The sequence below is a fragment of the Plenodomus lingam genome (assembly GCF_022343315.1).
Source record: "Plenodomus lingam strain CAN1 chromosome Unknown contig_26, whole genome shotgun sequence".
NCBI classification, from domain to species: Eukaryota; Fungi; Ascomycota; class Dothideomycetes; order Pleosporales; family Leptosphaeriaceae; genus Plenodomus; species Plenodomus lingam.
The window spans coordinates 44,259-166,154 of NW_027093941.1; the positions used below are offsets into that span (position 1 = coordinate 44,259).

General features: G+C 44.5%; 33 protein-coding genes across 33 annotated transcripts; 18 read left to right on the plus strand and 15 right to left on the minus strand.

Annotated features, from left to right (window-relative positions):
* Positions 1–16,840: 16,840 nt before the first annotated feature.
* Positions 16,841–17,666, minus strand: IAQ61_006311 (uncharacterized protein; the record flags this gene model as incomplete). Its single annotated transcript, XM_066097134.1, has 2 exons — positions 16,841–17,277; positions 17,591–17,666. 2 exons carry the CDS (start codon positions 17,664–17,666, stop codon positions 16,841–16,843), a joined length of 513 nt encoding a protein of 170 aa, XP_065952611.1.
* A 1,732-nt stretch (positions 17,667–19,398) lies between these two features.
* Positions 19,399–19,963, plus strand: IAQ61_006312 (uncharacterized protein; the record flags this gene model as incomplete). Its single annotated transcript, XM_066097135.1, has 2 exons — positions 19,399–19,505; positions 19,624–19,963. 2 exons carry the CDS (start codon positions 19,399–19,401, stop codon positions 19,961–19,963), a joined length of 447 nt encoding a protein of 148 aa, XP_065952612.1.
* Positions 19,964–20,025: 62 nt separating this feature from the next.
* Positions 20,026–20,988, plus strand: IAQ61_006313 (uncharacterized protein; the record flags this gene model as incomplete). The annotated part of the gene is made up of 1 exon (XM_066097136.1): positions 20,026–20,988. The coding sequence occupies one exon, from the start codon at positions 20,026–20,028 to the stop codon at positions 20,986–20,988; it is 963 nt and encodes a 320-aa protein (XP_065952613.1).
* Positions 20,989–23,196: 2,208 nt separating this feature from the next.
* On the plus strand, positions 23,197–23,728 carry IAQ61_006314 (uncharacterized protein; the record flags this gene model as incomplete). The annotated part of the gene is made up of 2 exons (XM_003837724.2): positions 23,197–23,372; positions 23,447–23,728. The coding sequence occupies exons 1-2, from the start codon at positions 23,322–23,324 to the stop codon at positions 23,726–23,728; spliced, it is 333 nt and encodes a 110-aa protein (XP_003837772.2). The 5' UTR covers positions 23,197–23,321.
* A 2,973-nt stretch (positions 23,729–26,701) lies between these two features.
* IAQ61_006315 (uncharacterized protein) lies at positions 26,702–27,454 on the minus strand (the record flags this gene model as incomplete). The annotated part of the gene is made up of 1 exon (XM_066097137.1): positions 26,702–27,454. The coding sequence occupies one exon, from the start codon at positions 27,452–27,454 to the stop codon at positions 26,702–26,704; it is 753 nt and encodes a 250-aa protein (XP_065952614.1).
* A 165-nt stretch (positions 27,455–27,619) lies between these two features.
* On the plus strand, positions 27,620–29,646 carry IAQ61_006316 (uncharacterized protein; the record flags this gene model as incomplete). The annotated part of the gene is made up of 6 exons (XM_066097138.1): positions 27,620–27,697; positions 27,824–28,116; positions 28,190–28,414; positions 28,477–29,268; positions 29,337–29,492; positions 29,523–29,646. The coding sequence occupies 6 exons, from the start codon at positions 27,620–27,622 to the stop codon at positions 29,644–29,646; spliced, it is 1,668 nt and encodes a 555-aa protein (XP_065952615.1).
* Positions 29,647–30,224: 578 nt separating this feature from the next.
* Positions 30,225–33,115, minus strand: IAQ61_006317 (uncharacterized protein; the record flags this gene model as incomplete). The annotated part of the gene is made up of 5 exons (XM_003837721.2): positions 32,860–33,115; positions 32,073–32,678; positions 31,580–31,908; positions 30,849–31,440; positions 30,225–30,793 (listed from the first exon to the last, which is right to left on the minus strand). Exons 2-5 carry the CDS (start codon positions 32,140–32,142, stop codon positions 30,225–30,227), a joined length of 1,560 nt encoding a protein of 519 aa, XP_003837769.1. The 5' UTR covers positions 32,143–32,678; positions 32,860–33,115.
* A 1,049-nt stretch (positions 33,116–34,164) lies between these two features.
* Positions 34,165–34,997, plus strand: IAQ61_006318 (uncharacterized protein; the record flags this gene model as incomplete). Its single annotated transcript, XM_066097139.1, has 3 exons — positions 34,165–34,299; positions 34,680–34,761; positions 34,819–34,997. Coding segments are annotated over 3 exons (396 nt in total), but the record flags the coding sequence as incomplete, so codon positions are not given.
* Positions 34,998–35,865: 868 nt separating this feature from the next.
* Positions 35,866–38,127, plus strand: IAQ61_006319 (uncharacterized protein; the record flags this gene model as incomplete). Its single annotated transcript, XM_066097140.1, has 4 exons — positions 35,866–35,955; positions 36,034–36,099; positions 36,303–36,561; positions 36,635–38,127. Coding segments are annotated over 4 exons (1,908 nt in total), but the record flags the coding sequence as incomplete, so codon positions are not given.
* Positions 38,128–40,959: 2,832 nt separating this feature from the next.
* On the plus strand, positions 40,960–41,238 carry IAQ61_006320 (uncharacterized protein; the record flags this gene model as incomplete). Its single annotated transcript, XM_003837717.2, has 1 exon — positions 40,960–41,238. One exon carries the CDS (start codon positions 40,960–40,962, stop codon positions 41,236–41,238), a length of 279 nt encoding a protein of 92 aa, XP_003837765.2.
* Positions 41,239–42,190: 952 nt separating this feature from the next.
* Positions 42,191–44,004, minus strand: IAQ61_006321 (uncharacterized protein; the record flags this gene model as incomplete). The annotated part of the gene is made up of 2 exons (XM_003837716.2): positions 42,191–42,849; positions 42,900–44,004. 2 exons carry the CDS (start codon positions 44,002–44,004, stop codon positions 42,191–42,193), a joined length of 1,764 nt encoding a protein of 587 aa, XP_003837764.1.
* A 428-nt stretch (positions 44,005–44,432) lies between these two features.
* On the minus strand, positions 44,433–47,069 carry IAQ61_006322 (uncharacterized protein; the record flags this gene model as incomplete). The annotated part of the gene is made up of 2 exons (XM_003837715.2): positions 44,433–45,995; positions 46,047–47,069. 2 exons carry the CDS (start codon positions 47,067–47,069, stop codon positions 44,433–44,435), a joined length of 2,586 nt encoding a protein of 861 aa, XP_003837763.1.
* Positions 47,070–50,397: 3,328 nt separating this feature from the next.
* IAQ61_006323 (uncharacterized protein) lies at positions 50,398–50,709 on the plus strand (the record flags this gene model as incomplete). Its single annotated transcript, XM_003837714.1, has 1 exon — positions 50,398–50,709. The coding sequence occupies one exon, from the start codon at positions 50,398–50,400 to the stop codon at positions 50,707–50,709; it is 312 nt and encodes a 103-aa protein (XP_003837762.1).
* Positions 50,710–51,413: 704 nt separating this feature from the next.
* On the minus strand, positions 51,414–53,772 carry IAQ61_006324 (uncharacterized protein; the record flags this gene model as incomplete). The annotated part of the gene is made up of 3 exons (XM_066097141.1): positions 51,414–52,714; positions 52,792–53,283; positions 53,562–53,772. 3 exons carry the CDS (start codon positions 53,770–53,772, stop codon positions 51,414–51,416), a joined length of 2,004 nt encoding a protein of 667 aa, XP_065952618.1.
* A 593-nt stretch (positions 53,773–54,365) lies between these two features.
* On the minus strand, positions 54,366–54,906 carry IAQ61_006325 (uncharacterized protein; the record flags this gene model as incomplete). Its single annotated transcript, XM_066097142.1, has 2 exons — positions 54,366–54,666; positions 54,695–54,906. The coding sequence occupies 2 exons, from the start codon at positions 54,904–54,906 to the stop codon at positions 54,366–54,368; spliced, it is 513 nt and encodes a 170-aa protein (XP_065952619.1).
* A 462-nt stretch (positions 54,907–55,368) lies between these two features.
* On the minus strand, positions 55,369–55,886 carry IAQ61_006326 (uncharacterized protein; the record flags this gene model as incomplete). The annotated part of the gene is made up of 3 exons (XM_066097143.1): positions 55,369–55,399; positions 55,487–55,659; positions 55,812–55,886. 3 exons carry the CDS (start codon positions 55,884–55,886, stop codon positions 55,369–55,371), a joined length of 279 nt encoding a protein of 92 aa, XP_065952620.1.
* A 722-nt stretch (positions 55,887–56,608) lies between these two features.
* Positions 56,609–57,487, minus strand: IAQ61_006327 (uncharacterized protein; the record flags this gene model as incomplete). The annotated part of the gene is made up of 1 exon (XM_003837710.2): positions 56,609–57,487. One exon carries the CDS (start codon positions 57,485–57,487, stop codon positions 56,609–56,611), a length of 879 nt encoding a protein of 292 aa, XP_003837758.2.
* A 312-nt stretch (positions 57,488–57,799) lies between these two features.
* On the plus strand, positions 57,800–63,495 carry IAQ61_006328 (uncharacterized protein). Its single transcript, XM_003837709.2, has 2 exons — positions 57,800–59,296; positions 59,353–63,495. Exons 1-2 carry the CDS (start codon positions 58,841–58,843, stop codon positions 62,914–62,916), a joined length of 4,020 nt encoding a protein of 1,339 aa, XP_003837757.2. The 5' UTR covers positions 57,800–58,840; the 3' UTR covers positions 62,917–63,495.
* Positions 63,496–64,445: 950 nt separating this feature from the next.
* Positions 64,446–68,121, plus strand: IAQ61_006329 (uncharacterized protein). Its single transcript, XM_066097144.1, has 3 exons — positions 64,446–65,447; positions 65,506–67,020; positions 67,078–68,121. Exons 1-3 carry the CDS (start codon positions 65,126–65,128, stop codon positions 67,455–67,457), a joined length of 2,217 nt encoding a protein of 738 aa, XP_065952621.1. The 5' UTR covers positions 64,446–65,125; the 3' UTR covers positions 67,458–68,121.
* A 1,016-nt stretch (positions 68,122–69,137) lies between these two features.
* Positions 69,138–70,420, plus strand: IAQ61_006330 (uncharacterized protein; the record flags this gene model as incomplete). Its single annotated transcript, XM_003837706.2, has 3 exons — positions 69,138–69,801; positions 69,860–69,975; positions 70,040–70,420. Coding segments are annotated over 3 exons (1,161 nt in total), but the record flags the coding sequence as incomplete, so codon positions are not given.
* Positions 70,421–71,609: 1,189 nt separating this feature from the next.
* IAQ61_006331 (uncharacterized protein) lies at positions 71,610–72,045 on the minus strand (the record flags this gene model as incomplete). Its single annotated transcript, XM_003837705.2, has 2 exons — positions 71,610–71,784; positions 71,837–72,045. Coding segments are annotated over 2 exons (384 nt in total), but the record flags the coding sequence as incomplete, so codon positions are not given.
* Positions 72,046–72,544: 499 nt separating this feature from the next.
* Positions 72,545–73,015, minus strand: IAQ61_006332 (uncharacterized protein; the record flags this gene model as incomplete). The annotated part of the gene is made up of 1 exon (XM_066097145.1): positions 72,545–73,015. The coding sequence occupies one exon, from the start codon at positions 73,013–73,015 to the stop codon at positions 72,545–72,547; it is 471 nt and encodes a 156-aa protein (XP_065952622.1).
* Positions 73,016–73,348: 333 nt separating this feature from the next.
* On the minus strand, positions 73,349–73,672 carry IAQ61_006333 (uncharacterized protein; the record flags this gene model as incomplete). The annotated part of the gene is made up of 1 exon (XM_066097146.1): positions 73,349–73,672. The coding sequence occupies one exon, from the start codon at positions 73,670–73,672 to the stop codon at positions 73,349–73,351; it is 324 nt and encodes a 107-aa protein (XP_065952623.1).
* Positions 73,673–74,079: 407 nt separating this feature from the next.
* IAQ61_006334 (uncharacterized protein) lies at positions 74,080–74,920 on the minus strand (the record flags this gene model as incomplete). The annotated part of the gene is made up of 2 exons (XM_003837704.2): positions 74,080–74,748; positions 74,831–74,920. The coding sequence occupies 2 exons, from the start codon at positions 74,918–74,920 to the stop codon at positions 74,080–74,082; spliced, it is 759 nt and encodes a 252-aa protein (XP_003837752.2).
* Positions 74,921–75,754: 834 nt separating this feature from the next.
* IAQ61_006335 (uncharacterized protein) lies at positions 75,755–76,767 on the minus strand (the record flags this gene model as incomplete). Its single annotated transcript, XM_003837703.2, has 3 exons — positions 75,755–76,061; positions 76,110–76,517; positions 76,580–76,767. Coding segments are annotated over 3 exons (903 nt in total), but the record flags the coding sequence as incomplete, so codon positions are not given.
* Positions 76,768–76,925: 158 nt separating this feature from the next.
* Positions 76,926–80,111, plus strand: IAQ61_006336 (uncharacterized protein; the record flags this gene model as incomplete). Its single annotated transcript, XM_066097147.1, has 7 exons — positions 76,926–77,004; positions 77,184–77,491; positions 77,544–78,670; positions 79,057–79,071; positions 79,146–79,311; positions 79,385–79,825; positions 80,013–80,111. The coding sequence occupies 7 exons, from the start codon at positions 76,926–76,928 to the stop codon at positions 80,109–80,111; spliced, it is 2,235 nt and encodes a 744-aa protein (XP_065952624.1).
* Positions 80,112–92,435: 12,324 nt separating this feature from the next.
* IAQ61_006337 (uncharacterized protein) lies at positions 92,436–93,425 on the plus strand (the record flags this gene model as incomplete). Its single annotated transcript, XM_066097148.1, has 3 exons — positions 92,436–92,621; positions 92,712–92,812; positions 93,132–93,425. The coding sequence occupies exons 1-3, from the start codon at positions 92,438–92,440 to the stop codon at positions 93,423–93,425; spliced, it is 579 nt and encodes a 192-aa protein (XP_065952625.1). The 5' UTR covers positions 92,436–92,437.
* A 1,542-nt stretch (positions 93,426–94,967) lies between these two features.
* IAQ61_006338 (uncharacterized protein) lies at positions 94,968–96,323 on the plus strand (the record flags this gene model as incomplete). The annotated part of the gene is made up of 1 exon (XM_003837697.2): positions 94,968–96,323. The coding sequence occupies one exon, from the start codon at positions 94,968–94,970 to the stop codon at positions 96,321–96,323; it is 1,356 nt and encodes a 451-aa protein (XP_003837745.2).
* An 805-nt stretch (positions 96,324–97,128) lies between these two features.
* Positions 97,129–97,940, plus strand: IAQ61_006339 (uncharacterized protein; the record flags this gene model as incomplete). Its single annotated transcript, XM_003837695.2, has 2 exons — positions 97,129–97,323; positions 97,650–97,940. 2 exons carry the CDS (start codon positions 97,129–97,131, stop codon positions 97,938–97,940), a joined length of 486 nt encoding a protein of 161 aa, XP_003837743.2.
* A 213-nt stretch (positions 97,941–98,153) lies between these two features.
* Positions 98,154–98,459, plus strand: IAQ61_006340 (uncharacterized protein; the record flags this gene model as incomplete). The annotated part of the gene is made up of 1 exon (XM_066097149.1): positions 98,154–98,459. One exon carries the CDS (start codon positions 98,154–98,156, stop codon positions 98,457–98,459), a length of 306 nt encoding a protein of 101 aa, XP_065952626.1.
* A 1,223-nt stretch (positions 98,460–99,682) lies between these two features.
* Positions 99,683–101,618, plus strand: IAQ61_006341 (uncharacterized protein; the record flags this gene model as incomplete). Its single annotated transcript, XM_003837693.1, has 3 exons — positions 99,683–100,858; positions 100,915–101,129; positions 101,204–101,618. The coding sequence occupies 3 exons, from the start codon at positions 99,683–99,685 to the stop codon at positions 101,616–101,618; spliced, it is 1,806 nt and encodes a 601-aa protein (XP_003837741.1).
* A 711-nt stretch (positions 101,619–102,329) lies between these two features.
* Positions 102,330–105,255, plus strand: IAQ61_006342 (uncharacterized protein; the record flags this gene model as incomplete). The annotated part of the gene is made up of 3 exons (XM_066097150.1): positions 102,330–102,940; positions 103,018–104,734; positions 104,833–105,255. The coding sequence occupies 3 exons, from the start codon at positions 102,330–102,332 to the stop codon at positions 105,253–105,255; spliced, it is 2,751 nt and encodes a 916-aa protein (XP_065952627.1).
* A 271-nt stretch (positions 105,256–105,526) lies between these two features.
* Positions 105,527–108,833, minus strand: IAQ61_006343 (uncharacterized protein). The gene is made up of 2 exons (XM_003837691.2): positions 106,934–108,833; positions 105,527–106,881 (listed from the first exon to the last, which is right to left on the minus strand). The coding sequence occupies exons 1-2, from the start codon at positions 108,332–108,334 to the stop codon at positions 106,345–106,347; spliced, it is 1,938 nt and encodes a 645-aa protein (XP_003837739.1). The 5' UTR covers positions 108,335–108,833; the 3' UTR covers positions 105,527–106,344.
* Positions 108,834–121,896: the final 13,063 nt, after the last annotated feature.

The following is a 121,896-nucleotide window of genomic DNA, read 5'->3' on the forward strand; positions in this document are numbered from 1 at the left end:
ATAAAGCCTAATATAGATTAGGGAGGACAAAGACATAACCCTAGACCCCTAGAAAGACGATTTTACAATAGTTTATAGGGGAAGGTTAGGGGTATGTAAAGGGCTTAGGCTTATACCTAAGCCTAGGTCTAACACAAGATAGACTAAGTCTAACACTACTACTAAGCGAACATACTAGACACCTATAAAAAGGCGTAGAGGGCTTACCTCTCCTTTAAGATACTAAATACTATTATTAACGCTTATTATATTCTTCCTTAAGGCTAGTCTATAACACTAAATAATAGGTATAGCTATTAAAAGATAGTAAAAAGATGCCCGCAGCTAATAGATAGCTACCTAAGCATCTGCGCCCTTACTACTAATATTGTAAGCTTTGTTAATTATAGCAATACTAACTTAACCTTAAAGGGAATATAGAAACCACAAAGGAGGGGTAGATAGCATCCTTAGAAGAGATTTATTATATAAGGACCGCGACTAACGCTTAGTATGTCTAAAATCTACTATAGTATAAGGGCTACATCTAGAGGCTAACGTTCCCTTACTTATTACAACAACAACGTGCGCCTTAAGTAGATTATTGTTAGTTAACAGCGCGTTATTAATTTCTAGGCGCTCTATTAACTACTAAATACTAGCAGGTAATTTAAAGGCCTTATTGCGCTTATTCTAGTACACATAGATAATTAGGGTATTAGAGAATTAATAAATATCCTTAGTGGCCTAGGTAACTAAGTGCAAATTAGTAATCTATAAATAGACTCTTGTAGGCATATTATAGGCGTATATCCTAATCTAGTTAAAACGCTTAGCTTAACGTAAAGCATTTAAGTTAAAGGCACGCTTATTATTAACCTATAGCAAGTTAGTAAGTGTTAAAACTACTACCTATAATATAGCGGGACTTTCTAGCATATAAAGCTAATAGATTTAGCCTAAGCCTTATAGCTACCTAGTAAAATCTAGGTACTAATAGAGCTACTAGAAATAGCTAGAGGGTTAAAGGGCAAGGGACATAGTAGGCTAGAAAATCACAGGGTGTTATAGGGGGATAGGGACAGGAATATAATATATACTTACGCCTAGTATAGTGCTAACTGCAATGTTAGACTTGCTAAGTCTAGTACTATCTCTAAGGTAGATACTAACTAGTCCCCTATTATTCCTTATTTGCTGCAATACTATTTTAACACTCTTTGTAATAGCTACGCTTTAGCTCTATAGTAGTGTCTCTCTATTTTAGCCTAGTATTAGTAGAACTAAACGCCTCTTAATATACAGCTTAGATAGGGTATTCCTATACTTGCTCTATTAAATAGGGGGAGAAACAAATACACCTAAAAGTAGCTTCTAACGCTCTTGCTACTCTGCATTATCTATATTAATAGCGACTAACTTGCCTCCCTTAGTGTTACTGCTACTTAGATGCTAGCGACTACAAGTAGGTATATCTCTAGTAACTTCTTCTAGATCTAAAACTACTAAGTTCTTATTAGCGTTTACTTTAGAAATCTTAATAGTTATATCTTCTATAATAATAGCTACACCTATAACGCTATAGAGATATATAGATTTCTTGTAGTACTCTAAATACTTCTCTAATAGCTTAAATTGCAATTTAGCAAATTCTAGCTATATAGGAAATATTTCTCTAATTACTTAGTTAAGGTTATTATATAGGGCGGTGCTAGTAGGACGTAGTATCTTAAGATACTTTAAGGTAAACACGTTGCTATAACATACTACTACCTCTACTTTATCTACAAGCTACTGCGTAGCAGATAGGTCTAACTTAGTTAATACAGCGACGTGGTTAGTAATTAGCGAGCTACTATAGTTCTTCTTATTAATCTATTAGTTATCTTAAAAGTCTACTAGCTAGGTGCGGTTAATATTAAAGAGGTAGTTAGACCCTAGCAGGTAAGCTAGGTTGCCTTCTATACCGCGAAGTTAGTAGAAATATTTATGCAATAGATTAAGTAATATATTATTACCCTCTATACCTTGTAACCTATAGGCTAGGCGTAGTAGGTATTAAATAGTAAGCTAGTTAATTACTATAATAAATCTATCTATAAACGTTAACTATGCTATTATATCTATATTAGATAGGGGAACAAAGTCTTTGCTTAAATATGCCTTACCCTTAGGCCTGTCTAAGTCCTTGTTACTGCCTAGTATATAGCTATTAAGTAAAGGACCTATAAGGGCGCTCTCTACTATAGCTTCTTAATTATCTGCCTTACTACTAGAAGTTTTATTAGTGTTGTTTAAGGATTTATCTAAGATTTTATCTAAGGACTTATCCTCTAACTCTTCTAACTAGGCAGTGTGCACGCTTAATATAGCAGGGCTAGTAGCTAGCTTGTCTTTACTATTATCTAATATTGCACTTATAGCTAACTTGCCTTAATCTATAGCCTAATTCCTAGTTACCTTCTTCTTTGTAGTATAGTTATAATCCTAGCGCTACTTTAATATTAATAAGTACGCTATATAGGCCCTATTATTATAGAGATAAATAGGTATAGTGTTAGTTATATAACTAACTAAACTATACTCCTTAAAAAGAGCTAGACGTGTATAGTAGACAAAATAGGTAATCTACTCCTCTAGTAGCTAACTTAGTATCCCGCAAAAGCCTAGGATAACTAATAAGGATCCTAGAGTAGAGCGTGCCTAGCTAAGCACCTACTAGACCTTAGGGAAGGTTACCTACTTACCTTTAGCAATGCCTTAAACCGCGCTATATATCTGCTAGAAGTTATTGCCTAGCTAGTTATTAAGAAGACACCTTAAAGTAGCAGCATTATCTAGGCTAAAGTAGGGGGTAAGTACCTTAGTAGAGTTATATAGCCTATAGTTACCTTTAGTAATAGCTACGCTCTTATATAAGAGTAGATTTAAGGTTATTATAGGAAGTAGATTAGGACTTTAGGACTTATTATTGCTTAAGAACTCTATATTATTATCTAATATAATTACTATATATAGGTGCGCTAAGCCCTATTAGTAAGGCGGGATATTCTAGACTAATATCCTCCTAGATTTAACTAGGTTGCTATAATGCCTAACGCTTAGTTATATAGTGTAGTAGGTAACAGGAATTAGCTAGGGCACTACTAGTAAATATAGGTGCTATAAATATAGTTAATTCTAATTAAAACTAATAGTTATTATGCTATATTACAACACTATTATGCTAGTTAATATAATACTAGATATTTACCTTAGCTGTACTTAGGTTAGCTTCTATAAGAAGAAGGGAGTTTCTAGGATTATTAGTAGTAGGATTGCTAGGTAATTGTAATTAAAAGTCTATTACCTTAGGGGGCTCTAGGTTAATCTTGCTTATTAAATCTATAAGTTAAAAGTAATTAGCAGATTAGAGGATAGGAGGGAGGGAGGCAGGTAGCTAATAGATATCTATTGTAATGTGTCTATGCGTAGTAGCAGTAGTTGTTTAACTACGCTACCTAATAGGTACTATTTGCTACACTAGTAATAGCCTAGTCCTATTAAAACCTACTACTATCTAGTTATATAACCTCCTTTTTACGCTAGGTAGTATAGCTATATAAATCTAGAATAGGCCTAGTTATTATACTATTAACGCTAGTAGTAAGGCTATAATATTATCGTGGGCGTCCTATATTCTCTAACCTAGAATCCGCTAGGCTAGTATAAGGTCTAGCTTTTCTTCCTCTATATAGGTTTAAATACTCACTCCTCTATATCTTCTTTTAGTTTAACTAAGGGATCTTTTTTCTCTAGTATAATTTCCCTCTACTAGTTACTATACAGGAAATATATTTACGTAATCTAGTTTATATCTAAATATAGCTAGTTAACTTTATAGTTATCTCTATAGTGCACTATTTCTTAAAAATAGCTGCGAAAGTCGCTGTTATTTATAGGCACGAAGTTTAGGTTAACCTTCTAGATTCTTTCTAGCTAACCTATTTATGCTTTTAGCTATTGCTCCTAAAGATAGATCTAAGCGTCTATAATTGCCCGTCTATTAACGCACTTGCTATTACTACTATTATTACTCTATCTTAGGTAACTATTTATTAGCTTTATGCATTTCTAATATATACCTTTACCCTAGAAGTTATTTATCCTTTACTAATATTAGACAGCGAGTAAGCTAAGTAAGATAGAGTATTTAGCAAGCAGGTAATTATAGCTCTTTCTATCTACAAAATAAACCACACAATATATAATCTAGTAGCGCTATATCTCTAGTAGTTCCTTATAGAATAATTAAGTGCGCTTAGCCTAGACTTCTATTAGGGCGTTTATATTAAAATCTAATTCTTATACTTGTCGTGTGGCTCTAAAGGTTTAACTTGCACTCCCTTTAGGATCCTGTAGGCTAGCAACTAGTGTGTAGTTAGCTATAGTCTAAATAACCTATATAGGTAAAACTTACTTTCTTTATATACCTGCTTTATAGGGGTTTAGATACTTTTAGGTAGTAGTTAAGATAGTATATAAGGTCTAGACTCTTATAGTTACTATATTAAGGACTAGGGCTCTAGGGAACTATTCTTAGTAGTTCCCTAGCAGACTAATAGGACCCTATAGGTGCTGCGTAGGGGGGAGATAGTAAGGTTAATTAGAGAGGATGTAGTGTAGCGTTGTGCCGCTTATATAGGTGTAGATAGTAACTCTAACTAGAACAAGTTTTACAATATCTAACTTAGCTTTTCTATAGAACTACTAGCTATACTACTATCTATAGAGTTAGGTTTGCGTAGCATACGTTTCTTATATATATTATATACCTATTTATCTACCTAGTATATCTAGCATATTATATTATTATTAAAGTATTCTCTAAGCACTTAGCGCTAGTAGAAGGGTTAAGGCATATCTTATTAGATAAATATATCTACTATAGCCTTAGCTATTATATCTGCCTTATAGTAATATAGACTAGGTAGTTATATAGAGAGAATTATACGTATAATATATAGTTACCTATCTTGCCTACCCCTCCTACCTCCCTAAATAAAGCTAATTAAGTAGTCTAGTAGCGTAAACTAAAGGACTACGTGAATATTTAGTATATAGACTCTAACTAGGAAAGTAGTAGTTATAATAAGGATCCTATTAGGCGCCGTGGAGAATGTATCTTAGCTAGCTTACCGCTCCCCTAGGGGCATTTTGCTATAAAACTTGCTATATTAGATTTAGCTACTTAGTGCTTCTATAAGCGTAGTTATATTATAATAAACTAACACCTTACTATATTACTAGTGCTAAGCCCTAACGTACTTAGCTATATTAGGTATATTTTCTTTGCTAGACAGGTTAATAGTTTGTACCTACTAGGCAAGATTAGGTTATAAAGTAGAGATATAAAAGGGGATTATATTAGTTAGCACGCCTAGTAGTTAAAAGGCATCCACTTGCTACTAGGCTAGTATAGTAGCTAAGAGGAGGGTAAGCCTTACCCTAAACTAAGTTACCTTTCTTAAATCTAGTAGGTAGGGTTAGTATATATAGTTAGGAAGTAGCATATAGTAGAACTTATTAATAACAATCTACTCTAGGCTGCTAGTGCTACTAAGGCGCTATACTATCTCTATAAAGCTAGGTTAAGCAATATATTTAGGCGTAGCTAGGATAATTAATACGCTTTAATTGCAATATCTATCTACCTATATACTAACCCTAATACTATACTACTTATATTACTCTATAATATTATATTAAAGGGCAGCTAGGGGTATAATAATAATAGTTTAACTATAGCTAGGAAAATATGCTAGAAGGAGAAAGGTTAAGCTTTTGCTACTACTAGTCCTAGTAATAAAGGCAACTACAGTTTCCCTACTTATAATAGCTCTAATCACCTTCTTTTATAGGGGCTAGAAGACTACTTGCTTCCTAAAGTTTTCCTATAGTAGCTATTTATAGTTATATTAGATATAGTCTACTATATCCTTTATTTTAGGTTTAGGCTTTAGTAAGTCTAAGGACTTATCTAGCTTAGTTACTAGTTAAAATCTAAGGGCAGCGTGCTACTCTTTTAATACCTAGTACTATCTATAGGCCTAATTAAACTATCTAGTAAATATATACTAGATATCTAGGGCGTAAATTATATATACTATTAGTGTAGTGTATCCTGCTTATAACTTGCGTTCTTTATCTTCTACTATATCTACTATTTTATCTACTTCCTCTTTAGATAATTTGCCTAGTATTTAATTAGCGCCGCTAATCCTTTATCCTATAGTAATTAGCAAGTGTTGTATTATGCTAAGATTAATCTTCTAGCCTATCTATTATTTAGTTACCTATTTAATACTCTACCTTAGCTATTTAGAAGAAGTGTGTTAGGTGCTACTAGCTTTAGACTAGAGTAGGGAGCTAGTAGCACGCGCTAAATAGCTTTCTTAGACACTTAGGTAGGCGTTATGTTAAATTAGTGTGTAGAAAGGGCGTATAAGCCACAAGTACTACACAAAGAGACTACTAATACTTTAAAGTAAAAAGTAGTAGACTACCTTAAGTAATTTATCTCTATTATACCCCTTATAGTACTATAGAACTATAGTAATAAGTCCTTAGTATAAGAAGATATTGCGCAGCATGCTATTGCTAGGATTCTTATAGTAGATACTAAGCAGTTTTATACCTCTAGCTAGTTAACTACTACTATAGTAGAAAAGTCTAGCTAGATATTAAAGAAATTCTTACACTTTCTTATAATACTTAAGCACCTAGCGTAAACTCTATAGGTCTTGTAGTAGTATAGGGAGTCCCTGCTTGTATATAGAAAAGAGCTGCTCTAAGATAAACTTTAACTACTTAGCAAGAAGTAGGTTATCTAGTAAGAAGATACTAAATCCTAGGGCCTTAGTGTTTAGGTCTTTAATAAGATTATCCTAAGGAATATTAGGTAGTATGCTACGCTATGCTATAAAAGCAAGCTTATATAGTAAAGTAGATGCCCTTTTATACTTATTATAGACTATAGATATAAACTTAGAGAGTATAGTGCGCGTGCTACGTATAGTTATAGTATTGCTACTCTAGTAGATAAAGGTATCTAGGTTCTTACTATAGTAAAAGCGGCTAAGGTACTAGGCTATATTAATTAACTAGTTTATTAGAGTAGGGTACTCTATTATTAGGTAGTTATATACCTATATCTTAAACATATCTATAAGAGATTAGTGTGCTACCTCTTATAAGTCCTATAAAGGTAACTTTTAGTCCTTGTATGCTTATAGTTATTCCTAGAATAATAGCATAGCTTCTTTGTAGCTAACAGCGCTATTTATGCTAGTAGCTTATAATACTTTTAGGTTACTAGTAAACTACTCTCTAAACTTTTAGATGCTAGCTAGGCAAATTATCTTCTTTAGAGTAGTAATATTAGTTGCAAAGTTATATCCTTCTTAGAAATACTTAGCTTATAGAGAGATTATTATAAAAGCTATAGCTACTATAAGGGTAAGCTTAAAGTTGTCCTCTATACTAGTCTACTTAATAAGGGAGAGAAAGAAGGTGTAGCAAAGCTATTTAAGTAGCTCTAGGTAGGTCTAGTTATAGAATACGTTTACCTCTAAGGGATAGGTGTCCTAATCTAAGTAATACATAACTTAATTCTAAGTATCTTATTAGGGTAGGGATAGTTATAGTTAGGTAGGTGCCTCTAGTTTCTATATATACACCTAGTAGAAGAAGATAAAGATCTTTTATAATAGTAGTATATACTAAAGGGAGAGGGCTTAATAGGTCTTAAGAGGATATAATAGGATATTATACACATCCTCTTATATTACCTAGATCTAGGTATATTAAGAAGTTTTTACTATTAAATTTTGCTATATACGCACTATACTTTTAATAGTAGAGTAGAGATAGTATAGGGTAGGGTCTTGTAGTGCTATTAGGGTTTATATATATTAGAGACCTTTATCCTAAGTTATAGGTAAAACCTCTAGAAACTAGGTATAGGCAAGCTATAGGTTAGTCTATATAGCATCCCCTTAAGGCATAGTATTAATATAATCCTTCTGCTCCTTCTAGGCCTAATAGGTTACGCTTTCTAGTTACGCTTAGAGCTACTCTAACAGGCCTAGAGATGCATTTCTAGATATATAGGCAGTGTCTTCCTCTAGGGTATCTTATAGCTAGTACGCGGTAGGTAATAGTTATATTTACTTATTAGTAGGTATAGAGGGAGCTAGGGTACTAGTTATCTAGGAAGGGATTACTTTAAAAAAGTAGTTTATATTTAGGCCACTAGCCTTGCCTAAAGTCCTAGTAAAGTATTACTAGCTAAAACCTAACCGCACAAGGTTAGTAATATCCTCTAGAGTATTAGAATACTTAGCTTTAGGCAGATTGTGTGCTTTACATATATGCTCCCTTATAGTCTTATAGGTACTTTTCTTAGTGCAGATATACCTGTAAGATTTGTAGATTATATATACGTGTAATTTAAGAAAGGTAATTTTATTAAAAGGGCTACTATCTAGTTTAGAGAACTAGAAGTTAGTATAGGCTAACTTAAGTTAGGTAGTCTTATATAGCTTATCTACTTCTACTTAAAGCTAGATATAGTCCTTAGGTATAATATCTTAACTGTAATATTTATTAAAGTATTTTTTAATATAGCTAGGTAGGATAATAGTTCTATATAAAGCGTAGATAAGGATCCTATAGACTTTATTTAGGTTAAGATAGCAGGAGAGTAAGGATATAGTAGAGGATATTTTAGAATATAGAAATAATAGAGATATAATAGGTAGTATTAAGGGAGATAATATTATAAAACTGTAGCTAAAATAAGGAGTGTGTGGTGTAAGGATTCCCCTTGCTAGGTAGATTTCTATATACCTGCGTTAGCAAATTATTAGCACTAACTAACCTTAGTGTAATAATTTATCCGCGTGTTGCGCTAGTAACCCTACTAGCTACTCCTAACTGCTTAACCTGTATACAAGATAGCTTTATAGCACTTTTCCTAGACACTACTACCTATACTATAACCTAAGGGACTCTAGGATTGTCTCTAGTAGAGATTAAGGGCAACACTAACCTTTCTTACCTAGTCTATAGTGTGTTTAACAAGGTAGACTAGGACAAACTAAAATTCTGCTTTATTACACACATAGCAGAGCCTATCTAAGCATTTATTATATATAACCTAGATGCTGCACTAAAATAGATATATTAATATATTAGTAAGGACTAGCTTTTATAACTTATTAATAATATCTATAAGGAAGCTATTAGCGTAGTGCTAGATTCCTTTAATAAAAACGCTACAAAACGCACCTATACCTACAAAGAACCTATAACTTGCTAAGTTAACAAGTAACTTAAGGAGAAGTTTAATATTACTATATTAGAGGCTATTATAAATATATAGGACTTTATTAAAGCTAAGCAAGAATATATTATATATAATTCTACTAAGCAATAATACTAAGTATTTGTAAAGTTATTATATAGTATTAGTGTAAAGGAAGTTGCTAAAATAATACACTAGGCAAGTATAGTAGCTATAGTTAACTATTTATAGGATTAGCGCGTTATCTTAGATACCTAGCAAGAACTTTATTAAGAGGGCAAGAGGCTCTTTGCAAATATAGGGGTATAGGTGCTAGGGCTAATAGACGCTAGTATAATAGAATGTGCCACAGGTAACAAAAGTATGCTAGCAACCTAGCTTACCTAGACACGTGGCGTAGGGCAGGGAACAAGCCTTACACTTATAGGAATTAAGGTTGCGAGCTTTTGTTAGCTATTAGCTATAGTAAAGTAGAGTAAAATAGCTAATATCTTAGGAGATATATAGCACTAGTAGGTAATAGCAGCACTATATAAGGAGTATAAACGTTTAGAAGGCCTCTTATAGTAGAGAGTAAAGTTAATAGGTTAGTAAGGGAGGGGCCTTACTATAGTAGCAAGAGAGTAGTTATTTAGTAAGGTCTATTAGGATAAGAATAGCAACACTATATTAGTGCAGGACAATCTAACAAGCTATTAAGCCTAGTCCTAGTACCTAGAATATAGCAAACGATAGAAAATGTTAAAGGATAGGTTTAGGGTTAGGATTTTTACCCTTTTACTAAGAGGTAGCGTACTAAACTCTTTTATAGAAAGAAGACCCCTATAGGTCTTGCAAGAATAGATTAAAATAATTACGCAATATAACAAGAGGGTTAAAGATATAGCTAAGGTAATTAAACTATTATTACTAAGCTATCTGTAAGAAGAATAGCTACTAGGGGAGCTATTATTAGAAATAGTAGATAGTAGAGAACTTAGAGAGTACAACTTGCTAGATTTACTTCTACCTGTAGTAGACACGCAGAGAAACTTTAAGGTAGTATTAGATAATATAGACGTTCCTAACTCTTAGTTAGTAGCCTCCTAGCTATTAATATAACGTAGGGACATAGCAAAGCACCTATTAGTAAACTATACTATTTTATATAACTAATACTTAATTCTAATAGTAGGAAATTACTTAGCTAGAAAGTCCCTAGTTCACCTAATATAACAGCGCAAGTAGCAAATGCCCTATAGCTAACTAGTCTATTCTAGGTTACCTTAGAGCGTAGAAATACCTAGTAGGTTGTTAGTCCTCTTATGCCTAGCATTTTAGGCGCGGTATAGGTAGAAAATTCCTAAGGATCCTTATAATCGCTAGCTTTACCTATTGCAGTTACTAGCACTTACTATACTACTATTATCCCCTATTAAAACTATTGTAGTATTTGTATGTCTATAATTTTGTGCCTCTTCTATAATTTCTAGCTACTTAAGGGATTAAATAGACGTTGCTAAATTACTATAAGTATAGGAAACTATAGTATTAATAGCTGCTATATAGCTTTCCCTAGTTTTAACAACTAAGTTTACGTCTAGGTTTTAGTATTCCTTGCTAAGCTAGCTTTTGCTATCTAGCGTACTTTTACTATCTAGTGTCCTTTTGCTAGTTTTAGTAGTAAAGTTCATGCAAAAGTTTTAATATTCCTCGCTAAGCTAGCTTTTGCTATCTAGCGTACTTTTGCTATCTAGCGTCCTTTTACTAGTTTTAGTAGCAAAGTTTGTTTAAAAGTTTTAATGTTCCTTACTAAGCTAGCTTTTGCTATCTAGCGTACTTTTACTATCTAGCGTCCTTTTGCTAGTTTTAGCGGCAAAGTTCGTTCAAAAGTTTTGATGTTCCTCGCCAAGCTAGCTTTTGCTGTCTAGCGTCCTAACGCACAAGCCAATTTTTTGGTACTTTAACAGCAAAAGTTCGCAAACTAATATCCTTAGGTAACTATCCTAATCAAGCTTGTATATAAACACCTATTTAAGTAGGAGTAGACACTCTCCTATAGTTAGCCTATTAATCTCCTCCTAGGTACTAGCTTTTAGTAGAGTATTAATTTCTTTATATACTACGTCTCTAAATTGCTATCCTATTTAGTAGTTATAGAGATCCTTCTATTATTTTAGCTCTTTTTATAGAGCGTCCTAGTGCGTATTTCTTTTAGGGTTTTTAGGAGATTTGCTCCCTATTACTACTGCGATTATAGCGTGGATTATAGCGTTTAGTTTAGGATATACTAAAAGATTATGCAAGGGATTTCTAATTAGATCTATATCTAATAGATCTATTACTATATATATCCCTGTACTTGTGGAGCCTCCTAGTAGTTTATTAGGGTCCTGTCCCTAAGCTTGCTTACTAATACGCGTTAGTAGTAGTCCTTTAACTTATAGTTTTCTACTTCTTCTAGGAGCTCTAGGTGCTGCTTGTAAGGGATCTATAGGAGATACAGAATCTAGTCCTAAAGTAGGTAGGTAGGAGCTCTGCTTACTACCCTTATAAGAGCTAGATAGGGTGCCCTTACCTATCTCTGTGCTCTTATAGAGTGACCCACTAATAGCACTCTCCCCTCTAGGTCTTTCCTAGGAGCTACCTATTATAGCGTTAAAGTAAGTTAGATTACTACTATCTTAGGTAGTAAGACCCTAATCTATAACCTATATAGATCCTTTGTCTCCTATACTAAAGTTTAGTTCTAGTATTAGTTTAGGAGTTTAGAGTCCTATTAGCTTAGAGGACTTTGCATAGATCCTTTGTGCTAAGCTAGCTATGCTTAGTACCTACGCTAGAGGTGTCTGCTTAGGGGGTTGTGAATTACTAGGCTAGCTAGCCTAATTATCTACCTCCTCTAGCTCTACCCTACCCCCTAGCTCCTACGCTAGGTTTAGTCCTCCTTGCTTACTAGACTCCTTATATTACTCTACCGTAATATAAAGCTAATTAAAGATATTAAGCTCTTTATATACTTCTCCTGTATTACAGATCTTATCTTTGCTAATAATATTAACTATCTTTTAAGCCTCTAACTATTAAAGCTACTCTAGATCTTTCTCTTTATAGAAAAGATCCTTATTAAAGGTAATGTTCTATATTATAATAATCTAATTAAGCAAGGGGATCTATATCCTGTATATATTAGATGCTCTATATCCTACTAGATATCTAATATAACCCTAAGGGTTTACCTTAAAAACCCTCTTGTAACGCCTAGCTGCTTAATCTCTATTAAGGGGGTAAGCTTAATAGCTATAGGCGTATATTCCGCTCTAATCAGGGTAGAGATTAGTAGTTGCCTCCCTTATCTGCTCTAGTTGCTACTACCTAAAGTATCTAGTAAACTAACAATCTAGCACTTTATTAGGTAATATTATATTGTAAGCATAGGATAGGCTTATATTATAGAGCTAAGTCGCTGCTTTAATAATTTTAGGCTAGAGCTTTATTAGTAGGTTAGCACTAATCCTTATTTTAATTAATTTTGTTATAATCTCCTGCCCTACTCTTTCTACTCCTCTATTAGGTTTATAGGTATATATAGGTGAGCTCTTAATTTTAATACTATTATTAGCTACCTAGATCTAAAAGCAAGATTTGCTACGCTAAGAGAGTGTTACAACATTGTTATCTTGTATAATCTTAACTATACTAAGCTTATATTAGTTAAGTATTAAGCTCTTAAAATTTTTAAACACCTATATAATCTTATTAAGGTTTTTAGCTTATAGTAGATAGGTATAAAGCTTTCCTAAGTAGTCGCACTTTAATACCAAGATCTATTGCTTGTAAGCTATACCTATTAGCATGTTAAATAGATCCTATAATACCTAGTAGTATAGACGTGGTAATCTTTCCCTTAGTCTTCTTAATATAACCTATTAGGCATGTGTAATAGCGTAGTGCTTGTATTTGCTCCTAGGAGTTCCTTTAATCCTAATATTTATTACTAACTTAACTAGAGCTTTAAGCGCCTTAGGTCCTAAATAGCCTAATTATTAGTGCTAAAGCTCCTTACTATCGTGTTATAGGTGAGTTATCTAGGATTGTTAGGGTTATTTAGGCACTATGCTTTAGATTATTTAATAAGGGGTAGAGGGCTTATATTCTAGGAAAGTTAAGTTAAACTTGTGTAGTAACTTGGCTAATACAACGCTCTTTTCTAATAATCTAAACTGCAAGGTGGTATCTAGCCTAAGGAACTAAACTCCTACTTTAAGCAATTAAGCTTCTAATATAATATTTACATAAAAACCTTCTACTAACACTATATTAGTAAGCACTAAATCTTCTATTTTTGGACCTCTTAGTCTATTAAGAGCATTAAGGATTACTCTAGTCCCTCTGCCTAAGATTAGAAAAGCTTAAGTTCCTGCTTTAACTATCTTATATTTAACTAATCTAAACAAGCTTTCTTCTAGGTAGCTTATATTATTAACTAGGTGTACTATACCCCTATTATTAAAGATAGTGCTCTTTAATAGAGCGTAAGCTTTAAAGTCTATAGTTAAATAGATCCTGTTTATTTTCTCTGCTATTAATATAGGGTTAATTAGTGCCGCCTAGATACTGCCTAGATAGGTGATTGTGCTTGCCTTACCACTATAATCTTGATTAATAGGATAGGACTTAATTAGAGCTTTTCTTAACTCTTTAAATTTTAGATTCCTATTAATCTTTTTCTTAATCTCTAATTATTAAGTAGTAGTAAGCTTGTTACCTATATTAGTCTAAGCTTTAATAACATTTTTATATTTAGGAGGTTTCTATAGGTAGGATCTACTATATAGGTATAAAGACTCCTTCTTAGGTTAATTAGAAGGTGGAGCTCCTATTGTTACAAATACTCTAGGACCCTTAGAGCTTAATCTTATATTGTTCTCTTAGAGCAGTAATAAATAGATCTTGGCAACCTGTAGGAGGTTATAAGTTAGCTCTCCTATTACTAACTTTTTAATAATCCTTTAAAATATAGTTTAACCCTAATCTAGTAAGATCCTAGTAGATAGAGCTTTAAGATAATCCTATACTATAAGCTATCCTTTAATATTAGGAACGTTGTATACCTTAGCTTGCGTATATAGGATTATCTACTCCTTCTACTAGTAATTAGCATCTTAGCTACTTATCTTTGCCTTAGTAAGATAAGCTTTGTACTATAATCTTGCTAGTGTTATAGCGCTTAAATTAGTTAGCGCTAGGTTATTACGGAGCACTTAGATTAGTACTTAGAGGGTTACTCTTCCTTAATTAACAAGCTCTATATAGGCTAGGGTAAGGATCCCTTAATCTACTATATTATTAACCTATGCAAAAAGGTTCTAGATTACTAATAACTTTAATACCTAATCTAATAAGCGAGCTTAGTACTATACTATTTAGAGTTTATACTGCTTGCTTATTATATTAGATAGTGTAATATCTGTTAGTATATTAGGCTTAATAGGTTTATTCTTAAAGTAGTTTTTAGCATCTAGAGCCTTAGGGTCTACCTCTACCTAGATCCCTTTAGTTAGGGCATAGTATCTGAATTAAATATACTAAGTAGGCTAGTTAGTTAATCTAGTAAGTAGGATATCCCCCTTTAGGATTTAGTCGCTTATAGTAGAAGAGTAATAAGTAAGCTTCTGCTTAAGAAATAGTATAAAGAAAGAGTAAAGCTTGCTAGCTTAGTGTCTAAGTTAAATAATACGCTTAAATAGATAGGACGATCTTTAATAAGGTAAAGCGCGAACTAGGCTTATAACTATAGAAATTTAGATTACTAAGGTTAGGAATAATTTAGGAGATAAATTATTAGATTATATCTACTACGATTGTACTTATATATATAGAGCTTTAGCTACCCTTACTAGAAGGTGAATAATTAGTAAACCTTCCTTACTAGAGCTCCTGCTTTTTATTAGGCACTTGGCAGTAAGCTAGCAGTTAATTAGATAGTGGGTTATACAGGGGTATTGATCGGGATTAATTGGATCAAGATGCTCTGTGATCTGGTTGATATCCCTCCTGCAACATAAGATTTTAACCTATTATAACACTAAGCTTTCTTTGCAGGATTACTAAGTGGGTGGACGAGCCACACCCTAGGGGTATCCTAGCTTAAGGAGGTGTTTAATTGCGAGACAAAAGCCAAAGCTTGTACTTTATACTAGCTCTTTATCCTTAATAGCTATAGATCTTACGTAATAATAGAGTTTATTAAGTACTATAATAAATATAAGATCCTACTTATAATATATCCCCCTTACAGCACTTACACCCTTTAGCCGCTTAACGTTGTGGTATTTGCTCCCTTCGCAGCTTTATATAAAGCTTAACTATCTAGTTTTCTAGATAGCTTCTAAGGGCTCACAAGCATCACTAAGAGGGATTTCTACTAGTTATTTAATACCGCATAGAGCAATACCTTTAAGGAAAAGCTAATATTAACAGCTTTTAAAGCAATAGGCATCTTACTACTTAACCCTAATATTATCCTTTTAAGGTTTAAAGCACCTATAAATAATAGCAACTAGCCTTCTTTAAGCAATAGTATAACCTTAATATTAAGTGCAAGCAATTAGAGAAAGATAGAGTAGTTACTCTATAATACTATAATTAATATCTATAATAAATAGTTAAAGAAGCTTAGCTAGACAATCTACACTATATTAGTAAGAAATACTCTACTTAACTATAAAAATAAACACCTAAGGGCTACCCTAGCTAATAAGAAGAAGCGTAGGAAGCGTGGTAAACCTCTATTATTACCCCCTAACAATAATTATAGTAGTAGTGCCTAATTTATTTTACTATTAAAGGTAGAGCAAGCGTTCAAGCTCTAGGAGTAAAAGAACCTTAAAGAACAGGAGCTACAACACTAAAAAAGCGAGGTAATTAAGCTTTATAAGTAATAGAAGCTTGCTAAAGCTTAACTTATAGAGGAGCGTCGCCTAAATTAAGTAATTACTAAGAAGGAGTAGGAGGAGAAAGCTACCTAAAAAGCTACTGCACGTGATAAGTAGAAAACTACTAAGTAACTAGAAAAGTAACTCTAAAATAATATTAAAACGTCCTAAATAGGCAAGAGGCAAATCCTTAAGCCTCCTACTATTATACTAGCTAAGGTGGTTAATAAGGAGCTAGTAGAAGAGGATATAGTAGTAGAGGCAACTTTATAGCGTGGGCGCCTAATTAGACCCCCTAAAAAGCTGCTTACATAATCTAAAATATTTAATCTACTCTAATAGATCTAATAATCGCGACTCTAAGAAATCTCGTAATAATAGCTATTGTGGGTGGCGCAATATCCTCATTTAGTGGGTGGTGGATTTTGGTGTTGGTGGGCGCTCGGTGGGGGTGGGCGCTCGGTGGTGGATCACGTTAAGTCGGTAACCGTGCTGGCCAAACCGCCTTTGAGTGCCGCAAGGCTGGCGATTGCTTTGGCATTCGCATATTGGACGGAAGGACTGGCCACCCCCAAATCCATCTTTGTCATTCGTCGCGTCAATACTCAAGATTGTGTATTCTGTATTCTGTTGCATCTCGCAGAGGTTCCACCCAGTAGAGACCCTTTGAAGGGTCGAGCGAGTCCTGCCACGCGTTGAAGACATTCTCCATAGCATCGAGGCGAGCCGTCGCATCTGCTGCAACACCGTCTATCAGATATCCTTGCCACAGCCATGCTTTCCGAGAATTGTCGCGTATTGCTGTTGGAGCTGTACATGGACGTTGCATAATCTTCTTTGTATTGGCGATCGTGACACCAGCGACCTTCGAGCAGATGGAAGCCAGTAGCATCGTTAAGAGATGCCCATGGCTTGGTTTGCCAACCCAGGTCATCAAGGAACTCGGTAGAAATGAAACCATTCGAACCCAGGTCTCACTGATGGGTACGAAAGATCTTCCAGCGGTAGTAATATAAGTCGGTGAGTTGTTGATTGCTGGATTCGAAAAATTGGTATGCGGGTGATGTACCTTGGCGCGTACTTGCCAAAGTATGTTAATGACAGCGCGTTATTGTCAAGCAGCCCAGAAGATGATTGTATATATGCAAAAAGCGCGACTGCCACTTGCAGCTTCATAATAAGCATCTCAATCGGAAGATTCCAAACGTACAAGTGGTGCTGTATGTCCGAATGTGTAATTGGCAGGGCAATTGCTTCCTTTTTTGTATAGGCCGGACCTCTGGACTTCGTTCAATCTTCCTTCTACAGTCCAAAAACCGAAGTTTATTCTACACTACTACGCCATTACTATCACGAAAACAGTTGGTCGCATCGTGTTCGTAGGTCACAAGCTCTCTCGAACCAGGATGGGTACACTCCAACATGATTATTCCCCCATACGATTGTCGATCATCATCGCAATCGATTTGACCATCAGTCAGGATACGAAATATTCATCAAAGACAGATGCATGGTGCGGTACAGGACTCAAGACTGTATCCGGTGGGCTGCGCTAGCTGGTGTCCCTTCCCATGGGCTGGTCCAAGTTGAGAGCAATTATTGGCACTCCCCCCGCCCCACCCCAACAAAAACATATGGCTCTGTCAAAGGCTCAATCCCATACAAAGTATTAAGTCAGCTTTGAGATATTAAATACTCTCTAGTTCCGACCAAGTTTCGGGCAACAATACTGTTCTGCTGCAACTGTGCAGTCAAGAAACATTGCGAGTAGGCTGTACGATTGTATTTTGCCGGTAATTGTACAGATTTGAAACATCATGGTATTTAAGGAGCACCATTCAGTTAAATAATAGGATGCTACAGTTGGATAGCTTTAAAGGTCTTTCGCGGACTTGTTAACGTATCTCCTAGATGTAAAGGCGGCTCGTAAAATTTACCACCATCTTAGGACACCGCAAGAGACGTTCATCATAGACCGTGCTCCTAATACTACTAGAAAGAAAGAGTAGGATTAAGCGAGCGAATTGGTGAATTTTCGCAGCCTTTCTTCTCTCTGATGTCCTAGTGTTACTACACATTGTGAATTCTCCTACAATCAGCGTAATGGCTTGAGGAGAAGCACAATTATGGTGCACTGTATTGCAAATCTCATGAATTTGGTTAGATTCTGAAGTCTTTTATTATAACAAGTATTCCCAAGTATCCATAATTTAGGGATGTCTCTGCACACAGTTGCTGCAGATCTGTCACAATTCTACTAACCGTAAAACCTAACACCACCACATTCACACTAAATATAGCATATAAAGTGGTACTCCTATTTTATCCTGGTGCAATTATAGCTGTCTTATAAGATTACCACCGAAATATCTCTCTAACATAAGCCGTAGCGTTAATATTGCTCTGTTTTAATATACTTTAACATAATGTGTAGCACAAAAACCCTATTTATATGTAACAAAAAATAACCTAAAATAGGGAGTTTGTTGGGAGTTACGCAATATATTGCATATGTTCTAAATTGTTCTTAATATATTTGGTCCTATTAAGAAAATAGACAAGTAAATTAGGCAACTATGCATGTTAGTGTTTCAAACAGGTCCGAATATTCTTCTTGGGTATGTATCGCGGAATTTCAGGATCATTGAAGATTCCTAAACCGCAAGTTCACGGCCTGTTAATTTGCGTTGTAACATGTGCATACAACCTAGTGAGCGGCTTTGAACAAGCACCTGTACATGACTTCCAGTACCGAAGTTATTGCCCTACCTGCGACGAGAGGGATAAATAGGACTTTAGCATACTCCAAAACCTCTTGCCTATTAACCGCACTCTTTCATCGTCCTCGAAAACTTCTATTGCTTTTTACTCTAGACCTCTTTGCATTACGTTGGGTTCCATTGTTGCAATCAGTCAGGCCCTCTGCATCCTCCCTGAGGCATCCTAGACTGGTGATAAGCAGCCATGTTTCCACATACGATTTCTTCCCTTAAAGCCTTCTTCCTTTGCGGGTTGGCAGCCTTTGGAACTGGAGTGTTTAGCGTTAAATCGCCCCAGTATGAGCCTGGAAGACCACTGCAAAAGCGAGCACTATCCTCTCTTACTATAGCCTATGGGTCCGACGACGAGTTTTCGTGTTCAAACAATCAGTTGAACATGATCTATCAGGCATTCAGTGATGCCCAGCGATTAGCAAATTTCGCCGCTCATGTTTTGGAGAGACCTGATGTTGAAAACTCGCTGGCATTCGACATCTGGTTTGGGTACTGTACGTTATTGACGCGCTTTAAATGCTGATTTGAAAACCACTAATCGTTTAATAGCAAATAGGGGGAAGAAAGAGTCTATTAGAACAAATCACTTCCTGAATGTGGCCGAGAGCATGCGCAGGCCCACAACGTCCGAAGATATCTTTGCTGAAATAGATCCAACCGGCGTGGTGATTGGATGCACGGCACCAGACGTCCCTGATTGCACACCTCACAAAGTCGCCCTCGCGAGCGAGTATCGTTCTACAGAAGATGGGGATGCAAATGTTTTACTGCTCTGTCCTTATTTCTTCACTTTTCAAGATCCACTTCAGGACTTGATCGAAAGCATTAGGACACAGACCGTTAAGTTTAATGCTGGGTTTGCTTTACTCCATGAGTTTCAGCATTTTGGAGCTGTTGTGGGCGCAGAGAATGTGTGTGAGGATTATGAATATCTGTTTTATGAGTGAGTATAGTCCCCCACAGTCTCCTCGCTCAAAGTAAAGCCTATCTAACGATAACGCTCTTCTCCATGCTTAGATGTGGTCACCTGCCAGCTGAGCAGAAGATTAATAACGCCCAGAATTACGTTTGGTTCGCGGTATACGTCGCATCCAACCCTAACACCGCTATACACCGATGCAGCGACGCAGCCGGACCATCTGAACCAAAGTTTCTAAGGATTAGGGGACATGGCCACAGAATTCCTGGGACCAATGCGACGCACCCATCACCTCCACAGAACCACAGGATTCCTGGGACCAATGCGACGCACCCTTCTGCCCCTTCAGGTTCTCCCCCGCCCCGCAATACTCCCTCTCCCCCCGTCAATCGTCCTCCGGCTTCTTCTTCACCTCCTGCACACCATGATAAAGGCGGCGGCTTACTCCCTCCTGTTATCGTCCCGCCGCCAGGTGGTGCTGCTAAACCTCCAGGTGCTGCACCCCCGGGAAATGGTAATAAAGATGAGGAGCCTGTGAAAAAGGATAAGCCAACACCCACCCCAACGCCGACTCCGACTCCGACTCCTTCCCCAACGCCGAGTCCCCAACCCTCACAGTGCTCAAGGCCGCCGCTTCCCAGATTGTCTGGTCCTAAGTTTGTCGACCAAATTGGCCTTAGTCCTAAGGTCAGAAAGGCCTTGTTTCACCAAGAACACCTAAGAAATCAAACTACCGTAGTACCATCTAAATCGCCAGCACCTAATCACCCTTCGTCAGCAGCATCGTCCACGATGAGCCTTACTGGTAAACCTACACCAACACCAACACCAACACCAACACCAACACCAGATCCACTAGCTAATCTAAAGGATTGCAACTGTAACTCTCTTGAGACTACGCAGAGGTGCTGCAAAGAACATAGCGGCGAGGTAGTTTACAACTATGCTTGCCGCCACTCGCGTGATTCCTTTAGCTTTTTAGATTGCTGTTTAAGGTATGAAAAGGAGACTAAGCATAGTGTTTGTGTTGCTGCTATTCCTATACCAAAGTAGGGAAGTAGGTATCATTGTTGCAATATTAGTATCCTAGATTAGGGCATAAATAAAAAACTTATCTTTATTCTCTATCTTATATATTGTTGTAGAAATTTGGATCACTAAGGTTAGGAATAATTTGGGGGATGGATTATTAGATTATATCTACTACGATAGGACTTATATAAATAGAGCTTCAGTAAACCTTCCTTACTAGAGCTCCTTTCTATTTTGGCACTTAGCAGTAAGCTAGCAAGTAAGCTGGCAATGGATCAGATAGTGGATAAGGTAGGGTATAGATCAAGGATATTGATTAGGGTTTAGATTGGTTAATTGGATCAAGATACTCCGTAATCTAGTTAGTATCCTTCCAGCGGCATAAGGATATTAAGCTAACGTACCCTATAGGTAACTTACGCACACAGGTAACTATAAAAACGTAGGTAGGTCAGAGCATCTAAAAGTGATCTAATACAACTTAAAGGTATATAAGAGTACGCACCTATATAGAAAAGGATTAATTACTATACCTATAGGTTGTAACAAGGCTAGGCTAAAAATAGCTAGCGCTTACTAGATGCCTAGGCTAGACTTGAACAAGGTTCATGGGTTGGCGCTAGGGTCTAGCACTATTATCTTAGGCTGTTCAGCTAAGACATATATATTATACTATGCGAGGATTACTTAGCTTAAGTATTCTCGTGCGTACCTTTTGGACCATGGCCAAATTGGTACAGATAGGGGAGATGACGTAGTATTCATTTTAGGGGCAGGGCGCCTACCTTGTTACATAGGTCTAATATAAACGAATAAGAATAACTTACTTATTTATATATAAGTATAAGGCTTCTTTATATATAGAGGTAGAGGGGCTTTAGACTATAGTTAGAGCTATATTAGAGCTATATTAGGGCGAATAATATCTTAGCTAGTCTAATACGAACTAGAACAAGTGCTTGCACTTGTTATAGATAGAGTATTAAATTTTATCTACTATTACTGTAGTACAAAACTAGTTTACAGTAGCAATATTTATCTAAAGTAGACTAAGAAGTGGTTTAGGTAGAAGAAGTAAACCTAAATAGGGTTTATTATACTATATATTCTATAAAAGTAAACTACTTATAATTCTACTTCTATTAATCCACTAGTATTATATAGACTAAATAGTTTCCTACTAACTATTTAAGTACTGTACCCCTCCTTTCTTTAAACCTCTACCACCACCTCTACCACCTCTATTATCACCACCACTACCACCTCCACCACCACCACTACCACCTCCACCACCACCTCTATTACTACCACCACCTCTACTACCTCTACCACCACCTCTATCACCACCACCTCTATCACCACCACCTCTATTATTACCACCTCCTATTAGCAAAAATATTATAACTGTTGCAGGAGGGATAACAACCGGATCACGGAGCATCTTGATCCCGATCAATCCCGATCAATCCTGGTCAATACCCATGTATGACCCACTATCTGATCGACTGCCAGCTCAGTGCCAAGTGCCTAACAAAAGAAGGAGCTCTGGTAAGGAAGGTTTACCGATCATACACCTTCTGGTAAGGGTAGCTGAAGCTCTATTTATATTATGTCCTATCGTAGTAGATACAATCTAATGATCCATCTCCCAAATCATTCCTAAGCTAGTGATCCAAATTTCCACACCTTATATTTATAGTAATTAGGATGTTAGTTAGGCGTGCGCTGCGCGAACACATGTATACCGCGCGCAGCCTTGGTATTCCCTACTAGAGTTTGGCTAGCCGGCGGACCAATTTTGGTTAGCCATGCGTTTTTCATTTTCTAAACTTAGAGACGGCTGTATTACGGACGCTAGCAACAATGCAACACGACGTGCGCATCTCCTATACTATGGTGAATCGTATATCTTTGGCGTTAAACGTTACAGACAAATTGCGTGGATAAGCAGCAAGCAGGTTATGGAGTTTGATTTTTAGTGAGATTGCCTAAAAATACCCTTCATTTGATTACCTATACGAGCAGAAGAGCTTAACATACGCCGATATTAGTTAGGGCTTATCTACAATATTGTCTCACTCTTTACTTCTAACTTGGTTATGTTGCAGAAAAGAACACGAGCTCGATGAGCACAGGGTATGCTTATCAAGATCAAGCGGATTACTGAGCTCAAGATCTATATATTTAAGCTCTATCCTGATAGTTACAACCAAATGATCAATCTCCCAAATCATTCCTAAGCTCGTGATCACCCCTTTTCCACTGGTTATCTTCCCCCTCTACTTTGTTAACATCCAAACTTATATTGCACTTTCATCGCTGCCCTGTTAGAAAATATCGGTACTATCGTTGCTATGAAGCTTACAATTTCTACCTGCCTCCTATTCGTCGCTCCTATTGCCTGTGTATGTTTGCTGAAGAGTTCAGCTTTTAAATTTTTATCTGAAATCCACACGGATCTATACTCACTCATGAACAGAAATGGAACGTCGGTTGCGATTGTGCTTCTGACAACATGGACGCGGCTACCCTTAGAGTCGAGCAGTGCTGCCCTACCAAACGTTATGGTGGAAAGGTGACACAGGGAGACAAGCGTCTCGGCAACTACCGGTACTGCAGCTGGGATGTGGCTACAGAACAAGAATCAGTAAATCTGTTGAATTCAATCCAGTCTGATTGGGACACGTGCTGTAAGACCCCACAGGCGGGGAATCAATTCCAGGCGGAGCGGGGAGTTTGTTCTAGATCTGAATCAGCGTAATTAATGTTGTGATTAAATTGCTCTCGACTGCGAATTTGCAGCTCTACTTGTGTTTGCGTGATAGACTGGCACTGAATCTTACACTGAGTTTCTTCTATATTTCTTGAACTATCCTCGTCATTAGGCCACAGCTACCTCATGAATATCGCACCTTAAAGGTATCACGGGTCCCTACTGTGAATATACTTAGTATTGCCCCTTAAACTTAATCAAAGAAGCCTACATCGTTGTAATAATGGGTCAACTAGTGAAACAGTTCTTCCGCGCATGAAAAGGAGACGCAACCTTCGGTGCAGCTTTTAATACGAAGTCGCTGCCGTCAAGTGCCTCCTTTCGCGAGATCCGCCTCTGTGTACTTCAGTACTGTAAAGATACCTTACAAGATACCCTCTCTCCTAAGAGAGCCTGACTTGATATTCCCTAAACCACTGCTTTCCTGTTAAAACTAGTCAAGTACTTAGTAGTGTTGCTGCCAACGAAGGTTGCTAACAATCTTTGCATGATCTACAGCTCTCACAGGCTCTCCCCAGGATCAGGATGCACTCTAAGGCGACCAGTAGTAATCTCGGCGATCCCGGACAGGAACATTTCACAGAAGCCTTTTCCAATTGAATTTTACCGCGGCCCAGAGGTGTTGTTTGCAGCATGGGATTCAACTGTTGACATATAGCGCGTAGCAACACTGCTAAGTTTTACATGGCTTTGTCCGTACCTAGTACTTCTCTTAACTATGCTTACCGCAGAAAGACCTGAAGTTGATCGCGATGACCTTTAACGTCACCCAAATCCACCTTGTTAGGAAACGCCTTGCCTATGGACTGGGAGTTACTACGGTAAAAAATTGTTTACTGTAGAATAGTACGCTAGGGGTTTACTATATAGGTGTAAACTAACCTTATGTATACCTATAAATAGGTTTAAAGTAGTAGTTTACTTTTATAGTAGAGGTTTAAATTAAGTATAAAAAGTAGTTTTATTTCTATTATATACTATAATACCTAACTAAGACTAAAAGGGGTAGAAAAGATTAGCTTCACGCTATACGCATATATAACATAATAATAAGTTATAATATTTCTACTAATAGGAGGTAGTGATAGAGGTAGTGGTAGAGGTAGTGGTAGAGGTGATAGTAGAGGTGGTGGAGGAGGTGGTAGTAGTATAGGTAGTGGAGGTGGTGAAGAAGATTAAAGAAAGGAGGGGTAAAATACTTAAATAGTAGGAAACTAGGTATTACTACGTAATACTAGTAGATTAATAGAAGTAGAAATAAAAGTAGTTTACTTTTATAGAATATATAGTATAATAAACCCTATTTAGGTTTACTTCTTCTACCTAAACCACTTCTTAGTCTACTTTAGATAAATATGGCTACTGTAAACCAGTTTTGTACCGTAGTGAGTAGAGCTTAATATGGGTCAGACCAGCGTCTTCGATGACATGCGCCCCATTAATGCGCCATTTTCCTGATATCTGACGGCTAGGCATCTTAAGCGCCTAGCAACAGCTTCTCCTAATAGTGTAAATGGCAAATATACAACAAGAATATAAAGCAGCTAATATAGCTATAGCGCACGGAGCGGCATTCAAATCATGTAGATTTGGTCCTCGTGTGGCGAGATTGCTACTATCAGTGATGGTTGCAGCTTACACCATCTGGCATGCATGAGTCCTGTCATACCATGAATGTAGTGGTGTTCATGATTCGCGAACGCCATCGTCAGAGCCATCAGGGGAGTTTATAGTCTTAGGCTTCTATAGAAAATGTTCCGCTTTATGCCGTCTTTTTCAATACAAGCCTGTTACTAACACCATTTATGTATACAATGTGGCCATCTTTCGTGAAAATTACAAAACAGTACTAAACTAGTATAGAATATTGTTGTCGCTCTTGACGTCTCTCACAAGTTTTGGCTTTCTCTCCACCTAGCCTCTCGTTTAAATTCGCATTGCCTATCTTGCACAACTCCACACCTAGAGGAAGGAGGCTGCTATCAACCTCATGCCAAACATATAACTACCCTCTAGCCTTTGATGTATATATTTCCTATTAGTGTTTTTTTTTTCATCACACCAATGCCTTGCAGCATTTCTTGTCCTCTGAGTATGTCGCAGACGCTGGGTCCTGGGGTCCTGGAATCCTAATGATCCTTTCTTCTCAATGTATCTCCATCTTTATACACCCAGTCCACTCGATTTGTCAGGTATGATGCTGCTGTTTAGGAACGTCATGACGAGTCCGTTCGCATATGACCGAAACAATAAAAGTATGGCCGGGGTAAGGAGTGGAGGAGTGAGGATTATCGAATTTCTTCAATTCTTTTGGACTGCTTTCTGAAGTTACTGATGGTATGTAAATGGCCGTTGTGGGAGTAGTGGCTCGATCTTGTGCCATTGCGCCCGCGTCTCGGCGATTCCAAACGTCCATGTCACGAATGCGAAAGTTTAGGCCAAGGCACATGATCCCGAACCATGTATTATCTCGTGTCTATGGCATAGATGCTATAGCTGGTCGTACAAGTTGTTACCGCCATCGATCCAACCTTTATTGCGTCAGGCCTGCACGAACGTACTAAATGTACACCCATGTGATCGCAATACCACCAATTCGACATATTGATGCGAATGGATAGGAGACAGCAAGACAGAAGAATTCACTAACAGACTCCAAACAGAGTCTAAAACCATCGCCATATATGTACAGATCTTTCAAATTTCACCCCTCATCATCTATAAGGTACGCACAAAGGCAACACCCTACCCCAGTTCCCCACTAAGTACCTAAACCTCCGACGAACCCTCTTCGCTTCCTGCTCTTTTTCCCATGTACACTCCCACTATCCGCATTCACCCTCCGACCCTCCATTCGTCTAACCGCTCTTCCCCTCGGGCAATAATCAAGGCAACGGCAACATGATTCCATGTAACTCCACCGCCTGCTCCCAACCCCAAGGAGCTATGCCCCGCAGTACGCTAGCAAAGCTTTGTACAATACATTAGCGACGATACTGCACGACATACGTACATTGAGCGGGCCGGCGCTTGTCCGCATGGCCACACGGGCGGGTTCGGCCGAGGCTTGGCTTGCTCGGCCGAGAGTATGTTGGTTTGCAGCCTTGCATGCGTTATTCTTAGTGTAGATTTTGGGGGGTTTGTATGGGTGATTTGGGAGCGCGGGTCAATAAGTACGTGGTATGGGGAGATTGGTTTGGTGATTATGGGTATGGGATTGTGACTTGGGGTGTTGGTGTCCGGTACCGGTAAAGTATTTGGGGAGTGTTTTGGTAGATGCATGTTGACTGGGACACTGGGGCTGTCTGCAGATGGAGCGTCGGAGGGTGGTGACTGGATTGTATTGTGCATGATGATGTGTCTGCATATTATGCATGTGTCAGAGGATATGGAAGTTGATAATACAGGATTGAGATGAGGGTATGGTATTTGTTTGCGGGGTAAAGGTTGTGCACAGGCGACGCGACTTTGCACAGTAGGTTTTGCGTCTTTTGCGAGTCTGCGTATTACATAGAGTATCGAAAGAGTGATTGGTCTCTCTGAGTGTTGGATCGAGGGCTGCAGAGTGCTAGTTTGCTGATGCTCTGTTGCTGTAGGGTCTAGGAAGTGACGTACTATATACGGTGGTTCTGTAAGTAGGTCACCGTAGGTCACCATGTGGTATGGCGCAATGCCTGACATTATATGCATGATCATCGAATCGGACGAACGCATTCTGCGAGGTGATGTCAATCCTTCTCGACTATGGTCAGGGGTGCATGTGCTGGGCCATATAAAGAAGCGAAGGAGAGAAAGCAAAACAAAACGGAACAGCTTGCGACACATTACAGATTTACTTAGCTGAGCTTGCCTGAGTTGTTTGCAAAAGGGATAATCAAGATGTCTTCATTAGCAGTTGATTTTCGCATCTTGAGTCTGAGAGGTATGGCAGTGTCCGCTGCGAGTTTTGTTGCGTTTGTAAGTTATGTTTGGATTAAGGATGAGACTGGCCTGGAAAACTCCTTCTCAGTCCCGACATCAGTTCAAATCGTCAAGGCATCGTGCCCTTGGAATTTCTAATCAATCAACACTGACACCCCAAAGTCACTCCTATACCTACTCCGGACCGCAGTTTACAACATCTTCTTCCACCCATTAAAGCACATCCCTGGTCCACTCTCCTCACGTGCTTCTGGCTTACCGATTGCATTTCGCATGCGCATTGGCACTATCATTCCCTGGATCCGAGCACAGCATGAAAAATACGGAGACGCAGTACGAGTCGCTCCAAACGAGATTTCCTTCATCTCAGCGGAGACGGCATGGCCCGACATCTATGGATTCCGGACAGGTAAATACAAGAACACAGGTCCATACTTGAAGGATCACACATGGTTGTATGTACTTTTTTGTCTTGTTATACAGGAGGTATGATGTCAGCGTAGCAGATGCTAATGTATGAGGGGACAGTCCAAAGCAGCCGAACCAGGTGGCTTCGATCATCACTGCTGGTGAAGAAGCTCACTCTCGGATACGCAGAAATGTGTCCCATGCATTCAGTGACAAGGCACTGCGTTCGCAAGAGCCCTTGATACAGAGTTACGTCGACCTACTGATCCAACGCCTCGATGAGCATGCCAATCAAGGTAAAACCGTTGACATTATGCGCTGGTACAACTTCTCCACCTTTGACATGTAAGTTACAATACACCTTGTACCTCATAGCTTATTCACTACACGAACCAACACCTCCCCAGCATCACCGACCTCGCCTTCGGCGTCCCCCTCAACTGCCTCCGCGATTCAAACGATCACACCTGGATCAGCCTTGTACACTCATTCATAAAAGCCTCGGGCATCCTCTCAACGCGCGCAAGATTCCCCATCCTAGCACTATACGACAAGCTGTCTGCCCTCCTTAGCACCAAGCCCTCGACCGTTGCCGCGCGCATCAAATTCTTCCACCTCGCGCGCGCCCAAGTCGGCGCCAGACTAGACAAAGGCCTCGATCCGAACCGCAACGACTTCTTCAACTTCATCCTCAAGAACCAAGACAAGGAGACGCAGCAGCTCAGTCGCGGGGAAATGGACAGCACGGCGACTACGCTGCTGTTAGCCGGCAGTGAAACCACCGCCACCACCCTCAGCGGCGCTACATTTCTGCTTCTGCGCAACCCCGCCGCCTATGCCAAACTCGTGCGCGAAGTCCGCACCCGGTTTATAAAGGCAAGCGACATCACCGTGGAAGCGGTGAATGGGCTCGAGTACATGATTGCCTGTCTGCAGGAGAGTCTGCGTGTCTATCCGCCCGTGCCAACGGGCTTGCCACGCGTGGTGCCCGCAGGCGGCGATTATATCTCCGGATACTATGTGGCAGCAGGTGCATCTGTATATGTGAGTCAACACGCGACTCACCACTCGTCGCGAAACTTCAGGGATCCAGATTGCTATGTGCCTGAGCGGTGGCTGGGCGATGAGCGATACGCAGAGGATAGGCGGGAGGTGTGGAATCCGTTTAGTTTTGGGCCGAGGAATTGCTTGGGCAAGAAGTAAGCCGATTTCCATGGTATCTTTGCCGTGTTGGCTTTTGAGCATGCTGACGGGATGGATGTCGTAGTCTGGCATACGCTGAGATGCGCCTTATTCTGGCAAAAGTCCTGTTCCATTTTGATCTCAAGCTCGTAGATGAGCAGGACGATTGGATGGATGGACAAAAAGTTTTTACTCTTTGGGAAAAGCCGGCTCTTATGGTGAAGGTTTTGTCTGTTGGGCGGTAAGTGACGTGTGATATTAGCAGGTATAGGGGCATTGACAGTTACCTACGGCATCAGGGGACAACACACATTGAACCACCACCACTACCCATCACCACCACACAGCTGCAATTTGACTTCCTCGAAGGCTGCCCTACTTTACGCAGAAACTGACCACGGCAAAAAATTCTAATGCCCAAATACCTATCCGAAGGCTTTCGAACAGCCCCACCTCTGCTGAACGGAAAATGGATTCACTTCATGTAGTCAGCCGCACAGTACAGTATTAGACATGGTAATTGCCTACAACAAAATCCTCTTCTATTAGGCCAAGATAATATGGGAACAAAACCTCTTGCTTGACTCAATCCGCAGTCATATTTAGAATGTCTATCAAAAAGCAGGAATACAGAAATGATGAGGACGCTGAGGGGGAAAGCCCTACACAGGATGGTCTTAAGCTGTAAAAAAGTGATAGGCAAAAAACAGTGGCATGAACCATATTTTTCATGCATCTTTCATCTCATTAAACGCGGGCTGAAGTAGTTAACTACGTGACATTGCCTAAATTGAAAAAAAAAATGGTTTGCCCAGTAGTGGTATCTCGAAATAAGGTTTTGCAAAGGACACGATAGTCCAGAGACAAGAGTACAGGCACAAGGCGTGCTCCACCCAATAATGCAGGAAAAAAAATTGAATCAGCAAAAGCTTGACTTCGAAACGACAGGTAATGCTTCACACTCTCCTTTCTTTTACACAGGTGATTGCTTCTCATGCTCACCACCCATGGCGACTGCATGGCGATCTCCACCAATACCAGTGTGCTCGTTTCCAGAGCCATTTTCGCTTGGCGCCTTGCCCTCGAGCATCTGGCTATGTTGCGGGATACCGTGGCGGTCACCTTGAGGAACAGAGTGTTCGCCATCAATGGGCTCGCCCTTTGCCGGGGTCCAGGCAAGGTAATCGCGACGCACCTCTACATAATCGTATGCGAATTCGCCGAGCTGGTCGTCGTCCATACCGAGGAGTTCTGCCTCTTCCGAGGCGCGGAGTTTGAGGCCAGGGATCTTGTCGATGGCGTAGGCGAGAATAGCACTGACGGTGAAGGAGTAGGCGGTCACGGCGACAATGTAGGCGATTTGCTTGTAGATGGCTGCGGCTTCGCCAGTAATGGCACCGGCTGGTAGACCGTTGTTGACGCCGTCTAGGCCAATGATGTAGTCGGCGCCGAAGATGCCATTGAAGAAGAGACCCCACATTCCTGCGACGCCGTGCTCAGCGAACACATCGAGGGAGTCGTCAATCCTGATCCAGAACTTGACTAGAAGCTGTTAGCATGGGCTGATGAGGATAATGTAAGAACCAATGCAGCTTACTCTTGGTAGCAAAATTGGCAATTACACCCGTGGTGATGCCAAGAATGACGCTAGCCCACGGGGGGAGGAAGCCGGAAGCGGGTGTGGCAGCCACGAGTCCAGAGATGACACCAGAACACCAGCCAACCATGGACCACTTGCGCGCCAGGCGCCAATCGAGAAGAACCCAGGTCATGGCAGCGAACATGGCTGTGAGGTTGGAGTTCCAGCAGGCCATGACGGCGCGAAGGTTAGCACCAAAAGCGGATCCACCGTTGAAGCCCAGCCATCCGAACCACAGGAAGACGGTTCCAAGCGTGATCAAAGAAACGTTGTGAGGACGGAAGTTGAGCATCATCTTTTCCTGACGACGTCCGAGAACCATCGAGTAGGCCAGGGCGGTGCATCCAGAGACAATCTCGACGGGACCCCCACCGGCGTAATCCAGACCGCCCCACACAAAGAACCACCCGTTCGCGTTCCATGCCCAGTATGCGACGGGGCAGTATACGATGGTGGCCCAAAGCCAGATGAAGACCATCATGGGAATCAAGCGACCGCGCTCAGCAACGCAACCGACGATGATGGCCGCCGTGACGGCACAGAATTGCATCTGGAGAATAGATTAGCACTGATTGACAGCCATTACTTGTAACAATATATCATGCTTGTGGTGGTGTTGTGGTGTTTATTCGCTGCTTCGCATTGCTTGGCAAGGACGTATTTCGAAAGGGTGGTGGAGATGAGCCTACCTGGTAGAAGGCATATAGGAGCTCGGGAATCAGAGGGCTTCCTGGACTGGGATGCGCGAGAACGCCCTTGAGACCAAACTTGTCGAGATTGCCAATGAAGCCATTCGTCGATGGGCCGAAGGCGAGTGAGTAGCCCCAAAAGTACCATTGAAAGGTGATGACCGAGGCAGAGAACATGCAAGCCCAGATCAAGGAGAGAGCCGACTTTCTGCGGGCGAGACCCGAGTAGAGAAAGGCCAGGCCTGGAATCATGACCAGCACCATGGCCGAGGCTACAATGATGAAGGCCTGGTCACCAGGATTAAACCATTGGTTCAAGTTCTCGGTGACTGCGAGGGTCCAAGTCAGCTTATTTCTCCTTCTTGTTCTCCTTCTCTTCGTCGTCGTCGTGTCTTCCCCACGATGCGCCTATAGCTGGCGTCGAGGTTGCCCGTTTCGCATTGTAACGCTGGGCACGTGCGTCGTGATAGACAAGAGATGGGATGGTACTTACCAGAGTCACCGCCAGTTATATCATCTGTACCATTGAATTGGGCCGGAGGGCCTACCCAAGAATGCGACATGGTGGCCGATTTTCCAGCAATTTGGAAGGGGGGTAGGGACGGGCGTCTGGGTCGGTAGTGTAAAGGGGAGGACTTTGAAGAGACGGGGCCCTCGAGACTTTTTGTCGCACAGGAGAGAAAGAAAGAGAGAGCGAAGGGGGTCAGATATACGGACCGGTAAGTACCAGGATGAGATTGACAACCCAGGTGTAGATTACGGTAGTTCTACCGGGAGCTTTATGGCAATGGGTTGGGGCTTTTTGGTACTACTCTTATCTATCCTGGTCCACGGGCCAACACCAACCAGTGTCGAGGCAAAGTAAACGAGGCGCACATGTGTCCCACAGGCCACAAAACGCGAGGGGCCCGTGGGGTTTTCGCTAAGAGCCCGGCTACTAGAGTAGGAAGATGTAGGTAGGTACAGTAGCTACTGTTAGGTAGAAGATACTGCCATGAAAGTGCATGGGAGACGGGGGAGCGCGCTTTGTTGCCATTGATTGCTGCTGGCGGTGTTGGGGCGGGAGGCGGTGGCAGCGTGCGTCATTGTCCGGCGCTGGCTTATCTCGCCGTTCGCGGACATGTCAGTTTTGTTTAGCATGGGAGTAAAGTAACAGACAGATAAGGGGGCAACGGTGCGAGCGCCATGGCGGCGGGCGTCTGAGTAACGACCAGGTCGGGCGAGGCATAGTGTGTGGTGCACTGAGTACAATGCCCCCATGGCGGCGGGGGGGGACCTACCTCGGGGCCTTTGACTCTCTCCGATGCGACGACTGATTGGGCCGTGACTTTGACATGTGCCCAAGTAAGCTGTGTCCAAGAAGCAAAAGTAATGAGCGACGATGACAGCGGTGATGAAGTGGTGGTATACAGCCTTGTGTGTGTGTGTGTGTGTGTGTGGATCTGTAGTATGTGTATCTGTGAGCGTGAATGTGTGTGTGTGTGTGTGTGTGTGTGAATATGTGTGAATATGTGTGAATGTGTGTGTGGGAGCGGGAAGCTTGGCGTGTGGGATGTTTGTCAATTGGATTGCAACTTCCCCCGTTGAGCTGCTGATAAGGCTAGGCCGCTTCCAGAAGCTCCGATTACCGACCCGGCCCAATCAACAAAGTCGCCCGCCTATTCGAGTGGCGGCGCTTAGCCCCATTTGGCCTGGCCGTGCACAGGGCCGACTCCCATCAATTGTCTCGAGTGGCCCGAGGCCCCATCCGATCACACAGTTCACTCTCACCATCCAGCTTGGGGCCTGAAGCTCCTTATCAAATTGGCAATGTCTTCGACCATGTTCTATTGTAAATATATATCCTCGTCCTATAGATAAGGGGAACCTTTTCTCGCGCCGCGTCCCCCTTCTTGGCTCACCTGTTGGCAGCCCCTTCCCCCCCCCCGTGTCGCTCTCTCCTTCTCTCCATTCCGATACTCGCAGATGTGGCTTTGAATCGCACTTTGTATCATGAGTTCACAGCAATGCGTGGTCAATACACCGCCGTCTTGAAACATGCAAAGCTTGGGCCGCCACAAGGGAGGGGTCAGCGGTCGTCTGTTGCACCTACGGCCCTATTACCCTCTCGCACGAAACCAACGCTGTCCAGAGCGCTGTCTTTTGCGTTTGGCCATGGTTTGATCGAGATTGCCCATCTCCAAGTGGAGGGGACAACGAATCCGGTAGGCTTCGTCTTGTGCTGGCTGAGCAGTCATCCAAGTCAGGCGAGAGATCCATATCACTCTATTGCACAATAGTACATCCGTCTCTACTATGGTATTGTGTCAGTACACGATATGACACTAGAAGGCTGTAGCGATCTCTAGCGCTGCCCACATGGCCCCACCCCAGCCGACTTGCTGCTGCAACAAATTCCCTCCTTCGGGATTGCTTCCAGAAATATCGGGCCATCTCTTGGCAAGCATCACCAAAACATATCTTGCCATGGTACTATATATCTATGTCTTGCCCATTGGCAGGAATGGCAAACGCAAATCCGAGGTTGTGAATAGACAAGATGTTGGGCAAGCTGTATAAAAAGCACAGTACAAATCTTGGACCAGATAGAGCACTATCATGGCAATAGTTGTGGTGATATACTGGGCAAGTCTCTCTTGTATTCACATCCCCCATCCTGTAATATTTCTCTGCACATTCCCCTCAATACTCGAAGATTTACAAGTGTTTTACTATGCAGAGTGTGAGATAGGCAGTATGCAAGGTTGGTTATTTTCAGGCCCACTAAACTGACATACTACGCATGTATACAACAATCGTCGCTGTCCCCATTTCCAAATACCCCGCACTGAACCGTACCGATCCTATACGTCGCCATAACCCTAAACCCATCCCTCGAAACCGCAATCCATCGGTTGTAATACGGTAACTACCATGTAGCAGTATGGACATAGCCTGACGTGTCCTGACATGTCCTGACACACCTGCTACCTACCTATACCGTAGGTATACAGACAGAGTACGACCGGTCCCCCGTGAGAGCGTGACATGCAGTAGGGCTTACATCTGTACGTCAGCACGACAATGCAAACCCTTCTGAACATCTACCTACCTGCCGTAGGTAGCCGTTCGCGCCATCTACAGTAGCTATCACTATGTACACAGTAGCTGGTTGCTGGGAATGGAATCGTTGCTGCAATTGGGTAGGTACTCTATATCCATTTAGTGGGCATCCAGGGCGGGTACTGCAAGGCTGTAAGCGCTACCCCGATCCTTGATCGCGCAAGGGGAAGAGTGGCATGCAGGGTTTAGAAGCTACCTACATAGCGCATGGTGCATAGCGTCTAGGCAGAGTAGGGAAGAGTACATTGTTGAACGTCAACGACGCTGTGCATTTCTTGGCTCTGACTATGTTGCTGTTAGGTATGTGAGGCATTAGGTGGCCAATATTAGGTGGTGAGAAAATGTATCAAGGCTATGACCTGGTGGAAGAATGTAGGATAACGTGTCGTATGTTCCATTTGTCGCTTGGGCTTCTAGAGAACAAAAAAAGATACCTTGTATATGTTGAGAACAAAGATCCGAGTTAAAAACAGATCCATTCGCGCACAGTCATTACTTGAACATGCGTTTCAGCCTTCAAAGCTGTTGGAAGATTTAGACGCGGCGTTACTCTGACAATCTCACTACATGCTGTCTATATCAATGCTTAGCTATTAGTATTGCTGACGGAAAGTGGAGATGAAGTTTCATTGAGACATGTACTGCTCCATGTACATGCCCACCCATGCACAGCACAGAAAAACGTGCACCCAGGAGCGGAAGCAGGCGGCACGACGCAGTCTCTGGGCGTAAGATCAGTCCATTTACGTTTCCTACCACTTGCGTAGGAAGATATCAACGACGTCGCCGATCAACAAGAAACATCAAGCGCTTTGTTATCTTTGTGTAAAATAGGCGTGGTGTGCTAGACTCGTTTTCTGCGGAATCAAATGTACCTAGCCCGCGAGGGAGGGCGGGTACCGATAGCCGGGTGTGGGTGTGTGGGGGACGGACTGGGGGTCGTCCCACGCGTGTGGTTCGTGTGGAGACATGTTTTTCTCCTTTTTCTTCTTGGCATACCGGCAAGCTCTGTTGGGCTCATCTGAAGTGACATGAGTTTGGAACATCTTGCTTGAGCGTCGGACTGCGTATGTGTATCTACTGTATCTACTCACTTTTGCGTTGATGTGGAGGCTGTGTTCTTGGGACTACCGGTAGCGTTAGCGTGTCACATCTACTTTGGGCTTAGGCACATACCTACCTAGTTCGTGGGGATTGCGATAACCCTGGTCGACCGCCTGCTTTGTCTCTCCTTTCTCACGGCTACACATTATTGGAAGTTTGCTTGGAAACAGGTATTTTCATAGATTAAAAAGAAGTCAACGCCTGGCGAAGTAGTCAGTCTGTCATGTGAGGAGCCTTTACCGTACTAGGTACTGAAAGCGTATGCAGAATTTGTCCATCGCCTGCTTGAAAGCTTGCCACTCCTCAACCCAGAGGTATCCGATTCATTGAACCGAGAGTGCGGCAAAACAGAGCGATGCTACAAGATGTGCACAGTGGATTACAAGATAGATCAATAAGCCAGAACTCTCTCATCGTAACTCAAATATTAAGCAGGAATCAAAGCGTCATGCCGACAATCTACGATCTCCCACGTGGTCCTGCACGATCTCGATGCCCATTCTTCATCCTAATTTAGACGCACTCCTGCACGTACACTAGCCTCCCGCGAGTTCCTTCTGCACTCCAGAACGCCCAGCAAGCCACATGGTGGACAATGACTATGTGTTCGAGACTGCTCCATGGTTTTCATGTGTTGCGCTCGAAGCTCCGTTTAGACAAAGAGTTGTACTATGTGACGGGCCGCCCAACAAAGATGTTCCAAGTCATGTGCTTTATCCTTATGACGGCGGAATTTGGATTTGGCGACTTTGCTTGGCGTTGTGAAGAAAGAATCAGTGAGGGCTGGTGATGGAGGCTGTGGGAAGATGAATCACGTCAAAGGTAGGGAGTAAACTAATAAGGTCGCAGACTGCTGCTTGTCGAGATACTCTACGACATTTGATCGTCGGACTTCGCATTTTGTGTACTTACAACAATCGTCTCTTCAGACTTCTATGCAAAGCTGGCTCTTTGCCTTACGATCCCTCGATTTACTATTTCTCCAGAATCTCTCTCACGTCAAGATGTCAAACTCACGCCCGAATCGCGCACCTCTGCGCATTACCCCCACTCCTTTCAAACCCTCTCTTCTTTCCATCCCACCGTCTCCGTTTTCACCACGCACACCACTTACACCAGTCGGTTCTCTTCGAAGACCTTCCTCTTCTTTATCTTCCTACGAGAGTAGTTACCCCAGTAGCCCACCCCAGGCTACCACGAAAAAGTACGTGGCCGCACCACCAGCAAGTCCCCTTTCATGGCAATGGACATGCCACCAATGTGCGCATTCTTACCCTCTCGCTGCAACCCGCCGCTGTCTCGACGATGGCCATCTTTTCTGCTCTGGCACCACAACCGTAAAAGCATGGCGGAAACCAAGTGGCGGGCGCAGAGTGAAAAGACATCGAGCATGTGCAAGTGAATTCGACTACAGTGGATGGAAGGCCTGGACCCGATGGCGACGTGATATTCGCGAGGAGAATAAATCACAAAACCGTCATCATTCACCCGAGCACAAAGCGTCAAGACGCAAAGACTGCTGGAATAATTGCAGTTACCCCTCGGAATGCCGCTGGGGCAAGAAATATGGAGTTCGCACGCCCGTAGAATCCGTTTTTCCTAGCACTGACCTCGCTGAAATCTCAACCACATACTCCTCTTCGCCCTCAGCACAAGAAGCAGAAGCAGACTCCATGCCTACGCTTAATCGAGCCTTGGAAAATGTTGTCTCGCCCACCCTGCTCGCATCATCCCTCGAAACCATAAGAACAACAACAACAACAACAACATCAAATTCAACTTCAACTTCACGAACAAGAACAAGCAAAGACGCCGAATTCTGGACCTCCCTCATCGCAAGTTCCGAACGCCGCAAGAAAGGAACATCGCACATTGCCAGTCCTCTAAGTGTAGTGATGGAGGAAATCTGCGACGACGCACCAAGCTCTGCATCTCACTGCTGTGTAGCAACAAATGGTACTGACAGCAAGGACACGAACACATCAACCACAACTTCAACACCCTCTGCGGCTCCAACCTCAACCTCGACCAGCTCGAAAGTAATACCAATTAAAATGCAGCCCCCGCTCCTGGAGCTAGAGTCCGTCCCTCCTTTAACTAGCTTTGTCATCCCACCTTCACATCCCATATCTTTCACACGCTCTTCTCCACCACCCACTGATCCGCCTTCGTCCCGCATAACCCCGATTATCCTGCAAGCGCTGTGTTCACGGAAGAAGAATGGTTCTGCTCCGCTGCGCGATCGCCGGCGCTCTTTGGCCTCAACTGCGAGTTTGTATTTGGGCTCGGGTTGGAAGGCTAGGAGTGTGAGGGTAGGGCAGGGGAAGAGGGGAAGGCAGTAGAGAGGTGGCACATGTGAATTATTTCAAGAGTTTCTAGCAGTTTTCTAGTAGAAAGGATGGGACGTATGTGGCGGGTAAATAAATTCCAAGAGTTCCTTTGTGAGGAAGCAACTATCGATCCTAAGTGGTAATCGTCGCGGGGAGATTTTGTTGATGACTGACCGCATTGAGACTAGCTTTAGTACCGGTACGGTACCGGTATCGTGCATAGTCGGATGCTCCGCTGGGCGGGTAATTTACTCCATCACCCTTACCATCAGCTTCACATATCTTTTCATGCTCCTAGAACAGCATTGAACAGGTGTTGCTGGTTTTTCGGCGTGTTTATAATGATCTTTTATATGCATGTGAGGATACAAGTCAGAGTGTATCCAAGCAAGCCTGATCAGCGATGCGTTCAGATAGACAAAGATGCGAATCTGCCTAAGCCAACCCCACCCCCCTTGACGAGTAGGAGTCGAGCCAGCCGTTTCTGGATACATCTCTATGATGGATGGCATTTTACTCAATACGAAGTGCTCGTCTGATAAGAGATGAACTTGCAAAGATATGGCACATGCCGTGAGATCTGATATTCATCGGCAATACCTAAGGTTTCTACCCATACCTGAATGAGGCCAATATCCGTACAGAGATAGGAAAAATGTAAGATAGGTCTGGTCAGGTGGTAACTCGGCGGTCCAGCTTACAGATAAATCAAAAATATGTACGACTACACTGTCACGCCGTGCTACACGGCGAGCTTTTATTCCTAGCATATACTGTTTTTGATATGCCAGATCAGGGATTTTAGTTAGCACATGTCGAAGCTCTGCTAGTTGCCGCACATGTTCTCCTACATCTGTATCCTTATAGAGCTGATTGCTATGCACTTAGCCTTGGGGCCAGGAAGCCATGACTGCACGGACGATCGGATAATAAGCTTTCTCGTACCACTTCCATCAGATGGCAACTTTCCATCAAATCAGTTCAAATGATGACCTTGGCCATGGTGCGATTCTATAATCACTGCTTAACGAGGAGGGACAAGGTTCAAGTCTGAGAAGATGCCGACCTATTTTCTTACAAGTAGACTGATGTTGCAGTGGTATACGAAAGTTGTTCAATGTTTATTTACATCATGGTCACTTTTGAGCAGATCTCTGTGAAGTGCTAGCTCCTATCTAGAGACCAAGGCTTTTTCCTGAAGTGGAGGCGGAATAGAATTCTGGGTGGGCATCCGGTCACATCAACACAATAGGGCAAGCACAGAGCTCGTTCTATGGCCAGCACCGGAAGCCATCATCCCAGTTCACTTCTTAGTCCAGGTTCGTTCTGGCCGGTTGCTGGCCCCCTAGCCAGGATACGCTTCGTCTCACCAGTCGTAGAATACTTCTTTTGCAAGCTCCAAGAACAGGGTGTCGCGCTGTGCTCTTTTTCAGCACACTGACTTCGGGAATCCACATGCGTAAGGACGCTCTGTGATGCAATGAAATATGCTAGCATGATCAGTGCATAACACAAAGTGCATATTACCAGGCCCTCTCGATGACACTCTGGGGCGCGTCTACTTTCAAGGGGGCAAATGGGCAATATTACAGGGGGAGAGATTGGACAAAGGAGCCTCAATCGGCTAGTCAACATGAACGCGCGGCTGAACTTCTACATTGTGTTCCATCAAAATCCTTCAAACCACCCACATTGGAGAAGGGGCATTGTCCCAGTGATATGTAGAATACGCGATTTTTGGGTTCTCTATCATGCTAGAAAAGGTCTCATAGAAAAGTTTTCAGTTTCCAGATGATATCAAATCTGAGGTTGAAGATGCAAAATCATATGTTATATTGCATAAAACTTGGTCCAAATTTGGAATTTCGAAGCAGACCCGCCATCCAATCTTCCAGGAATTCTAGGCCTGTAGTCTAGATCAAGACAGTGCATGCACCACAGGGAATATATGAAACGTGTTCCCCCAGAGAGCAATCCATAGCTTACGCACACCATGAAAATAAACCTTTGGCCACGACTACACTCTAAACCGAAGCAACTTTCAACGCCCAGTCTCTTAACCTTGATAGGTCATACCATTGGTTTAGGATATCTCATTTACGAATATTCACTAGGTACTTGATCTGGGATGTTTATATCAGGGGAAAGATCTTCCTCCGGAGCAACTGGAAGATGTATAGTCGCGTAGCAAAGCTTGGAAATAACCCCGATTATCTATACGAACCAGAACGTCTTCTCTTTCCCATTTGGCAATCCTCAGATTTACGAGCTGGGAGTCAAGGTTGTAAACACCTTCGTCAGGGTCTCATTCAGCCATTATATCGCAACAATTGACTGTTGCTACAACAAGTCAATGTTATGGACTCTCCTGGTTTGCTTTCTAGAGAATCTCTGCCGTTTCCAGAGTCTAGAGCATACAATTGTATACCGCTTTAGTTCCCCACTCTAAGAGCTTTGGCACGTACGACACAAAAGAAGATCTCTCACGTCATGTACGCAGCCTAACATCTATCAATTCACCCACAGATGCCAGCTATTCCTCTATCACGTGAGTATTGAACCGATGGAAACGGTCCTGTCCTTTGAATTTGACAGAACACTGAGTCAATTACGACCCATTTGGTCTGTCTAGAGGAAGCATGGGATACGACATGTTCCACTGTGTATTGTCTAGACCTTGTGGCAAAATCTAGAGTCTCTTTCACTCTTGGCTTGTGTTAACTATAAAGACGGTCCATTAAGTTCTCCTTCTATCTCACCATTATATTTGAACATTCAGCAGATCAACCTGTAAACGCATCATTCTAATCACCTTGCTTTTTCAGAATTCTATTCTTTATCAAAATGTTTCTCAAATCAATCCTCCACCTTCCTCTCTTGAGTCTTGTCGCTACAGCGGCCCCTATCGACAATCAATCACCCAATCCCGTCATTATTGAACGCCAAGGCAACAATTGTCAGGTAGCTCCAGGATACCAAGGGCAACCTCAACCACCACTGCTCCAATTGATTGAGTTCTGGCTTATCCATCGAAATTCGCCAGACCCAGACCCAAGGGGCTGGATTGATATAGGTCGCGAAGACCCAGCCCGCAATCGTCATCGACATGACGTGCAGATTTAGGGCTGGCATAACGAAGACGGAACGAACTACCGAGTCGCCACCCAGAACAACCGGAACGCAATTGCAACTGTGCAAATCTGGGCAGCAGAGGGAGATCCATTCGAAAACGGTGAACCATATCGTCGTAATGAATACCCAGATCTGGCTGTTGACATGAACACTGTCGCAATTGGACCGCACAGCGGGAGATTGCTCTGCCTGGACAGGACCCTTTTTGGACTAATGAGTACGCGTATGTTCGGTCGCAATAATTCTGACTAGGGGTTTGTCAGATAGCATCTCCTGATCTCAGTTCCCATGATCGTAAGTATGTTCTGTTGCAGTCTGTTCAACAATATAGCTAAGCAGTTGTTAGTGTTCAATATATGGAAATTATTCACATAGTATACTTGTATTCTGCGACAGTTTTGATCGAGAGATATCTATCATTGCAGTTTCTGCATGTTTTGTCAATCAACAATTAGCTTTTCGTGGAAAGTCCCAGGACTAATTCTCCCCTGAATTCCCAGATACTAGACATGGCCTTTTGTTCCTGATTGAGGCGAAGCATAAAGCATAGACTCCACATGAATCAAGGCTGTTACTTAAGAAACAGCACCTCATCTCACTGGACGGCGTCTTTGCACCTGCTAGTAAGCGACACGCCATATCAAATATGGATGCAATTGTGAGGATAGTGCGATGTAACGACCGCCATAAGATAACATATTGCGATCTTTTTGTTAAAAAAAGTACGAATGTCGTGAGGCACTCTGTCTGACAGCATGCTTGGTTCAGACTGATCAACCCTGCTTTAGACGATTGCGGAATCATCCACACAATATATTTTATGCCCAATTAATCTACATGTCAGTGGTGCTATTGAAGGTTCGTTCAATGAATGCTTGATGATTATTATGATCTCGGAGAACGCCGGGCAATCTCCATGCCTTCGGATCTGTCATTGCTACATTTATTCGTCATCATCTCCGCTCCTTCGATCCAGTAGTTCAAACTCTTCTGCACTCTCGACGACCTTGTTCACGGGCACTCCTTGATTGACATCTTTGAACATCCGATGAAAGGCATAGCCCGTAATAGCTGCAGCAGTAGCCAAGGCAAAGTACAGCCACTGGAGATGTGGATCCTTAGCAAAAGGCGCAATCAAAATACCCAACAAGCTCCCCCCAGCCGAAGTAAGTAGAAAGAGACTCATAATGAAGCTCTTCATATTCTCGGGTGCTTTTGCATATGCTAGCTCCAACCCGGTAATGCTTGCGAGAATTTCACTTAGAGCAACAAGTATATATGCCGGCGTCTGCCATGCGACGTGAATCCGATTTGGCTCCAGCTTGCCATCCGCTAGCTTACCAGCATCACATTTCAGAGGATAATCGTAGCACGGTGGGGCTGCGTAAATGTACCATTGAAGAACACCAGCATACAGCATCGCAAGGGAGGCGACTAGAAACCCTAGTGTTATACGTGTAATGGGCGTCAAGGCAAGATGAAGGCGGGTGCGGAGGAACGGGTAGATCAGCCGATCCATCAACGGGATCATAAGAATGATCGTAATAGGGTCAATGTTCGGCAGTATGTCATTGGGCAGTCCATGCAGCTCCATTTGTCCAGCTGTACAGAGAGATCAGCAACGAGTATATATTCTCTTATGTGTAACATACCTTGAGAAACGAAGTTGTTCATCATCTGTGAGTATGTGACCCAATATATTGGAAAGAAGAGGAAAACCTTGCATGCTACCAGCGCGGTTTTGAGTTCGTCGATGAACCTGTCATCCCAGGCAATTCTTCTGTGACCTCTTTGTGCAGAAGGTCTTGCTGTATCCAGATTTCCCCCATTCCTTGATGCAATCCAGAGAGCACGGAAACAATTCCCAATAACACCCCCTTGTGGCTGCCTGATGATGTACTGTTTCTTTCCACGTACAAGTACTATGAAGCCGACACAGAACATGACAAACGGAAGAAGGTAGGCGCTCCAGAAGCCAACATGTAACTCCAGCATGGTTGTGGCAATCGCTGAAACAGATCCCAAGTTAATGCAGACATAAAACATCATGTACACGCGTTGCACCGTAAGTTCTGGGTCCACAATGACTTGCTTTCCACGCATCGTCTTGACAAAAGGTTTTGTTGACCGTACCTGCTCGGCAATCAAAGGAGAGACATTACTCTTGATGCCACCAGTCCCAAGACCAATGATGAGCATCGCAGCGACGAGCCCGGGAAACGCTACACCGCTCTGGATACTCCAAGGAAGGCTAGTGACAAACAAGATCGTGATACCGAGCATGTAGACCAGACTAAACCATTTGATGGTCACATACTTGCCCCAATATTGGTCCGCGATAACTGCACCCAGCAATGGCGTACAGTAGCACCAGAATTGGAAGAAATTGGTCATTGCGGTTGCGCCTGCTTGCTTGAAACCGAGGGCGCCAGGGAGTCCATTGGAGTCGTGATACTCGTTGGCGATGTAGTTCTGAAACGGTCCGGATAGACCGTAGTACGCGAATCTCTCGCAAAGCTCGACAATGGCGATTAGGAAGGCTCCTCGTGGAAGCGTATCGGCAACGCGTGGAAGGAACAGCATGTCCTCTGGCGTTGGCACAGAACCAATGTAATCAGGAGCTTCGAGATTTGGGTCATTTTGGCCGGCATTGTTGATGTTCTGTCCCTGCGATGGAGGATCTACAGCATCGCCTTGCGCAACTACGGTATAGGCACCACCCGCTTCGGTGTCGCGCGACTCCCATCGAGATGACATAGCTAGCTGTTGTGTTGTCGCTCGCTGATATTCGAGTTTGCTGCTAAATAGTTTCCACCTGTTCCGGGAGCTCCTCCGAATCGGACTGTTGCTGCTCTACGGTCTCGGCAACACCATCCGCTATGATGCGGTGCGTGCCTCAAATCCGAGATGACGACATGACCGCCAATGCGGATTGGTATGTGAATGATGTCCGAAGTTATTCGAGTGAATGATGGAAAGTTGAAGACACGCGTTCTTGGATGAGAGACAAGGCTGGCCCTTCTAACTCGATTTGGATTTGAATAAGACGCTACACATAAAGCCGTTGTGCTACAACCCCTTCGCCGGTTGACCGGATCTGCCGTCGGACTACCTACCACTGATCGTCAAGGCACGATCAATGCGCTTACTCATGGCCATGAGAATCTCGTCCCTCGCATTTGAACTTAGATTTTCTCCGCGAAAAAGTTGTCGAGCTTTCCTCCAATATCCTTAGCACCTAGACCGCTGGCCATGCTGCCTCGGATCCACTTCGGTAACTTGTCTTGAATGCGTTTACTCCCATATCGTCTGTCCAGCATCAAGATGGCCGCATAGTCGCCCTTGTGCCGGATCGCTCTGCCTATACATTGATTGACGGCTCGCATGCATGCATTCTCATAGAATTCGCGGGCAGCCACTCTCCCATCACCTCCTCTCGCAGACTCCTTTGCCGAGATGTACTGCATCTTCGCCTTCCACTCTGCCGAATGTGGATTTGGGAATGGCAAGCCCACTACCACCACTCCGCGCCCAAGAGAGTCGCTGAAGTTGATGCCTTCCGAAAGTGACCCTCCAATGACCGCGAAGAGCAGAGCACCACGACCGTTGCCAGACGCTACAGCTGCGCTATAAGCAGTCAAGACCGAGTCAATAGCGGCGTCCTTGGGTACCAGCGACTGCGTGGATCGGCTTTGTTGGCTCTGCTGCTCGAGGAAGATTGGCTTGGCTTGCTCAATCTTCTGCCAAAGTTTCTGCTGAGAATCCGTGGTAGAGATGCGTTTCCAGCCAGTTACACATGTGTGGAGATACGAGTAACTGGGAAAGAAGATGACCACACCATCGGGAATATGTTGCGCAAAGGCCAGGATGCTGTAACCCAAGTCAACCAATGTCGTCTCCTTATTGCGATTCTCGAAAGTGAAGTCGAAAGCGGCGCCACTAGGAGCCTGTATGACAGGAGCTGCGAAGAGGTTTGATGGTGGTATAACATGTCCACATGACAAAGTCATGATCTGCGAATGGTCAAGATACGGGAGCAGATGGTTTTCGTAGTCGCTCATAGGAGACATTGTGCCGCCAGCCAAAACGACAGCGCGGGCTTCTTCAATGATATCCCTGAAATGATATGTAGGGTCGAGGAGCATGTATCGTAGCGTGGTACCTGTACTCTCTTCTTTCGACCAAAAGAAGCGACCTTCTGCAGATGGATTCATCAAAGACAGAAGAAATGTTTGAACGTGCATAAGGACTGGGATCTGTTGTCGCGGCTTGCGTTCGGCAGACACCTTTCCACCGTCCTTGTTGGACTGCTCGATGAAAGCCGTGTATCCATCAACTTTCCGCGCCAACCTGCTCTCTTGCAGGTATGTGTTCAGTTTGTAAATATTGATTTGGTCAACTCCTTTACCCGATAGGATTGAGACCATATCTGCTTGGCCATCTGCTGTTTTGTCATCTCGACCAACAGACTGGAGATAGGTGATGATTGAATCGAGAACCCGTAGTATCTGCGCAACATACATACGGTTCTTGCCCTTCAGCTTGTTACGAAACTTTTGCAAGTATGTAGTCAGTTGGGCACGCGCTTGTTGAACTTGGTCGAGAGTTACAGAAACGGAGTAAATGCCCGATATAGCATCCATTAGGTTATGAGCTTCGTCGATGATTACCACGTGACCCTTGAGCGACAAACCAAGCGCCTCCCGTGCTGCCCTTTGCAGAAGAAGCGGATAGGGCAAGGTCACCATCTACAATAGTAAGCCCGTGGCTCACACGCGAGAGCAGGTCCAAATACTCACTTCACAGTACTTAGTTACTGGTCGCGAGGCATAATAGGGACAAATGCCTAGCTGTTTACCCAGCGACCCTAAATCCTCAATGTCGCGTATTCTTGCGAGCGCATAATCTCTGAACTCAGTCAACAAAGTTTCGCTTTCCTTTGTTGGCATGAATTGGCATCGGCAATCCGCACTCGTTTTTTGTTGTAGTTCGACACATCGCTCGTTGATAGCTGTAGCATTACCTAATGCCTTGACCTTGCTGTTGATGCAAAGATTCTTTCTTGAACCAAGGGTCAAGTGTTTAACATCCTCGTTTGTGGTATCGCTATTTTCGTTATCCACATTCTCGGCAAGTAAAGCAGGTGGCATCTTTACTCGTCCGAGCTCACTGGAAAACTGGGTCAATTGAGAGTGAGTCCGCGAGCAAAAGAAGATCTTGGTCTCATCCAGTACTTCGGCATCAGCATCTTTCACTGGACCCGCAGTAAATCCCAGCTTCGCCATCAATGCTTGCGTTTCTGCTGAAAAGCCGGAGTCGTCGAACGATTGGCCATTTGCTTGTTTCTCCGATTCACGATCGCTCTCATAATCATCGAGCGCAAACTGTGCCTCATCATTGTCACCATTGATAGGGTAGGCGTCTGTCTTATGTCTCTTGTACCGATGCTCTTCTAGCTCATAACGCTCTCTGGCGCGCCTTTCTTTGATCCTGATTTTCGCAATGCGGTCATTGAGATCTTGCTTACGTCGGAGTGCTTCGTGCCTTTGCTGCTTTTGCGCGTGTGCAACCATCCATGAAGGTTCATCGTTATCATTACGCTCGGTCGTAAATCCCTCCTCAAATGTCCGTCTCTTGTGATCGCGAAGCCAGGTCAATGATCCACAGATCAAACTAAGTGATTTTCCCGTACCAGTGGGAGATTCAAAGATGCCAACCTTGCCACTTTCCAGGCAGTTGTATACGGCGTGCATGAAGTCATTCTGTATTTCGTATGGCGTATAAGGGTGGTGAAATTCCCTTACCTCGAGATCGTCCGACATAGTGGTCAAATTAGACCGGCGTGATGGACGAGCCCTCGAGACAGGACAGGACCCTTGTTGGAAGTTAGTAAGGTTGAGGGCAGGACGCGTGGTCACGTGAGGTGCTAACGTGATCCACCACCGAGCGCCCACCCCCACCAAGCGCCCACCAACACTAAAATCACTAAATTTTTAATACTAAATTTCTTAACAACTATAGCACCTATTAATAACGCGCTTGTAGCAATTAAATCCTTAACTCTTAGAGAAGATTTTATATACTTAGAAATAGTAGAAAAGTATAGTTACTTGTAGTTAACCTTATCTAGACGCTACTAGAAAATTTAGTAGGTATATACTACTACTTTACTAAATAGTTAAATACTTAATACTACGTAAGAAAGTAAGCTTATAGAGTATATTAAAGAGCTTTATAAGTAAGGATTACCCCCTATATAGACTATTATTTAAAATTTTGCAACTAAAATAATAGGGAATCTAGTAGGTAAAAATTAGGTATAGCGCTTTATTAACTACTATAATATTAATCTTATCTCCTATTAGGCTACTAGGCTTAATTATAACTACTTTAAAGCTAATTCTACCTTTAAGTATAGCTTATACTTTAAGCTTTTATACTAAAAAATAGAGTAATATAATATTAAGAGTTAGTATATCTATAATATAGATAAGAAGGGTTTTCTTATTAGAGTACTATTAAAAACTAAATATATATTTAATAAGAGCGCTTATAAGTAAAGAAAGATTAGAGCTATACTCTAGAATAGTAATAGGGAGTAGATTACTACTATAGCTTATATATGCGCTAATAGTACTACTCTTACCCCTACCCTTATTTATTAGTCCTAATCTAGAGCTCTATAGGATACCTAGTTATAAGATTTTAACCTATTATAATACTAAGCTTTCTTTATAGGATTACTAAGTAGGTAGATAAGCCACACCCTAGGGGTATCCTAGCTTAAGGAGGTGTTTAATTATAAGACAAAAGCTAAAGCTTATACTTTATACTAGCTCCTTATTCTTAATAGCTATAGATCTTATATAATAATAAAGTTTATTAAGTACTATAATAAATATAAGATCCTACTTATAATATATCCCCCTTATAGCACTTATACCCTTTAGCTACTTAATATTATAGTATTTGCTCCCTTTATAGCTTTATATAAAGCTTAACTATCTAGTTTTCTAGATAGCTCTTAAGGGCTTATAAGTATTACTAAGAGGGATTTCTACTAGTTATTTAATACTATATAGAGTAATACCTTTAAGGAAAAGCTAATATTAATAGCTTTTAAAGTAATAGGTATCTTATTACTTAACCCTAATATTATCCTTTTAAGGTTTAAAGCACCTATAAATAATAGTAACTAGCCTTCTTTAAGTAATAGTATAACCTTAATATTAAGTATAAGTAATTAGAGAAAGATAGAGTAGTTACTCTATAATACTATAATTAATATCTATAATAAATAGTTAAAGAAGCTTAGCTAGATAATCTATACTATATTAGTAAGAAATACTCTACTTAACTATAAAAATAAACACCTAAGGGCTACCCTAGCTAATAAGAAGAAGCGTAGGAAGCGTAGTAAACCTTTATTATTACTCCCTAATAATAATTATAGTAGTAGTGCCTAATTTATTTTACTATTAAAGGTAGAGTAAGTATTTAAGCTTTAGAAGTAAAAGAACCTTAAAGAATAGGAGCTATAACACTAAAAAAGCAAGGTAATTAAGCTTTATAAGTAATAGAAGCTTGCTAAAGCTTAACTTATAGAGGAGTGTTGCCTAAATTAAGTAATTACTAAGAAGGAGCAGGAGGAGAAAGCTACCTAAAAAGCTACTACACGTGATAAGTAGAAAACTACTAAGTAACTAGAAAAGTAACTCTAAAATAATATTAAAATATCCTAAATAGGTAAGAGGTAAATCCTTAAGCCTCCTACTATTATACTAGCTAAGGTAGTTAATAAGGAGCTAGTAGAAGAGGATATAGTAGTAGAGGCAACTTTATAGCGTGGGCGCCTAATCAGACCCTCTAAAAAGCTGCTTACATAATCTAAAATATTTAATCTACTCTAATAGATCTAATAATCGCGACTCTAAGAAATCTCGTGATAATAGCTATTGTGGGTGGCGCAATATCCTCATTTAGTGGGTGGTGGATTTTGGTGTTAGTGGGCGCTCGGTGGGGGTGGGCGCTCGGTGGTGGATCACGTTAGCGCCGCTTTGCCCTCGGCTGGACGTGGGCTGTAAATTGCCCAGGGGGGATGCACCTTACCAGTCCGCAGATCATCTGTCAAACCTGATGACAAGCTATGTACAAATTCTCGATTGTTCGAAATATTAACATCGCCTCCCATCATACTCCCAAGATTCCAAACACTGAATCGTACCGCTGGGCTACATGCAATGTCGTTGTTGAAGACAAAGACCAATGATAGAAATACGTATATTTATATAGCGTGTAAACAATGAAAGGAACAGTCTAAATAGTTCATTGGATAAAATGATCTACATAGTTCATAAGCAGCTACCTAATCATCCAAGAACGGGTATCACACAATGCTGCGATTCATTTCTATTTTGAAACAAACAATGACTGTCGCACTTCAATTAGCAGCAGTGCTTGAAGATAAATAGGATCATACTTCGCTCCATGGGAAAGACAACACTTCAACAATTATATACGTCACTTTCTATCTTACTATACCTTAAGACAACGTTGGCACTGGACCACGGTATTAATGGTTGTGGGCCATGGCCATTACCATAAGGCCGTAGTCTATCCAGCGAGTCTGTAGGCTGTTTAAACCGCCCTCTGGTATTTAAAGATATCCACCGTCATAGCGTCATGTGCCTCTCGAACCATATCCATGACTCACTTGTGCTGTCTTAGGTTCTCTATTCCTCACCAAGGGCACCGAAGTAGGTTTCAAAGCTCGTGGTTTGGCTGACTCTCGCATGTTCCCACCCAGGCATGTCTATGCCGACTGTCCATCAATACCGTAATGTCTCCGAGCCTCGATTCCACTCATGCCGTCCAGTCAAATGCTGAACATTCACCATTTCTCCGAACGAATGTCTCACAGTCATGATGAATCTGCAGAGACTAGCTCTCGTGGGTAAAACAGATTCACCTGCCTCCAACTGGCATATGACATATATAAGAACTTTCTTGCCGCTCATATGGAAACATAGTACACATCCTCTCCTCATACAACCCATCATCATCCCTTCTCTACATCACACCAACCCAACAACTCACCACCATCCCAAACCCATCCAAAAAGCCCTCACCCGCCATCAATCCTAACACAACATGTCCAATCCATCCCCCACCCCGGACCCAAGCAACCCCAACTACGCAGAAGCCGCCGGTCCCGCCAACGGCGAACCCACTACCAGCATAGTCATCACCACAGAGATTGCGCCCACCCCCACGGCTAAGCCCCGATACGGCGCTGCGCTTCCAAAAGCCGGTACGGAGGATGGCACGTATAATCCTCCGCTCCACGCAGTGGTCACGGATGAGGCATTCGATCAGGTACCCAAGGAGGACCACTATGAAAAGAAGGAAATCGCCGAGATACGGGCTCTGCAGAAAAAGGCGAATGCGAAGAAGCACCCTTGATTGTCTTTTATTGGACTTTGGGGGTTCATAATGGGGATTCATCGAGCGGAAGCTGGGTTGCTGGTTAAGTTTTATATGGTATCTTTTTGAGCCTAAGGAAATTGAAGTGTTCAAACTAAATTAATTTTATCGCTGTGAGTTTTCAATCTGCTGCGAGATGCCATCTGTGTGTTGGTGTTGTTTTATAATGGGTTATTTTTATATATGCTTCTGGCTTCCTTGTGAGGGCAGTAATGTAAGTGACTTCCTACATCTACAGACAGACATAATATAACGTACTTCTTCTACTTCTTCCATGGTGTTATGATATAAACTTGTCTTATTCATAATCTGCCTCACTTATCGCATCATGTTGCACACAAATAAAGACATGGATTGCTGAAACCTCCGTTGGACCAGAGACAAGTAAATCCCAATGAATTGTTCAACAAATCCCGCTAATCGGGAGAGTCCAGATGAACACCATGCCTCCAAAAATCCATATGCACATGCACGATCCAATAATCCAATGTACCTCCAAAGGGAAAAATGCAAATGCAATATGGTATTCTAACATGTGCCGCTAATAGCCACTGAGACAGTCATGATGTGAAAGCAGGATAATCAAAAAAGAAACGCCATGCGTTCATGAACCAATAATCATTCCATAGCAGTCATGTCAACCCACAAAACACTTGTAACCACTCACCGCCAATCTCGTCTTCCTACAACACCAGGCACATAGCCGCCACAAACGCCACCACAAACCCCAATGTCTTACTACCACCCACCTTGACCGCCCCACTCCCATGGATGCCCAAAATCTCCGCCTGCCGACTAAACGTAACATTCTGCGGCACACTCTCATTCAAGCACTGGCCACCTGCAATATCCAACCCCATCAGATCTTCGGCATGGCGGAAAAACATGTAATTCTTGCTATTCAGGCCTTCAAACCCAGCCGTGTTATATGGGAACCACATCTCGCTATCGGTTGCACTGGTGTTGCGCAGGAGTATGCATTGGACTTGATTGGGGTGTTGGTGTGCGAGCTCTGGGTAGGCCTTCATGACGTCGCTGTTGCTCGTGTCGGCGATGAGGACGAATTTGCGGTCGGGGAAGGTGGCGAAGATTTTGTCGAGCAGGAATTTGCGGATCGAGAGCGTGGCGGAGACGTCGCTGAAGTTCAGGGGGCGCGTGTCGAAGGAGCCGCCTGGGTAGGTCTTGTAAATGAAGTCCATGTAATTTCTCGTGGCTTGCTCAGGCGTCGTCGTCAGGTAATGGAAGTGCGTGTTGGGGGGCAGGCTGCGACTCCAGTTTGCGTAGATGTCGGGCATGTTTTCCCAGGGTGTGAAATTTCTGGCGAAGGAGTTCAGGAGGCCTTCTTTCGGGTTGTAGATTTTGGTGACGCGTAGGATGTCGTCAATGTCGGAGATGAAGGTTATGCCAGTGCTCGGGACGAGGAAGGCGGTAGCGTTGCCGGTTAGGGTGCCGTTGGTGTAGACGTTGAGGCGCTGGACATTGTTCGTCTCGTTACCAGGAGTCAGGCCGTTCAGCTCGATTGGCACAAAGACGTCGAAGTCGCCTTGTTCGGTTGTGGGGTAAGGAAGCGTAAAGTTCTGGACGCCACCAGTCGCGGGGATGGCATTGCCGCCGCCCGGTTCGCCGTCGCCACCTTGTAAAGGAGCGGGCTCGAGAGATAGGGAGACATTTTGGTCAGATTGCTGGACAATGAAAATCGAGCGCGTGAGGTTGCGGGCGTTTGCCTTCTGATCGTCAGGCAATTGTTCGACGCTGGTGTCGATAAGGAAGACGTTGGCTAGCTCATCGATCTTGCTCTGCGAGATATCCGGGATCTTGTAAACGTTGCCGTGGAAGCGGACATTCCAGCCCAGGTCGGTCCAATTGCCATATGGTGGGATATTGAGCACCTCGGTAGGCTTCGCGTCGAGGTCGGCGCGGCTGATGCCTGCGCTCGATAGCACTTGGTCACCTGTGGGCACACTATCGAACCATCCAGGAATGCCTAATGGTCACGTGTGAGCATGCGCCATGCTCGGTGTTACGGCGGCAGCTTGGTGAGAGCTTGGCTCCATTGCTTACCTTCGGTGAAGAAGCTGGGCAAGTCGGTGCCCAAGACACTTGCCCATGACTTCTCGATGCCTTGGACGCCATTTGCAATATCGCTGATGATATTGCGCTTCTGAATGTAGCTCCCGCGCCCATCGAATCGGATGAGTGCGGGAGTCACTACAGGAGCGCGAACCTCGACCTTTGCAGGCACTGGCGTCGGCTCAGGCACAGCAACGGCCCTGACAAGACCAAAACTTGCGCTGAGCAGCAATGCTCTGCCAGAGCCGCGTGGATACACCATGGTACAAGCGCAGCGGTGGATTGTCTGTCGTCGTATACGGGATGTCAGGGGATTGGATGTGTTGTCGTTGTACGCGCTGGGAGGATGTTGACGTCGAAACCTGAACCTAAGGACGACAGCAATGATAGCGGCCAAGGGAGAGGAGACGCTGGCAGAAGGACGAGGACCAGAAAGGGAACAGGCCACTCTTCTATGTACGGACACTCGTGGCTTGTTTCCAACTGCGCCTCTCAGCCGGTTTCGAGCAAAGACTTGTGTTTGTGGCCAGTTGGCTGGAAGCGTGCAACCGGTAAGTTACCGTACGGGATGATGTCACTCTGCGCTGCGCCACGATGTCCGCAGATGCCGTTGGAAGGGCCGATCGAGGCAAGCTGTGCCTGTTGTGATTGCCAACATCTGCAGAGATCAAATGTTGAAGTCGTTGCTTTGGAACAGCAATGCGCTGATTGATCGCAATATGAGGGATTTAATTGGGCAAGTGCCATGACCAATTAGGTACGGTAATTGACTGACGGTCCAAATGAGGACCGAATCGACCTCGACTCGAGAACAGCCATCGATTTGGCGACTTCACTAATGCCCTCTTGGGCCAATACAATGAGCAAGGACTCTTTTGTGAGACTTTCTGGATGGAAGACTGGATGGTAGTCCTTGCAAATCTTCACCGTGGACCAATCATATATCTCCTGGCCAGCGCATCTATGGATCATTTCAAGATGTTCTTCAAATGCCGGTTTTCACTTTCAATGGCTAGAGTAGAGTTCACGTGCTTACGGTAGTACCTAGCAAGCCAGCTTGAAGTTCTTCAGGAACTTGGTGCATATAATTAAAGGTACCATCTGACCCGGATGATCCAGGGGCACAAAGGAAACCTTTGCTAGCCCTTACGGTAAGGAAATGGCAATGTGTTAAACGGTGGGGTCTGGAATAAGACAAAGACTATCTCATTGTCCTGCAGTGCGTAAAGTATCTTTCAAAAGGAAGAAAAAAGGGGGAAAAAGGATCCTCTTCCACCTCATTGTACCCATAACTGCATGCAAAAGTACCGCTTTCGAAGAAATCTTCAAGGGGATGTTAATGCCGCGGATCAATATGATATGGTAAGCTTCGTGACCAGAAGTCGAGGCTAGCTACCGTAAATGATGCAGTTGTGCAGCATTATTGCGTGCAACATGAGTATGAGTGAGAGATCCCTTCGATATTGATCCTTGTGTGTGTTATCCCTGATTGAATCATCGAAGCTGGATACCAGTCGCTCGCAGATTTTGCTTGTCTAGAACCACCTTCTCTCATGCCAAGTCTCTCAAGTAAGGAATGCCAGCTTAGACGTATGGCGGTAGATTCTCAGCAAGAGCGATCTATATAGGCCCGGCCACATGTGCAACTGCGGCACCATTGGCAGGCTCCAATCATATGTATACCCAAACGCGAACCCTCGGAGGCCCGGGATATAGATCTTCGACTCGTTACACCCATCTGATCCTGACTCCATCACAGCGATACAATGTCTAGGTAAAGCCTCGCTGAGTCGAGTTGCTAGCACCAGGCCTGCGGTGCTTCCTCCCACTATGATCTTTGCAATGATCAGGCTAAAGTGAACACAACTATAGGATGTTGGTACATGGTACGTACGGAATCAAACTCGTCATTATGCTGCCAACAATCTGCGTCGTGACTCTGGGTAAGCGCGAAAGGAACCGGAGGAACGGCACTTGGAATCGAGCCACGCATTGTAAATGGCCTGGATGCGATTCGGTAGGAAAGTGAATCATGTGTGACCAAACATGGAAGATGCCCAGTCGCTCAGTACTCCATGGGAAGAGATTGTAATGATACCAAGTCATTCATCGCCAGATGGCTGGTGAGGACGTGTGCCGACGGCCAGTGAGCCTTCAGCCCGGCAAGGTCCAGCAGGCAGAGTTTTAACTCAACAACTCTTTAATACTTCTTACGGGGTATCTCGTCGCGCCCGAGGCAGACTCATGTCTAGCAACGAGGTTGCTACTATACGCCATACTCGAAAGTACGATGCCTCACTGCCTCTACACTGGTTATTTCAAGCCTTGCCAAGATGCTTATCATATAAAAAACATTGATCTCTGCACAGATAGCTGTACTCTGTAATGTGAGTTCCAGTCCAGGTACTTTGATCGTGTTATGTTTGATGCAATAGTCGATAAAAGGCAAGTCAAAATGCAACTTCCCCATCGCCACCAGCCCCTGAAAACCCAGCCCTGGAACCATGTATGAATATGCAATGTTATATTCCTCCACAGCCATAACCGCGTCTGCCCTCCTCCTCGTCCTCATCTTCCTCGCTCTCGTACCGATTCGCCACTGCGCAACAAACACAAGTCAGTCAACATGGTCGACCCCTCAATTGTACCGCTCCCAGAGCCATTGGTAGGATATAAGAGAACATACCCGTCATGCGCCGCATTCCACGTGTTCACAAACGCCTTTTGCGTCTTATCCGCATACTCCTCTGCGGTAACCTCCTTGACACCCACACGCGCTCCATCCTTTGTAAACACGACATTCTTCTTTTCCATCTTCTTGACGCCGCGCTCGGCTAGCTCGTTGGAGTAGAGAAAGATCTGGTGGTCGGAAGTGTGGGTTAGCCCGCCCTGGAAGCGTTGCGGAATGGAGGAGGGCGCATTGTGTGCAATGCGATGCGATGCGATGCGATGCGATGCGACCACAGTACGATCATGACAGGGGAGAGTTGTGTAAAAGGGGCAAGGCAAACCTGATAGCCAACCCAGCCCATACCTCCGACCACAGCGAATAGAATCACCAAAGGGAGAAGATTCGCGACACCCATATTGTCCGTTTCCAGCGATTAGGATTGAATTTGCGATAGTGACGTAGTTGCAAACCCTGTCGTAAGCAGACGAATGCTGCGATCCAAACAATTGCACGCAGGGCAGCAGAGACAAAGCTGAAGACCTTGACAGACGTGTCGCGACAAGAAGCGCAAGAAACAGACTATTCGAAAAGGATGCTGGTAATGGTTGGGAAGTGAAGGGTAGAGTACAGACCAACGCGCTCACATCTCACATGTACCGGTAGGCATGCAAGCGCTCGGTCGACAGTGGGCGTGTGCCTGCTTTCTTGCGTCAGTGGGGGAGGGGGAATTAGGCTGGCGAATGGAGGCTAGGCTTGGCCAGGTCTGCGGGCCGCCATCAAAGGTGGCTGGAGGAGCGTGAGAAATCCAATCGGTCTCAAGTAAAGGCTCCGGCATTTCACGCGGAGGGGTGGGGGAGAAGGGGGAGAGAGAGAGGAGAGGAGAGGGGCAATGCGGGGTATGTTTGTTCCGGCCATGCTGATCTTGACGGATGGGAGGAGACATGTGGCCTGGGGGCAATGACACAGAACTTTGGATTGTTGTTTGTGTAGGTAGATGGTGCATGCAGGATACAGATACACATAGGCTATTTTGTTTACTCGTCACTACCCACCACCAGATGTATAGGAGGATATCTCAAAGAAGCCCAGACTGTCACCCTGCGTCAATCGAGGAAAGCCTGAACAAGAGCAAGGCAGCTAGAACAGCGCGGTCCCAAGCAAAGCACCGCCCAGCACACCGGCAGCAATCGGAAGCCCTGCACCTCCACCATAACCGTATCCATATGGCCTTCCATAGGGAGCCGCCGGTCGCATGTATCGCATGTTGGGATTCCGATAGGGATTGCTGGTATAAGGGCTGTAGCCGTACGCAGGCCTCTGTGCGTAGGGTCCATGCGGAGGCTCGATATAGACGTCCCTGCCCTGACGATCTTTACCCAGCAACTGTGGTTCTCCAGTCTCAATGGCGCGGATCATCGCCTGTCGTGCACGCATATGTGCAAGATAGGCTTGCTTCTCCGCCTCTGCACGTCGAGCACGAGCCTGTGCCCGCTCTTCATGAGTCTGTCCGGTGATCTTGTCCTTGAGTCGGCGGGAGAAGCCAGAGAGGCCCCTTGCGGCTGGCTCCTCAGTGGCCGGCGCCTTGCTTCGCGCATCTGGCCTTGGAGGAAGCTGTGCATCGTTGTGGTCGTCGTCTGAATCCTCCGCCGCGAGATCCTCGAGCGTCATCGTCCTGCGCATCCTAGTGTGCCGGCTCCGCTCCTCTGGGCCCAACGTGTTCAGGAATTCATCATCATCGTATGGGTGTACCCAGATGCTACGTGGGGGATTGGCTCGTGTGTCAACGAAGAACTGATGTTGCGACTCTGGATCAAAGGAACGGACCCAGCCAGGAGGCAGCTCGCGAAGCTCATCTTCCATGGATCGGCGTCGTTCAGGTGCAATGCCATTGCGTTCTAGGCGGGCAGCTGGGCCGTCAGTCGACACACGTCGAATACCAGGTGAGGGGTCCGAAGACGATGCTGTAGCGGCTTCATAGCTGGGAGGTGGCTCCTCGGAGTGGTGTGATATTGCCATTGTAGACTTTTGGCTTTATGACTAGTAAGAGGGACTTGATCTTTGTAAAGAGAGATCTCCAAGGTGTTTGTTCTTGTAGCTAAAAGTAAGGGGTTGCTAGGGTCTTGAACAGCATGGGCTTCTGTTGCTGTCGTGAATGCTCACTGACCATAGTGACGTCAGAATCACGCTAAGCCTGTTCAGCCCACCAGCGTGAACAGACCTCCGACTCTCCGCATATGGTCATCGTCACGTTACCACCTCCTTCTTTCTCACCGCGTATCTTGAGCGATCTTTACTTCCGCCTACCAAGCTCTCGGTCTGGAGTATGTATAGACACCTGTCGTGCCGCTTGCTGACGTCTTTGCATTCACCTGGGTCTTCCCCTTCCACTTTGAGTGAGGGCATGTCCTACCTGTCACACAGCATTTTCCTCTGCAGTGGTGAAGAGGCGCATGTCAGCTTCAGGTCTCGCGATCACTATCCGAGACCTCGGTGCTGGTTTCGGTAGTTCCACATCTTGTGCACCGAACTTGCACGCCCGACTTCCTGCTGGTGATGCCCTCGACCTCACTTGAGTGCTCTCGGCTTGCACCAGGCTGACAGCCTCACTCATTCGCACTATGTGAATCTATTTCTCCGAGAGCGGCTTCAACTGGTAACATCGCCTTCATCCTCACTCTTTCCAAGACTGGCTTTTAGTTCGGTTGTCTCTCAATACTCTATGCAAAAGTTGCGCAAGGCGATCTTCGGCTGAGAAGCCCGACAACGACCATGGTCATTTTTGAAACACTGGAAGCGGCTCCTTCTTCAAGCAGTCGCATGGCTTGTTCATGAGGCTTGCCTCCCTTGCGCTTGTTACTGTCATCGATAGATGACGACTCGTCTTGTTGCGATCATTGCCCCATAAATCATCTCGCTCTCTTCACGTCTTGGCTGGCATGGGAACTCGATGAAAAAGAGCTAGGTACGAAATGTACAAGGATTTTCAGGGCTCGGCATCCTCTGGAAAATGGACATGGAATTGAAGTACTAGTAAACTCGACCCTTGGTTGTGGACTCCTTTTGATCGCCTAATCTTCACAATCTCCCATGATCATTGTATAGACGTCGATAGAGGGTATATTGCCTATTGCGTTCTCAGAAGAGGCTCAATTTAGCGGCTCACGGCGACGGAACAGAGTACTCAGAGGACCAAGAGGTTGGACCCCGGGACAGCCGTACCACACGGGACCCACTCCTGAAAGGGACTTTGTGTGACCCCATGCATGGTACCTGCATTCCAGCAATCTAACCTGACTAGTACAGCCGTTGTCAATCGTCTTCCACAGGTGAGCTTCATGTCTCAAAAGCATGGCTGACCTGCCTGAATAGATGAAGTTTGGCTTTTCTCACATGAAGTGGCTCTCCACAAGTCGATGTGATCAAAATGCTGAACTTACATATATAATGTGGAGATGCATCATGCAGTCCCTCACCTGGGAAACCATCCATTCCACGGTACATTCCTGCCACAGATCAACAATCCTGTGCCTCGTGCAAGCAGGCAAGCCAGTCTGGACTTTCTCGAGGCTGCACGTCGCCTATCAGCCGTTCTCACACCAGACATCACCACCAGCAAAGATGGCAAAGCTGGTTGGATTTTTCTTGGTCGCGTCTCAGATTTTTGTTACTCATAGTCTGCCTGCTGGAGAGCTCAAGAGTGAGCCAGGTGATATCGTCGAGCGTGCAATCACCATATCCACAGATGTCCTGGCTACAACGAGTTACAGTAGAGCAATCGAGACTCTACAATCGATATCTGTTACGATAGAGCCGTCGCTCACAGGAGTACGTATATATTGGCAGTTCTGAGAAGATGACAAATTACTGACTTATACTCACAGACTATTTTGACTGCCCTTCCTTCCAACGGAGTCAATACCAAAGATCCTGTCATCCGGCCCATTCCAACTACCGTAGGCCAGCCGCTATGTCCCAACGAGACACCTCTAGACCCAGGCCCAACGGCATCAGTAGGGCAAGCTTCAGACAATATCTTTCAGCCAGTAGCGACTACGGGGCCAGCAGCTTCACTGCCATTTCGAAGTGATCATATTGTGAAGAAGCAAAATATTGTCGACGAGAACGTACCCATTCAGACCAACAAGTTCTACGCAAACTTCTTCCTTGGTAGCCAAAGCTTTCCCGTCTGGACACATCCCTATTCTTTGACTTGGGCTAAAGGAGTGGGCGGCTCTTTTGGCATGGCTGTCACGCACACCGTGCGAGAACAGTTTGCTTTTGGCCCGAATCCCAATAGCCCACAGTACTTTATTTCACCAATTGGTATCCATCATTTAGTGTTGTCGGCTGCGGAGCTCGGGAGGGACACGCATCTTTCTCTAGAGAACCTGCAAGCGTTCTCAACCTATGCCAATCTAGCTGCATCTGCAGGGAGTCGCGTAGTCATGTCAATTCCATGCGTCCAGGGTATGGGATTTGTGACAGCACTTTACGATAGAGCTCAGCCCGTCATCACCACGGGTGTTTTCTTTCGCACTCTGAACTATATATCCGTTGTTAATGGTATAGCCCACAAGTACAGGCTGACGCTCAACGATGGTTCAGTCTGGCTTCTATACGCTACGTCTATCGGATCCGTAGGTGTGCCACCCTTCACTTTGGATAGTAGTTCCACAATCACGGGGCCAAGGAACTTCCAAGGTATGATACAGGTTACGAAAAACCCCTCCGCTTGGGAAGGGGAAGATGTCTTCGACATGAGTGCAGGTTCTTACGCGATCAACGCAACAATATCTGCCTCTGTGAGCGGCCAGGTTGGAAAGTATAGCCTCTCCTGGGCGAAAGGGGGAGTCCAGAGTCAGACTTTGTTAATGTACGCACTGCCGCATCACGTAGAATCGTTTGACCAGGAAACAAGAGCGGCAGTGAAGAACATCTCACTCGTGACCACCACTAAAGGTTACGCGACAGCGGTACTTGCCGACAGGATCACAATGGTGGAAGACGATCTTCCGGTTTCGATCGCATTCGCGCCTTGGGCGAAACATCCGAATGGCGCTCCTGGTGGTTCTGGCAACATCAACCTCCAACCTGCGGCTTTGAATCTGATCAACCAGGCCGGTATCAAAGAGCTTGGTCAAGATTTTGATGCACAGACCAGACTAAACAGCATGTATTACTCCGGTAAAGGGCTAGCTAAGTTTGCTGCTGTCATCTACACCCTGAACAGCATGACTGGGAACAGCCAGTATGCGGCAGCCGGACTTGACAGGCTCAAGGATGCTTTCAACGTATTTGTCAACAACACTCAACCCGAGCCGCTTGTCTATGATCAGGTCTGGAAGGGCGTTGTCTCGAGCGCGACGTACAAGCCGCCTTATGACACAGGGCTTGATTTTGGCAACACGCTTTACAACGACCATCACTTCCACTACGGCTACTTTGTCTGGACTGCTGCGGTCATTGGCCATCTTGACCCGACGTGGCTCGATCAGGGTATCAATAAAGACTGGGTCAATACTCTTGTCCGTGATTATGCGAACCCAGTCAACGATGCTTACTATCCTTTCCAGCGATCCTTTGACTGGTTCCACGGCCACTCTTGGGCCAAAGGGCTCTTTGAATCAGGGGATGGAAAGGACCAAGAGTCCACCTCGGAGGATACTTTTGCCACCTATGCCCTCAAGATGTGGGGCAGAATCTCTCGCGACCCCAACATGGAAGCCCGGGGTAACTTGCAGCTCGCATTGCAAGCCCGCAGTCTAAAAAACTACTTCCTCATGACGTCGGACAACAAGAACCAGCCTCCGCAGTTTGTGCCAAACAAGGTTACGGGTATTCTTTTCGAGAACAAGATTGACCATACGACTTATTTTGGCGGAAAGACAGAGTACATTGAGGGCATCCACATGATTCCTCTCAACCCATCTTCTGCCTACACCCGTTCCAAACAGTTTGTGCAAGAGGAGTGGGACACGTACTTTAGCAATGGCCGCGTCGACCAAGTTGTCGGTGGCTGGAAAGCCATTCTCTACGCCAACCTCGCGCTCATTGATCCCGAGAAATCATACAAGTTCTTCGCAGACCCGGAATTCAACACGCAGCTTGATGGTGGGGCGAGTCGCACGTGGTATCTCGCTTACTCTGCGGCCATGATGAGTGCGAACTCTGCATATGCGATGCCGGATCCAAATTTGACGCTGGATGATGGCAAGGAGGGTGGTGAGGGGCCTCTGTATATTGAGCCGAATTTTGATGGGCCAGAGTATACGCATAATGATGAGTGGATGGAAGATGGTATGCGACCTGAGTACATTGATCCAGATTTCGAGGGACCGCAATATACGCATAATGATGGGTTGAAATATGTGGTGCCTCCGAAGATGGCGCCTGTGGAGACTGTGGTTCCCGGTGCGGAGTGGCAGAGAGTAAACTCGCTGGATCAGGAGCCACAGGCTACAGAGCAGCAGTCCACCCCGTCAGAGTCTTCTGATTCTTCAGCTATCAGCTCTGAACCTACGGACCCACAATCCGTCGATCCTCAAGATACCCAATCCCAATCCACCGAGCCATCAAACCCAGATTCCGAATCCATGAACCCCAATGTCCCGGTTCTCCAAGACGTCAACCTTGAAGCTGCCCAAACACCATCTTCCATATTGCCTTCCCTCATCCCCGCACAACCCACATCCCCAGCACGAGGCACGTGGCCCATCGGCTTCACCTGGCCAAAACCCAACGGCCCCAGACCAACTCCGAGTCCTAAACCTTCTCCTAGCCTGAAGCCAACATTTGTCTGGCCCCGCCCGACAAGGACGCCTACATCTACATCCACCGCACGGCTTACGCTTGTTGCGCAGCCCATGCCCACGCCGGAGCTGGTGTTGAGTGTAGGGTTGGAGTCGGGCGTGAGTGCAGCGACGATGTCGGTGCTGCATGATCTTCCTGTCGCGTTGCCGAGGCCAACGATCGTTTATGTGCAGGGTTGGGAGCCGGATGGTGGGGACGGCGAGAGGCCCGACATTTTTGAGTTTTCAGGCGAGCTTGGGGAGAAGGGAGAATCATGGTCAGAGACGCAGACGCAGACGCAGACGCAGCCCCAGATGACATCGCCTTCTCCTTTTCCTTCTCCTTCTCCATCGCAGGCCGAGAGCGAGACGAATACCAAAGTCGTCAATCTCGGACTGCAAAATGATAACACGGATACGCTGGATATGAACTGGGCGCTTCAGGATAAAGAGGGGATAGAACAAGACCAAGGCCAGACGGGCCAGCGTCGTGAGGATGGGGACGCGGATTTGGGTGACGAGTGGGAGTGTGAAGACGATGACGATGATGATGGGGGTGATGATGATGATGATGATGATGATAATGGCAATGACGACCTCGAGGAAAAGGTCAGCGGCAATACGGCAGCAGGGCCAGAGAAGGGCACAGGTACTTGACTGGCGTCGAGTTTTCTTCTTTCTTCTGGCTGGAAACTGGTTGTTTGGGGGTTAAGGCGTTCTTTGTCTTTTCTTGCGTTTGCTTTGGGTCGAGGGGGGGGAGGGGAGATGGAGATGGAGATGGGCATGCGAATGAGTCTGCAATACCCCGACTTCCTTCGCGCCTCTTTCTCTCCCAGCTCCCATCCATCACAGCGCAGGCATTTATTGTTTTTGTAAGTAGGTATTCATTTCCACTATTTGATCTTTTGCAGCTTTTGTACAGCTATCATTTTCTAGTCTTTGGACACGGGTTTCTGGCAAGGTTCAGTGTTGTTTTCGGGGAGTCATCTTATTTCGCTGTGTATGTTTAGGGGTTAGGAGTAGGAGTTTGTGCTATATAGGTAATGGATGGATGCTGCCATTGCCAGAAAGCCCAACATGCAATCTTCACCCCCACACTAAAGAGGAAAAAACAAAGAGGCAATATAACAGTATATACTTGTACAACTACGTACCTCACTATTTCAAGCCTCTTCTCGTAAACTTTCTCCCTCGCTTGCATTTTTCCCCCCAACACACACCGCGAGTACCGGCGGCTGGCACAACACAATGCTAGTTACTCTCTTACCCTGGCTCGAAAAAGACCGGTACGCTGGCTGAGCGAGGACGGGCACGCCAAGAAAAGACGTCTATTTTTGCAACCGTGGCGCGTGGTTGCTTGGCGGGGCTAGAGCACAGCCACGGTCGTCTTTGCTCGAAGGGGTTTTGGCGCGGGCTGGCCACGCTAGCGTGAATAGTCCAATGTTCTGCAGTGTGGATTGGAGGGTCTGTGCGGGCATGGGATGGGATGGGATGGGATGGGATGGGTGTTGGGGCACTTTGGTACTGTCATTGTACTGTAGTTGTACTGTACTGTACTCTACTGTTGTCCTCCATGCACTCTCAAAATAGCGCTTCTACCATCCAGGCGTTGCGGTTTGATAGACAGCGGATTGTGCGATGGGATGGAACATGCAAAAGGGCAAAGAGTGGCTGTGCTTTGCGCCGTTGGGAGGGCTCACTCAGCCACAAGTGGTGTGGTCTGCTGTGTGGGGGCGGCAAGGGGAGCTTTCTCTTCTCTGTGTTTTTTCCAGCTTGTGCGGGCTGGTGTTGGCGGGTTTGGTGGCATGTCATGTGTCATGTTTGTTTGGGCTGTCGGTACTGTACTGTACTAGAATATTGGTCGAGTTTTTCTGTTCCTCGACCTATTCTCGCTAGGAGCGCCCAGATGGCTGTACGGGCAGCCAGCGCGCGTATGAGTTGATGATGATGGGATGGATGTACATACTTGCTCTTGTGCAGTACCAACCCTACCAGCACTCGGCTCTTTGTTGTGAATCTACAGTGCCGGTTACTCTCGCTCCAAGGGGACCTGCGTCGCTCCCATGTTCTCGAACGGCCTCGACACCTCGACAGGCAAAGCCTTCCAAGCCTGTGAGCCCTTTTGCCCTTGTCTTCCCCCCCCCCCCCCTTTGGCCAAATCGCCTCCTCATGCCCATTTGCTGCGCCATAAGTGGGTCGCTGCTGCCCTCTCGTCTAACTAGCGCCGCGCGTCGCTTCCCCATTCGTCGGGAGAGACCCCCCCTAGGCACCGCACCAACTTGTCCCATGCCGACACGGCCACCAGTTTCACAACCAGCTTCTCCTTCCCGTCCCATCTTTTGTCGCCAGACACAATCTACCAACACACTCCATTCAATCCCGCTCGCTGCCACCCTCAGTCTTTCGCTTGTTGCTGTTGTTGCTGTTGTTGTCCCATTGTTTCCAGCTCTCGTGTCCAGCCATCTTGTCTTTTCCCCCTCCATATCTCCTCCCACCTTTCCATCTGGGCACTCATTGGCCGTTGTTGGCTGCATCCCAAGAGATTTTCCTCGCCTCGTTCTCTGCACTGACTTTGGCCGCACCCTTTCCAAGCGTCGATCTTGCTACGCTCGACCAAACTTTGAACCCGCGGCCCGACCATCATCATCACTCGTGCATTCTCTAGCCACAGAGGCGGCGCTGCTAGACACATACATCGCGACTATCTATAGGTAGCCTGTAACCTTGCCTAGCACCTACACCTCCATCTCCTTACCCACACACTCGCTTCCATTGGCAGCACGCCTCTCCTGCCGCATAACCAAGTACATCGCACCTTTCCACCCAGCACCACGGCCCACGAGGGGGCGACGTCTGTCTAATAGGCATGCGACCACACACGACATATTCCGCCATGCTTGCGCCCTTCATACTACTGGCCTCGGCCCCGCTAGGCGTACTAGCCGGCGACGTCCTCAAGACCAATGGATACAGTTCGTGTCTGTCGGGCACACCAGACATCAAGGTCCACAAGCTGGACATTACTTTCGACAAATCCACAAAAAAGGTCGTCTTTGATGTATCGGGCACCAACGAGAAGGAGCAAAAGATCATGGCGACGCTGATTGTGAATGCATATGGTAGAGAGGTGTACAAGAAGGAATTTGATCCCTGCGACAACTCCACCAGGGTGGACGAGATGTGTCCGGGTGAGTGGTTCTTCCTTGCCCAACTCCCGCCCCCGTCACGCCTACTGACGATTTGCAGTACCCGCTGGCACCTTTGGAGCAAGAGGAGAGCAGACCGTTCCCGATCAATACATGTCCGCCATTCCCGCCATCGCCTTCAACATACCCGATATTGACAGCCAGGCAACCATGAAACTTACAGCAAAGGAGGGCGGCCAAGACTTGGCCTGTATCACATCGCAAGTCAGCAACGGACAGTCACTCTCCACGGTAGGCGTACAATACATTGCCGTCGGCATTGCAGGTGCCGCTCTGGTCGTCACCGGTTTGGCATCGCTCATAGGTGCTGGTCATGCCGGTGCGCCCAGCTCCAGTCCTACCTTTGGCGACATCATTGGATGGTTCCAGAGCATGGCTTTGAATGGCATGATGAGCGCAGACGCTCCAGGTGTCTACCGCAGCTGGACCAAGAATTTTGCCTTTAGCACCGGCATCATCTACTGGGAAGACATGCAAACCTCGATTGACAGTTTCCGTGAAAAGACTGGTGGCAACCTAACCGAAAACAGCGTTCCCTTTCTCAAAAACGCTACCCTCGTGCATGTAGACCAAAACATGACCCTAGCGAAGCGCGCCGTTGACACCTTCCTCTGGGCTCGCGACGAGTTGGCCGTGGATGCGAGTGAGAACACAAACGGCACCGAAGGCGACAGCAAGTTTCTCCACCAAGTCAAGGGCATCCAAGGCTTTGTCGAGGAGTACACCGTCCCCAACGGCAACGCCTTCATGACGGTTCTTCTCATCTTCGCCATTGTCATTGCTGCCATCACAGTTGGCATCCTCTTGTTCAAGGTCATCCTCGAGACCTGGGCTCTGTTCGGTTCCTTCCCCAAGCGACTGACGAGTTTCCGCAAGCGTTACTGGTGGACTCTGGCCAAGACCATCACCAACTTGATCCTTTTGCTTTACGGTATCTGGGTGTTGTACTGTGTCTATCAATTCAAGAATGGAGACTCGTGGGGTGCAAAGACACTGGCAGGTGTGACCCTGGCCGCCTTCACTGGCGTCCTCGCCTTCTTCACCTGGAAGATTTGGAGCACGGCCAACAAGTTCAAGAAGATGGAAGGCAAGCCTGATGCGCTGTACGACAACAAGGAGGTCTGGCGCAAGTACAGCATCTTCTACGAAAACTACAAGAAGAACTACTGGTGGATCTTCGTCCCAGCCATCGTCTACATGTTTGCTCGTGGTTGCGTCATTGCGGGTGCCAATGGACATGGTCTGGCTCAGGCAGCAGGCCAGCTCATCGTCGAAGCCCTGTTGCTGATTACCCTGCTTTGGGCCCGTCCGTACTCGCTCAAGTCGGGTAACGTCATCAACATCACCATCCAGGTTGTGCGTGTGTTGTCGGTTATTTGCATTTTGATCTTTGTCGAGGAGCTGGGCATGACGCAGACGACCAAGACTGTCACCGGCCTCGTCCTCGTCGTTGTTCAAGCCTCGTTGACCGGTGTCCTGGCCATTCTCATTGCCGTCAACGCCATCATCATTTGCTGCAAAGAGAACCCTCACCGCAAGAAGCGCAAGGAAGCGGGTAAGTTATCAGCCTGTATTCTCCTTGAGTCGGAACACGAAGCTAACTCCTTCACAGAAAAAGCACGTGACCTTGACACCCTCACTCCCCTCGATGCCCGCAACTCCCTGCTCATGGATCCTCAAGAGTACAAGCGCTCTTCACTGCCGCCGTCCTTTGGCCCCCGTTTGGCAGGCTACGACCGCGTGCCCCTGGCCGAACAACACACGGCCTACAACGGCCCAGGGGGGCGCCAATTCTCCGATGACCAAGGCCATTTGCTTGCAGATGCGAGTACATTCGGGCGAGCTCCGACTCACGAGCGAAGTCCAAGTCGCGACCGAGACGATGTGGACTATGGATACACGCAGCCGCCGGGCTACGGACCAGTGGTGGGTGGTGCGCCATGGCAGCCAGGGGTGCATCATCCAGACAATAAAGGCGGCTATGCATACTAAGTGAGCGAAAAAAAATAGCTCATGTGCAGTGAAAAAAGGCGTGGCGTAGAATTTCTTTCCTTAATCGTTATATCCTCACACCATGGCGGTCGTCTGTCTCTCCTTTTTGTCCACCGACTCCGGAATAAATTATCGTCTTTTTCTATTATTATTTTATCCGGAGAACCTCTATTGGCGAATCTATAGCGCAGCGACGGGGAAAATGGGCCCCGCGTTTACGAAATCTTGTGTCATTTCTTCCTTTTTTCCCTACCTTGTTTATTTCCCTTCCTCCTTGAGATGGAGAGCAGGGGGCCTTTTAGGGCATGTACAGCGTTGTAATTAACTTGGTATAAGCGATGCTGGCCCGGTGCGAGCGATGGATGGGACGACTGGTGAGGAAGTCGCGAATGGGGTGTGTGTGTGGTATCGAGGAGTGAGCGCGATCTATGTTCTGAGTTGTGTGTGTGAGGGGATAGGAGGGGTTGGGAGGTTACAATGAATGAAGCTGTTGGCACAAGGAGGTGGGAAGCCGAGTCGAGTTTTGTCCGCCTGGTGGGATGCAGAATGCGCTATGCTGTGCAGATAGTTTGAGGGATGAAGAGGAAGATAGAAGAGTAGAGCAGAGGACAATTGAAGAGGAAGAGAGTACTCTAGCAAAAAAAAAGATGAAGTTTTTAATCCCTCACTTTGACTTGATTTCTTCGTTCTTTTTCTCTTTCCTTTGTCTCTCTCTCTCTCGCGTCGTGTTTTTTGTGGGATTTCACAAGGAGACTTGGTTGTTGAAGTACTTGCTGTTTGTTACACACGCACGTGCACACTTGAGCTAGGATGCTGATTGTCCTTTACTTTGCCCTACTTTTCTCAAGTCTAGCATAATATTAGTTATCGAATATTAATATTTTGGTATACCATCCCATGCCATAACAACCGTATCATATAATACAATACAATATACCAAAGCCAAACCCCGTCTAACAAACGACGTACATGGTAAAACCTTGCAATTTCTCACCACGGCCCAACTTTGTACGTATGTACTGTATTACGATGGGATGTATCCATCTTTGTTTATTGATTCTCCTTGATTCCTCTTGATTTTCTGGGATTTATTTTTTTGGGGGTTTCCTTTGATTCTCCAGCGTTGCACGCACTCCTCTGAGAGGAAGATTATTATGGGGGTGTGGGGGTTTGGTAAGGTTGATTCATGGTCCTGCAGAATCCTGTGTATGCCATTTATTCCACCAAGTCGTGGTATCGTGTTGTAAAAGATGACTCTCATCGCGAGGACTTGGTTGTGGGAGAGATGTAGTTTATTGTACGGTACTGTACTGTACTGTACTCTACCATACCATACCATACTGCGGTACGATTCAGTGGGAAATGCATGAAAAGATGTCCAGTCTAGGCCGATGATATTTGCGACTTGGGGGTGTTCTGTTCATACGCGCGGGTTAGGGAGGTTTATGGCTGGGGGGGTTTTGGGGTGCTGGTAGGGGTTCTTTGTGGCGGAGGGATGGTGGGAGGGGTGTGGTAAGGGGTTTTGCTTATAGCATGTTGCTCATACCGTGTTGCTCATACCGTGTTGCTCATACCGTGTTCCTGATAGTCTGTTGCTCATACCCTCTGGCTCATACCCTCTGGCTCATACCCTCTGGCTCATGCTCTCTTGCGAGAATAGTCTTCGGGCACAAATAATAGCCCCATTTAAACCCCTTCGCCCTCACAACAACCCCTAATTTCCTCGAGCAAGTTACAACAATGGGTCTAGAAATCGGACAGAACATTGAGGGGGATAAAGGCATGTACCAAATAGTACAGCCGCTCAAAGGCTCCACGGTATTCAAAGCCGAGATCATCGAAGGCGATTTCGCGTCGGACAGGTGGTCAGTTCCTGCCGCAGCGCATCATTTCAAACCGGTCGCTGACTTCAATCCTAGGGCTGTGGTCAAGACCGCCCTCACTTACTCTGAGAAGAAGAATCTTCAACAGGAGTACGACTTCCACAAAAATCTGTCTCGTGAATTGAGTCCACACATTCGATCCTTGCGAGACACGGTGAAGGGGCAGGATCCTGAGGCTGCTCCCTTGTGTCTGGTATTTGAGTGGATGGAGCGTGCCATGGGTCGTTTAATACGAGGGGGGCCTGAATTCCTCAAAAATCCCAGCCTGCTAAGGGCCATTTCAAAATCTACACTCTTAGTTCTAGAGGCGATGGAATCATCCAACCCCGAACACATAGGTTTGTTCCTTGTTCCCTTCAAGTATAAATCACTAAGAAAGTTAGAAATTCGGCCAACCAAAATCTTGCTTTCGAATATTGATACCGACAAGCCTATTGCAAAACTTACGAATCTTCTCCGACGTACGTTGGAGATTCGTAGTGTGTTCTTGTAGCCCTAACTCGACCGCTAACTTATTAGCATCTAACTCGGAAGGAGTAGACTCGGGTTGCCAGAGACCTACTTATCGAGCACCGGAAGTCTGGAGAGGCCTTCCCTGCACACACGTTTCGCACGTCTGGAGTTTGGGAGTCATGGTACGCATCCACATCCAGGGATGGTCTCACTCGAAGAAAAGAAAAAGGCTGATGAATCTTCTAGTTGGCAAATTCACTATGTACATACCATCTCTTCTGCGACAGAAACCATTTGGGCAAGCACAATGCCGGGAGGAATGAATGGTGTATCGCAAGGCTGTTTCGCCTTGTTGGGCCAATCATGGACCCAGTGAGCCATTCCTATGCCAAAGAGTTCAAATACGGAAGGAAACTGTCGGTCTATTGTGACGAACACGGCCGCTTGTACCTGCCTTTGAGTAACTGGCGTCAGGAGCTAGAGAAAGTCAATGACGCACAATCTGACGACTGCTACATATCGAAGACAGTACTCGACTTCATCCAGTCACTCCTCGTTGTCACCCCAGAAATGAGATCTACAGCCAAGGAAGCGCTAGCCCTCGACTACTTCCTTAAGAAGGACTAATGTTGTCGGACATGAGAGGTATGGTTTTTGGAGCGCATGAATCATGGCCGGCTCACGGTTGATCATGACCTCTGAGACCTGACTGTCTTCAATCAAGTACATTGAAGCAACATCTATGCTCGATGGAAATATTAGACGGCATCATCGATGACAGCAGGATATGGCGCGCGTACAGAGACCTTATACATGTCAACTTCGATGCTGCCTCTCCACCACTCTCTCCATTTCAAATAGGTAGAATCCCATCTCTCCTCCCCACGTACTCTGCTTGCACATGCTCACCGTCTTTCAACCCATGAGACGTAAAATGACAGACTAGCCGCATCACTTGGAAACCTCGGGCCTCTGCGCACAGCCAGTCTCGCATGTATGATTGTGTGATGCATCACCCTCGCAAGACCACGAAGCTCCATCTCACCACTACGAATTCAATCTGCATCATGCGTCGGCCTCCATATATATTGCAAAAGCAATTAAGCCAGCCTAGCCGACGCCTGCCAGGCATCATCAAGACCAATAACCTTTTGTACCTGCATGCTCAGGCTAACATGTACACCCTGCGTTGAGTAAATAGGACGGCAGGGGAACGTTTGCAGACGAGCTAGGCCTTTGAATATTTTTGATATTCATGTATTAGAAGCTATTATCATGTTTACAACTAGTCCTCTTCATATAGTCTGATGTTACATCCTACTATAGAAGACAAACCTTTACATCTCGTCAGACGACTTCGCACTGAGTACTGTATCTGCAGAGTTCAAATGGAAAGTACAAATTACGGGCCTGTAGGCTTCACACCTCCAAAAGATTGGCGACGATGATGTAGACTACATGACCAAACAAACAAATATACCGACGCAAGCTCCAAGAATCGCGGCAATGAAGGCACGGAATTTTATTTTCAGCTAGCCAACTCTTGCATGGAAAATGGTAACTGCTGGATTCTCCAAGGACCAAGATCTAGCAAGAAAATATTCTCTTATGGCGCCATAACAACCCATTATGATGACTACAAAGGGTTATCATAGCACTCTCCTCTTGCACATCCTGTATACTGTCCATGACACTATTACTCCCGGTGCGTTAACAGGAATCCCACATGCTCTGATTACTCCAGGTAGGTAGCAAAACGCCAGAATCACCAAAGTCTACTTCTATAATCCCATCAGCGTCTAGTACCACGCGCTACCTACATGGCGTTGGCAAACACATTCCATCCAAATCTACAGTGGCCAAGATTTCTTACCTGCTGCTCCCCCGGGTCTTCAGTGACATGTAACTTTGCGTAAACAACGTCTTTCCCATCTACAACTTCCACAGTACAATGTGTGAGCTTATCCTTATCACTCGTATGCATCAAAGACCTTTAATCATTAGAACGAATGCTACGGTTGTACAGAACTGGTGCGCACTAACGTAATCCACACTTTCTGCGCTCGTTCAGCTTCTGTGGGAGAAAGCACGCTTTTATGCACTAATACCTCCTCGACCTGATTCACAGCAGCGCTGAGGAGTTTTGGGTCAATGGCTTCGATGGGACGCCAGACACCGCGGTGTTGGACTCGGCTGGCTACTAGGATATCTACCACCTGTTTGCTGTGGAGGCGCACTGACTTTTGGAATTGTCCTATTAGTTGCATTGGCTGTGGATTTACAGATGGTATGGAAGGGAGCAGGCGGGTCGGATTTTGTGGTTGTGAGGATCTTGATGTGTCTGGCTGGGTTATCGTTCTGATCAGTGGAGATGGGAAGGGGTGGCTTTGCGATAGAGCATCGATGTATATATAGCGACGGTAAGTTTGCATCGTAATTTGGTTATTGTTCAAAAGATGGTTTGACAGCCTTCTTCGTTTGCAATGTGCAGCATTCTTCACACAAATCACAATGGCATTTCTTGATTGTGTTAGCGGCACTCAGCACGTCAGCTTGGGCTCGCAAACTGTGTCGAAGATCAGGCAGTATAACTCATGAGACTTGTGCATTGTTTACGCAAACAAATCAACAATGTATAACTGTATCTTGTCTAGCAACTGGTTGTCGATACAATCGAATGGGGGAATTGCCTAATAGCACCCGACACCGTACATAGGAAAGAGCCTTAGATAGCAACAAGCAGTGTTCGTGTCAAACAGCGACTTTGTTCACTTTTGCCGTCATTCCCTTGCCTTCAGTGAAGCTCATCTCCGTCCAGCTTTCATCACTGCCGAGCGTGATAGAACTGTCCGACACATACCCTTCATAAATCTTCGAATCGTCCAAAGAGGCCTTCAAGTATGGATGCATCAACGCTTCCGTAGCCGTTGGTCTCTTGTCGGGATCGATGACAAGTAGTGTTTCGATGAAGTCGAGTAGATCAGGAGACACAGGTGGGTCTGGGATGTCCTCGAGTTCTTGACGCCAGTGTTCTCTCGAGATGAGCTTCATGTGTCCGAGTGGGTGATCCATCAGCGCAATCTGTTCCGCGAGCTCAAATTCTTGTTTGTAGGCTTCACATTCGGTAGGGCGTTTGATTGGACCAACTAGTCGCATGATCTTCGCGATGCACCAGGCTTCCGTATGTGTAACGACACGTTGGTCAGCTGCACCAAACAACATCAGTGGTGATAATTTTGTTGTCAGCTACTTGGTCAGAATAATTTTTGTGAGAGAGTTATGAGAACGTACGGTGACGCCCAAAGACCATATGTCGGACGCGTGACGGCATGGTGAACCCTGCCAGACTTCGGGTGCTCTGCAAGGTAGACTTTGACATCGCTGTTTCGTGGAGCTATCCATGATCGCTGCCAAAAGAATATAAGAGTGCATCCAATTTTCTCACAGAGAGTCCTACTTACCATTACCAAGATCTCCAACTTTGACGATTGGGGCAGGCCCGTCTATGTCCGACAGGAAAATGTTATTAGGGTTGATATCTACGCAGTGTAAACATTAGGAACACAATCTCTGGTGAATACACAAACCTGTGTGCATGACATTAAGATATTTAAGAACTTCAAGTGCCGATAACACGGCTTTGGAGACAGTCTTGAGTAGTTTTGTGTCGCTCCGAAACCTGCGCTTCGTGATTGACGTCAAGTCCTCGTCCATCCATTCGAATACCAAGCATGATGGTTTGTTCTGGTCTTCATTCAAGGAGATCGTATCATGCAGCACACGTATGTACGGGCTTGTAGCAATCTCGTTGAATCTGTAATTATACCACTCGCGTCTCAGACATAGCCTCTCGATATCAGTTTCGGCTCCCTTGATCATAGCCCTGTATCACTTGCGGTTAGTACTTTTCCAAGGTCTCTTAGCAAGATCTCACCATTGCGCAGGTTGAGACGGAGTTAGAAGCCGTCTAGCTTTGAACACGGTGGAACCCTTGAGTGAATGCGACAACTCATATGTTCCCTTCGCACCGCGGAGTACTTGTCCGATGCGCAGTGCCATGATAGAGAGATTGTCACAGTCGTACAAGGTGGAAAGGTTAGAAGACAAGAAATAAATGTGTACTAGAACAACAGGTAGTAGGTAACTGCTCGTAGGGTTACCTAGCGTGCGTCACGGTGTCACGTGTATGACCTCGTCAACCCCGACTCCACACGCGTTGCTGATTGACCAATTCAAACGAAGCAAAGTGTACGCAATGAGTTATGAAATAATTTAAGTAACCACATCTACAAGGAAGAACCACCATCGATACAGATATTCTGACCGGTTATACTCTTACTCAACGCCAGCGTCCGCACTTGATCAGCCACATCCTCCACCACTGCCAGTCTCTTCAACTTGGTATTGTTAATCGCCGCCGTACGCTTCGCCTCCGGAAACTTGAGGCCCCACTCTGTCAACAGCATGCCCGGGCTAATGCTATTCACTCTGATCTTGGGCGCCAGTATAACAGCTAAGCTTTTCATGAGGTGGATCTGCGCAGCTTTGGTGACGGCGTATGGGACACTGGAGCCACTGGGCTTGACACCAGCCACACTGGCCGTAGAAATAAAAGTACCCTCTGTCTCTGCTAATGCGTCTTTTGCCGTGTAGGCGAGCCAAAGATGTGTTTTTACGTTCATGGTGAAGCACTTGTCCCAGTCGTCGTCGTTGACTTGTTGCTCGATGTCGGTGAATGTCGTCATGCGTGTCCAGCCTGCATTTGAGACGACGACATCCAAGCGGCCCATTTTCTCGATCGTCTCCTTGACCAGACTTTGTACTGATGTCTTCGAGGACATGTCGCCTTGGACCAGGTGGAACCGAGGGGTTGCTTCCGAGGAACTGCCGGGTATAGAGGACAACTCTTTGATGAGCTCCTGCGCGCGTTCCGAGTTTGAGGAATAGTTGATGACCTATCTCTTATCAACCTTCTCTGAATGAGTCTAATAGAGCACTTTTGCCAATTATTGTCCAATGCGTATTGGATGTACATACCACACGAAAGTCAGGCGCAAAGGCGCGAGCAATCTGAGCCCCCAATCCCGCCGAGCTAGCCGTTATGAGTGCGACCTTAGAGACAGACATGTTGACTTGAGTGAGACGATGTCAATTTTCAACAGCTGAAAGTTGTTGTATCTACCAAATCGCGTCTGGGGGATGGGCGTGAAGTACATGGGTAAACAACGTGGGGTCAGCGTTCCGAGACTCGGAATGGATTCACGGAACTGTTCCGTCATGACTCGTGTGCTTGGCCAATCATTAGACCAACCGTTTGTCTCTCTGCCTTGCCGATCCCAAACACTCACATCGCTCACTATGTTTGATTAGACTGGCAGGCGGAAACGATGCTGGGTTCCGGTCACAGTCTGTCGAATCTGTAGCTGACTGCACGTGAGGCCCATGTTAAGCAGGCGTCTATGCAGAAGGCCCAATTGTAGATGAACATGCGGGCGTGTGATGGTGCAGGTGTGTGTGGTAGGTTGCTGGTGTCTTGGGTTGTGAAGAGGAGAATGGGTGGTTGGGTGGTTTGAGTTGGCGTGATGGAGTTGTATTTGGAGAGAAAGAAGCGAGGTTTCGGCTGCAAGTACGGTTTCGAACTCTGTGGACTTGTGACTGGTACCTATATTATGCAAACGATGCTATGTCTTGAGACGAGCTGTTAATCTAGTCCTATAATATCTTCATGAGAAGTGTGTCCAGGCGATGACAGTAAGAAGGATCTGGAGTTCGACATCATCACCAAATCCAGCGACGGTTCAAGTTGCACATCCATGACCAACCTAGCCAGTAATTATAAGAGTACTCTTGTATTCTTCTTCATCCATTCCGGCTTGTATGTGAGAAAGGGACGGAGCAAGAGAGAATCGGCTGCATATTGGGGTATCTTTGTAACGCACAGGAAGATTCATTGTCGAATGATTACCGTAGTCCTGATATATCCCGTGACATGGACTGTACGCGGCTCTCCAGCTCTCTCTTCTTCCTCTCGAGTTGTTTCATTTCCTCTTCTTCCCTGGCTAGGTCCTCGTCGGTCATGGGGGCTGCAACGGGGGGCTCTGCTTCCACGTCGTCTGGTTCGTCGTCTACAAAGTCTCGGTTGCGATTGAGGCGACTCAGCTGCGTGGTTTGCTCTGCTAGTTTGCCTTCGTAGTAATCGATGGAAGCTGCGACTTGGGCGTGTCGTTGGCGCAATGCTGCTATCTTCTCCTTGGCGCCTGGGATTGGACTGTGATTGTCAGTCACGAGCATGGTGTATGTAGTCATCAGAACATACTACACCCCAAGTAACTTCTCAGCACCTTCGAGCAGTGACTCGACATCTACCTCGTTCTTGTTGTTCCCATCGTAGGTCCTGTAGCCGAGGCCAGACCCGGCTCCACCTCCACCTCCTCTCCGTATCTTTTCGACCAGATCATTGCCCAGCACTGCTGCGACGGCTGTATTTCTTCTGGGCGCTCTCACAGCATTTGCGCCTCCCCCTGATATACTGGCTCCCGCGCCATTCGCGTTGAAAATGGTGTTGCGTCTGTTTGCAGCTACCGATGGCTCCGCGTGTTTTGGTGCAGCTGGCGGCGGCGGGACGGAGAAGAGTGCACGCTCATGCAGTTCGGTATCCCGAATCAGGCTGGTGATGTCGTGATTTTGTAGCAAGGCATTGGTGAATATCTTTGGTGGAGCGAATCTGGAAGATAATCAGATGGGGATCCGATGTGCATGTGTATACCAGTAAACTGGTAAACATACGGTAGCTCTGCAATTGAGGCGGCGCAAAAGGAAATCTGCTCGAGGTGAGCATCGAGGAGCGTCATCATGGACATGGAACCATGTGTAGTCGTAGACGCAGCATGACGTGGGGGCGAAGGGGTGGGGACGGTATGGTAAACAATGTCCCACGCGCACGGACGGAGAGGGTCGCGCCAAGAGATTGGGGAGCCTCATAGCACCTAGACTTGTAGAGTAGAGGGAGCTACGTACCGCCTCACCACAAGCACCCACACACCCACCATCATCCCGCCCTGTCTAACCTCACCCCCCTCAACTCCCTGCCCGCCTTCCTTTTCTGCCCGTAGACACGATAGGAGCGATCACCATGGCGGACAGCATGGAAGGCGTCGTCACCGAGGGCGAGCAGCCCAAAACCGAGAACGTCGAACAGACGGCCATTGCTGGTATGTATACTCACAGGTAGCCCACCTCGGCGCGTGGACTATGCCTTTCACCTCGAAATGCCCCTGCAACAACTGCATCGCATCCTCATCGGACCGCAAGATGTGCCTCAATCACATGATTGCCACCGACATGGCCTCGTGCAAGTATCTGGACCAGCGTGCTGACCCGACAACCATAGACATTCGCGGCAACTTCATCCTGCTAGAGCGTGCCGTGGCCCAGTTTGACACACGCTTCACTCTTCGTGCCCTGCGCTCAATATCGTCCCTGCGCAAGAGGCTCACCGACCGCGTACTATGCTCCGTCATCATCCTGACATACTCGCCCAACAACGCCACAGCCCGCACCTTCATCGAGTACATTGGCATGGATGGCGAGGCGATCCAGAGCGTTGTCTCGCAGTACAAAGAGGAGGTCCAACTTAACAAGAACAACGCCAAGGAGCCCCTGCCCGAGATCGATGTTTACATAGCCATCCTGATTCAGGTACGTTTGTCCGCAATGCAGTGGCAGAGTTATCCAGTGTCTAATTTAACAGGTCTTTCTGTTCGATACCAAGGAATATGAAGAGGGCGCCGAATTCTCAGAAAAGCTGGTGGACAAGATCCGAGAACTGAATAGGCGGACGTTGGACTCGCTCGCGGCCAAGGCCTACTTCTACTACGCCCTTTTCCACGAGGAAATGGACCCGAAGCCTCCATCCAAGCAGTCTCCTGTCATCAGCCTTCGCGGCAAGCTACTCGCAGCTCTGCGAAGTGCTGTTCTGCGCAAAGATACTGATACCCAAGCGTCCGTTACGACACTGCTCCTTCGAAACTACATCTCCACTGCCGACATCACACAAGCCGATCTCCTGGTCGCCCAGACACAATTCCCCTCCAATGCCCCCAACAACCAGGTTGCCAGGTATCTGTTCTATCTGGGTCGCATAAGGGCTATTCAGCTGTCCTACACCGAGGCACACGAGCACCTTGTTAGTGCTACGCGCAAATCGCCCTCGGCACATGTTGCGACAGGCTTTTACCAGGCCTCAATGAAGCTGTTGATTGTTGTCGAGCTCCTCATGGGTGATATTCCCGAACGTGACGTCTTCAGCCAGCCGCGCCTCGAGCGCGCTCTCGAGCCATACTTCCGCCTAGTTCAGGCAGTTCGTGTAGGTGATTTGCAGGGGTTCCTCAAGGTTGTTCAGTCTTCGTCGGCCACTTTCCAGCGCGACGGCACGTACACGCTCATCCTCCGTCTACGACAGAACGTCATCAAGACAGGCATCCGCATGCTGTCGCTTTCTTACTCGCGCATTTCTCTGCGCGACATTTGCATCCGCTTGGGTCTCGAGAGCGAGGAGTCGGCCGAGTATATTGTAGCCAAGGCTATCCGTGACGGGGTGATAGAGGCCTCGATCGACCACGAAAAGGGCTTTATGCAGACCAAGGTGGCTGGAGACATCTACGCGACCCGCGAGCCTGGTGAGGCATTCCACGAGCGCATTCGTGCTTGCTTAACCCTCCACGACGAGTGCGTCAAGGCGATGCGATACCCGATGAACCAGCACCGTTTGGAGTTGAAGAACGCGCAGGATGCCCGTGAGCGGGAGCGGGAGCTGGCCAAGGAGATCCAGGAGGGTGATATCGATGATGACGATGCGGGCGGAGAGTTTGATGGTCTGTAGAGACATGGACGGGTAGTGGGACGCGGCCGTCACAGGCTTGCAGTCTTGGACATATGCATAGGGTAGCGTAAAACCATCTTAATGATGTATGAATAAACAAGAAACAAGCCGGCCAAGCTGGGATCATGTATTCGGTGACGCCGCATTTCTTTGGTGAAAATCATGCGCCAGGACTGCACGTGTATGAGAGAGTTCAAAGGACGCATATCCTTGTACACATCGCACGCGAGTTCTAGCCCAATCTAGTAATTTCCGTGAATTAGCCTCCGCAGCTTAAACCAGCTCCCCGCATTCGCGTTGACCTCACCTGAGCAACAACAGACGAAGAACAACGAGCACATCTTTGACGGTTCTGAGTTTCATATTTGCTCAACCATGCTAGAGCCTTTATCGCCATGTATGACAGAGATCTCATGTTTCTTATCAGAAGGCGTGTACCATGAGCAGCACAACTGACTGAAGCCACACTAGGATTGACGTACCTCGGCGTCTCCGCCGCGCCATCCTCCTCAACGACCTCCCGCTTGTCAAGAGGATACTGCGCAACAACCCGACCTACCTGCGCAATCCGGACTACCAAGACAAAAGCAACACCAGCCTCCACCTCGCCGCAAAATGTGGTTTCACCGCCATCGTTGTACGTCGCCCCTTCCATCCATCCCCCACTCATATCCGCGCAGACCAAGCCTAACCCTCTTCAATTACACCAGGAATTCCTCATCTCCCTCTCTCATGACAGCGACCTCATCTCCCTCAACAACGACGCCTACACCCCCCTCATGCTCGCCTGTGCCTCGGGCCGTGAAGAAACTGGCGTCCTCTTGGCCCGCAAATTCCCCCACTCCATCCCCCTCCGTAACAACCGCGGCCAAGACGCGCTGATGCTCGCTGCAGCCTCCGGCTCCGGGACCCTGCATCTGATGCCCACGCTGATCCTGCTGCAACCCTCGATCCTCACCACGGCCGACAACGACGGAAACACGGCGCTGCACCACGCTTCTGCAGCCGGGGAGCTGAAGGCACTGCGCATGCTGCTGAGTTATGGGGCGGAGCCGCTGGCGATGAATTGGGCGAGTTGGACGCCTGTGCATTATAGTGCTACCAGCGCGGCGGAGAGTTATTTCAAGGGGTTGATCATTGAGAGGGAGAAGGTGAGGGCAGAGGGGAAGAGGGTTGCTGTTGCAGAGGAAAAGGGGAGAAGAGAGGAGAGGGAAAGGGAAAGGGAGAAGGAGAAGGAAGGATCAAGGACGGGTAAGGGAATGGCGACAAGAGGGAAAGGACTGGTAAGGCTAGTTACAGATACGGAGGAGGACAGTACTTTTGCTGCTGGGACAGCAGTGGAAAACAGACAAAGAGCAAGAGATGATGCTGCGATTGCGGGCCTTCCCGCTCCAGGCATGGAATGGAGTCCCGTCGATGATAGAAGACACGCAATGACGCCCACGGAAGGGCGGGGTTGGACTTTTACCCCAGACGGCATGAGGCCGCGTGCTGAGACTGGGGGGTCGATTTAGAATGGAATAACTATTCAGGTATGTGTGGTGCCGTGAGACCTTTAGGTGAATTGCGGGATATAGTGATTTCTTTTTTTTTGAGACGATCAGGAGGTGGGGGGGGCGAGATGTGCGGACTTACAGCATGTAAGAATGATGGTAATGATAGTCACGATAACGCTGATAGTAATGTTAGTTGGTAGCTCTTGTGCATAACAGACATGACATGTAACTTCTCTCTTTCCCTTCCCGCCCCCTCCCCTCCTACTCTCTCCCTCCTCTCTCCCTCAAACTATCAATGACAAGGGAGCCAGGAATTAGCATTCACTCCTTCCCACCCCCTATAGTACTGTGCCGTGCCGTACTATTGCGATACCATACAATACAACACAAAATGTTACAACACAACATAATAAAATAAACCCAGGACAAAGCAAGTCTCTACCCTTCTTCCCCATTTCCCTGTCTCTCATGGCCAAACCACAACGCAGATGGTAAATAAGGGGTTATGCTTGACAACAAAGGTATAGTATGTACTTTTTGCTTGATACGTTGCAGATAATATATTACGGGTATGATGATTATTAGGTTGGGTTGTAAGAATTAAAGAACGGAGCGATCGAAGTAAGGTCAAATAGTCACATTGGGTGTTTTAGGTAATAGAGCTCCAGGAGTTGGATGTTAGGTAGCTTCCTTGCTAGAGTTGGTAGTAAAGTTGATTCATTGGGTCAGAGAGCAGGTATTGTGGTGCCTAGTCTTGTGGGTTTGACCGAGATGAAATAAGGTTTCCCAAAGTCCTTTGTTACAGCGCGTTTACTCACTAGATTGACGCATCTTGGAGTCTTGATCCACAAAACGACGACGGTTATGATACAACCAGGGATAAAATCACTGGGCGCTTGATATGTTAATCCTATATCCTGTTCTCGTTAGTTCCTGGCTTACACTGTCGTTTAGAGATGCAGAGCGAATTTTTCAAGGGGCGCTGATAGCAAAGGTTTTGGGGTCTTTGGATGGAGTGCTGAGGGCAAGGTAGCATGTCATGTTTGTGAAAAATGTGAGTAAGCGAAGGATGACGATGGATGGCTGTGTATGTGAAATTGAATCATGTTGAGGGCTATAGTTACCTTATGTTATTGAACAGTCTTGAGAACAATCAAGTTAAATTGAATGTTGCGTCGTATTCGAATTTTATTTGATAGAGGGGAGATATTGTTTGGAATTTATTTGATTGGAATATCTCTTCAAGGATACTATTTCTAATGAATTTATAGAGCTGGTTCATTCAATCAGGAATATCGAGCCGAATCAAGTAACTCAAGTAAATCAAGTTCTTTACCCTATCTTTGTACTTGATTTAATCTAGCTTAGCAATCAATCAATCAGATCAGTTGCAACTGATTGGGTTGTTCAAAATCCCAAGTCTGTCAGTGAGATCTGAGACCGCTATGTATATAAGAATCTTGATCGTATATAACGCTACAACTATTCTCAATTGCTAAGCTAATCACCGAGCTTATTTCGCTTTCACGAGAGGGTGCGCCTATCTAGTTTTAGTACCCATGCGACAATGTGACCGTAATGCGCTTTTTACTAAAGCAAGGCAAATACATTAGACTAGAGGAGATTTTGAAACTATCACACACTGCTGAAGAGTTTCTCCTAGTAAATGCTGTAATTGAAAGTAGTCAGAGTGGGACTGTTTTACGTCAGCTCGCGTTTCGTTACAGGACTGTGCTAAGATGCAATGAATTTGTATTCCACTACTCGACATTAGTGATGACATAGTAGGTCCGATAATGGCAATTGGGAAGCCTAGGGCTCTTAACTGTCAACAAACTGCTATGAATTGGCACTTCTATTTTGAATTAGAAAACTTGACATCTGCCATATGTTCATGCGTAGGTACACTGTTATCAAACCTTCTTCATAATCTCCCTGCACCGGAGTCCGCTGAAACACTCGCGAAGACAATACGGTGTACAGCAGTAAGCTCCTAAACAGACTTTCAGCACATGCTGGTTTAGATATAAGCGCCGTCACGCCGAGCTCATTTCTGACTCAAGGGCAATCCACCTGACCAGTTGCTAGCCAGATCGCAGCTTCCAATTCCATTTTTCAGAAAGCTTCAATTGTGACTGTTAGTGTATGCCCTCCACCGACAGCTTACCCGTGATGAGCGACGTCGAGCCTTCATATGACCAGGTGAAGGTCTTACCTAATGCAAAACCGGCAAACAGCTCAAATGCCGACCGAAAACTATGAGCAGTGTCCTCATAAGGGCCAGTCTATAGGTCCGTTACCAAAACTGTGATATGTTACTAGCTCGGCTTGTCCTTTTCATGATTCCGGGACTACAAAAATGCAAGTCGTATGCCTGGTTCAATGCACTCCGTATGCATTTACATTACTAAGCAGCGATCTCATGTCGTATCAACAGATGAGGTTTGAACATACTTCTGCTTTCTACCACTACTACATATACATCATATCGCTCACTTAACCTGTCATATACCCATTGGTTACATCTCAGATCGTCATCATGTTTGTGCGTACAGGATGCATATCACCCAGCTCTTTCTAGCAGCTATGCTGGCATATCTTTACTTCGCTCCGAAGTCTTAATAGCATCATATATCTTGCTAATTGCGAATTAGGCTAATGCAAACGAACATGTAAGATGCACTTGCCATAGAGGTCCGGGCGCAACCCTAGATTGCGAGCAAGCCGCATGCACCAACTATCTTTTACACGAGAAAGTCTTCAATGCGGGTTCGTGAACTCCACAAACAGATTATTACAAAACGGTATGGGTAGCAGAGGTACATCGATCCTGTATCCCTTGTATCCAACAGTATGAACTCACCCTACTGTAGCATTTATATTGTGAAGCACGGATCATAGCTACCAATAAACGCTTCTTTGGTCTTGGAGGGAGACTGTAACGAGTGCAACCCTCGTTCCATCTAATACCAGCGCAGTCAACCCAGGCCCAGAGCCGATACCGCCCCGACTCTGGTCCGAGGTTCTCCTGCCTACCCCTCTGCCTCCACATATAAAAGGAGCCTTATACTTATAGATAGATAGACAAGTTCTTCTTGTCCTTTCGTACTAGACCTATAGGTATCGGGATCAATTCGTTCAATCTCCATACAGACGCGCACTCCTATATGCCTTTGAGTCGTATCGGACCCCTTTCGGACGTCCCTCTTACCTGTGTCGTTACAGAGACAGTTCAACGCCGAGTGTTGGAACACTTGCAAAGCTAGTGGAATTTGCTATTCCTATATACCCCCAAATAGTGCTGAGTTAGGGGGTCGCTAAATGTAGCTAGGAACAACGCATGCCGTTGCGATATGGAGGTAAACTACTGGTACTCCTTGCAGACTGCGACCTGCACCATCTATCAAGTAGCCAGTGAATACTTTGATATCCCTTTAACGATGATACTCTAGAGAACAGTTTTAGGATCAGAGTGGATCGATAAGCTTTGAGCTTGATAATTTTCCTAGGTTTGACCTCAAGGAGTAGATGAACTGAGCGTTGATGATAGTATCGACATGTTGTATATATGCCTTCCATTCTCCTAACATGAAGCGTTGGGGTAATATAATTCTGACCTACTTCATGGCGCGCAGAATACATCGTTCCTACAGGCAAAGGCGAGGTAATATTCCAGCCATTTATAGGTATAGACTATATAACAGATTTCAGAAAAATACCACTAGGCACTTTTCCATAGCAAGAATAAGGCGTAAGCAGGCGGACAAAAGAATCAGCAATTTACTCACATATCTCACTCTACGCAGGATATGCTAAGACGCAGATCGACTCCTACTCTACCAAGAAACCAATCAAGCTACGTATAGCCGGTGACTACCAGTTATTACGAGTGGAATTGTATATATGCATATGCATTACCAATACCTGCTTACACGCACACATGACGCCCTCTCCCTTAGTGCTCGGCCAATTGTAGAGCCATTTTTTTCTGTATTTACGAAATCTTGTTCTCTAGTCCTTAAGGGCGCATACTCTGTAAACAATTATATACTAATCTCGCTAGAAGTCATCATAGGGTATACTTCCCAGTACCCACACTAACAAACACATCCATACCTATCCCTAGAAGAACCCACACATCCCACACCACCGCGACATTCCTCCCACAAAGGTACGTACCTATGTAGAGTAAGTATACTCACAAACTCCTCCCACCCACCCCATAAGTCCGCCCGCTATGCGCGAATAAACCGCATGGATAAAACAACCTCGACAAGGAAAAACTAGCCACTACACTACAGGGGGGGGGGGGGCCAAAATACCGCAATATACCCTAGTCTGACAAGGTGTTCCAAGTGTAACCTACGATAGGCGTAGAAAATTCATGTGCTTAGGTATTGCGGTTACATGTCTGTGACAGTGTGAGCTACTATCCTGCCCTATATTATGCTGTTTTATTATGTGTTTGATCTTACAATATGTGAACTGGGTATGCGTGATGGCGTCATTGCTGCATGTGGTAATAGTAGGGCTATATATGTTGTTGCAAGTGCGCTACATGGCGCATGGCATAGCACCGCGGATTCACCGCGTAAAAGACCAAAGCAAAAAAAAAAAGGGAGGATATATACCATAGTAGGTACTTTACAATATTGTACAAAAATATCCCAACACAAAACCTTACCCAAACACCTACCGGTAAATCGCGGCTTAAGAAACACTGCAGATACTGTGGTGCGATTTTTTTTTAATTAACTTTGCTTCAGCCCTATGTAAACATGCGCACATAGTACTCTAATCCTAGGCTTTACCTAGGGCCTAGATACTGTAGCTCTTTACCTTGTAGTCCTCACCCTACCTCATCTTTCATATTCTACTTCAATCTCCTGAAAAAAACTACATGACCTCCTACTTCCCTCCCCCGCACCCCACCCACACTACAAAGCTGCAATGCACAGCAACATACCCTGTGTGGTATCCTACACCTACCCATCTTGTATCATGTCGCAATCCCGAGGGCGAAACCTTCGGCACCCCAAGTGGAAGTACCGGCGCTTAGCGGTGGACGCACTGGCCCATGTACTACTCCAGGGGGCCACCAGGTCATCGTGTTATCAATTTATGCTTAAGTTTGGGCGGGGTGGGGTAGTTTAGTGTAGTGTAGGGTATTTAGAAACGTAGGGGTGGGTTGGTATTGGTGTTGTTGCTTATGTATAGTGTAGTGATGTATAGTCACAGTGCGGACTGGGTATATCGGCGGGACTTTTGTGTGTACTGGTACGGTACAAGTAGGAACTGGTATGTGTCGCGTGCCTTGCGCCGGAGAAATATGTCGCGGTGTGGAGAAGGGAAATACGAGTGGGCATAAGCATTAGGTAGAATTTTTTGAGTGAAATGCACATGTACCTTTGTACACCACACCATACCACACCACACCACACCACACCGCAACAAGAAACCAAAGCGAGGTCATCACAACAACAACGTCACCGATGCGCGTGAGATCTGACCAAGTGTAAACGTATTGTGCCGTACCAGTGCATCGTGGATAGGGTTTATTTGTGGAACGCATGGAAGCAGCGGTGGATACCTACACCCTGTAACAAGATGTACCTTCCCCATGTGCACGGATGATGAGCGCGGTGTTAATTTTCGATTAACCCGAGGGCTAGGGGTGTAAGAAAAGGGGTGGTGGCATGTCATATGACCATGGGTTTAGCGTCGGGCGACTTGGGCTTTACTCCGAGTGGTTAGAATATCCCTGTAGGTTCAAGTCCACGTCACAGCGGCAAATTTTTATAGTTATATAAACTAGCCTATAGTTAAGTATAAATTAGGGTAATTTAAGTAAGTAAACGCAGTTTTTATTACTATCTTTTTTAAACGTGTTCTAAACCTATTCTTAATAATATATAGGCGTTCTTAAATACTATACTAGAGTTTAGTATAGCAGTACTAGATAATATATCTAAACTAGATAGTAATATTAGAGATAAATTTAGGTAACTATATAAAGTGCTAGAGGAGGATAGTAGTAGTAGCGTTAAGGAAGTAAGTAAAAGTAAATAGAACAAGTTTAGAATAGGTTAGTAACATGTTATAGGGGTATAATATATACCTTACTTATAGTAATAGTTAAGGACTACTACTTACACTAGTAATTATTAAGTATATAGCTATTCTCCTAGTATACCCTTAATTATATAGCTAAGGGTATAGGTATATAATACTAGTTTAGTAATATAAAGATAGCTCTTACCTAATAAGAGAAGAGGTGCTTATACAGGCTATATAGGTAACACGTTAAGAACACGTTCTTAAATTGTTCTAATTCTAGTAGGTATAATACTCCTGCTAGTCTATCTATCTTAATAGGCCTATAACTTTACTATTCTTTAATAGCTAGCTAGCAAGCTAGTATAAATACTAATACTCTAGGGTAAAAGCGTATAAGTATCTTAAGAACACGTTATAAATATATTCTTATTATATTATTAATAATATATTATATAATTAGATCTAAACCTTAAAAAGTGTAGTACCTAAGAAAATTCTATAAAGAGAACTATAAATAAGAAGCTATTATTATAGCCTTATTAAGCGCTTCTCTTTAAGGATTTATAAGGACTACTAGGTGTCTTGTTATCCTATAATAAGGACTATAGTAAATTAGGTAAGGAGCAAAACTTAAACATGTTTAAAACGTGTTAATAATAAGTTAGTAAATTGTAGAATAGGCTTAACTATATATTAGCTATTAGAACTATAGCCTAATATCTACTACTAGGAAAAAATATTATTTTAGTTAGGTACTACTAGAGGTAGACTCTATATATCTACAAGGTCTTCTAACTAGGGAGATATTAAATCTTTCTAGTAGTCCTGCTTTATATTCTATAGTTAAGCTATAGTTAAGCTAGATAAAGAAGTGTGGTAGGCATATTACAACCTATTCCTAACACGTTCCTAACATGTTCTAGGTGTTAATTATCCACAAGGGCAAGGATCTCTATTTAAAATCCTATATAAAGTTACCTTCTAAGTAATTATACTAATAGATATAGTAGTAATACCTTTTTTTGCTATTATTTCTTTTAGTATATATATATATATCCTCCTCCTCCCTTAATACTATCTAATAGTAATATTAAGGAAGTAGTAAAGGTGTTATAGCCTATGCTTACTCTATAGCTTACGTAATATAAGTTGTTTATAACCTATTATAAATATATTCCTAACTTATTATAGCCTAGTTCCTAAACTTAACCTAGCTCTAAACCTATCTCTAACTTAAAGGTTTCTATTCTATTAAAGAAATATATATTAGCTTTATAAATAAAGATAAAATCTTACGTATTATAAAGCGTGAAAAGCTTCTATAGTTCCTATTTAAGAGTAGCCTTAGAGGAGTATACTATAAGTAGAGGATAAAGCATTAGGATCCTAAAACTATACGTGGTGTAAGAGAATAGGTTTAGAACACGTTGCTAACACGTTACTATAGGCGTATATACAGCAAATCTTTATATTAAGCTTAGGTAACTTAATTATTTACCTTTTTAAAGAGTAGGTATTAATTCTATTAGATTAAGACATATTCTAGATAGATATGTTATATAAGAGGTTATATAGGGTATAGGCAGAGATTCTAATAGTAATCTTCTACCTATAGGAAAAGAAGCGTACATATTAAGAATAGGTTTATAATATATTTCTAATATATTATAGTTATTACACTTAGCTAAATTATTATAGATAAGGATATAACTAAGATATATTAAGTTGCTATTACTAACTTCTTTTAGAAGTATAAAGCACTTATAAAAAGATAAGTGTTATAGAGGTATATTTACTTATAGGGATTCTATAGGACTACTATTAATATATGTAATAAGTAGATAATAGGCAAGTTTTATAGCGCACTATAATATGTTTGTAACGTGTTTCTAACTTGTTTCTAGGACTTAGGTGCTATCTCTAGTTAATTAATCCCTATAAGCGTAACTAGCGCTAGTAACTTTAATCTTGTATAAGATTTTATTAAGTATATCTATAAAGAAGTATTTATAAAGCATATAAAAGAGAGCTAGATAATACTACCTCTTTATATCTAAGTAAATTACTACAGGTATTAATAGTAGAGGAATACTTTTAGCTTGCTAACCTCCTCTTACATAAGTAAATATATTCTAAACCTATTCTAAACGTGTTCCTAACTTATTCTTATATAATTAGAACACAAACCCTCTAAAGATACCTAAAACTAGGCAATCTATAAGAAAAACCTAGTAATTGCTGCTAGGATTGTATAATACTATAGTAAAATATTAAAAGAGGTATAAGAAAAACTAGAATCTTATTTAAATATAGCTAAGCAAGTAGGCTAGAAAGGATATAAAACTAGTAAGCATGTAAGTATTCTTAAGGCTACTTAGAAGTAAGTTTACAACCTATTCTTAACCTATTAGAATTATATAAGTAATATTATATAGTGTACACTAGATAGATCTATAGGATATAAAAGAGTTTAAAGCCTAGAGCAAGTTTAGAATACGCTATAACTATAGAACTCCTAATAGGCTTAAGCAAAGGTACCTTAAAAAGCTTTAGAGGGGAGAAAGTAAGTCTTACACTAGTGTTATATATATTTGCTAATTAAAATATGTTTAGAATATATTTAGAACGCGTCCTATAATAATAATAACACTCTAGATAATAATAAAGCAAGTCTTACTATATCTAACTTAACTAGATATATCTTAGTCCTAATAAGAAATAAAAGAGCACGCTTAAAAGCCTAAAGCTAGAGGGCAAGTAGTAGAGTGGTATTAGAAAGAAGTTTACTAGCCCCTTTTCTATCTTCTCTACTACTAGGCTCTTCTCCTCTACTAATAGCAACCTAAAGGTATGCTTTGTAAAACATGTTTATAACACGTTCCTAACTTATTATTAGTCTATAACTATAAACTTTATAATAAAAGGCTCTTCTTAGTAATTAGGCTCTAAAGGAGAGAAAAGAAAAGCTAGAGGTAGATAAGGAAGAACTTGTATAGAAAAAGGCACTATTTAAATTGTAAAAGGCATAGTTTAAACTTAAGAAAGAGATAGCTACTTTTTATATAAGGCAGGGTTAGTCTATAAATATAGTAACTAGTTCCTAACTAGTTCTTAATATATTCTAGTCTATTATATAAGTATATATAAGCGGATAAATATATATTCTTTCTTCTTCTCTTTCTTCTTCTTTCTTCTTACACTCTACAAGAACTTTTTATATTTAAGAGTTTAATACTATTTTACTATCTATCTTTCCTAATATTATTAGATATAACTAGTTAATATAGTCTATAAAGATCTTTTAAAGTTAGTATATAATAGAATGCGTTAGAAACACATTATAAACTTGTTCTAATACTAAGTAGGATTTATACTAGTAATATATTAAGCTTAAGTTACTTCTATCTAATACTAGGGCATTCTCTCCTATAATATCCTACCTAAATAATAGGTGTATAGTATTTCCTAGCAAGCTTTTCTACTAGGCTATTTAGGCTAGATTAGGGGTATAGGAACTTTGTAGAGTATATATATATATAAGTTAGAACACGTTTATAATATATTAATAACTATTTTAGTGTTACTTCTCTAATAGAGGTAATCTTATCTACTACCTTAAGAGGTATTATCCTAAGGTTTAAATAGCCCTAGTAAACTATAGTAGAACTATAATATAAGGTATTGCAGAAGCAAGGATCTTCTATAGGAGCTTAATAGTAAATACTTAAGAATATGTTCTAAACACGTTAATAATACATTCTCTACTAGTAGAGTAGACTACACTAAGTGCCTCCTCTAAGGTTTAAGAACCCTCTAAGATAGCTAGTCTATAATAAGAAGTAGTAGCTAGAGTAGAGGCTAAAGAGAAAGCAGAGAGTAAAGAAGAGGAGCAAATAGTTGCTTCCCTTTACACTATAAATAATATTTAGCAAAAGTAGCAAAAAGAAGATATAAGTCTAGTCTCTTAAAATATATTTAGAATATATTAATAATACGTTATAGCTAGACACCTATAAATACTAGATTCTTCTTTAATCTAAGGGACTACTAGAGCTTTATAATACCTATAAAAGTTAAAAGAAAAAGTTATATACTATTAAAGGACCCTATAAAAGTAAATAGTACTTTACTTTTAGTAGATAGAAAAAAAAAAAGAAGAGTAGAGAGTTTATTTTAGTAATTACTACTACCCCTTTAGGTTATATACTATTATATATTATTTATTAGAACCTATTCTTAATATATTCTTAATATGTTCCTACTTGTTACTATTATTATCTCCCTCCCCCTCTCTAGTATCTTCTCTATCCTCCCTATCCTCCCTAGGCTCTATAAAAGTATACTATAAGTGGAACTAGGTAGTATTCTAGCAGGAATTAGTAAGGTCTACACTAGTATTAAAGTAATAGTCTTAAAATATATTAGGAATAGGTTAATAATATATTATAAATAACTTACTATAGCTAGGATAATTATAAGCGTAGATAGTATAAGGAACCTAATAACCTTAAATCCTTAGTAGGGTAGATATAGTAATAAAGTTAAGCTATAACAAGTTAGTAATATATTTTTAATAGGTTCTTATAGGCTATACCTTATTACTATTATAGCTACTATAAGTCTTCTTCTAAATTATATTTAGGAGGGTATTAGTATTTATAGGGGGGCCTATAGTAGCTACTAGCTAGGCTTAGAGAACTTCTATAAAATATATTAGTAATAAGTTTTAAATATATTCTAAATAACTTATAGTAAGGAGTATTCTAGTAATTATATATAACCTTTATATAGAAGTCTATATATATTAGTATAATAAGTTAAGAATAGGTTAATAATATATTTACTCTTTACCTTATAGACCTCTATTATAGAGGGCTAGCTAGTCTTCTTAACCCTACTAACCTTATAGTAGGCTATATTAAGCCTATAATCTTTTTTAGCATAGGTATATAGAGTGCCCCTAGTACCTAGAATAGCCTAAGAATATTAGAACCTGTTTAGAATATATTTAGAACCTGTTCTTACTCTATATAAGGTGCCCTTATTATTAATCTTAGTATAGTAGTAGTGCTCTCTACTCTTTATCTTAACTACCCTATTAGGGCTAACTATAGGCTATACCCTAATATTATCTAGGATGTGGCTAAAGGCAAGGTACTATTAATAGTGCTTCTATAACCTATTAAGAACATGTTCTAAACATATTTTAATCTACTTATATAGGATAAGAGGGATATATTAGTAATAGGTATAGTAGTAGTAGCTTATAGTATTACTAGTATAGAATATATTTAGAATAGGTTTAGAACGTGTTGCAAAATCTTATAGCATAATATTTAGTTAACCTCGCTTAGCTAGCTAGTAAAGCTTGGCACGGCCTAACCCCATGCTGAATACGAGTTCACGCAGCGCTAATTCCATGGTTATATGAACTGCGCCCTCAGAAAAGGGCAACTAAGTGCACAGTATAGTGGGCAGGTAAGACTGAACAAATGTTTGAATCTTCTTCTCTCCGCCTCGTTCCTCACGTCTTGTTGAATGATTTCTTCTCGGTCTTGTATATAGATACGGTGGACCCTTTGCGTATCGGTAGATACTATGTCCCTACGATCATGCGGATCTGTCCATCTGCCTCTTCCGGAAACGGAATCGCATGTGTGCCGATGCAATGCCGAGTCAAGAAAGAGGCTAGGGTGAATTTCTTCCGCCTGGGCGATCTTGAAGAGTCGATATTACGCGGCCCCGGACGGAGTGCGCACAGGGAACAACAGCATACCGTTCCATAGGCAAAAGAACAATTACTGTACTCTAGCACCACGTCCCCCTCCCTAGGTACCTCCCCCCCCCTCACTAGTCATTGAACGTGAGAAATGGGAAGCGTCTTCTTGGCGAGTCCTGTTCGAAACGAAGAATTTACTAGCCTTGGCATGGCTTGAGTGTGGCCAGCGCCAATGGTGTTGGCGAACACGGGCCTTTGCGTCTTAGCTGAGACGCCAGGCGAGCATGCCCGCATGTTTCTGAATCTGCGATGGGAATGCCGAACTAGATAGCCTTACTGTCTTGGGCAGCTTCTAACGAGCATCTACTATTGCCATGTGATGATTGGACAAGATGAGTCGTAAGTCGCAGGAAAACAGCTCTGCTGCTGCTGCCTGGTAGCTATGATGTGAACCGTCTCTGTCGCTTTTGTTACGGTCCGAGAGTATAGGCATGGCCCAGGCAGACAAGTACCATAGGGCCGTAAGCGGAAGGTCGCGGATGCCACAAGATGGCAGCATTGCAGGGTCCAAGCTGCAAGAAAGTGTCGCGGCATCTCCCTGTCCAGCTGTTTTCCCGCGGCGGGATTGCGACGGCCCTAGAGGTAATACCGTCAGCGTGGGTAGCTCGGATCCTGGTGGGACAATGTAAGCTTAACCCGCAGACACCAAGCTTAATCAATCTCACAAGCCGAGCGTGCAAGCGAATGGCTGAGAAGGAACGACAGCTCGATTACGTTACGGTGGAGCCGAGCGGATCTTGTCCAAGCAATTAGAAGCGCATACGTTCTTGGTTAGCGGACGCGAGAGCTTCCCACATTGCAGGTTGGTACGTAGATGTAGGTGTGCCAGGATGGCTGCTAAGGCTTGGTGTGATGGACAGGCTGACGCAGACGGCGTGTTTGCTATGGATCCCCCGCGTTTGGGAGATGGGAGACACGAATGAGGCTGTGTCGCAGTATTTCTTGGGCCCATCGCTAGAATGTTGGGTAGCACGGATGAGGACGATGGTGGTGGGGAGGAGGGGGATCGAGCCCCTGTCTGAGGGCAATGAGGGTAGCGGAACCGTGCTGCATGCCCAGAAGTCTTTGTCCGTCTCCCCAAGACATGCCTAGAGGCAGAGCTGGGTGTGTGCCACGCCATGGAAGCCATGGGGCGCAGCAGCCAAGAGAGCCGTCTCTGCAATGAGAGATGGCATGGGGCCGATGCGCCGGCTGGGCCAGTCTTGGGTTCAGATGAAGAAGGAATCCAGCAGCGGCTGTTGGGTCATAGGCAGTATCGCGGCAGGCCTGCAAGCGGCCGCCCAAGCAAGTATCACACGACCGACGGATTTGACGGGCAAAAAAGAGACACACCGCGACGGCTTGGGAGGTATCAGAACTGGGGTCGAGTGGGCCCGCACATACGATCGAAGGCTTGTCGAGAATAAAGATTGGGTTTAAGATGGCTAGTGTTGTTTAGAGTTATTCGGCGACCAAAGCTTGGCCGATTGAGCGCCAAATTCACTGGATGACGGCGGCGGACTGGGCATCGTGCATCGTAGGTTGTAGAGCACGGTAGGTAGTAGAAGAGGTTGTTGTCGCCCTTGGTGTGCCATGGAAGGGGGGCTTCTCTTTTTCTTTTTCTTTCTTTTTTTTTTGAGTTGCAGTGAGGCTGTTGTTGTGGTTGGGTATTTTTTTTTCGCACTGTAGCGTGTTTGTAGTCTTTTTGTTGTTCCTTTCTTCTTTCGTAGGTATTTTTGATTTCCTTTTTTTCTGTCTGATTACGGTACGGTACGGGTAGGCCGGTAAGGTGATATCAGCAGGGCCGTGTACCGTGTCCATCAGTCTTAAGTATGTACCACACAGCAGGTAGGGGAAGGCAAGGCGCGCCGAGGATTGTAATCATGCCTAGGGTCACACGGTGTTCCGAAGTCAGCGCCAAAAGAGCAGTGCTTTCCATGGAATCCAGTCAACGGCGGCCGAAGAAAGCTTGTCCCGGCTGCTTGTGGGCCTTATTTCGCTATGCAGAACGCCACTCCAGGTCTGGGCAGCGATCAAGAAAGCATCACCCCCCGCCCCCCCCCAGACCGCCGAGAAAGGGCCAAAGACAGAGTCCACTTTCGTGTCCTGGACGGGTTGACGGGCTTGTGTTAGTGAGGAGAGATTCATTACTTAGAAGCAGACGATCGCTGTTGCCTTTTTTGAAAAGAAAAAAAAAAGGGTTTCGCTGCTCGCTCCTTCCCTTTGGACCACCTGACCTGACTGGACCTTTGCTTCACCACTCACACACACCCCAGCCCTTGTTCACACACACTCACACACTCACACACATACACACACACTTACACACTCACACTCACACACTCACACACATACACACACACAAATACACATCCACACACACACCCCTACAACATTCACCTTCATGCCCACACCCACACCCACACATACAACCAACACACACACCCAATCCATCGCCCTCTCTCTCTAGGGCAACCCCATATCGACGCCTTGTTGTTTCCACCCACCCACCGCCCTCTCAGCTCGACTCACCGCACCCTACCTACCCACCCACCATAACTAGGCATCTGCGTCTCTCAAACCACCTCGTCACATCCACAGCGCCTACCGTAAGTCTACTTTTCTTTTCCCTGCTTCTCCAGGCCCCCAATTCCATGATTTTACCACGTGCGCCCCGTCCTATCTGGCGACTCCTCTTTACCATGGTAGATGATGGAGCTGCGACGAGCTCTACGTCAGGTCAGGGTCAAGCCTTGGACTTGCGTGTGTGCCGAAAATGCCCTGCATAAGACGACACGACAGTGTTGTACCATGTACCAGAGTCGCCCAAACGCTAATAATCCTCCCATCCAGACACCTAATGAAGGTGTAATCAGACAGCACCGAAACCTCGCCCTTCAAGAGTGCTGCTAGGTTACCACTTTCACCACCACCACCACCACCACCACCATCTCCTCCTCCCGCCATACATTCACCATCACAATGGAAACCTACCACGGCCACGTACGCACGCCCAATGACGCCATCATACTGTTCGAGGCCTGCCGCATCGGTATATTGCCCCGAGTGCAGCGTCGCCTCTCGGAAAAGGAGCGCCAGCAAATCAAGTCCGGCTCGGTGTTTGTCTGGGATGAGCGCGAGGCGGGCATGCGGCGGTGGACAGACGGCAAGTCGTGGAGTGCGAGTCGCGTCTCGGGCAGCTTCCTCACCTACCGAGAGATGGAAGGCAAGCGCGGCGGCAGCGCAGTGCCCACGGCGCCCGTCGCAAAGAGGGCGAGTGGAAAGTCGCCTGATGGCTCATCCAACGGTGATTCGGAAGGCGAGGGGCCCGATGGCTATCGCTACAAACCCGACGGTCTGATGAAGCAGTCTTTCAGCATCACCACGTCCAGCGGCCAGCACCTCCACCTCATCAGCTACTACTCGCGCTCGAATTCAAACAACCTCACTCAGCCGACCAACGACGCCCAACTGCGACACATTCGCCCCCCAAAGAACATGTACCCAGAGTCAACCGTCAACGAAGCCCAGGCGGTCACGGCCGTCACTCGTGGGCCCATGCCTGGCTCACCATACAGCGCAGCAGCCCATAGCATGGGCCCAGCGTCACCATACACACGCGCTGGCCCCGTTGCGCCCATGTACGCCGTGCCCGTATATCCACCCACACCGCCAAACGGCACGCCTCCTATGCATTACTATGCCCAACACCCGTACTTCTACCCAGGTGTCATCTACGCTCAGCCACCCCACCATGCACAGCCGGGCCACGTTTTTGACCGCGCCCCTCCCCAAATGCACCATGCCCATGCGCCACCTGGTCACCACCCCATGCTCATGCAGCACCCTGCCTACGCGCACGCTGCGCACGCCGCCCAGCAGTACATGGCTGCTACCCCTCCAGCACGCACACCGTCTACCACTGAACAAGGACACCACCCACATACTGCTACTGTCGCGCCTCCAGCGCCCGTTGCCTCCCTCCCCGAGCAAGGGCCCCAACTGCCGGCCATCAATGGCATCGCGCCTCTGACTGGAGCCGGTGCCAACAACGCGAACAAGCCACCGACTCCTGAGCCTTCCGAGAAGACACCCTCTCAAGCGCCCGAGTCCAACCCGCCCGTAATCTCGCGCCCTCTTCCCACCCTGGGCTCGCTGCTCAACTGCGATGGGCCAGACAAGGAGCCACAATGCAACACCAGCCGTTCTGGTAGCCGAAGCCCAAACACGGCATCTAGATTCCCTCGCGATCTCGCACCAGAGAGACTTGCGAAGAACAGCTCTGCGGCAGACAGTAGTGCATTGAACAAGCTGAACAGTGTATTTGTCCGATCATAGTATCGGCCTGGTCTGGTTTCCAGCCACTTTTTACTTCTTCTTCATCATCTTTCACGAGTACAGTAGCCAACTTTCTCCTCGCTTCCAAAAATGGGTGTGGCAAGGGAAATGGGCTCTAGCATTTACGATTTGCATCAGGTGGCGTTTTTTTCTTCTGGGGGGCTAATGTCACCCATCACCGACTCTTTGCGGTGTTGCTCGGGCGTTATGGAAATGTGGAATGGGAATGCTGGCAATCGGCAGGGAGTTTAGTTTTTTCCTTGTGCGATGGGTGTGTTTTTGTATGTGTGCAGTTGGGCAGCCGCCCTCGTCAGTTGAGCACTGCTTGTGTGCTTTGATGGTGTTTTTGAGATGAAAAAGAAATCAAGGTAGTCTTCCATCTCCATCTTGACTTGTTTCTCGTGCTTTGTGTTCAGTGTGCATACGTAAGTGTGAAGATTACGCTGGTGAGTTGGCGCCGAGTCGTTGTGTGCGAGGATTCCTACCTGGGTACCGGTATGTCATGGTGGACTTACCTAGGCCAAAGAGGAAGCTAGTCAACTTTATGCTTAACGTTATCTTGACAACAACACAACCACGGCAACGACAGCAACGACCATGACGTGAAGGTATATTGGTCAAGCACGAGGACATGTTCATTTTTTTTTTCGCAGTGGTTGTGGATAGTCGAAGGGGGATCTTTGGGGATGGTGGAGTGGGGTGGATGGGGAGTTTGCGGGAAAGGCTGGTGGGGGCGTGTTGGGATGCACTGGTCTTGCAGATGGTTGTCGAGTACCGAGTACTTACCGGTAGTGTTTCAAGATGAATGTCAAGTATGGCTGATATCACTCATATCCCATTGCGCCTTCTATCCTGCCAGATCTGTCTTATTGCTGTGCTTCTTGATTCCATCCCAGAAATCCGCACTCCACCCCACCTTCCCAATCCAGCCCCCCTCTACTCCTTGAACCCGCGGAACAATCAATCGCAGTTGCCCTTGCCCTTTGTAATTGGAAGTCTTGTAAGTTTATTTGCGATCTTGTGGCTACTTATTCTCCCACTCCCCCCCCCCCCCCCCTGTCGAAGAGTCAACGAGTTCACCACAGCATCATTTGCTGCTCCTGCAGCCCGCGAATTGTTAACAGCGGCATACATCACTTTCCATATCCCTTTCGAAACATTCTTCCTTGCCTTGAACCCTACATTCGACAAAAAGCAAAACTAGCCATCCCATGCTCCTCCCCCCTCTCCTTCACAATCGTTGATGCGAATAACCTCACAACCTACCCAAACTAAACACACTCGCTTGAAAAACCTCCCCCGTCCTACATACATTTCTAACCGCAGAACACGCCTACAACCCCACCCTCGACCTTTCCCACCACTCCCTCTACACTCTCACCCTCACACACAAAACACTTCACTCCTCCCCGGTGTCTCGCGCCCTCCTCACTCCATCAAAACGCGTACATCACGCATATTCAGATCTCGCACCCCGGCCGAGAAGACGCTGGACCGTGCGAGAAGCAAATTGCACAGGTTGGAGCGGCGGCAGGGCACGGCGGAGCAGAAGGGCAGGCTTTGGGTGAGGAGGAAGGCGGTGGAGAGGAGAGTGAGGAGGGTGCAGAGCAGGGTTGAGAGGGTTGTTAGTGGGAGGTTTTGAGGGATCCGGGGGGCTGGGTAAGACGACGACAGAGATTGGTGTGGAACTGTACTGCTTTGCTGTGGTCGCGACATCATCATCATCATCGAAGTATTCGAGCCTTGGTCCATAACGTTGAATCATTCGAGCTTTCGAATCCATAACTTCGGCTGTTCAATCGACTGTCAACAACCAACATCACCCCGTACATGTCCGGTGCTTCAGTCGCCACTTGCAGCCCAACTCCAAACGCTGCTTTTTCGACAGCTCCACTAGCACCAGCACAAAAGGCCGTGGACGAAGCTCGCCAGCAACAAAGACGTGCTCGTCGACTGGCAGACAAGAAAGCCAAAACGGCCGAAAAAGTCGCGCACAAGCTGATCAAGGCAAATCGTTCACCCGAACAGATTCAACTGGACAAGGCCGCGAAAAAGGTTGAGAGAAAGGCCAAGAGGGTGCGGGTGGTTGGCAAAGTCAAGTACAAAGTCGCTACTCTTGCATTGGGCAGATTTTAAAGTTCGGTGCGAATACGGGTTGTATGGAAGATTGTGGTGGTGGCAGTGCTGGCGGTGACTGTGGAGGTGGTGACCACGGAGGTGATCACGGAGGTGGTGACTGCGGGAGCGGCGATTTCAGTTACATTGCTCCGCCTGCTTTTCATTCGACTGGTAAGAAGTCTATCGGCAGGCCAAGCCATAGGCAAAAAGGTCAGCACTCTGAATGATAAGACCGTCCGCCAACAAGACTAACATGCTACAGCAAACGTCTCCCACGACACACGCAAAGCCCGCAGGCAGAAGTGGTAGCACCGCCGAAAGAAGAAGGCACGCCGGTTCATGCGCAAGATTCAACATAAACTTTTGCTCTAAAGTCCTCAAATGCCATCGCGATCGCCCAGTGGTGCCCAGGATCGGCGAGAAGAAGACTTCAGTCGCTGGCCCGGCGTGTCCGTCAACTCGGGCACATTCGTATCGGCCGCAGACCGCCCCAGAGACCCAGAGACTTGGGAAAGGTATCGGGACCGACTTGGAAGGTGGAGAGAGCATGCCAGGGCGAAGAGACGGCAGTCACGGGATCCTCCTCCAGCCCTCACATCGCCCAGTGCTCAGCCTCATGGCCTACACCGGTACCGGTACTTTCGGTCGTGGTGCAGATCGAAATGCGCAAGGCCACCCTCCTTACCATGCAAGATTCGATTGCCATGTGCAGGTGTACGCACCGACAGTGATCTACGTGAACGAGGCTGAGCGGTCTCCCAAGACGTCGCGAGCCGCGAGAGAGACCGAGTCAGACGCCTCGTTGACCTTGGACGTATCAGATACACATCATGCCCAGATCGAGCCAATATCTGACGGGAAGAGAGCAACGACGCTCGTATGGCTTATTGGCCGGCTTCAGAGGATACTCCGAAGAGTCTCCCTCCAATACCCCCTATGAGATTGATAGATGGTATGCTGTGAAGGTGGGCCCACAAACAAAGGTTGCGAGGGAATGCCTAGGCCGACAATAGCCCGTATAGTATCGCACTGATGTCGAAGGGCGACCGACTGGAATAAAGTTAAGCGGCATGGCGATCTTGGTGTTGGTGTCAACCACGTCTCCGAGAAGTCAAGCATTGAAGGATTGACGTCGTCGAGTGGATCCACAATTACCAGCGACTGACCCCTGTTTGGAATTGCGCACAGACCACCGGCAGTTGTGCGTCGCGTCCGGACTGCGTTGCGTCACACCCTACAACATGTTCACCCAAACACCACGACACATGTTCACGGTGGTGTCGAAGAGACCGTACGTATGTCGGGCATGTCTACAACGGACTCAGCGGGTCCAATTGGCCCATCTGCCTCTTCCCTCGCGAACTCTGACACGCACTCTGCACAATGAAAGCCAGCCTGCCCGTGATGAGACATCATTCCGCAAGGCGCTCAAAGAAGCTACGAAACAACAAAGGAAGCAGAAGAAAAACTCAAAGTTGTCCAAGAATTCCCAAGACCCCAGGCTGGAGAAGTGGGAGCTGACCGTCGGTATCGAAATCCATGCGGAGCTCAACACTGCACGCAAACTCTTCTCGCGCGCTGCCACGTCCATCAGCGAAGCACCCAATACCCATGTATCCCTGTTTGATGTCGCATTTCCTGGAAGCCAGCCAATCTTTCAAAAGGAAACTCTTATTCCTGCACTACGCGCGGCCATAGCCTTTGGCTGTGAGATCCAACCAAAGAGCAGCTTCGACCGCAAGCACTACTTCTACCAAGACCAGCCAGCTGGCTATCAAATCACCCAATACTACGAGCCCTTTGCGACCAATGGCAAGCTTTCCCTCTATCCCCATGACTTCCCCGCTGGTGCTGCGCCTCAATCGGATCCCATCGAGATTGGCATCAAGCAGATACAGATGGAGCAAGATACCGCCAAGACCGTACAGCAACCGCCGTCGACCCACCTACTCGATTTCAACCGCGTGTCTCACCCCCTCATCGAGATTATCACTCTTCCTCAAATCCACGACCCTCTTGTCGCGGCTGTTGCCGTACGCAAGATACAAGCCATACTCAAGTCGGTCAATGCTTGTACCACTGGCATGGAACTTGGTGGGCTGCGCGCCGATGTCAATGTGTCTGTCCGAGAGCGCGGCAAGATGTCATCGAACGATGTGGCTTCTTATGCCGGTGTCACTGGTCTTGGCCAGCGGACTGAAATCAAGAACTTGGCCAGCGTCAAGGCAGTGGAGGACGCCATCGTTGCCGAGCGGGATCGCCAAATTGATCTCCTCGAAGTCGGAGGTGTTGTCGAAGGCGAAACGCGCGGATGGACACTTGGAAGCAAGACGACCAAGCGACTAAGAGGCAAGGAAGGCGAGATAGACTACCGCTACATGCCTGACCCGGATATCCCGCCAGTCATTATCGGACAAGTAGGTTTTCTGCTTGGTTTTCTTTACCCACGTCATACCGTGCTGACATGTCTTAGGATCTGGTGGCGCATCTCCAAGAGACATTGCCCCGATTGCCCGACTCGGCGCTCACACTTCATGTGCAAGACTTTGGACTGACGACCAAGGATGCTGCGACACTCTTGGCTCTTGACGATGGCGATCGCCTTGAGTACTTCCGCCACGTTGTTGACGATCTGCAAGTCAAGAGCGCGGGCGATCTCGCGGAGCTTGGCAGAATTGCGGGTAACTGGTACGTTAGCGCTTAGTTTGCAGGCTTTTTTTGGCATCATTGGTCCCAGAACCAGGCTGACTCATCATCCTCAGGGTCCTCATGGAACTTGGAGGTCTCTTTCAAGACGAGCCTTGGGACGCGGCGCGGGTGCCTCACGGCAGCCTGGCGGATATCATTGCACGCGTGCGCAACAAGAGCATCACGTCGCGCTCTGGTAAACGCATTCTCGCCATGGTGTTTGAAGGGGATGCGCGCTCTGTGCAGGAAATTGTCGACGAGGAGAATTTGGCGTTGACGCCGCTGAGCGAGGAAGAGTATATGGCTCTTGCGCGCGCTGTGCTGGATGGCAAGCCGGACATGGTTCGCGATATCCAGGAGAAGGGCCAGACGAAGAAGATTTCATATTTTGTGGGACAGATGATGGCGAGGAGTGCGGAGGGGAGCGTGGAGCCTGATCGTGCGGAGAAGACGTTAAGGGTGGTTTTGGGGCTGGGGTCGGGAGAGTAGAGATGGGGAAGTAGTTTGAGCAGTGTGTTGTATATTCTACCCCTTTTTCTCTCGTATACATACTATTGCATCAGACAAGGATTACTGAAACTCCTCCCAGTGATGTATTTCGCCTTGATAACCATGATGTGTTTATCGCTAGTCCGTTGTTTTGGAAATCATGAATACAACTGTGTCACTGAGCTGCACCGTACCAAACTACACAGACGTCTCCCGTCTACGAAAAAAGCCAAACATGCAAATCCAACACTACCATTACAGTACATGCATGTGTGCATGGCATTAGCTCCCTAAGAGTACCTTCGCTACCAGTTTATCAAAGTGCATGCACACACGCATACATAACACGAGTTGAGAAATGCAATATTCATCATTTGGATACTGTGGCTTTTCCAAGGGGAATTGGAGGGAGGTTTTGTATATGCTGCTAACCGTTAATGACTTTCTTCCTTTTAATCATACACTCTTTTTTTCTCTTCCTTCAAGCCCCGCTGTATACTACTCCTACTGGGGAGACGAGTATCGAAGAAGGTGCCATACTCGACGTCCTCCTACGCCGAGAAGAGGTAGGTCAAGTATAAAGTACACCTCGCATCACGACACAAGACACCACTCGACATCCATACACAGGAACCCTCGACTTTCAGTACCCGCCCACGTTATCTCCCAGGATAAATCAGCACGTCCGGTACATTTTGGAGATTATCCACAATGGCCCGGTTGGACGAATCACGGGACAAAACTCCGACGCCAAACCTGACGCCTCGTCTGGGTCTAACACGGGGCCGGGAGACGAGTCAGCATCACAATGAGCGCCATCATCACGACCATGAGCAAGATTCCCGTGCCACGAAAACACAATCCTCACAACTTCGCCACCATTTCGTTGCGCTCCAGCGCAAGACGGCGACGCTGAAGACGAAAGTTTGCGGGGGGGTGGATAGGGTGCGGGCTAGTTTGAAGGGGGAAGTGCGGTATGGAGAGGTGAGGAGTGTGGGATGGGGTGGGGTGGTGAATGGATGTGGAGTTGAGGTTGGGGATGGTGTTGGAGAGGGACATGGGGTGGGGAGGGGGGAGAATGTGGATGGAGATGGTAGACCTAGGGATGAGGAGAGTGATGTAGAGGTTACAACAGAGGTGATTGTTAGTGTGGGGGCTGAGGGAAGCGGTAAGACAAGAGAGAAGAGAGTGGGGACAGGGAGGGAAGGTGACAAAGGGAAGCGAAAAGAGAGGATAAAATGCGATGAAAAAGCTTATGTAGGCTATCACTCGCTTCATTCCAGAAGCATGAGGAAAGCAAAACTATACGAAGCGGAGAGGAAGTACACCATTACACGGGAAGAACAGATCGCAAAACCCTTTCAAACGGTGAGTCAACTCAACCCCCTTTCCCCTTCAGCTTACATCTCCAAAACAAAACAAACCAAAGACTCACAACCGCACAGAACGACTCCGCATACGCCAGCCGCAGTCCCTCTGAACCAACACCCACCCCCTCCCTCCAAGAACCCAACACAGCACCCGCACCGAACCAAGAGTCCGTCCCACCCCAGACCCACCACCCAAATCGCAAGGAAGAAGATGATGAAGTCTCAGCAGCAATTGAATACCCACCCTCCCATCCACTATACGGAATACCACTCCAACAACACTCTGACTACTTCAACGCGCTCTCCACGTATACGCTTTCGCCGCGGGCCTCGGGGGCTGCTCTGCACAGCGAGACTTCGTTTGGGAGTGGAGGGGCTGTGGCGGTGAGGAGGAGTGATGGGGATATGGTGAGTGCGTTTCGGGCTACGTTGACAGTGAGTCAGCAGCGGTTTGCTGATCAAGGGGGTGAGGAGGGTGGCATTGGAGAGGAGGGGGTGTGGGGGTGTAGGGGTGAGCGTGGAGGTGGAGGTTTCGGACCTGGGGTAATGGGGGAAGTGGATAAAAAGGAGATGTCTATATTGAAAAATTTAGGGAGGAAGTGTGGTTGGAGCAGGAATCTCCCGCACGCTGTCGATGGACGACAACACGACAACGAGCGAGAGAATTCCAGGCTAACAAATTTTCATTCACCGGCTTCTATCCTCGAGCCGGATTGTTCTCTTCAGGACTCGCATACACCCATCCATCAACCTACGAAAACGAAGCAGATACCTCGCCCGCCTTCCACCAACTCACCGAACAACCAACTCCTTCCTACCTCATACCCTTCCAACACCACCACCAGCACCAACAACAATCCCGCCACCGAAATCCTCCTCACCGACGTCCTACGCACCCTCACAAACGCGCGCCGCTTCCTCCAAGGAATCGTCCAACTCGGTGAGCACGATACTCAAGAGGCTATGCAAAACAGCGAAGACGCTGATGCTGTTGTGCGGAAATCTTCGGCGGAGAGTTCCTCACGCTGCGGTTTACAATCTTGTGGGGATAGGGGGTTGGATTGGGGGGCGGGTGAGGATGGAAGTAGGGGTGAGGGTATGGGGAAGGGGAAGGGGAAGATTGTTGTTGATGAGACTGCTGTATCAGTACGGGGACGAGGGGAAGAGCAGCAACAACAAGAACAGGAGCAGCAGCAGCGGCCGCAAGAACAGCAACAGCAACGTCGATACCGCTACAACGCCCCCCACCCCTCCTTCTCAACACCCTTCGCATACACCCACCGTCCACCCCAGCAACCCCAGCGATCCTTCAACCCTCCTCATCAGCCAGACGCCCACGCCCAATTCCCCTCTCATCACCACCACAACTTCCCCACCAATCTCACTCCTTCCCACACAGAACAATCCTTCCCCTCGACCGGCAAAACCCAACCCCCCAATCACCCTCACACCCCCCCAACACTTCAACCTCGCCTCCCCACCCGCGATAAACCCACCACCCCCCACCCCATCAGGCAACCAGCCCGCACGCGCGAGTTCCAGCACAAACCGCAGTACACAAACACCCGTGGTGTCCAGAGCCCGCGGCATGAGCGGTTTTCGTTTTCTGGCGATGTGATTGAGCAGGGACATGAGCGCGTGGAGCGAGGACAGCAAGTCTGGTACAGTAACCATTCACAACGACGACAAAGAGATACAAACTCCAGCCTAGACTTGGATTTGGAACTACGACGAGAGCGGGCGTATGTATGTGGACGAGGGGCTCGTGGGGGAGATTCCCGCGAGAAAGAGGAAGATTATTTTGCACGGCATCAGAGCGTTGGGGCGGGGAATCTTATGTGGAGGGATGTTTGATGTGGGGGGGTTGGGAGATGGGTGGGTGGTGTGTGGTTTCTGGTGTGGGATATCTAGTGTCTGCTGCGTTGGCTTTGATATCTACCTTGTCTGTAAAATTTAGTAATGAGTGTTTAATGTCTATTGTTCAGACTCTACAGTCTAATCCCTTATTTGACTATTACCATCTCCCGTCTGCGATTTACCAGATTACAAGTGACCACTTATATTCTCACTACTCCTATTCCTTATCCTTCGCTACTTTCAATCCTCAACGTACTATTAATCTCCCGCCTATCTCCCTCGATTATACTTTCCCCTACCAACCCTCTACTAACACCTCCAACCCCGACTTGACTATGCTAACACTATCCTGCTATATAACTAACGAACAGGTGAGGAGTTTAAGACTAGGTAAATTGTTATGTGTGTGATAAACTGTCCTTGTGTCCTTATATGCTTAAGTCCTTTGGTCCTTATGCCCTTGTATTGTCGCAGTGTACGAATGAGACAGATACAGGACAGAAAACCAGATATCTATGCAGGAAAGAAACAGTACTCGTAGAGAAAAGAACCAAATCCCCATACAGAAAAACAATGAAGAATTCACAGAGGGATATTGGCAGACTTAGAATGCATGAACGAGTATAGACACACACACACAAAACCCGCCCTCTTCGTATCAAGCACGCACAGTCCAAGGTATCAAAACAGAAAAGGCAAGTATATTGCATATTTTCGTGCCAATCTCATTACAATACCGGCCATCTGTCTGGTTCATGCATGCATGTATCCACCCAGACACCTTCCTACATCCCACCCGCCTTTCCTTTCCCCCTCAACTCTCCACCCAAGCTCCCACCAACGCAACCATCCTCTTCCACCACTCCACACCAAACCAATTCAATCCCGCACCAAACGAACCCTCATCTCAAAAACATTATCCCCCCAAACCCTCGACCTGTCAAAGAAAAGGAAAAACCAAAACAAGTCAAAGCCAAAGCCGAAGCCAAAGCCAAAGCCAAAACAAAAACAAGCCCAGGTTCTGACACAAACCCCCCAGCTGATACCCGCGTATTCAGGCGCAGAGATAGCTGGTGGGGTGGGCGTGTGAGAAAGAGGAAACAAGGTATGCGATATGTGATGATTTTATTCAAAGGGGGTTAGGGGTTGGGCGTATACACATTGAGACGAATAGGTGGTGGGTGTGGTGCGTAAAAAAGAATAATTGTATGCGTGAATTGTCAATGTCAAAACCTCCAGACTCGTTTGAGACGCAAAGGGGTGGGACAAGACAACCACACGGACGAAGAATACTTCAAATATAGTAGCGAAAGTTGCACAGTGCAATGTGACCGATCTTAGACTGCAAAAAAAACAGGTTTGGGAAAATGAACGATGGGAGAGAGAAAAGGGGGTATAAAGAAAACTGCTGGAAACTTTTTCTCGTTAAAGTGCCACACGTACATATGAGCAGCTCACAACTCTGCTCAACGTACTGCCAACCATTTCCAGCGCACGACTTAAATGGCCATACCAGGCACCGGCTTGCGATTCACAACCGGTGGCGAATTAGGATTTCCTGCGTTTGGATTCATCGGGCTCATGCCTGGCGCCGGCCCCCTCCTTGCACCAACCTCGCTCGCAGAGTTACTCCTCGGTCGACCATCCATCTGCGGCGGTGGCGCCATCGGGCCATTGCTGTTGGAGCGCTGGCGAGGCTGACTAAACTGTGGATTCGGCGAATTGCTGTTGGATCGTCCGCGAGGGCCCTGTTGCGCAAAGTGCTGGGCTGGCATCTGGTTTTGCATTTGCATCTGACGGGGTCCTGGAGAGTTGCGTCCACTGGGTGGATGGGGCGAGTTACGGCCGCTGCCTGGAGACAGGGGACGGGGTTGAGGAACACCGCCAGGACCCATTGGTGAGCGCATGGGTGGACCGCGCATACCTGGTGGAGAACCTTGACGAGGAGGACCGGTGCGGGGTTTGACAGGGTACTTGGAAAGGCAGGTTCGTGGGACTACACCCTGTTGCGAGCGGTCTAAGCGAATACAGAGAGCCTGTCGTAGTGTTAGTGTACAGCAGCGCAACAACAAGAGAGAGCAGACTTACCCAGCCATCATCATACTCATGGAGCATGCGGACCAGTTGACCAGCGCGGAGGTCAAGTTCATCTTGCATCGAAGGCGTAAAGTCAAGCTGCACACGGTGGACATTGTCGGGACCAGGGCCGGGGCTCTGAGGACGACCGCCAGCCATGACGCCTGCGACAGGGAGAGCGCCAGTTGGGGCTGGTCCAGGTGACGCAGGCAAGTCTTCGGTCCAGGCTGGGTTTGGCGGGGCAGTCGATCCATTGCCAGGTTTTGGAGGTGGGACAGGGAGCTCGTTTGGTGGCGAAGACGCTGGTCCTGCGCTCAACTCTGCGGTAGCAATCGCAAGACCTGGATTGGCAAAGTCCTTGCTCGATTGTGTAGATTGCAATGTAGATTGCAATGGCGACTGATTCGGCGGCGAGTCAGGGATACTGGTATGGCTAGCATCGACAGCGGCGCTATTACCGAAAGGATTCGCAGAAGGCGGCCCAGAGCGAGATTCAGGGTCGTTGAATGGGTTGGCAGAGGGAGCATTGGAGGCCCCTGGACGTTCCCAGGAGCTGGTAGGACGTTCGTCCGATGGACCGCGGTGGTGTGCTTGAGCGGTAACACCCCCAGCGGCTGCAATATTGAGGTTGCCTCCGCTCTTGCTCTGGTCGTTGAAGGTCGGGTCGAATTGAGTGACAGGGCGCAAACTCAGACGTGGCGCCGTGGACGCTGTGCGATTAGTGCGGATGCTGGGCGCAGACGCGACGTGAATCTGAGGTGGCGGGGGAACAGCCTTGTTGAGGTCAATCTTTTCGTTCCCAGCCTGAGCAGCGGCCATTTGCTTCTTCCTGCGACGGTAGAGGAGAAGGATGCCGGTGAGTATGGCGCAGAATGCAACCAAAAGCCCCAAAGCAAGTCCAGCTTTTGCACCTCCAGACATGCCCTCTTCCGCGGCATCAGCTGCTGCAGAGGCAGTAGCAGATACAGCGGCAGTGACAGACGCGATACCTGCAGTTGCGGTAGAGGCGGCACTAGGTATCGGCACTTGGGTTGCAACCATGATAGAATCCGTGGCAGACGCCTGCTTGAGAGAGGTTGGCTCCGTCTCCTCTGCATCACTGTCGGTGCTTGTTGTAGAGATGCGTTCATAGGTCGTAGATGAGGGTTTCCTCGCCCTTGATGTTGATACGCCATGCTTGGTACTTGTGGGCGCTCTGGTGGGCCGTTCATCCTCGTTCTCCTTGGTCTTGGTGGTTGCGCTCGATAAGCTGGGAGGTGGGCGTGAGCGTACGACAGGTGGAATCAGCGTGTAGAGACGGGTGCTATCATCATTGGACGGCATGGACGACCTGGAGTCGTCCGAGTCTTCGTCGGGATCCTCCTGAAAGCGTTGTCGGCGCACGATATGTGCATGTGCATGTTGGTGCGCCATGGCGAGTTCTGTCGTGGGGGGTTGCAAGATCAGTCCTCAATGGGTGAAAATATGTCGCAGTCGTTTGTCGGCGCGACAGGTAGGCAAGTCCTCGTGTTGATAACCACAGCAATGCTCAGGCCACTTCCTCTTCACAAATTACAAGGTCAATGATTGATAGTGGCGCAGATTACGTAGTGCGCGCAAACGGGTCTGTTGGATATTTACTCGAGTGGCTCAAGGGAGGCCAGCGTACTACGAGGAATGTGGTGAGGATAGCTGGAGTGGCCAATTCGTGGGCAACTGGCAGCGGAATGTGGTAAGTATTGTGGGGGTCGCAGACCAAGGCGGTAGAAGCAAAGAGTGTAAGTAGTATTTGGTAGAGAAGGATTGGAATTACGACTGGTCGCGCTCGATGAAAGAAGGGCGAACGACGGCCTGGTCGCGGACAATGGGTAGAATTAGACAGTAGAGGAGGAATTAGAGGCCTGAGTGGCAGAGGTGAAGGTAAGAAGTGACACGAAGGAGGGCCTGAGATCAAGGGAAACACGGGCTGAAGGGCGCGAAACATGGCCGTACCTGGCCAACCACGGCTCTGTCTATCACGACGCTAGCAAATCTAGCCTGAGCTGGCGGCCAGGCACGCGATGATGTTGATTGGGCTTCTCATCTTAATTTCCTGGGGGGGGGCAGAGGCGGCGTCGGCTCTCGGCGCTCGTGCTATTTTCCACTCTCAGCCCTGACGTTCGTTGATGGTTTGTTTGCACGAGGGCGGGCGGCGCAAACACACCACCCCTTATCGAAGCTGAGGTATCAGCCGATCGAGTGTCTGAGATGGCGACAAGGCCCGTGGTGTTCACTGCCCACGACGTCTTTGGCCAAAGCGCCTCGTTCTTTTTATTTCCCTCTTCAGTGAGATCTTCTCCGCATGTTTGGGACCAGAGCTGTGTGGTTGTGGCTGAGGCATTAGCCATTACCGTACCAGTACAACAACGTACCTACCAACGCGACCGCATTCCACTCCATCCATCAGAGAGCGTTGATGCCAACGCACGACCCAAGAGCGCTCAGCGTCAAACAGAGTGACGTGCTATACCAGTCTCGTGGCAAGACCTACAGTGCCGGTAATTACGTGCAGCCGTCCAAGGCGAAAGCATGCTGCCGTGCCAGTCTGCCAGTTGCTCTTCTCAGCCAGTCGTTGTCGAGTCGCAATTTCGGGTCATGGTCGCGTAGGTAGCTTGGACAACGCGACAGGGTTGTAGAGATGGACTGTTAATGGTGTATGTTAGTCGCTCTTTTACATCATACAAGCCACCCACCTCAATTGATGCATGTGTAGTTTGTGGTTGCAGGAGGGAGAGAGTTTGCCGTCGTTCGAAATAGAGTACATAGGTACCTACCTTTTCATCCATGGAAAGTGCACCTCAAGAAGAGCAGTCGCGGCCAGTCCATGGTTACAGCCACAGCCACCCGGCCATCAACACCAACACCTGGCCATTCCATAACGTGATCCACCACCGAGCGCCCACCCCCACCGAGCGCCCACCCCCACTAAAATCACCAAATTTTTAACACTAAATTTCTTAACAACTATAGCACCTATTAATAACGCGCTTGCAGTAATTAAATCCTTAACTCTTAGAGAAGATTTTATATACTTAGAAATAGTAGAAAAGTATAGTTACTTATAGTTAACCTTATCTAGACACTACTAGAAAATTTAGTAGGTATATACTACTACTCTACTAAATAGTTAAATACTTAATACTATATAAGAAAGTAAGCTTATAAAGTATATTAAAGAGCTTTATAAGTAAGGATTACCTTTTATATAGACTATTATTTAAAATTTTATAACTAAAATAATAGGGAATCTAGTAAGTAAAAATTAGGTATAGCGCTTTATTAACTACTATAATATTAATCTTATCTCTTATTAGGCTACTAGGCTTAATTATAACTGCTTTAAAGCTAATTCTACCTTTAAGTATAGCTTAATATAAAGGGCTTAGGCTTATGCCTAAGCCTAGGTCTAACACAAGACAGACCAAGTCTAACACTACTACTAAGCGAACACACTAGACACCTATAAAAAGGCGTAGAGGGCTTATCTCTCCTTTAAGATACTAAATACTATTATTAACACTTATTATATTCTCCCTTAAGGCTAGTCTATAATATTTTAGTATCTTCTTCTAAATATACTATAATAGTAATAAGAGATAGACGCGCTAGATATTTAGAATAACTAGGTGCAACCTAATATAGTAGAAAGGCTAATATAATAGGTCTATAGATTAATAGAATAATAGGCTTAAGACTCTACTATAATAGCTATACTACGTTAATAGAATAAGGAAATACACAATTAGATTCTATCCTAACCCTCCTCTAAGCCTGCTAGGTTTAATAATATACTACCTCTACCCTCCCCTACCTTATATTATAAACCCTTCCTAGTTAGCTTGCTATATAATAGCACTAAGGCAAACTTCTCTTCCTAGTAAATAACTATAGAGTTTAAACTACGTGTAGATAAGGTCTTTATTAGGGATAAGGAGGCAAGATTTATATATATTTAGTCCTAGTTATTACCTATAGTCTAGCGTGCTATAGCACTATACTTTAAGGATAGTGCACGTAAGTGTTAGAATATAAGTAGGTTTCTAGACTACCTAGTATTCTATTATAGCAACTATTATAAGTAGGAGCGCGCCTAAGTTATATTAGAACACTTATATTAGGGCTAAAATTAGCCTTTTATAGAGTTCTTTATAAATTTTATATAGCTCCTTATATAGTTAGGAGGTTTATACTAGGATAATAAATAGAAGCTTTTATAACTTTAGCAATCTCTTAATAGTTATATACGCTTAGTTTCCCTTAATAGAGGAGTCTTTAGGACAAACTATAATATAGCTATAAAGGAATATAAGATAATTATAGTAGATATTAAAATAGCCTCTCTAGAACTAGGTTTTCTTTAGGCTAGTAAGTCTAAGGAACCCTAGTAGAAGTCTAACTTAGATTAGGATAGTAATATAAATATAGTAGAAGTAGCAGCCTTATTAAGTACACCTACTAAACTGCTAATATTACGTCCTAACTAGATCTTATAGGACCTGTTTAATATATAGAAACTAGCTAAGGTCTACACCTAGTGTAGATAGGGTGGTTATTTTATGCGTGTATGCCCTAATACCCTATTACTATAACTAGTAGGTATTAAGATAGTTGCAGTATTAGCAAGTGGCCCTAATTTAGGAAACTAGCTACCCCTAACTTTAGGCTAAGTTAGGGGTATAAGGAGGACACTATAATAGAGGAATTATTAATAGTAGAGGCTATTAAGTATCCCCTAGATATTAAGGCTAGGTTAAATAATCCTCCTTTCTTTATTCCCCTCCTTCTAGGTAGAGTAGAGAATATGCAAGTAATAGTTAATTTAGGGTGCTAGTGTTTTAGTGTAGTTAAGGAAAAGTTAGTAAGATAGATTAGTAGGAACTTTATAGATATTCCCCTGTAACCCTTATAATATGCCTAGGGAATTGCTAAGGGTATAAGAATTTTATAGTTAGTAGCATTAGACTATAATTTAGATAGTTAGCAGTCTTAGCTTTTAGCCTATATAGTACCTAGTCTCTCCTATTAACTAATACTAGGCAGACTATAGCTATATAGAGAGGGCGTTGTTATAGATATTCTATAAGGCAAATTAATAATTAGGAAGGCAGGAAATATAGTAGTATAAGAGAGCGGGAGACGCCTATATTCTACCTATATCTCTATTATCTTAGGTTTAGTTATAGTAAGGTTACTAAATTAAGGACCCTAATAGGAAGATATATAGGTATAAATTTTTATAATAAATATACTAGATATTTTATAAGTAATATATAACTTGCGCCTAATAAAATATCTAGGAAGTATTAACAAGGGAAGTCCTATTAACATATATACTATCTATATTACTAATAGCATAGTTCCCTATAAGCCTAAGTATAAAACTAGAAAGACAAAGTTGCTACTAGAACTGCAAGAGTTTAAGGACCTGTTTAACAAAGAGTTAGCAAGCAGTTTGCCACCCTATTAGGGTAGTATAGATTACTATATTTAGTTAATAACTCTCCTAGATAGAACCTAGCCTAACCCCCTATAGGGTCCCCTATACCCTATATCTTATAATTAATTACTAGAACTAAGAATATAACTTACTAGATTAATAGACAAGGGCTAGATCTAAGTAAGCTCTTCTGTAGCTAGAGCTCTAGTATTACTAGTAAAGAAGCTATTAGGTGGTTAGCGCCTTTATATAGATTACTAGATGCTTAATAGTATAATAATATTAGACTAATACCTACTACTACTTATTAAGGAAACTTTGCACACACTATCTAGCGTAAATTAGTTTACAAAAGTAGATATTTACGCCGCCTTTTATAAAGTTAGAATAGTAGAAGGTTATAAGTCCTTAATAGCTTTCTATACCTAGTTTAGGTTATATAAATAGTTAGTATATCTATTTAGTCTTAGTAGTGCGCTATCTACTTTCTAATAATATATTAATACTACGCTTGCAGAGTTACTTAGATTATATATAATAGCCTACCTTAATAATATCCTAATTTATTTAGGAGGAGACTAGTTTAACTATATAGAAAAAGTAAAGCGTGTACTTATACTATTAAAAGAAGTAGGACTATACCTAGACTTAGAGAAGTGTGCGTTCTATATTAAGGAGGTACGCTACCTAGGCTATATTGTTAAGGCGGGCAAATCACTTAGACCTAACCCTAAAAAGCTTAGGGCAGTATAGGAATAGGAATCCCCTAGGAATGTAAGAGAGGTAAGGAGTTTTCTAAGTTTTACTAACTTCTACTACAATTTTATTACAAAGTTTTCTAAAGTAGTAGCGCCTTTAAACTAACTAACTAGGAAGGACACCCTATTCTAATAAGGAGAGGAAGAATAGAGTGTATTTAATACACTAAAAAAGGCATTTATATCTAGACTAGTACTAGCGTAATAGGACCTAGCTAAAGAAATATTATTAGAAGTAGACTATTTAGGATACGCTCTTAGGGGTTGCTTATTATAAAAAGTTAGGGGTGTCTAGCGCCTAGTTACTTACTACTCTATAGCACTAACGCTAGAGAGATAAAACTACACTATATATAATAAGGAATTGCTAGCTATTATTAAGTGTCTTAAAAGTTAGTTAGTAGAGCTATAGAGCGTTTATAAACTATTTATAATATTTATAGACTATAAAAACCTAGAGTACTTTACTAGCCTCTAAAGCTTAAGCAAGTAATAGTGCTACTAGGCAGAGGAACTTTTAAAATACTAGTACATCCTATAGTATAGACCTAGCTATCTTGCAGGATAACCTAATACCTTAAGCAGGCAACTATAAGATTTAAACTCCTCTAAAGCAACACTATAGTTAGTAATACGCCCTAAATTAATCTAGGTTATAGTATTAGAAGTAGAGGAGGCGTCTAAGTTACTAAAGGGCGCTAGCCTCTTTGCTAACCTATATATATAGACACTATAGGATAAAGTAGTATTAGAAGATAAGACATACTAAGTGCGTCTTAATATAGTTTAGAAAGGCGCTAGGTCTTTCTTAGTTCTAGCTAACACAAAGTAATAGATTAGGGACTATATAATTAGCGCACACAGCACTTTGCTTTAAAGGGGCGTTATTTAGTTGCTAATATAGGAACCCCTTATAACTACTATTATATAGCAAGCATATAAATTAGGTTTAGTAGGATATCTAGGAAAGAACATAATATTTTAAATACTACGCCGCGACTATTATTAGGATAGAATATTAGGAGACGTTGCGTGGTATATCTAGAACTACTATTATTATAGTGCTTATATCTCCTAGAAACACTAATAGGGTCTATTATAACCTATACTAGTTACGTTATAATACTAGTCCTAAATATCTATAGACTTTATAGTTAACCTACCTATAAAAGATAATAGCAAACCTTAGTTCCTATTAGTTATTACTAATAGATTATCTAAATACGTTTAGCTTAAAGTAACAGTCTCTATAGTAGCTAATTATTGTGTAAGGATCTTCTAGAATAACTAGTAGTAGTTCTAGGGCTTCCTATCCTCTATTATTACTAACTAAGGCTCTAACTAGTTAGGATCTTTCTAGACAACGTTATACTAGATAATAAAGATAAACTAGTTACTATCTACTATATACCACCCTTAGACAGACGGCAGGACAGAGCAGGCAAACTAAGAAGTGTAGGCAGTGCTGCGCATAATAGTATACTTTAAGTAGACTAACTAGCCTAACTACCTACTAGCCTACTAACTTACACTTAATAACAGGGACTCTAGTATAACTAGTGTTAGCCTAAATCTTCTTTTAAATAGGTATACTATAGACACTCTATAAAAGCAAATATTACTACTAGTAAAGCCTAAGAATCCTTGTAGAGAGGCTGTAGCGTTCTTATTGCACCTATAGAGGGGTACAGAGCTAGCGCAAGCTACTATTACGTTCTAATAGTAATAATAATAGGAAGTAATAAACTAGTCCTAATAGCTAGCTAAAAAGTTCCTAAAAGGTAATATAGTTTAGTTTGCAATACGTAATATAAAGATAAACTAACTAAGTAAAAAGTTTAACTAGCTATAGGTAAAGTATAAAGTAATAGAAGTCCCTACTCTACTTATAGTAGTATTAGACTTACTAGGGAACTTATATAAGACTGTGCATATAGATCTACTAGAGAGAGCTACTAATAATCTACTACTAAGCTAGAAGCTTTAGGACTTATAACTAGGCCCTATAGTTACTCTAGAAAATAAAGACGTAATACTAGATAAATAGGAAGTAGAAGAGATCCTTTGTGCAAAGAATATAAGAGGAAAAGGGAAGTGTTAAGTCCTAGTAAAGTAGAAGGGGTATATTAATCTAACATAGCACCTGCTAGAGGTAGTGTAGGATACTAAGGCTCTAGATAGGTTTAAGGAATAGTATAGGGATATCACGCATAATAATAGCCTAATATATATAAAAGCTAGGAAGTAAGTGTAGAAGAAAACTAGAATAATAACTTAGACCTTTATTATAATTAAGAAGTAGAAAGGTATTAGAGATATCTTTTATTTATCTTAATAACACTCTAAGCAAGTGCCCTACTATTAAAGTTCTATAAGGTAGCTAACAATTAGGTAGTAGTATCTATACTATTACTATCTACGACTAACCCCCCCCTAGCTCCCCCTAAACTATTATTTATGTTATTCTAACGCCTCTACGTCTCTTAGCAATAGTAGTGACGCTTGCACGCAGTATAGGTAGGGGACAACTTAGTTAATAAGTATAAGCGGCGGTAGTAGTAGTAGCAGGAGGAGAGTAGTGCTTTAATAGTTTACTAACGCGTAGCACCCTAGGCCTAAAGAAAGCTAACATTAGAATATATACAAAGGGAACAAAGGAAAATTAATACTAATAATAAGAGTCTTAATACTACAGGTGGTGCGCTTAGCAGCGCTCTTAAGCTTATTAATTTAAAGGTTAGTTTAGGCCTAGGTCTTATTTATACGCTAGTTAATACGCTAGAAGGTAACACTAGTAGCAGTAGCAAGCTATATAACATTGTTGTTGCTATAACTACTACGTAAAGGCGTAATAGTAGACTAAAGGGGAAACGCTAAAGCACTAGTAGTAGATAGAATAATAGCACTAAGCTAATACTAATTATAGGCGCGTAAGTAGGCAGTAGGGGCAAGTAGAGTAATAGTATTATTAGTTTAAGCCCTTAATATAAGATCCTTAAAATAATAGTAAAGCTAGTAGAACTATAGTATAAACTAGTAATAGGTGCCTTTAGTAGGTTTTCCTATAAAAGTGCTAAAGGTCCCCTTCTTTATAATATAGAGGCGATCCTCCTAGTAACTATAATAAAACTAAAGCTAGTTATAAAGGGCTTAGCAAACGTTAGGATTATTAGCAAGGATAGCTTCTAATTAAGTATAGATCTTATAGCTATAATAGTAGGACTTATATAAGCGCCCTAAATATAGTTAGAACTTGCTATAAAAAAAATAAAAATTAAGGGGAACTTACTACTACCCTCCTAATAGTTATACTTACTAAAAAGATAAAGCTAGTTAATATACTAATTATAGGGAAGCAGCTTTATAAAGCTACTATTATACTCCTTATTATCTAAGTTACTAGAAATAATAAAGCCGCTAAGCAGCTATATTTAGGGAGACGCGTACTAAGCAAAAGTTAGTATAGGAAATATAGGGAGAATATTAGAAGTACGCACCTTATCTTAGTAGGCCTAGCGCAGGGTCTAACTGCCTTATGGTGGATCCCTACTACTAGCACTAGCAGTAGTAGATAAGGACATAATAGAGGCTAAATAGGCAGGATTAATATAGAGAGGGTAGAAAGAGGGCCAATTAGTAGAGAAAATCTATTATATAATAAAGTAAGTTTAGGAAATTTATAGTAGGGTAGGATAGCTATATTAGAACTTTTATAGTAGGGTGCCAAAACAAGCGTATAGACGCTACGCGCGCGTACCACTTAATATACAGGCCTGTTACAAATTAGGAAGGAATATAAAGATATAACAATAAAACTAAAAAATATAGTAATAAAGCCTAATACAGATTATAGAGGATAGAGATATAACCCTAGACCCCTAGAAAGACAATTTCACGATAGTTTATAGGGAAGGTTAGGGGTATGTAAAGGGCTTGGGCTTATGCCTAAGCCTAGGTCTAACACAAGATGGACTAAGTCTAACACCACTACTAAGCGAACACACTAGACACCTATAAAAAGGCGTAGAGGGCTTATCTCTCCTTTAAGATACTAAATACTATTATTAACGCTTATTGCATTCTCCCTTAAGGCTAGTCTATAACACTTATACTTTAAGCTTTTATACTAAAAAATAGAGTAATATAATATTAAGAGTTAGTATATCTATAATATAAATAAGAAGGGTTTTCTTATTAGAGTACTATTAAAAACTAAATATATATTTAATAAGAGCACCTATAAGTAGAGAAAGATTAGAGCTATACTCTAGGATAGTAATAGGGAGTAGATTACTACTATAGCTTATATATACGCTAATAGTACTACTCTTACCTCTACTCTTATTTATTAGTCCTAATCTAGAGCTTTATAGGATACCTAGTTATAAGATTTTAACCTATTATAATACTAAGCTTTCTTTATAGGATTACTAAGTAGGTAGATAAGCTATACCCTAGGGGTATCCTAGCTTAAGGAGGTGTTTAATTATAAGATAAAAGCTAAAGCTTATACTGTAACAATAAGGCAGAATTGCCTACCTATTATTCTATGCCAAGTTAGGCCTAATAAAGGCCTGACTTACTAATATATATAGAGAATAGCTCGCCTATAGTTTAGATAGGCATGTTCTTCTTATCCTTTTATACAAGACCTATAGGTGTAGGAATCTTATCCTTTTCTATATAGACGCGCACTCCTATATACCTTTAAGTTATATAGGATACCTTTTAGATACCCTACCTACCTAAGTTATTATATTATAAGAAGAATATTATCCTAGCTAGTAATAGTATTTAAGAATATCGCACTTGTTATTATTTTAAGCTACTAATTTACTTCTAGTAGCTATCTAACCCTATAACTCTATAGTTAGAATAGCTATTAGAACTTCTAATAACTAAAGCCTATAGGCTTAGACTTCTAGACCTATAAGTAGTGCTAGATTACCTTTAGAAAAATCACGTTAGATTGCATTAAGGTAGAGACCTAGAGACTACTAAAAGCCTAGAGGAATTAGAGGCAAAGCTAATATCCTCCTATAACCAAACCCCCCTAAAGAAAAGATTTATTATCCTTATTAACTATAAAATATTAGATAAAGGTAAAGGAAGGGTATCTAGTTTAGCTACTTTTAAAAGCCTATTTACTAATAGAAAGAAATTAGATAAGGAAGACTTAATTAATAACGCCCTCCTTAAAGGACCTGCTTCCTATCTATCTCTTAAGGTACCTTATACTCCTAGGAAATCTTAAAGTAACACCTCCCTTAAAGATAAATATATATTAACCCTATCTAAAAAGGAGAGGTTAGAGGAATAAGTTAAGTAACTTACTAATTAGTTATACAACACCTCCCTCTATAAGGAGATATAGGGTACTACCTAACCTAGCTAGTCTTTAGCTTCTATATTAAACCCTATAGTATATACTATAAAAGCTAAGAGATAATCTAAAAAGACACTAAATATCTCTATACTTAGTAATAGTGCTAATCTTACTTTTAGATAATAGTAAGTATCTATTTAGAATAGGCTAGAGATTAACACTAATTACTACCCCTCTTCTAGAGCTTAGATAGCGTTAGTCTAGGGACACTACTTAGGACTAGCAAGAGAATACTTAGAGCTATATTACCTATCTAATTCCCTAAGTCTTTAATTCTAAAAAGCTAAAGAAATAATTACCCTCTTTTAAACTTACTTTATTACTAGAAATAAGATAGCTAAGAGTTAGACTATATTTAACTACCTATATATAACTAATATAGAGACGTTCCCTACTTTTAAGTTATAATTCTAGAGTCTTGCTATTAGAGGAGAAGTACCCTAATTAGAGTAGTATTACTACCTCTAGATAAAGATTATACCTTCCCTAAGGATACTAAACCTTGCTTTCTAATAGAATTAGTATAATAATTTTAAGACTATAGTAGATTATCTTACTACTTTTAATATAGAACGCCGCCTATACCTTACTTTATCTACTTCTACCTAGACTACTCTATTATCTAGAAAAGGACTAACCCCCTTCTAATACTCTAGAAACTAGTCCTATTTAGACGCTAATTAGAAACCCTATAATAGACCTTTAATAGCTAAACCTTATATGCCCTACTTATAATAATAAGGTACTACCCCTTAAAATAATTAACCCCTATCTGTAAAGGGCTTGGGCTTATGCCTAAGCCTGGGTCTAACACAAGACAGACTAAGTCTAACACCACTACTAAGCGAACACACTAGACACCTATAAAAAGGCGTGGAGGGCTTACCTCTCCTTTAAGATACTAAATACTATTATTAACGCTTATTATATTCTCCCTTAAGGCTAGTCTATAATATTTTAGTATCTTCTTCTAAATATACTATAATAGTAATAAGAGATAGACGCGCTAGATGTTTAGAATAACTAGGTATAACCTAATATAGTAGAAAGGCTAATATAACAGGTCTATAGATTAATAGAATAATAGGCTTAAGACTCTGCTATAATAGCTATACTACGTTAATAGAATAAGGAAATACGCAATTAGATTCTATCCTAACCCTCCTCTAAGCCTACTAGGTTTAATAACATGCTACCTCTACCCTCTCCTACCTTATACTATAAACCTTTCCTAGTTAGCTTGCTATATAATAGTACTAAGGTAAACTTCTCCTCCTAGCAAATAACTATAGAGTTTAAACTGCGTGCAGACAAGGTCTTTATTAGGGATAAGGAGGCAAGGTTTATATATATTTAGTCCTAGTTATTACCTATAGTCTAGCGCGCTATAGCACTATACTTTAAGGATAGGGCACGTAAGCGTTAGGATATAAGCAGGTTTCTTAACTACCTAGTATTCTATTATAGTAACTATTATAGGCAGGAGCGCGCCTAAGTTACGTTAGAACACTTATATTAGGGCTAAAATTAGCCTTTTATAAAGTTCTTTATAAATTTTATATAGCTTCTTATATAGTTAGGAGGTTTATACTAGAATAATAAATAGAAGCTTTTATAACTTTAGCAATCTCTTAATAGTTATATACGCTTAGTTTCCCTTAATAGGGGAGTCTCTAGAATAAACTACAACACAGCTATAGAGGAATATAAGATAATTGTAGTAGATATTAAAATAGCCTCTCTAGAACTAGGTTTTCTTTAGGCTAGTAAGTCTAAGGAACCCTAGTAGAAGTCTAACTTAGATTAGGATAGCAATATAAATATAGTAGAAGTAGCAGCCTTATTAAGTACACCTACTAAACTGCTAATATTACGTCCTAACTAGATCTTATAGGACCTGTTTAATACACAGAAACTAGCTAAGGTCTACACCTAGTGTAGATAGGGCGGTTATTTTATGCGTGTATGCCCTAATGCCCTATTACTATAACTAGTAGGTATTAAGATAGTTGCAGTATTAGCAAGCGGCCCTAATTTAGGAAACTAGCTACCCCTAACTTTAGGCTAAGTTAGGGGTATAAGGAGGACACTATAATAGAGGAATTATTAATAGTAGAGGCTATTAAGTGTCCCCTAGATATTAAGGCTAGGTTAAATAATCCTCCTTTCTTTATTCCTCTCCTCCTAGGCAGAGTAGAGAACGTGCAAGCGATAGTTAATTTAGGGTGCTAGTGTTTTAGTGTAGTTAAGGAAAAGTTAGTAAGATAGATTAGTAGGAACTTTATAGATATTCCCCTATAACCCTTATAATATGCCTAGGGAATTGCTAAGGGTACAAGAATTTTATAGTTAGTAGCATTAGACTATAATTTAGATAGTTAGCAGTCTTAGCTTTTAGCCTATATAGTACCTAGTCTCTCCTATTAACTAATACTAGGCAGACTATAGCTATATAGAGAGGGCGTTGTTATAGATATTCTATAAGGCAAATTAATAATTAGGAAGGCAGGAAATATAGTAGTATAAGAGAGCGGGAGACGCCTATATTCTACCTATATCTCTATTATCTTAGGTTTAGTTATAGCAGGGTTACTAAATTAAGGACCCTAATAGGAAGATATATAGGTATAAATTTTTATAATAAATATACTAGATATTTTATAAGTAATATATAACTTGCGCCTAATAAAATATCTAGGAAGTATTAATAAGGGAAGTCCTATTAACATACACACTATCTATATTACTAATAGCATAGTTCCCTATAAGCCTAAGTATAAAACTAGAAAGATAAAGTTGCTACTAGAACTATAAGAGTTTAAGGACCTGTTTAATAAAAAGTTAGTAAGTAGTTTGCTACCTTATTAAGGTAGTATAGATTACTATATTTAGTTAATAACTCTCCTAGATAGAACCTAGCCTAACCCCCTATAGGGTCCCCTATACCCTATATCGCGTGATTAATTACTAGAACTAAGAATATAACTTACTAGATTAATAGACAAGGGCTAGATCTAAGCAAGCTCTTCTATAGCTAGAGCTCTAGTGTTACTAGTAAAGAAGCTATTAGGCGGTTAGCGCCTTTATATAGATTACTAGATACTTAATAGTATAATAATATTAGACTAATATCTACTACTACTTATTAAGGAAACTTTGTGTATACTATCTAGCGTAAATTAGTTTATAAAAGTGGATATTTACGCTGCCTTTTATAAAGTTAGAATAGTAGAAGGTTATAAGCCCTTAATAGCTTTCTATACCTAGTTTAGGTTATATAAATAGTTAGTATATCTATTTAGTCTTAGTAGTGCGCTATCTACTTTCTAATAATATATTAATACTACGCTTGCAGAGTTACTTAGATTATATATAA

Excerpts from the sequence above, each read along its gene's own strand:
- IAQ61_006328 (XM_003837709.2), top strand. The coding sequence starts at position 58,841 with ATGAAGTTTGGCTTTTCTCACATGAAGTGGCTCTCCACAAGTCGATGT. Across the intron at positions 59,297-59,352 it reads TAGAGCCGTCGCTCACAGGA|ACTATTTTGACTGCCCTTCC; the intron begins GTACGTATATAT and ends TTATACTCACAG.
- IAQ61_006329 (XM_066097144.1), top strand. The coding sequence starts at position 65,126 with ATGCGACCACACACGACATATTCCGCCATGCTTGCGCCCTTCATACTA. Across the intron at positions 65,448-65,505 it reads GGTGGACGAGATGTGTCCGG|TACCCGCTGGCACCTTTGGA; the intron begins GTGAGTGGTTCT and ends GACGATTTGCAG. Across the intron at positions 67,021-67,077 it reads CAAGAAGCGCAAGGAAGCGG|AAAAAGCACGTGACCTTGAC; the intron begins GTAAGTTATCAG and ends ACTCCTTCACAG.
- IAQ61_006343 (XM_003837691.2), bottom strand. The coding sequence starts at position 108,334 with ATGGCGCACCAACATGCACATGCACATATCGTGCGCCGACAACGCTTT. Across the intron at positions 106,882-106,933 it reads ATGAGTATGATGATGGCTGG|GCTCTCTGTATTCGCTTAGA; the intron begins GTAAGTCTGCTC and ends ACACTACGACAG.